At 37.6% G+C, this 144,179-nt stretch overlaps 3 protein-coding genes across 8 annotated transcripts; all 3 read right to left on the reverse strand.

Annotated features, from left to right (window-relative positions):
- Positions 1-8,898: 8,898 nt before the first annotated feature.
- Positions 8,899-92,661, reverse strand: osbpl3.S (oxysterol binding protein like 3 S homeolog). Of its 5 annotated transcripts, none has more exons than XM_018269230.2 (24): positions 92,425-92,661; positions 81,252-81,376; positions 64,179-64,402; positions 54,393-54,581; positions 46,389-46,505; positions 45,487-45,540; positions 41,966-42,079; positions 40,376-40,549; positions 36,366-36,486; positions 35,849-35,952; positions 32,620-32,715; positions 32,238-32,382; positions 26,592-26,716; positions 23,749-23,883; positions 23,326-23,419; positions 21,627-21,877; positions 18,014-18,151; positions 16,776-16,839; positions 15,822-15,900; positions 14,450-14,594; positions 12,610-12,754; positions 11,871-11,997; positions 10,355-10,477; positions 8,899-9,303 (listed from the first exon to the last, which is right to left on the reverse strand). In XM_018269230.2, the coding sequence occupies exons 3-24, from the start codon at positions 64,272-64,274 to the stop codon at positions 9,207-9,209; spliced, it is 2,733 nt and encodes a 910-aa protein (XP_018124719.1). In that variant the 5' UTR covers positions 64,275-64,402; positions 81,252-81,376; positions 92,425-92,661; the 3' UTR covers positions 8,899-9,206. The 5 variants fall into 5 exon arrangements, with proteins under 5 accessions (XP_018124719.1, XP_018124718.1, XP_041423439.1 ...); XM_018269229.2 differs by having other exon boundaries at positions 91,634-92,661; XM_041567505.1 differs by lacking the exon at positions 81,252-81,376.
- A 9,266-nt stretch (positions 92,662-101,927) lies between these two features.
- On the reverse strand, positions 101,928-104,808 carry cycs.S (cytochrome c, somatic S homeolog). Of its 2 annotated transcripts, none has more exons than XM_018268707.2 (3): positions 104,653-104,808; positions 103,059-103,229; positions 101,928-102,325 (listed from the first exon to the last, which is right to left on the reverse strand). In XM_018268707.2, the coding sequence occupies exons 2-3, from the start codon at positions 103,225-103,227 to the stop codon at positions 102,177-102,179; spliced, it is 318 nt and encodes a 105-aa protein (XP_018124196.1). In that variant the 5' UTR covers positions 103,228-103,229; positions 104,653-104,808; the 3' UTR covers positions 101,928-102,176. The 2 variants fall into 2 exon arrangements, with proteins under 2 accessions (XP_018124196.1, NP_001086101.1); NM_001092632.1 differs by having other exon boundaries at positions 103,059-103,235; positions 104,653-104,692.
- Positions 104,809-128,269: 23,461 nt separating this feature from the next.
- Positions 128,270-132,669, reverse strand: LOC108719682 (growth hormone-releasing peptides). The gene is made up of 3 exons (XM_041567506.1): positions 132,493-132,669; positions 130,185-130,627; positions 128,270-128,620 (listed from the first exon to the last, which is right to left on the reverse strand). The coding sequence occupies exons 1-3, from the start codon at positions 132,622-132,624 to the stop codon at positions 128,575-128,577; spliced, it is 621 nt and encodes a 206-aa protein (XP_041423440.1). The 5' UTR covers positions 132,625-132,669; the 3' UTR covers positions 128,270-128,574.
- Between the last annotated feature and the right edge of the window lie 11,510 nt (positions 132,670-144,179).

Raw genomic sequence — 144,179 nt, forward strand, 5'->3', positions numbered from 1 at the left:
TGGCAGCGAAAGAAGTACCTTGGGCTGTTGTCACGTAAAAAGAAGCTTTGCTGCGGCAGGTTATTAATTTTTTTTTTTAAGAGCTTCTTCTGACATAATACCTAGAATTGCTGTGGTGTTTACAGGGATAATTTTGCCCATAGTCCCGAATATATTGGGAGCAGGGATGGAGAGACATGAGTGGGGGCTGCAGGATAGTATTAGAAGCTCTGTGTATAGTAGGTTGTTGTAGTGGTGCCATGATTTGGGGAAGATCATTGTCAATGAAAGACATTTATTATTTGGACAGTACCAGGCATTTTTGTGACTTTTTATTTTCTGGCAGAATCGCTTTAAAGGGCAAGTAAAGTCTAAAATAAAATAAGGCTAGAAATGCTGTATTTTCTATACTAAACATAAACATGAACTTACTGCACCACAAGCCTAATCAAACAAATAATTTATGCTTAAATTTGGCTACAGGGGGTCACCATCTTGTAACTTTGTTAAACATCATTGCAAGACTAAGACTGTGCACATGCTCAGTGTGGTCTGGGCTGCTCATAAACAAAGCTGCTTGAGTTCTGCATGGCTGGTAAGTAAGGTGGGGGCTCCCCCTGCTGTTCATAAGTATGATTGTTTCCCAGCTCAGCAGTTAGGGACCATCTGACAATTCCTATCCACAGCAGTAAATGAAGGGGGGATTTCACTGCATACAGTCAGGTTTGTTATAAAAACGGTACATGTTTTAATTAAAGTATATTGGAGATAGATTTCTTTTTCATTATAGAAAGTAAAAATGGGATTTTATTTTTTTTGCCTTTACATGCCCTTTAAATGACTAATGGTTGATAGTGTGTTAGGGACCAAGGTTTCATGGCTAGAGCCTTATTATCTGGACATGTATGAAATCTAATAGCCTTTAACATGGATTCAGGTGGGTTGTGTGTTCATTGTTTCAAACTTCTCAGCATTTTAATACAGGTAAGGGATTCATTATCTGGAAACCTGTTATCCAGAAAGCTCCAAATTACAGGAAGGTCACCTCTAGTGATGGGCGTATCTGTGCCGAATTTGCAAATCTACTGCGAAATGGCAAAAAATTAGCGAAATGCATTGAAGTCAATGGGCGTCAAAATTATTTCTGACGCACGTCGATTTTGATGCGAGCGACAATTTATACGCACAACTATTTAGTGCAAATGCATTAAAGTCAATGGGTGTTCGAATAAGTTTGATGCACGTCAATTTTCATGCCTTTGCCAATTCTGACGCGCCGTTTATTTTTTAATGCAGCGGATTTTTCGCCAGTGAATTGTCACCGAAGTTTTGCGCATTAATTCGATTGTGGCGAAATTCACGTCAGCTGAATTTATTCGCCCATCACTAGTCACCTTCCATAGATTTTAATCAAATAATTAAAAAATGTAAATCTTATTTCCTTTTTCTCTGTAATAATAAAACAGTAGTTTGTACTTGATCCCAACTAAGATATAATTAATCCTTATTAGGGCAAAACAATTCTATTGGATTCATTTAGTATTTCAGTTCATTTTAAGTAGGCTTAAGGTATGGAGATCCAAATTATGGGTCAGAATTTGCGGCGAATTTCCACGTTTCACCGCCAGCGAATAAAGTCGCGAATCTCACTTGAAAATTAGCCGCCGTCAATTTCTGATTTTCCCAATTTTGTGTGAAAATGTCAGATCTGCACGTTTTTTTCATGAAAATGTTCGAATTTTACGATTTTTTCGTGAATTCAGATTTTTCCACAAATTTTTCAGCGAAGCGGAACGGGAGAAATTCACCCATCACTAGTCTGTAACCGATACCTGTAATTCAGTATTTGTATATTATCTTCTAGGTAAAAAAGGGGCCATTTCGATCACATTTTTTCCCGTTTGGGTTTCCACATTCTGATCTGTCCGTGTGTTTTTTTTAAAAAGTGATGTATTAGTCATTTTGTACAATTTGTGTGTTGTGTATTTTGCCTAAATCACAGTCACCAGTTTTGTAAAATTATGGATTTGAATTTAATTTGTTGTTTCCATAAATGTGTTGATCATTTTATATTGGATATTTATATTGCAGCTGCAGAGTTATGGCATATTATCACCCAAACCTACTAAAATCCCCCCCAACAAACACAATTAGACATATTGTACTGATGTCTCATTAACTGGAAAGGTTTGACAGGTAATAATTAACACCAGTTCCTAAAGGATTCTCATAATAATGCCAAATATAACCTGATATAGTCCGTTTTTGACTCCAGACGCCAAAGTATATATTACAGGATGGGAAGAACAGCTTCATGAACGATAACAATAATTACGGATTAAAAAAGTACATTTGCCTATTTACTTATAAGATGCTGAGAGATTCCAGATCATTTAACTGGGGTCAAGAGCGGATTTAAGATATTTAACAGTTATGATTTTATATTGATGAAAAGTGATAAAAATGATAAAACATAAAAATAAAATGATAATTCAATATGTCGCTGGAGTCTTTTTTTTTTATGCTTTCTGCAAAAGGAACTGTTAGAGGCACATTTATCAAGGGTCGAATTTAGAATTCATGTGAATTTTCTTAAAACTCCCTTAAATTCAAATGAATTCGAAATTCGACCAAGTGAAATGTATTATTTTTTTTATGAATTATTAAATTAATGAAATTTATCGAATGATTAAAAGTCAAACTAATTTAAATGACCCGCAATCTTGAATCAAATTCGATTCAAATTCAAACTCTGAAAAAAAAATTTGAAAGTCTCCAACCATCTCAAAATTGATCCCTGGACCTCTCCTCTAGTAACATAAGGGTTTCTACTTCATACTCATAAGTAACACTAATTTGGCTATCTCAGGTTATGTCCAGCTAACAGTAGAGCATGTTGACTCTTAACACACAAGAATGGGCCTTTACTAGGTGGAAGGAGGTGTAGTGGAACTGCAACTCACTCAAGCTAGTGTGTTGTAGCATAAAATAAGGACACTAGGAGGTTCCTTGCAGCAAACAGATGCCCCCCCCAGTGACTAACCCCTCCCTTATTTTTAAAAAACCAATGAACATTTTTTTCGTTGTAGGAAATCCCCTTTATTCATACAGGTAAAATGTTGTAGATGTAGAAGTTATTTCCCAGAATATGAATGTGGCTAATGTCAAAGGCAAAAATACCACAAAAAGCAAAAGTATAAAAATAAGGGCATCTTCATTTTCCCATTCTAGTAGCAGAACTGCAGCATAGCCCAAGTTTCCTGTTCTGCGAATTCCACCGTCTCATTTCTCAGGTTTCCTGGTGATCAACTCAGAGCAGAAATACCCAGTACATATCATTTTAGCTGGTAAAACCTTTTTTTATTTTTATTAATTTGCTTTTAGATGAATGAATTCTGCATAACAGACGGCAGTGCTGGTTCAGTTGTAAGACAGGTCAGGACTGAGCTCAGTGTAAAACACATGCCCCGAACTCATCAATAATGCGGTTTGGTAGTTCTGAAGCCACGAGTTCTACTGTGGTTTTGTTTTATTAAACCCCTAGCCACCAATGTATTATTTTAATACTCTATAGCAGTGATCCCCAACTAGAAGCTCACAAGTAACATGTTACTCACCAACCCCTTGGATGTTGCTCCCAGTGGCCTCAAAGCAGGGGCTTATTTTTTGAATTCCTGGCTAGAAGGCAATTTTTGGTTGCATAAAAAACAGGTGTAGTGCCAAACAGAGTCTCCTGTAGGCTACCAGTTCATATAGAGACTACCAAACAGCCAAACACAGCCCTTATTTGGCACCCCATGGAATTTTTCATACTTGCTCTCCAAGTCTTTTTACATTTAAATGTGGCTCACGAGTAAAAAAAGGTTTTGGGACGCCTCCTCTATGGGCCCCTGCCACCAATGTTTTTTTAACTTGTAAGGGGTGGGCCCTGGCACCAACTTTTTGCCAAAAAAAAAACTTTTATGGGGGGGCCCTGAGACAACTTTTTTTTTTCTAAACTGATTTTTAAAAAACTTTTATGGGAGGCACTGGACCAACATTTCTTTCTTAACTAATGAAGGGGCCCTGGTACCAATGATTTTTTTTTAACTTGTAGGGGGGCCCTGACCACCAATTTTTTATGAGGGGGCCCTGTGGCTACAGTTTTTATCACGGATGTCTGTGTTGTCTTCTAACTGTGGTGTGGGTGGGATCTGGGGTGGGGTTTGGGGTAGGTGAAATTTTGTTGTACGTGGCCCAGTAGGGTTGCCACCTTTTCCCCCTAGTGGAGACCGGGCAGGGGCGAACCTTGGCGTCGAGAGGACAAGGCCGTGATATTGAGGGGCGGGTCTATGACTCAGCGATTGGTCAATCGCCGTGTCAATCATGGGGAAATCCTGCCCCGTTTTTCTTATTTGGAAAACCAAAAATACCGGGCTGTCCGGGTCAAAGCATTTTTGTTTATCTCAAGTAGGAGTTTGATGGTCTTCTAATGTTATTTGTTGAGCTAAAGAGGATAAATATTAAAATTGTACTTGTTTTTATGTTCCTGGTACTTGCAAACAGTCGGATTGATGGATGCATGTCTTTTTTTTTTTAACCTACAGTAAATTACCATTATGATGGCAGGGCCCGGAATTAGGGATGGGCGAATTTGACCTGTTTCGTTTCGCCAAAAATTCGCCCCCCGGCAAAATGTGATATTTTACAATAAATTAATTCAGAGCTATAGCACCTGTGATTTGTGGGAGTGGGACCCTCTGCAAAGTCTGACCCCAGTGCTTATTATTTTTTTGTTTTGCATGGATTCGCATGGCTTTTGTTTGTGTGGATTCCCCCATATTCCTTATTAAACCTCCTGCTGTCTGATTCAAAGACTGAGCCCACTGCTCTAGGATATAAAGATTCCGTGTTCTTTCATTTACATGAGAAAGTGCAAGCTCTGCACCCATTTTGTATGTTGTGGCAAACAAATCCAGGTCAATTACTGGTTTCTCACAACGTGGTCTGGTTACAAATATTTTAAAGGGAAAATGAAACCACCTTCACCTTTTTTCAAATTAGTTGTTGTGCAGTCTTATATATTCCTTAGATTGAAAGAAAACCATGATAGTCTGTCTCTGTGGATTCATTATATGTTATTTTGGATCAAGTACAAGGCACAGTCATTTTTAAATATTCAAATTATTTGATAAAAATTGAGTCTATGGGAGAGGTTTTCACAGGGCCCACTTACTTCTGCTGTGTGGCTAAAATACACTATTTTGTAGATTGTTATGGTGCTCCATGAAACTATACATATTTGGGATCAGCTTGCTCTGGTAATTTGTCCTTTCAAAATCAGTTTTCAGGCACTGGTTTACATTATAGTTATATAAATATCAGGCAATCTTCTTTTTTGTATATTAGAGTAGGATATATTGTTATGATAGTGAAATACCATAAGCCTATTAAGCTTATGGCATCCTTAACAATATATAATTTTCCTGGTTAAATAGAAAGTTGCCTCCAGGAAATGACCCTAAATTGAAAAATCGAGGTTTAGAAAAAAGTTGGAGTGAATCAGTTGACTTTTATGTAATGAAAAGATAGATAAGTGGGTGTATGGCATTAGCACCAGAGACATGCACCATTTTAGCACAGATTCTATTGACAATAACATATGCCCCATAAGTCACTGATCATTCAAAGGAAAAGATTTGAGAGAAAAGTAGGATTTTGTAAACTATTTCTGGGATTGGGATTGTTTCTGCTTGATATTGCTTCTGCTAGAGATTTAACAACCTAAATTTCTCATCTGAATTGCCCTCGCCTTCTTTTTAGCTCTGTTCTGTAGCAATATCAATTTTGCTTCTTCTTGTGGTCTCTGCTACTCATTTTCTCATTACCCAGGTTTCCTCCCCACTCCATTCAGCTCACAACCGTTGCTTTTTATGATCTCCTCCTTCTGTCCTTTCTTTAATATCCTATCACTCTATACACATTACGATTTTCTCTCCAACACCTCTCTCTACTACCTTAAAATCCCCCAAGAGCCCTGGTCAGAACCTGCCCCAACCAGTCTACACTACATTTAATCAAAACTTTAAGCAGTGGCTTAATTTTGTAGGCTCAGTCAACTTTTTTCTGGGCCTCAGCTGGTCACCCAACAAAACACAACGGGTCTCCCATGATTCTGCATGTAAATAAAAGTATAATAAAGATAAACACACCTAATAATTCACTGACCTTCCCTTTTCTTCATGTTGATACAGCCAGTTCCTACAGTGCTCAGACTCACCTAAGGTTACAGTTCGAAATGTTGAGCACTACCCTTTAAAATAGAGAAGCTCTATATTCTACATAGTCAAGGGACCCCGCTGAAATCGCCAACATCTCTGCTTCACATATACAGTTAAGCATACGTCAACTGTACCATGTCATCTAAAGTTAGTACTATCATTGTTGTAGCTCGTCTCTTTCCCACTTCTGACAGAGTGTCTGGAGGGGGGGGAGGATGAGCTCGTTTCATTATCTTTCTCTCTTCTCTGTTTTCCTCTGTTTGAAAATACCTGACGACACTGCTTGATTGTATAACCTTTTTCTTTTCTTGGAAAATCAATAAAAAACTATTGAAAAAAAAAATAGAGAAGCTCTGCGCCTTGCACCTTCCATGTTTGTGTGGCTCGCTGGTTCCTTTGCTTCAACCCTGCCATAAACTCCACTTATATGTAGATGTTTCATTTGTGGAAAGACGTGTTTCATTATTCCTTTAAGCAATGCACAAAAAGCACTTCCTGTGAAATAAAGTTTATTTACACAAAACAATCGCCATGCAAGTTTCAAAACACATTCCTGCAATTTGGTATTCTACAGTCATGTCTCAATAGCAGCTTATCCACTTAAAATATTTCATATTAAAATCTAAGGCTATAATTATTATTGGTGATTTGTGGAAGACTTTTCCTGCTTTCTTTCCCATGGTCTTTCATATTACGTTTTATTTAAAAATAAAAATATATATATATATATTTATATAATTCAACACATTCAAGCTTTGTTAACTAGAGAGTTCAATGACAAAACAGAAGCAAAAGTATTTGGGTGATACAAAATACAGTCAGGAAATAAAAGAGGACAGTGTCAAGAACAACCAATATTAACTGAACAGCATAAAAGTGATAGAAAGTCTTAACGTTCATCCAAGATGATGATGTAATTGTAAATATTAACAGGAAAGCTGGGAATAACTGGGAAAACAATGTTCTATGAAAGTTATATCCTATTTGTAATAAGTGGCTTCCATTTAATTTCCCCTAAATATACAGTAAAATGCAAGGGCATAAACCATTCCTCCTCTATTTATTTGGAATATATTTCTTGCAGGAATTGCTGTATTGTCGAAATGTTCTCGACTGCTATAGCAACAAGCTCTCCAGGAGCAATACATACATAAATGTCACCTCCATTATTATGGGCTATGAGGAATAAAGAAATAAGTTTTAAATACAGTATGTTTTAAACAGAGCATTTTATTTGTGATTATTATTTTTGATAGACTGCTTAAGGCCCAATGTTCACTGCATGTTTTTTTTTTTTAATAAAGGCATAAAGAGAGACCTGAGACTGAACCTCTGCCTTCTTGTTTCCTAAAGGGTCCCAAGTTAATAATAAAGCACCTCACTTTGGTAAAAGGACCGCTTATCCTCTCAATTTCACATTGCGCCATTAAACAACGCCTTATGATAGTCTTCAAAGCAATAATAGGACAGAGGCAAAGTGCAAGGTGCACTTAAGTGCAAAAAATAAAAACAAACACACCAAGTGATTATAGTTATGACTACATACACAGGAAAACAAGGCTATTTACATGATTTTCATTGTCAGCAAAGGCAATAGGTGACACATTTTGCATATAAAAAAAACACATCATCCTCACTTAAATACATATACACAGGGACGTGTGTACATCTATTTCTTTCCTGTTAGCAAATAATATTTTTAAATAGCTATAGATTTATTTGTTACTTTATAACAGACTGTCTTGATATATTAAGATATATAACAATAAATTAGCACTGGATTAAGTCAGGAAAACTTGTACAGGTATGGGATCAGTTATATGAAACCTGTTATTCTGAAAGTTCTGAATTACAGAAAGGCCATCTCTCATGGACTCCATTTTATCCAAATCCAATTTTTTTCAAAATGATTTCCTTTTTCTCTGTAATAATAAAACAGTACCTTGTAGTTGATCCCAACTGAGCTATAATGCATCCTTATTGGAAGCAAAACTTAAGGTATAGAGATCCAAATTATGGAAAGGTCTATTATCCAGAAAACGCCAGGTCCCGAGCATTCTGCATAAAAGGTCCCATACCTGTACAATTTTTCTTGTTTTGTCCAAGCATTTTAAAGAAGGATTCCATATACCAGAGCCTATGATTAAGTGTTTATGACAAAAAACATGTAAAGCTGTTGACAGAATAAACTCTTCTCACTTTCAACTTATTGCCTGGTAGAAGTTTGCCTTTACGGAGTGCCTGCTCCAAAAGGTTTTTCGATTCCATATACTGTTGAGGTTGCTATTAGCTTCTTCAAATCAAAGAGTAGTCAGGGTTTAGGACATTTTTAGATAGAGAGAAAGCTAGGACAGACAACTGCCATGCTAGTTGTGATGGAGTGAAACTACAATTATCAGCATACAATAATGGCTGAATTTCAGAAGCAAAAACTGAAATTGCTGCTTATATCTGAACATATGTTCGTGGTAAGCATCAATCAAATGAAAGTTGGTCTGTTGAGTTGGGTTCTGCAAAGTGCTGCAGCATCGGAGGAAGGCTATCAAATGAATACACAAAAGAGAACTAGCTGGACTTGCCAAGAAGAAACGTAAGCTCTAACTCAGGCAACTACCCACAGATTTCTGCACCAATGTTTAAGGAACTAATCTTAAAACTGAATGTTCAGAGCACATTTATCTAACCTGAGCTTGAGGGTTATCAGGGGGTGATCAAACCTGTAGTTCAGAATCTGAAAGGAGACAGGGAGAGCAGCCATGTTTTCCAAAAGATGTATGCATTCTAATAGGTAAGAACAGGAATATTTGCTTTCAAGTGAAATATATTGGGCCAGCATATACTAGAGAACATAGTTTGCTATAAGACCATGGTAGGTCAAGGTTAGAGAACTGTATCTTCAACACAGAGATTGTTGTGTATTAGATTTATATACGGTCCGTACGAGCACTGGACAGAATGTAATGCCTTTTACCACAGTACAGGACAGTCTATTTTAGCAAATCCTGGATCTTTTCTAAGCTGCCAGTAGGTCCCATTTGTCACCCATGAATCATCACTAGTTTTCCTGTCAAGAAAAAAAGACAGATTTGTTAATGACGCAAAATAAAAGATTTGAAAGCCAAAAGATTTAAATGGGTTTGTAAAAAAAAAAAAAAAAAAAATCCATCTTTGCTACTCAACATTCTATATTGTTTTTGGCTTATACTGAAACACTATTTTAACTGTTATTTAAATTATTCACATAGCAAGGAGTGCTTGCTTAGAAAACATTAAGTTAGGACCAACAAGACTAATTTCTCCATAAACATATAGGCTTGAATTTACTATATTGCTGTATTGAAATTTGACAAGATTTAGAATTTCTAAAACATTTGCATTCCAGTTGACCGGTTTCTATTTTGGGGGCAATTAAAAATATACAGTAAAGTAATGTTTTGTTTTTTTTTAATAAATAAATACAGAGCTCTTATTCCCAGAACAAAGCTTAACTTCCCATATCAGAAATGTGATCTCATAAATCCACGTGGGCAGTCACCACAGTCTAAAACTTTGTAACATTAATATAATTCCAAAGAACCACGCTAGATCTATCCATACAAGATCATAGACGTTGCCTATGGTCTTTATAGATATTTGGTCTGGATTTTTTCGTTCCATACCATATATACTTAATTCCAAAACTTACTGAAATACTTAAACATGGATTCCTGTAAATATCTCCTGAAATGATAAAACCTTAAAATGTCCTCAAACTGTAATCATATAGAGATGCCATGTGTCAGGGAGAGTCAATATGAATGATATTGAGATGCACAAATATTATATGAATAGCTGAAGCGAGTTGGATTTATGGGATAACAAGTAAAGTTGTTCTGAGATGGGAAAACCCAACTTTTTCTTCACACTATTTATTACCAAAAATATGACTTAATCAGTGCTTGTATTTACTTACTATTGTAAGAATTTGGCATGTTTTTTGCTCCAATCCATTTAGTTCAGAAATGTTCTGTGTCGTAAGATAATTCATATTACACAGTGTGTAGCAACTGACATGCCACAGCCTAATCTACTGATAAGATTAAAGAGAATTACAAACACTCGAATGCAAACTGTACCGGAAAAATCGAGGTTGATGCTCCAAACTGTTCTCTTCTAAGACTTTCCTCCTTTCCCTCTGCAGTTGTTCTATTCTTTCTTTTTGCATTTCGGCTGCATCAGTATTTCCTTCTTCAAGGTATCTGTTATAGCAATAATAATATTGTAAATGTGTATGAGGCTACTTAACAGTGTATCTGAAAATCCAAACTCCCCTATTATAGGAGTAGTTTTCATTATACTCTGGAGACAGACCTAGAATTTCCAGATTTACTCAGATAACAAAAACAGAGGTAGGAGAGCATCAAAATGACATGCCATTAATTTCCAGCACTGTTATGACACTGTACCTTAGAATTTATACAATACTCAAATAGGTGGCAGGGTATTGGAAGATGATAGAAGAAGATAGAAAAATATAAACAACCGTGATGTTGATCTTGTTATGTACTGAAGATGGCCTTTTTACATTGAAGTAGTTTCAAAATAGTTGATTAGGCCATATCTCCAATTAGGTCTTGTCTCATGGAGCCAGGGTAGAACAGATTGCATTGGGTCATCTAAATATTCCCCTTAATAATTCTCATTCCTATTGGTAGTTAATGATGTAGAGGGTAAGTCAGTGTCAAGTTGCTCAGATTCAGGGCTTCACGCTGTTTGGAGGCTCTCATCTCCGAATAGGATTTAAGTTGCTCAAATCTGAGCAGCAGTGTTGAAAAAGGAGCCCCACTAAGTTTAGTCAAACCCTGATAAGTGGGCTGTTTTTTCAGTTTTACAGGGATTAAAGCTTTTGCAAAGTCTAGCATCAAAGAAATTATTGCCCATATTTGTTTTAAATTTACTGTATCTAGTACTGTTTTCCAGTGTGTGTTGAAGCCTGGGCAACTGTGGAAAACATGAGTTAAAGTTCAATCTCTAATTTGTCAGAGTCTTGCAATATATAGTGCATTGTTCATGTTTTCACCATTTACATTCTGCAATGCTAATTCTTAACTCTTTCTCCCACTGAATCCAACCCCTAATTAGCATATGCAAATTAGAGTACGGAAGGGTTAAAACGAGTGGTGCAGGGGAATAAACTTGCAACTTCCTTGCTTGTGTGACGAAAAGTCATTTGACTAAGGATTTGATTTGACCAGGCATCTGGCTGAAAAAGCCCAAATTCTGAAACAAATCATGGATTTAGTGAAGTTGTGATACGTTTAATGATGCAAGTTATTCATTGGTAATGGGATCTAGTCTGGTTGTGCTTAGGGGAAATAATTATGGATCAGATGTCCATTTCGTCTACATTTAAAGCTACCTAGGTTAGTGATAGTTTGATCTATTGCTATGTCTTTGGGACACTACTTATACAGAATGGGCTTACTCCATTATAGGTTAAATGTATCTTCCTTTACAATAATTAAGATGTTTTTGGTTGATGTGCAAGTACCACTGTTTTCCTTTGCAAAAAATACTTCACAAAAACGTAACTTCACTAACAGATCACTATAATATATTAGGAGTTTGGGATATTTTATGGAAAAAAATTACCTCTGATCAGGTCTAAATCGAGTGTCCGTACTTGGCAGAAAACATTTAATCTTTGGGTCTATTTCATTCAGCTGAAAAGCATATTTTGTGAATCCATAATAAAGCTCTGAGTCCTTAGGCATTGGATCTAAGATAGAGAGCAAGACAACATTAATTTACAAAATACAAGAAAAGCAAAAAAATTGGTTCACCATAACAAAAAAAAAGGAAGAATGACTGGGGTCTTGAGCCGAGCCATGCCCCCAACCTGCCCTTACTGCAACCAGTGAAACAAATATAAACCCTTTCCAATTTCTGATAGATCCCATTTTTGTGGTCTGTAAATCTGGACTATCCAGCCTAAATGACAAAACTGGGGAAATATGGGCAACATCTAGCATCATCTAATAGGCCAAGGCCTTCAGGTGATCTATATGGAATAGAGACTGTGCTGTAACTACTCTCAATTCCTTCCCAATTCCCTCATAAAAGTACAGAGAAGGGCCATAAGCAAATCAAATTTTCAGGTTGGACAGATCAACTTGATTCAATAGGACCCAAGTGAAAAGCAAATCAGCATCTACTGAAGCCAAAGGCAATCTTATATTTTAATTCTGCAATCCTACTGAAATTAGTCATGTCTATAGTAATACATAACAAACACATTCTTTAAAAAAAAGCTTTAAAAATGTATTATGTGAGTTTTCTGGTTTACTGGATATGAGGGAACACACTTCTAGCTGTATAAGAAAGAACCTACTTGCTCTCCAGATGCAGGTGGGTGCAGAGGAAGAACCATAAAATATACTTTCATGCCATTTGCCAAAGAGGCGATGTACCACTTTGCCGTTTCGGTCCATGATGGTCCCTTCAATTTCATGCACATTTGGATTCCAGTATTTAGCCTATCGTAGAAGAAAAAAAATCAGACAAACCTAAGCTGTTGTCTATCATTCACAGGAGCATTCCATAAAGAATGTGGTCAACTAGATGAAAATTAATAGGCCTTATGAACAAGGGCGAGTTTTTTGCTGCCTGAGGCAGCTCCTGCGATGCAGCCCCCTCGCTCCCCAGTGCTTACTTTTTTTGCTTAGGAGTGGGTCCAGGGGGTGCAATTGTGCTCTCTGCACTAGAAGAGCCGACTTTCCAGTTTAATGACAGAAAATATGGCTCTTAAAGTTACCAGGAGCGGCTTTTTTGCTGCCCCTGGTAACTAGGGAGCTACTGCCGCCTGAGGAGAGTTTCTCAACTCACCTCATGACAGCAGCGCTCTTGCATCTGGATCAAAAGCAAGATCAAGCAATAAATCCATTTTACAGGTATGAGATCCGTTATCTGGAAACCCGATATACAGAAAACTCAGAAATACGGAGAGGCCATCTACATTTTATCCTAATAATCCAATTTTTTTTTTTAAAAAAAACTTTAATTTTTCTCTGTAATAATAAAACAGTACCCTGTACTTGATCCAAGCTACAATATAATCAATAGTAAACTTAATGTATGAAAATATCCATTATCTGGAAAACGCCAGGTCCCGAGCATTTTAGATAACAGGTCCCATACCTGTATATGCTTGTGCATACCCTGTCTTGTTTGCTAAGACTTAATCCAGCTCAGTATGGTCACAATAGAATACATTTCAAACAATAGATTCTTGTATTAAAAAACATTTCTCACAGTCTGCATGAGGGAAGGGAGTGGACAAGAGTTTATAGCAGCAAGAAACCTACTGTATCTGAATTCTAAACCAAAAAATAGTATGCTACCTAGGAGCCTAAAAATGGACTTTGATTTGATTGTCATTTTAATCTATTGTATATAGAAGGAATTACATAGGAAATATGCAATAACTTTTTAGTGGGTGCAAACATATGAATTGCACACATTAATGTGTATATGACCGATGTGTTAATTGGTTATGATGTTTGATATAACCATGTGTACACATCTCCCTGAGAAAACAGAGTGAAGGCTCACATTAAATGTTCTAGAGGAGTGCACCATTATTCTGTTGCGGGACTCAAAGACTGCTTACATTTGTAGATAGTGGAGAAACTGGCTCCATGATTTGTTGTCTTGTGCTGAACCTTTTCTTATGAAATATCAATTATGAATATGAATAAGAGAGGGCCTGAATAGAAAAATGAGTAATAAAAAAGTAGCCTCAGATTTTTAGATAGGGTCAGTGACCCCCATTTGAACTGGAAAGTCAGAAAATATAATTAAACTATATATAAAACAAACCAGTGAATTCTCTCTACTGATTGGTTGCTATGAGTTACTAGACAAGTAAACTTCAGACAATTTACTATGGCCAAGTGGATTATTCAGTGGAAAAATGCTAATCAATAGTCACAATAATATGTATTTCATAACAAGTGCAATTCTCAAGCTGGCATGTATTTTGTCTCGCACAAAGTGTGTTTAAACAGTTCCACTGATGTCCTCTTACTACTTCAGTGTTGCGGATATAACATGGCTATACTTGCCACTTTTTTTTATTACAATGGGAACATATGTAAAACAGAAACATAAGCCAAGGATTTACTAGTAAATGGTACCACAAATGCAAAGAAAAAGGGAGTTAGCTGAAATACCTTCAAAAAGTTTACTTTACAATGGCAGATATCACTGTTGATGTTTTTGATAATGATTTCACCATAATGCTCTATCCACCGCTGCCCACTTAGAATGTTATGGATGCAAGAGGTCACCTTGTTCCACTGATAATGGTCCCCAAACCTGAAACACAAAAAAAGAAAAAGGTTTTCCATTGATCTCTTAAAGCATGGGCAAAACATACCATACAGAACCACTTTTCCACTGTTCAAATATATTCTTCTATTATTCTTTTTAATCCAGTTCCCTTACCAATCAGTTATTTATTTATTTTTTTATATATTCATATATTCACTATTTTTACAACTCTGGACAAATGTATACAACATACAAATGCAAACTACATATCAAATGTATGTAACTCAAACATTTATAGCATGTAGGCCAATTATCTGTGCAATATATAAGTAAATAACGGTGCATGACACAGCAGAGCAGGACCTGTAAGCAACAGACAAGGATTATGTGTTTGTTTAGTGAACATTGATTATAAACCCATTACCATAGGCAGGTCTGGTAGCTGCTAGCTTCCAATCATAATTCAATAAAGGAAGAGTAACACCAAAAAATTAAAGCTTTTTACAGTAATTCATTTATAATGTACATTTTTGCTTCATAAACACTACTATAGTTTATATAAACAAGCTGCTGTGTAGCCATGGGGGCATAAAAAACTCAGTTTTACATAGCAGATAACAGATAAACTCAGTAGAATACATTGGGAACTTTTCTGTTATCTACTATCTAACCTGTGCCTTTTCTCCTTTTTTTCAAACTGAATGGCTGCCCCCATGGCTACACAGCAGCTTGTTTATATAAACTATAATAGTGTTTCTGAAGCAAAAGCATCAGTTTTACCAGAGCATCATATTTTAATTACTTTAAACCAATTTAATTTGTTGGTGTTACTGTTCCTATAAGAGACACACACAGTCCTACTTTATACAGGGCACCTATATAAATCTCTGTTGTAGAGCTATACTCTAAAATGAATGACATTTGACCCTCGTCATATCATCTTGAAAAAGGTGTTACAGAAATTGGTTACCCTAAGATCTTCTGACATCATCTATCATTACTTTAGGTAACCTGTACAGTGATGAAGTAGAAATCGGAGTCAAACACAATTGAAAAATATTAAGCCAAAGGATTGTCTTCCTGTAGTATGACCTTTTGTAGCAGCATTTATACCCCCTAAATTAATCTGAAAAAAATGATCATAGAGGTACACAATATAACCTGATGTATGGAAAAGCCTTCATCTATCTGGGAACAAAAAATGAGTTTTACAGATCTGTCCAGCATTAATATACATTTAGTTAATGTAAAATAAATAACAGTGGGACTTACCTGGGTAAGATCAAATGTGTTGTACCAATTTGGACAATTTCCATAGACTTTCCCCAAAACTTATTTTTCCACCTCATATCTGCAGTGATACAAAATCAAATTTATCAAACTGGATTAATTAATTCAAATAAATTAATTTCTGCAAAATCCAAGGTTTTTCAACTCCGAGTATTATGCTTACAATGCTGTAGCGGAGAACAAAAAGTGAAATATAAATTCAGGACACTATCATAAAGACATTTTTTTTCTGGCAGAAAACAAAAACAGAAAGGTGGGAGTAAAATGCTAATAGAGAAAAGTATGAATGGTTTAATATAGCAGAAATGGAAAAAGCATACACTGTTAAGTAGGTATGCCCAATCGGTGGCCCTCCCTTTGATACTGAACGATGTTGGGGAGCTGATGTGGGGTGCTTGATGTAGTTTGGACAGCTTTAGGCTGGAGATCTCTGAGAACTAAAAGTAAATACATGAAGGATCCCCAGCCCTTAAAAGCAGTACTTGGGCTACTCAGAATATACATCATTAGCAAGATGCTATAGATTGGAGGGGCCTGTATTTTCAAAATAGGTAAGGTCAAGATATAATGCATTGGCATATTTATTAAAATTTCATATGCCTTTATAACGACATCCAGTATTTTGCAGTGTTATTGGTTAGTGGATCGGAAATGATTAGAAACAAAGCTTTTTAAATCAAGCAAGGTTTTACATTGCCTTTTACATATCTACCATGCTCTATATAGCCCCTTGCATTTGCTCTGCATAGAGTGCTATTTTTCTTCTCCGCAGTTAAAATGAATTACCCAAATTAATCCGTATAGGAACTGTAACTTGATTTCTACTAGACATGCTGACTGGGAAGTACCATATGGAGACAGACAGACTCACGCACAATTGACATATTTTAAGAAATGTCCGATAACTGTCCAAACTATACAATAAAACCTGATTACCTTGGAAGAAGACAAAATTTTCTGATTCAGCATGACAAGCGGATATGGGTGGGTGGTGGCTCACCTGCAGGAAATAAAACAAAAGGTCTCCTTTATCATCTTAAGTGTTAACAGCTGCCAATATTCCCATCCCTAATATGTGCAACAGCACAATCACAGCAGAATATTGCACTACCTGTTGGAAGGCATGTTCATGTTGGTTTCTCTGGCCTACCCACCTGCTTCAGGAGAGATTAGGGCTTAATATGTTTTAAAGGGGAGCATTCCTGCCTGGGATAGTGACCAACTAGGGAATTCCCTTTTTCCCCAAATATTATTCATGAAGAAGAAAAGGGAATATACCATTGAAATGAGGATGCTACCACTCCCACAGGATGAATACTAAGGGGCCCATTTACTAACAGTTGAATTTTGTTTTTTCCCACAAGTTTTTAAAAATTTGTGGTTTTCCTATATTTCTAAGAAGCTCTAAAAACTTGAGATTTATTAAGTGTAAAAAAACTACAAAAATCTCTAAGGCAAGACTTCGCCAATAAGGAGTTGTCGCGGTAATGTAGAAGTCAATGGGAGCTGTGCTTATGTGACTGAACCACTTTAAATCAATTCAGACTTAGATGCTTACAGATTTTTTTTTTCCGCTAAAAGGTTTCGGAGGTATTTGGATTTTTAAATCACATCGTTCAGATTTTTTTAAAAATTTTTTATTCACACTTTTTAAAACCAGTAAAATCCGACCTTTAATAAATAAAGCATCTGCATTATTGTTAGGAAGGTGTCAGTTTCCTTTAACTATCTAATAATGGGTATTATTTTGAGTTCATCTCACTTTGTATTCAATACAATACACAGTACAGCAGAGTAATTCTCTCTGAGTGATCCAATTTTATCAAAAAACTATTTAACTGGACTTTTTTTCTGATACATTTTCTTGTCTATTCCATACATTTTTCAAAATGGAAGTAAATCTGATTTTAGGTTTAGAATTTTGCAAGCTTAGTTCTGATGCTAGACATCACTGACAGTTGTGCAAACCAGCAACTGCTTCGGTATCTTTTGTGTTAAAGAACTGAAGCAAAGTTTTCTTATTAGGGGGCTTAGAAGATGCAAACATACTATATTTAACTAATACAGTCATTACACATTTCTGTAAAGCAAAAACATTACTCCTCTGAATACTTCAACTTATTAGAGAATGGCCAGATTGCTTTCATTGGCTAACACACTCTTGGGCACTTTACCTGCTCTGATATAAACCTGAAGCCTTGGTCTTCTTTGTTACATTCATAAGTCTCTCCTAGAACAGGGTTGAAAGGCTTGCTGCCTGATCTGTAGAAGCTTGAAGCATAGGCAGATACTGCAAATGTAGCAACATAAACCTATGGAAATAAAACCAAATGTATTTTAAAATGGGATCTGTACTCAATATGAGGAATCTTTGGCGAGACTCTACTTTTGAGATTAAGGAGGAAACCACCAAAAAATTTTAAAAATACACAAATACTTTGCATAGTGAAAGAATATGTAATTCTAAGAACCTTTCCAATATTTATTAAACTACTCAAAGAAGTTGATCTGTTCCCATACTGTCCCAATACAACCATAGAATGCTCTGCCATAGCAGGTAAACACCAGAGCAAGCAAACCATAGCTTGAGTTTACTTTTCATGTGGGGCTTTGTACTGAAAAAAACCTCTGAATCCATTATTTTACCTGAATGTCTATTGAAATGAAGGAAAACATTGGAAGTTTTAAAGTACAAAAGGCACACAATCTTCACCATATGCTTATCTCTTAGTTTTTCTATAAATGTTATTTATATTAAGCTTTGGAAATGGTGCAACACTTTCAATACCTAAGAAAGGTATTGATCATACAGGCTCTCTTTGGCATCTTCTTTCTTTTCCTAGGGATCCCTTGGTGCTGGTCTGTGCACATAGAGAGTAGATTCTCAACTCAACATTAAGGGGCAGATTTATCAAGGGTCAAAGTGAATTTGAGGGAATTTTCAAAGAAAAAAAATTCAAAATTCGAAGTAATTTTTTGGATACTTCAACCATCAAATAGGATACTACGACTTTGAATTTACTTCGAATTCGATTCGAAGTAAAATAGTTCAAATATTCGATAATCGAATTACTGTCTCTTTAAAAAAAACTTTGACTTCAATACGTTGCCAAATTAAACCTGCCAAAGTGCGATGTTAGCCTATGGGGACCTTTTACAACCATTTTCTAAGTCTTTACATATCGAAGTAAAATCGTTCGATGGCAAAATTCGGTGAAAAATACTTCGACTTCGATATTCAAAGTATTTTAATTCGATGGTCTAATTTCGAAGTATTTTACACTTCGAAATTCGACCCTTGATAAATCTGCCCCTAACTCAGCACAGGGCCAGAGACAGGAAAGAAAAGAGGGGATCCACAAATGGAGCACCAATGTCTGAGATAACTGATCAAAATCACTGGGGAGTGCCTAGCAAATTGGGATTCCCAGAGATTAACCCTCTTGTTGTTCTTTTCATAAATTACACTGATTATTCAGGCAAACGAAAGGGTCATGTTTACTTTGCATGTCAAACATTCCACCAAACACTTCCAGCTTGCTGCCTTTGGACACCCCTGTCTAAAACAGTTTTTTGGTGAAGTCTCCTAACCAGCAGAACTTTCCATGATATGACCATCATGAAAAGGCCAATATTGGGCTAATTCGATCATTTGGCCCAATGAGACCTTCAAACCTGCCCAATCGACATCTGGCCAATTAATAATCAGATATTGGTCAAGTAATTCCATCGGAGGACCAACCAATTGGATCACAATGAAGATATAGGCAGTTGTGGCAAGGACTGCATCAATGAGCCAAAGTGGTTCTTGTCTTGAGGGGATTTTCAAACCTGTCCAATCAACATCTAGAAGATTTTCAGCCAGATAGTGGTCGGGTAGACCTGTCAGAGGGAACCATATGTGTGTCTATAAGCTGCTCGCTTGGTACACAGCAGATTTTATTGTCCTGTGTATGGCCACCTTTAATCCATAATCACAATAATAAGAAAGGGTCTTTAAAGGGATCCTGTCATGGGAAAACATGTTTTTTTCAGAACGCATCAGTTAATAGTGCTACTCCAGCAGAATTCTGCACTGAAATCCATTTCTCAAAAGAGCAAACAGATTTTTTTATATTCAATTTTGAAATCTGACATGGGGCTAGACATTTTGTCAATTTCCCAGCTGCCCCTGGTCATGTGACTTGTGTCTGCACTTTAGGAGAGAACTGCTTTCTGGCAGGCTGCTGTTTTTCCTTCTCAATGTAACTGAATGTGTCTCAGTGAGACATGGGTTTTTACTATTGAGTGTTGTTCTACCAGGCAGCTGTTATCTTGTGTTAGGGAGCCGTTATCTGGTTACCTTCCCATTGTTCTATTGTTTGGCTGCTGGGAGGGGGAAAGGGAGGGGTGATATCACTCCAACTTGCAGTACAGCAGTAAAGAGTGATTGAAGTTTATCAGAGCACAAGTCACATGATTTGGGTCAGCTGGGAAATTGACAAAATGTCTAGCCCCATGTCAGATTTCAAAATTGAATATAAAAAAATATGTTTGCTCTTTTGAGAAATGGATTTCAGTGCAGAATTCAGCTGGAGCAGCACTATTAACTGATTCATTTTGATTTTTTTTTCCCCCATAACAGTATCCCTTTAATGTTCTCATTTACTACACTACCAGGTACAGCTTTGATTTTTCTTCTCTTTTGGTATAATACTGCAATTGGGATAAGATGACCAGAAGATGAATACTGATGCCAAGAGATTTATAAAGTTTCAGTTTTGTTGAGGATATTGGACTGGTAATTTAGTTCAGCTTTGTTTGCACTTTTATAATGTGCCACTGTACACATGTAAGAAACATTGTAGCATTTGTTTTTATTTAGTACCAACAAAAAACCGACACCTTCATTTGTCCAGTTCTGGGACAATCAGAAAAAAAACAATGGTATTCAACAAGGGTAGATCACCTGTAAATTAATTTAGTATAAGGTAGACAGTAGACAGCGATATTCTGAGACAATTAGCAACTGGTCTTCAATTTTAATGTGTTTTTTTTTAAGTTTAGTTTTATACTTAGCAGCTCTCCAGTGAGGTATTTCAGCAGTTATCTGGTTGCTAGCATCTTATTTATCCTAGCAACCCGACAGTGGTGTGAATGAAAGGCTTGAAGATAAATAGGAGAGGGCTGAATACAATAATAAAACATAATAATATAACCCCACAGAGTATAGTGTTTTGACTGCAGACCCCTTTTGGAAGCTGGAAAGAAGCAGAAGGGGAAGGCAAATAATTCAAAAACTATACAAAAGAATGAAGACCAATTGCTAAATTGCTAGAAACAGAACACTCTGTAACATACTAAAACGTTAACTTAAAGGTGGACCACTCCGCTCAGTACATTGTATTTTAAATATATAAAACAACAGTAATTTTCAGTGGTAAAATAAAAAGTGTCATATAATAAAAGACACAAGGGGGTTATTTAATAAATGGTCAATATTACTGCTTATCGAATCACCTATAACAACCTATCACCAGGTAGCATTTACAGATCAGCTGTTTAAAAAATAAACATCTGTTGGTTTTTAGAGGTTAGCAAAAGTGGACAAAGTTATGACTTTTATTTATTACATTATCCTGCAAGTTTAGTCTACCCATATGCAGTAACCTATACAATCAATCAGCAAGAAACAATTATTGTTATGGTTTCCTGTGTAAAAGCAAACATCGTATTTGTTTCTGTGGGTTACTGCACCTGGGCAAACATTTTTGCTTGTTTTACGTATGGGGGTTTATGTTTTTATACCATTCGCTCAAATGGATCCTGAGTTTGTGCTGCCTTGTCCAGCAAACTGCTGTATTCCAGTTCTTCACAAAGCCGCTGCAGTGTGTTCAGGGGCTCGTTCAGCTGCACAGGCATGGATACTCTGGAGAGGTCTTTACCAATGTTGTTCCGAAGAATGTTCCACAAACTTATGTTGCCTGTGTTCGGACATGTAGCCGGAAGACTGGTTCTGTGCTTGTAGGAACCATCCACTGTTATTACAGAGCCACCATCTTGTTAAAAGAAAATGGCAGGCTATAAGCATACATGCGTAGATTCATAAGTCCTTTAATGTGAATTTAAAAAAACAACATTATAGATGGGGCACACTTTGTATGACATTTTCAACAAACTGAAATCGGTCTTGGATTTACTGAGGCTTTGTTTACAAGAATAATAGCCAGCAGAGAACCTCTGATACAGAAATTTCAGTGAAAGAATGGAAGTGTATTAACAACAAGCCAATGAGGTCTGCAATGTTTTGGAAGATAGTTCAGTTGTTCCCTTCTGTGCCCCTATGTTGCAGGTCTATGAATGGTCAAAAGTGACAAAAAGATGTACTACAACAACATATTTATCGAATATTTTCTCTTATAATGCCCAAGAGCTAGCAGGATCATCATTTTAATCAGCTGGGTGAGCTTCAAATTACTGCAGTGATCTTGGCTTTTCCTTAGTGTTTTGTAGACTGGTTAAGGGGGAATTCACAAAAGTGGTGATATTGAGACAATAAAAGTGGCGATAAAAATGTCAGATTTCCCACCAAATTCACAAACCTCAATCTCCACTTTTGTGAATTTGTCTTTTAAACAGACACTTTTCAGATTTTGTCTTTTGCACGACATTTTAAATACATTATTTATTTCTTATTTCTAAATCTGCCTGTTTGTGTAATTCCAATACCGTAACAATATATAAGGATCTACAAGAAATCCAAGAAATGCTATTTTGCATAATATAGGGAGTTGTATCAGAAATATGTTTTATTATCTTAGGTTAAGTGTCTAATTGCTGCTAAAACTGAAAAAATGGATGGGAGGCTTTACTTTTCCTTTAGATAATATATTCACTCAAATTGCTAATATTGCCTAATTCATTAAGCTAAAACTAGTAGAATAATGCAAGTATGACTTAAAAACTTTTTACATATCAAATTGTACACTAATTTTGTTTAATCAGTGTTTCACCTATAGGGTTAGACAGAAACTTGTGCCCTGACTATAAGATGCATATCTCTATTAATATGCTAATTATTTCCCAATGGGGCACCTACAAGAGGTTGAAATGAAGATTGGGTGAAGCAAATCAGAGCAAGTTATCTTAGAATTGATCTGACACATGGGGAAGAGTTATAATGAGCCTTACTCCATTTTTAAAATGTTGGGAGAAAATTACGTTTTTGCACCATTTTTATGTCGTTTGAAAGACAAATTCTGTCTGTAAACTGTCTTTCTTTCACTAAAATATTAAAAGTGTCAGCTGAGATGGAATTTAGGCGATTTCTATTTGTGAATATGGAGAAAGTATTTAACTCCAATTTACTATCACTTTTACTCCAAAAATGGGCTCTCTCTACTTATGTGAATTCCCCCCTAAGAAGACTCCTAAGTAGGTAAAGGGCATGAATAGCTAGGTTGTCAAATCTACAGCTATGAAATGGAGCGGGATCACCATCACATACTTAATGATTGTCTTTCGCTGTCAATATCATTGCTCAGGTTGTCCTCTGAAGCGTTATCACTTATGTCACTGATGTACGAGTCATCCTCTGACACCTATTGAATAAAAAAAGATAACAAAAGACAAACATTAAATTACACAGTGAATAGTGACAGACAGCTGTGTTGAATATTGTCCAAATGCACCTGGTTCAGGGAGATAATCGCTTTTATCAAGTTAAAGAATAAGCCTGCATTTGACCAGCACTGTTGCATCAATACGCTATGTAAAGGAGTATTTTATAAAAAAAACCTTACCATTTGTACTAGTTCAGTGCAGCCTTTGACATGATACATAGCAGAAAACCATTTTGTCAGTTACACTGAATTATGAATGAAGGCAGCAAAGACATTTGATATTCATTAAAACATAAAAGGCCTCTCACCTCATTTTCAGAGGAGCTCGAGGACAGCAACACTTCCTGAGCATCATAGAACTCTGTAAGGGAATCTGTGATTGACAAGCGGCTCTCGTTCGACAACTGATGAACCAGAGTCTTTCCTTCCTCACATAAACTGTCCTGTTAATCAGACATTCACAGAGTATAATGCAGCTATAGTAGAGTGCCACAAATGAAGCTACAGTATTAGCTATTTTAGCAGGTTTAAATAAGCATCAGCTTTAAAACAGTACAGGAATATAAAATGAAATGGGTTACTTTTACTATGTAAAGTATGGGAACCAAATATGTTGGTGTGAGGTTTATGTTCTCTGCAAGTAGGTCAAGTCCCCAGGCAACTCGATTCTTCTGTGTAGAAAGAGCTAAATAATGTGTAAAATATTTTTTTTTTTAAAAAAAACTTGAGAGGTAACAAGTTTATCATGCAACTGCAAGCCTCACTTTATAGCTACCATTACATTCACTACAAAAACTTTAATGTTATTACATTTTTTACCAGCCAGCCTGACTTTCAAAGATGGCCAATACTTTGGTAGGCAATCATCACTGATATTCAAAATATTATGAATTAATACTAAGTATATACACATGCACATTCCTACTTTCACAGTATTTACGTGACATCGAAGAAGCATGTTTAGAATGCTAGTCAGGGCTTTTTTTGGATAGCTATGTATGTGTTCAAATGCATGTAATCACCCAAAGACACAAATAATGAACAGTAAGGCATAATCAAACACTCCTTATATAAAATGCTGTGCCTCTCTATCCTTTTTTAGCACTTTTTTTTTCAGTTATGGCATCCCCATGAGAATGGATTCATTTGCCATTTTACACAATCCATGCATAGTCACCAAACTCAAAACCTGTCACCTCTAGTCAAATTATACTTCTCATGCCATGATAGGATAATTGTGGCTTAAAGGAGAATTCAACTCTAACGTTAAAAAAAAAACAAACAAACAAAAAAAAAAACCTACCCCCTACCCTACATAGACTCCCCTCAGCCTAAGTGTTCCCCCGGACAAATGCCCCTAACGTTTTGCTTATTCCTTGGTGCAGATTCAGGCGTCGGAGTTTAGATTCAGGCATCAGAGTTTACGGGCGCCATCTACTTCTCTTTGGAAATCTTCGGAATGAGACTGATGTGGCGGCACATGCGCAAAACTAAAGAGAATTGCCAAAGCGCCGGTCTCATTTCGAAGGATCCTGATGAAGGGTGGGTGAAAACCCCCCCGAAACGTTGATCTACTTGTGGTGAAAAATAAATGGGAAAGCTCCCCACCTGCAACAAAAATGGTGCTACCCTCTTCCATTCTGCTTTTATTACAATGATTGACATGTGCTGACCGTAGAGAGTTTTGCACCATCAAGCAGGAATTGGCATAGGAAAGGCGAGTGAGGTGTGGAGATTTTTATGTCTGTTCTATTATGTTAGACATCCAGTCACTCCAGCCTTTAATCATTACATTTTTGGCTAACCAACTATATTAGAAACATTTTTTATTTTGCACAGTTTACCCAGTTTTTACTTTTATACTGAACAATTCCTTTAAACCTAATGAGATTTAAAGACAATTCCGATTTCCTACTTGGATTATTCTGTTTTTTCCTTTTTAATAGAAAACTTTTACTCACTGCAGTTTCTCCAATAGAGGTCAGTATGGCATTACTGGTGAAAGGTTTGCAACAATTCAATGACCGGCAGGCACCACTCCGGTCAAGCAAATAGTGAAATACAGGAGCCAAAATTAAAGCATAAAAATAAAATGTTTCTTTATTATTACATTATATCTAAAAGATAAAGCCTGGCTTGCTTGATGGATGTCCGGGAGTGGTGCCTGCCTGTCATTGAATTGCTGTGAATTTCTCCCCTTTGCTGAAGGTTTGGGGCATGAGCACCCAGACTTAACTGGGAAAGCTTATCGTGATGATCCTATTGATTCTTGCTTTTCATGACTATCCAGTGAAATGAAAGGTTTGCAAGCCAAACAATCACCCCCTCCTTATTTGCTCATCAGACATACAAAGCATTCATGTACACCTGTTAAAGGCTAGGTTTAAAGCTTCCAAAATCACTTTCTTCAGTAAATATAAATAGGTTAAGTTCAGGGGGGAGGGGGTAGTCATTTCACTCTTAAGCTTCATTGAAGTAAATGTGTTACCTAACCAACTATTAACTAGTAAAACAGACTGCTTAAAGGGCTTTGGACTATGTTAAATATTTCACCTGAAAATTGAGACAGGGGAATGACAAACCTGAAAATAAATTTACCTACTACATCACAGATATTTGTAAGATGGGCATAATTTATTAGTACTATACCTTATAAACAAAGGTTGAATAAATAAGTGTTGCGTTAACTGAAAACATTACATCATTCTGCGCCCATTTTCCAGTATGCATATAATTATTTAGGGCATAGTCATATGCTAGTAATAAAACAGCCTACTTTGCCTAAAAGGTAGTCTGTGCATATTAGCATGTATATAGAAGATCTGATGATCTCTCACTCTGTAGGTAGCAGGAAAATTACTATTAAGAATCAGTAAGAAAAGAGTTGCTGAACCCTACAGGATGTAGCATTTTGTGTGGGCATTTTTCAAATGTGTGATTTTGCTTTCCAAATGATAACATTAATTACCCAGACAGTGTGACAGAGATCTTGGAACATCTACACTGTCCAGCTTCATTCTGAAAGAAAATACCAGGGTCTAGCAAAATGTTGCTTGCTATACGTATGCAGGTAGAAATCTATAGGCATTCGGTTGCATCCAAACATTTGTGCCCTTTAAATACTACTGAACAAATAAATGTTACATCTTACCGAGGATAATGCATTCTTTAGGCCAGCAATTGGAGCAGACAGGGAAGAATCATGTTCTAGAAACTGCTTCAGTTTTTCCCTCTCCGAGAAGACTGTATTATAAGCTGATTTCAATGAGAAATAAACTGTGAAGCAAGAGGAAGGGAATTATTCATTAGAAACATTAATTTATTCTAAGAAGATGCAAACAATTCTGAAAAGTATACGGCTCATGCCACTTGTAGCATCTTCTCCATCGATGTGCATCTGCTAGCAGGGAAATGCCATGGAGAAAGTGCCCTGTGCAAGAAAGATTGCTAAAGAGGAGTACTATGTTACATATAAAAACGGAACAAATGCTTTATATCGGTTTAACTGAAGACAATTCTAATTGAGGGCACAAAAGGGCCATGCAGTTTGTATTATACCAGCAGGGCATATACACTTTAATTATGTTCTCCGTTATACTTTAAAGCACTAAAACCCAACTTTTTTTATTTTTTTTTTTTTATAAATGTGACAGTTACATTCAGTGAAGTAATAGTACAAAGAGGGGAGGAACAAAAACAATGAAATAAATATACATAATTACAAAGCCATAAGCTGATATACAGGAGAACGGAAGTCCCAGTCTGTAAAGGGTGGCCATACACAAGCAGATTCGGATCCTTTAGACCAGTGATCCCCAACCAGTAGCTCGTGAGCAACATGTTGCTCTCCAACCCCTTGGATGTTGCTCTCGGTGTCCTCAAAGCAGGTGCTGATTTTTGAATTCCAGGCTTGGAAGCAATTTTTAGTTGCATAAAAACTAAGTATAGTGCCAAGTAGAGCCTCTTGTAGGCTGCAATTCCACATAGGGGCTACCAAATAGCCAAGCACAGTCCTTATTTGGCACCCCAAGGGACTTTTTCGTGCTTGTGTTGCTCCCCAACTCTTTTTACATTTGAATGTGGCTCACGGGTAAAAAAGGTTGGGGACCCCTGCTTTAGACCAACGTGATTGAGGACCATATAGGCTAGTTGATGCGGTCCTTGTCATGGCGGTGCCCATTCCCATAGTTGTAAGCTGATTGTTTAGCCCTGGGGTCGAAGGATTGGATTAGTGTGATATTGACCTGCCTTTGGTGGGCAAATTAGGAGAAAGATACACTCATTTGGTGTCCAAACAAGCAGATCATCTAGTGTATGGCCACCTAGAATACAGTTTGCAGATGCTTTCAAAGGACAAGAAAGGTATAATCACCATTTACTCTTTTTTTCACATCTTCTCTAATTTCCAGTCTGGACTGACATGCACAGGAGAGTGTCAAATAAGTTGAAAAGCCTGAAGGCACATGGCCATAGTCTGAGCCTGGTGTTAGAATGTTTGTGGATATGTTAAAAAGGGACTTATCGGGCCTTTTGAACTGGCCATATATGGCCATATGATATATATATATATGGCCATATGATATATATATATGGCCATATGATATATATATATATATATATATATATATATATATATATATATATATATATATATATAGATAGATAGATAGATAGATAGATAGATAGATAGATAGATAGATATATTAATCTGAGGGTTCCTCCAATTACTGTGCTTTGTTTTTATGGGATAGAGTATTTGAACATGAGCGGTATATAAATAAAGTCTGTATTACAGTTTATGGTTCTGGTGCTTATAATCAAATACTATGCAAATATTTTTAATAGGGGAGTTGTAGTTCATCTTCAGTGTTGATTTAGAGTATAAAATATACTTTGAAGGAAAAAGAATGCTTTTCACTCTTCTACTTCTGGGCCCAAACCACAGAGAAGAACAAATAAGATTGGAATGTTGTTCTCGTACAGAAGATCGCATGGGCTGGTATAGTTTTTAGCAAACGGTAGCACCAGCCCAGGGTCTTATGTAAACAATTACAATCATTGAGGTTATCGAAAATGTGGCACCACCCAGTGATTATAGCTTTCCTTCTCCTTTAATCTTTTGGAGATGCACCATTTAAAGTAATAACTTTAACGAGTAGGAAAGCTACCAAAGCAGTTTATTGCCAATAGATAAACCACACTAGTGCAAGCTAGAGTTATTCTGTATAATGCTTTACCAAACAGCTCTAGAAGTTCTCTCCGTTTGTTTAGGATAGCAGCTGCCCTATTAGCTTGGTGTGACATCACTTCCTGCCTGAGTCTCTCCCTGCTCGCTCATAGCTCTGGGCTCAGATTACAGCTATATCTCCTTTAAAAGAGCAACAGACATCATGAGCTCAATGAACAGGAATTGGGTTATAACTACTTTGTCTATTGCTTAATGAATAGCTATTGTATGTACATACATTCATTGTATATTGACCTTGAACTGATAAACATTATATAATCAGAAGAAAAAGTATATTCAGAAGAAAAATTATATTGTAGCCACAATGGTAGCCATTTAAGTTAATAAAGAGCTTTAAGGCTGACATTTACATAGCAAATGCTGGCAAATGTTGGTTCTGTACATTACCATAATTACCAACAGATGCAGTTGAACAAAAAGATTGCATAAAAATGTGAGGAACTAAAGCTTTTTTTAACACAATCGCTTCATTTCAGGGGCTCAAAAGTAATTGGACAAAAAAACTGAAAATAAAATGTAAATTTCTAATACTTGATTGAAAACCCTTTGCTGGCAATGACAGCCTGAAGTCTTGAACTCACGGACATCACCAGATTCTGGGTTTCCTCCTTTTTAATGCTCTGCCAGGCCTTTACTGCAGCGGATTTTAGTTGCTGGATACCTCGTGCTGGATGAGCGCTGGTTTCCTTTCGCAACTCTGAATTGGCTGTTTATTTGTGAACCTTTCTGTCCGAAGTTTAGTCTTCAACAAATAAAATGCAGCTCAATTGGGTTCAGATCAGGTGACTGACTTCGCGATTCACGAATATTCCACTTCTTTGCTTTAATAAACTCCTCGGTTGCTTTGGCTGTATGTTTTGGGCCATTGTCCATCTGTATTATGAAACGACTCCCAATCAATTTGACTGCATTTAGCTGGATTTGACCAGACAGCATGTCTCTGAACACCTCAGAATTCATTCGGCTGCTTCTGTCCTGTGCGACATCATGGATAAACAGTGTCCCAGTGCCAAGCCCAAGCCATCACACTGCCTCCGCCATTTAATAGAGATGTGGTATGCTTTGGATCATGAGCTGTTCCACGCCTTCTCCACACATTCTGGTAGAGGTTGATCTTGGTTTCATCTGTCCAAAGAATGTTTTTCCAGAACTGTGCTGGCTTTTTTAGATTTTTATTAGCAAATTCAAATCTAGCCTTTCTATTCTTGATGCTTATGAGTGGCCTCTGTATTTACTTTCATGCAGTCTTCTCTTTATGGTAGACTTGGATAACGATACGCCTACCTCCTGGAGAGTGTTGTTCACTGTTTGGCTGTTGTGAAGGGGTTTCTCTTCACCATGGAAATGATTCTGCAATCATCCTCCCCCTCAAATCAACTCCAGGGCATTTATCTGCTTCATTAATAATGACATAACGAAAGGAATTGCCCACACCTGCCCATGAAATAGCCTTTGAGCCAGTGTCCAATTACTTTTGAGCCCCTGAAATGAAGTGATTGTTTTAAAAAAAGGCTTTAGTTCCTCACATTTTTATTCAATCTTTTTGTTCAACCCACTGAATTAAAGCTGAAAGTCTGCAGTTCAACTGCATCTGAATTGTTTCATTTAAAATTAATTGTAGTAATGTACAGAAACAAAATTAGAAAAAAAGTTGTCTGTCCAAATATTTATGGACCTAACTGTATGTTGTGTAATACAGTAGTCTTAGCTCTCATACAGGAAAAGAACTAGGGCTGAAATGCCATTTAGAGCTTTACCGAATTACATGATTAAAAAAAAAAACTCTATGGCATTAGTGGCCGTTTAGGGTAATGTTTAGAGGAGATGGGTTAGTTACTTTACTTTTCTCATTTAAGACTCCTGAACGATGAATTGCCCCCCTGTCTGATTAACCTCAGGTACAAAACTGAGGAAAGGGATGAGTTTGTTTATACAGAGCTCATTTTTTACAAACTCTCTATATTGCCAATGGAGGAAGGGGTGGCATCAAGGGTAAAATCATTATCATAATAATCATTTACATATAGCCCATCATCAAGTGACGTAGGGCTGTACAAGTATATAAAAAGCAGGGGACATAAAATTAAACTAAATTGTTTACAGAATTGAAGAGGATTAGAGGCATCAGATAGCAACAGTTTACAATGTAAAGGTCTTGACTAAGTATTTAATCTGCCTGTATATGCATATTTGAGTAACTTCATTTTCTTTAACCTTTTACACTTTTAATTCCACTACACTGTTCAGCTTAGATAAGGGTAGAGAAACAGTGGGTCTTTTTTTCCCCTAAAAACTATAACATCTAGAAGGTGCTTCAAGGTCAGTATTTCCCTGAAGAAATTTGAAGAAATTAGGTCAATAAAATAGATTTTCTATAAAACCACAGCCTAAATAAATTGGCAGCCATTTAATGAAGACAGGAATGGAAATGAGCACACTCAGACACAAGGCAATTTTCATTGACAAGATTAAAAAATGATAATTTGGTTGGTGCTGGGACTTTTTTTTTTTTTTATCTAGTGAGAAAGACAAAGTTAAAATGTAAGTACTCAGTACTTTTTTAAAACATCTTAATACTAAATATCTATGTAGAATTTGCTTTCTTATCATAAGGCAAGGGAGCAGCCTATCAGCGTTGCACTGGGGGGCCCAGGGCCCACAGGGTCACAGGCTCAGGGGCCCCCCACACCGCCCGGGCCACCGAGCCGCAAAGTCCAATCTGCCTGTAAACCACCTTCCCGGCATGCTGCATGTGCGCACATGCATTTTGCCAGCTTGACCGGGGTCTGGGAGGTAATGAGGAAGTGCAGGAAGCAGGTGGGCGCTGTGTGTATATGCATGAATACCTTATACAGGCACATCTGGGAGGTGGTGCAGGGAGCGGGTCTGGGCCAGCAGGACCCAAAAGAGCCAGGGCCCACCGGGTTTTTTCCCTCCCACCGGCCCAGTCCGACCAGGCACTCTATAAAAAAGCCAAAAGCCTAGGTGCTTGTTTGTTTAGAAAAGTAAACAGAATAAAATTAAAAAATTCTGCACCCAGCAAAAAGTGGTTTATTTAGTGTTTAGTATTGGGTGGTATGGAGCACTCCTGGAAACAAACGTTTATGGCCTGAGTGTCCTAAGATTACAGCAATATATAAAGCACCCTTGGTTCTTGTAAAACAAAGTAATTCAAGTTTTATCACTGTGAAGGACCCAAGAGTGTGCAACAGCACTAGCTGAATTTATGAGCCAGATTCTTCTGAAATAGCAGCTTGTAGAAGACATTGTTAGCATAGCAGGGGAACATGATTAGGTTACCTCATAAAGATAATGAGCCAATATCAGTGGGAAAAAAAAAAAAGACACGGATATGTTATGCACTCCCTTTTAAAAAAAAGCTATAAATAATGTTTGCACAATGTTTTGACATCTTACTTATAGCGCACAATTTTATTTTCAGAACAGCGCTAAATAAGCCACTTATTTTTTTATAGAAATAGCACTCACACAGGTTAATATTTTTTTGGCTTGGCAGAGATTATCTTTAGAGCACATACACAGTCTCACCTTTATTTGCAATATGACACAGATTGTCTTGCATCTTGGTGAACTCCGAATTTTCTAAACCACCAGAGTATTGCTTTTCTTCTGCGTAATCTATTGTTGATAAATTTGGGTTGGATGCATGCAGTCTCATAACCCCTGAAGGAACCTGCACGTAATAACACGCTTTGTGAAAATTAACAGAAAAGTAAAACTCTTCCCAATACTGCAATGCCATTTTATTAAGAGATCTGGCAGTGTACACTAATTACTGTTATATGAATTTACTTATCACATTAACTAAAAAAATACAAAAACACAACCCCCTAGAACAGATGAATACCCATTGAGAAGGCAGCCAAAAACAATGCCAAAGTAATGAAATTAAATTTTGTTACATATTTACCTGTAAGGATCCCTTGGAATCTTTATTCAATCCTTTTGATCTCCACTTTCTCCTGTGTATCCCTTTTTCTTTCTTAGGGCTTTCAATGGTACCAAGCTATTAAAATAATAAAAAGTTATTGATATATTCAATCATTATGAGTTGCTGTTCATGCATGTAAAAAGCTAAGTTTTAATTACAGAATCATACCATTAACAACTAGATATTTTTTGATAATGCATTATATTTACCGTACCTTATTACAAAATCAACTTACCATGAGAAAGTTAAAATGATTGGATTATTGAAGTCTCCAGCAATACCAAAGGAAGCTATTATAACAGTGTGGCCTGTGTGAGTAATTCTCAGTCCATGGAGAGATCTCAAGCACAGACAATTAAGACAAGACTGGAAGGCATATAAGGAAACAGGGAGCACAGGGAAAAGTCGAAAGCATAGTACATTATTGATCTGCAGAGAGATCTGTGCCCTTGTCCTTTAGTTAGAAAGACCGTATTCCTCTTGTGAATGCTAATGGGTCATCATCGCACTTTTCTTTCTTTTTTTTTTTAAAGGTAAGTTTTATTTTCTTTTTTAACACACATCAATCATACATACAACAGATAAGTACATACGCAGACTAATCCATACAAAGTTGAAAAAGTGGATATAAGGCACAAGCTGTCACCAAGCATAATACAATAAAGTAAAGTAAAGTCTCAACTGAGACTCACTACAAAGACCACTGCACTTTTTTACTGTTTTTTTCTGATCAAGAAAGGCAATAAGAAGCTTGTTTTTTTCCCCTTTTCTTAGCAACGCTTAGGGGCCGATTCACTAACTTCGAGTGAAGGATTCGAAGGTAAAAAACTTCGAATTTTGAAGTTTTTTTTGGGCTACTTCGACCTTCGACTACAACTTCGAATTGAACTATTGAATTGAAGTATTCTTTAAAAAAAACTTCGACTCCCTAGTTCGCCATCTAAAAGCTACCGAAGTCAATGTTAGCCTATGGGGAAGGTCCCCATAGGCTTGGCTAACTTTTTTTGATCGAAGGATATTCCTTCGATCGTTGGATTAAAATCCTTCAAATCGTTCGATTCGAAGGATTTTATCGTTCGATCGAAGGAATTATACTCGATATTCGACCCATAGTGAATCAGCCCCTTAGTAACAATGTTATCTCATACAACTTCTGGGTTTTGAACACATGAATGATTTGTGTCATACATTGCCACTGTTTGTACAATCAGCTCCATTATGTTTGTCAAATCTGTGCAAATTTATACAGGTATGGGACCGGTTATCCAGAATGCTAAGGACCTGGGGTTTTCCAGATAACAGATCTTTCCTTTAATTTGGATCTTCATACCTTAAGTCTACTAGAAAATCATGTAAACATTAAATACACCCAATAGGCTGGTTTTGACTCCAATTTTTAATATCTTAATTATATCTTAATTGGGATCAAGTACAAACTATTGTTTTATTATTACAGAGAAAAGGCTAATTATTTTTAAAAATTTATAGATTATTTGGATAAAATAGAGTCTATAGGAGATGACCATTCTGTAATTCGGAGCTTTCTGGATAACGGATCCCATATCTGTATTACAAAAAATCTAAAAACTTACACCACAACCCTCGAATTCAGGCATGGGTGTCTTTACAGAGTAGAGATGGAAATCTGTACCCTTTGGCTTTAAACTGTAAGGGGATTATATATTCAAGTGTTGCAAAGCAAACAACAGATCTGCTTAAAATTTCCCAGCATTTAGCTCCCAGGCATCTTAAAGGAATATTAACACAAAAAAAAGAGAAGCATTTTAAAGTATTTAAATAAAATGTACTGTTGTCCCGCATTGGTTAAAGATGTGCTTGCATTCCAAAGACTATTGTAGTTTATTTAAATAGGCTGCTGTGTTCGCAAAGGGGCAGCCATTACAAGGAAAAAAGGCACAGGATACTTAGCAGATATCAGATACGCTCTATAATAGAATACAGTGGTATTCCACAGACTGCAACGGTTATCGGCTATGTAATCCTAAGCCTTGAATGGATGTCACCATGGCTACACAGCAGCTTGTCTGTATGAACTATAGTATTGTTCCTGAAGCAAACACTTCACTTTTACTAGTACATAGAAACAGTACATTTTTTTACATTATAAATGCATTAATACACTTTCATTTTTTTGATGTTACTGTTCCTTTAAAGAAAAACTATGCCCCCAAAATGAATACTTAAGTAACAGATACTGTAGTTTATTTCAAATTAAGTGGCATATTAAAGAATCTTACCAAACTGATATATATATATATTTTTAAGTAACCTATGACTAAGGGATAACTCCCGAAACGCGTTAAGTTTTCCAGCAGGAACTCCAATAAACCCCATTTTCAGAAGTGCCGTCTGCCTTTCGAGTCTTTGTCGTACTTACAGTGGGGACACTGTTTGACTGTGCACCTGATCTGAGGGGAGAGCGGTGAGCATGTGCGGTCCTTATTCGCTTTTCTATTCATATATATATTTTTAAGTAAATATTGCCCTTTAACATCTCTTGCCTTGAACCACCATTTTGTGATGGTCTCTGTGCTGCCTCTGAGATCAACTGACCAGAAATACTACAGCTCTGTTCCAGGAAGAAGTGTGAACGCAAAAGACAGAATTCTGTCTGTTAATTGGCTCATGTGACCTAACATGTACAGTGTGGGTTCAGCCAGTTCAGTCATGATGCTTACGTCCAAAAAACCAGATAATACAAATAACGTATAATACGTAAGATAATACAACACTGTAGTGTTAAATAAAACACAAATTTTGCAGCAATATACTGCGTTGGATTGAAGTTCATCACACCTCTCGTTATATGTACAGTATGGGTTGTTTGTGTCCACAGTGAATCGTACGATCCCAGGGGGTGGCCCTTATTTTTTTAAAATGGTAATTTTCTATTTATGATTACCCAATGGCACATACTACTAAAAAAGTAATTTATTATGAAAATGGTTTATTTACATGAAGCAGGGTTTTACATATGAGCTGTTTTATGCAATATCTTTTTATAGAGAACTACATTGTTTGGGGGCATAGTTTTCCTTTAAGCAAGTTGGTACCAACGTGTCCCGTTGCATGTGGATGTAACTAGGGAAGCATGAGGAAAATTTGAGTCTCCCAAGCAGCACTGCCCCCTAAAAATTGTCACCCAAGGCATTGTGCCATGGGAGCCAGGATGGTATAAATGTCTCACCTGAATGGCATTTATGGAAGGGGCTGAATATGTCCTATGAAGAACCTCCATGTTCTGTAAGAGATTACTCATTTCCACTATATAACTGTGACACTGTGAAAGTTCTGCGATTGAAACATAATAAAAGGAAGTGATTAGATAAATTAATAAAAGCTTAAAAGATTTATTGGAATAAGAAGTATAATTTTGCTGCATGTAATCAAATAGTGTGGTAGCCTGAATTTCATTAGCATGAGTTACGCACAATAATAATACCTCCTTTGGAATATCAGGCAGTACTATTAATATTGCAAAACTGCAAAAGAAACAAATTACTTAACTCACACGGCAGAGGGCCACTGACAGCTACCCTACACAAAGATAGGTATAGTGATTGGTTTAAATGAGATGGCCTCTAACAAAATGTTATTTAAGCAAGCACACATTGTTAGATGCAGCAAAGCATAAGTGAATTAATATTCCAGCATATTGACTTTACCCAATTCAGTGGGGATGTATATTGTGTTTTATAGATCACCTTTTGCACATTTCTCCATTTCATCTGAAGACTGGAGCCATGATGGAACCCTTGCGTCATTATTTACACAAGAGAATGGAAGATTGTTGCCAAGCTTTAGAGAATTCTTTCTATTGAAATCCTGTAACAACAAGAGTTATCTTTTTAAAGAGCTACAGCAAGTTCATTTACAAAATGTATGCTAAATATGTAATATATAATGTATAAGCCGAGTTTTTCAGCATCCAAAATGTGCTGAAAAACTCTACCTCGGCTTATACTCGGGTCAGCGGTACCCGACCCGAGTAGCTGAGATTTCAGTCACTTTTAATCATTCCTATACCAACAGTACACTTGGGGAGAGACTGCAATATCCCACAATGCCCTCTGTTGGTTATATGAAAGAATAACAGTGCGCCCTCTTTTGGTTATATGAAAGAATAACAGTGACTGCAATATCACACAGCACCCTCTGTTGGTTATATGAAAGATTAACAGTGACTGCAATATCACACAGCGCCCTCTGTTGGTTATATGAAAGTATAACAGTGACTGCAATATCACACAGCGCCCTCTGTTGGTTTTACAAAAGATTAACAGTGATGGCAATATCAAACAGCACCCTCTGCACATGGTAGTGGGACAGTGGGACAATGCACACAGTAATCCGTTTGGCAATTCTCTGTCACCATCAACTTTGCAAAGAAGTCCGGTTGATCGCTGGGGGGGGGTCACTTTGTAGTTGTGTCTAGGCTTATACTAGAGTCAATAAGTTTTCCCAGTTTTCGTAGGTAAAATTGGGTACCTCGGCTTATACTCGGGTCGGCTTATACTCGAGTATATACGGTATATGAGGCGATACTCAGGATGACTTAACCTACACAATTTTTCATAAATCATCTTAAACAAAACCAGTGATCAGAATATATATCTCTCTCTCTCTCTCTCTCTATATCTATATATATATATATATTATATATACAATCCCCTATGTACCATGGTTTGGTTAGCTTAATTTATATATTTGTGTTACTTTGGACAGGCCAGGTTGCTAACTTCTGGCTCTATAATAAAAACACTAACAATAGGATCTTCATATTTCTGCAATGTGTCTTTTTGTCTTTGTCGTTACTTTCTTCTCTTTTTTCCCCCCATGCTGGTGGCTGCTGCATGGACTACTCTTCCCACAATCCTTTGTGAACCATGTTGCGTTAAGTGATATAACGGAGTGCTATTTTGGACAGGGTCATGTCGTTATAGTATAGTAGAAACACCAATTACAGCACCTTATACCTTTGTGATGTGCCTTTTTAATTAAGAGATTTTGGATTTGGCTGAACGACTGAATCCTTCGCGAAAGATTAGGCCGAATATCGAACCAAATTTGCATATGCAAATTAGGGGTGGGAAAGGGAAAACATTTTTACTTCCTTGTTTTGTGACAAAAAGTAACGCAATTTCCCTCCCTACCCCTAATTGCATATGCCAATTAGGATTCGGATTTGGTTCGCCCGGGCAAAAGGATTTGGCCGAATCCAAATCCTGCTAAAAAAGGCCCAGTCCTGGCCGAATCCCGAACCAAATCCAGGATTGGGTGCATCCCTATTTTAAATGCTTAAAGGGACTGTTCACCTTTGAGTTAACTTTTAGTATGATGTAGAGAGTGATATTCTGAGACAATCCACAATTGGTTTTAATTTTTTTTTTTATGATTTGTGGCTTTTGAGTTTTTTAGCTTTTTATTCAGCAGCTCTTCAGTTTGCAATTTTAGAAATCTGGTTGATAGGGGTCCAAATTACCCTAGCAAACATGCATTGATTTGAATAAGAGACTGGAATATGAATAGGAGCAGGACTAGATAGAACGATTAGTAATTAAAAGTTAATTACCATAAATGTGTAGCGTTATAAGAATTTTAGATGGGGGTGACCCCCCCCTTTTAAAAGCTTGAAGGAGTCAAATCATAACTATGATCAATTGAAAAATTACTTTGAATTGGCCATTCTATAACATACTAAAAGTTAATGTAAAGCTGAACCACCCCTTTAAGGTTGATTGACTGACCTCAATATCTAGCGATCTCCTGGGTTCCGCTACATTAGGGCCATTGCGACATGCGCTAAAGTAAAAGTGATGGAAGACTTGAGTCTAAAAACAATTAACCCAAATATAAGGTTGCTCATTGGCCTATCGGACTCATTTTAAACCAAAATGTATGTGTTTGATTCAAATACTGGTGTTATACCAGAGGCAACAGAGCTGCTGCTTTGATAATGGCTCCTGACATTACTGATACAGTGGCTAGTACAGGTGGGGCTTGTGGGTCTAGTTTTCATTATGCAAAGTTATATGTAAATGATACCTGCTCACCTTTCCTCACATTTGTGATGTAATATGATGTCACAACTAGTACCTCCCCCTCTCACATGTTAATTAGACACAAGTTGTTTGTGTTTGTTCACTTTGAAACGCAAGTCTGCACTAATATATAATCTAATCTAATTGTTTCTACATAAGACCTGCAAGTGTGGACCTTTTTGGCTTGTTGGATCTGTTACCTTCACATTGGACTGCACCCAGGCATCATACATTCTCATAGACGTGAGTGCTGGCAGATTTATATACGTGTGTGTGTATACATGTAGATAACACAATTGAAAAGCAACAAAACCTATTAACGTTATTACAAACATAATAACAACTGCAATTTGTTTGAGACAAATTGCTTGAGCTTCAGGAACAACATATACACAGTACAGTACAATGGGTCCATTTACTAACACTGGGCAAAACCATAGTAGTCAATAAGAAATCTGCTACCATTATTTCTACCTGAAGTAGACTGAACAAAGCTAATTGGAGACTGGTTGCTATAAGTCACAGCACTGGGGCACATCTGCAATGGAATTTATAAAAAAAACCTGTTACTGACTGTATACAAATACTACTGCTGCTTGATGACCATATTGGAAATCAATCAAGTGCATCAATAGCCAGAAAGACACAGGTGGACTACTGACTGCAGCAAAATCTCCTGAAAATTCTGATTACATACTGTATCTAAAGTATTTAATTGAATCAGAATATCTTCCCTGTAGCACAAGTTGTAATATCACAAACAGCAGAGTACACAGGGGTTCTTCGTAACATAATCCAAACATTAAATCTGATTGAATTGTAGCCTACAGGAATTCAGTCTTTATAGTGCATTTTATTAGTGCTAGTGAAGCAAAGAAATACAAGATCTGATTACAGAAGAGACTACAGTAAGATGTATTCCAAGTGGGCTTCGCTGTAATGGCATTTGCTAAATGTTAGATCAAAACATGAAATGCATGCTTTTACCTTTGTTGAGACATGTCATGTAAGGCTGGCCACTTTAATAACAGGTATTTACATGAGAAGTTTGTTTGTTGGGGGGGGGGGGAATTAACCACATGAGAAAGACTTAAGTGGTTCTGTGGTCCAGAAGACCATACTATTCAAACAGTGTTTTAGCTGAACACACAACCATTAAAATTGATTGCATTGCAGTCTAGAGGAATACAGTCTTTATAGTACATTTTATTAGTGCTAGTCTAACAAAGAAATACAACATTTTGATTATAGAAGAAATTCCAGGAAGATGAATTTCCAGTGGGCTACACTGAGATGGTATTTGCTGACCGGCAGAACATGTAATGTTCGCTTTTACCTTTGCCAAGACAAGTGATGTAATGCTGACCAGATTAATAAGTATTTCCCAGAAAAGGTTTGTTGTTCAAAAGAAAAATTGACCAAACGAATGAAGAAATGTGTGAGTTTGCATTCTTGCTCAAAAGTCTGCTATGTGTTGGCACCCAGGCCGACACAATAGTTCTGGGTGAAGGCAGGACAGGATGCTAATGCCAGTGTAGGGGCGGATTCTCTGCTTTTGTGATTCAGCAGGTCAATTATCAGCCGTATGTGGCATTAGCCTTACTTTTAAGTGCACAGTAAAAGGCAAGGAGGCAATTTGCTTTTCCTAGTAAAAACATGATTGACATTCTTACCTGAGGACTGGGAACAGTATCAAAAGCACTGGAAGCAGATTCTGTGGTTGAGATCATTGGGAAGAACGGAGCATTCAGTTCATGTGGAAACACAGATGATATTTCATTCTGACGGTAAAGCCTGTGATCCCGAAGCCTCAGCATCCACTCTTCAAAAACCTCTGGAGATTTCACCTACAAAACAAAATATTTCTTAAAATTTCTATTTTTTTAATCCAATGAGTTTATATTCTACTTTCACATTAAGTGGAAGTGTATTCATGTATACATATAGCTAATTAGCTAATCAAGCTTATGATAATATTAATATTGGTTGCTGTATTCTTTAAATCTAAGCCATATTACTCAAACCCTGCTGGTAACTTGACTTAGCAAAGTAATAACCAAATGTCCATATCCTCTGCTTTGGCTTTCTTAGTCTTACCTGATGAGGTAAGCTACATTTAGAAATGCCTCATTGTACTCAAAAATGCAGATCATCAGAAATTACAGCTTTGCTGTTTGATAATGGTTGAGAATTTGAAATGGTGCATGTCCTTATGGCAGTGGTTCCCAAACAGCTTGGAGCATTGGCGGGGGATTGGACCCAGTAAGGGCGAGATTTGAAAACAGTACCAATTTGCTCTCCTAGTTACACCTGAAAGCCTAGCTTCAAGTACTTTAAGGTAAGATTCGGAGTGAAAAACTGCAAGACATCATCAAAACTTGGGCTGACTGACCGATACATCAATGTCTTCCTGGAACACCTGTCCTAAGTTTGGAACTTGAAGAAAGAGCATAAACTGCAAATGTCAATCAATGCTTTATGGCAAAACATGTAATTATGCAAGTTCCAGTAATAACATCTACCAGGTAAACTCCAAGAGATGCATATGTAGCAACTGTACTTTTCTAGAAAGAAGACAAGCCATGGTTTATATTTTGGCTGCCAGATTCAAATGCTCTGCTAAACTGTCCTTTAAAAAAACAACAAGTTAAAGAGCTCAGCTGTTTATTATTCTGGTGCCATCAGAGATTAAACAAAATGTATTACTGTGTCTGCCCTCCATTAATCCTGAGATTGGGGGGAAAAAACATGATATTTTGGAAATGGAACAGGATTTACATAGATGATGGGCAGGGGGGCAATTTGGCAGATCCAGAGTGTGGCCAGATGCATAATGATACACCTGGTTAATAATCAGCACAGGAGTATTCCTAATCATTTCATTTCCCCATCTCTGAAAGATAAGCAAACTCTCAGAATGTTGGGAAATCTGGCAACTACTGGAGATGCACATTAGCCCAGACTTATTTCAGTCTATTCTACAGGAAGAGGTAATTCAACGGTTGAATTTCCTAAACAGTGACTCAAGGTTGCCTAGGCAAATTCTCTTTTCCACTGAGGTACAGTATGTTACTGTAAAATTTTTTTCTTAAGGCATTGATGTTTGGCAAACACAAGTGTCTCCGCACTTCACTAGGAAACCTTTGTCTGCTGCACTTTGTACAATTAGTGTTGCTACATAAGTACAAAAATTAAAACGCTGCATATAGCAAACATGGTAACAATATTATCATATTCCCCTAAATACACTACATTTGGTTTACCTTCAAATGGTAAATATGTTCCTCTGTGTCAAAATCAATGCACTTTGTGGATTTTTTCACAGACATAACAGATAGCCCAACATCGATGCAGCCATGTAACTTGCCTCTCTCCATCTTAAAGAAAATCATTTGCAGAAATTACACAACCGTTTTGAATAAAGTGAACTGAATAAAGAAAAAGTATATAAACACAAAAACTTCCAGAAGTAATTCCAGATACTGCAAGCAAATCAAAAGGATTAAAAAAACCACACTGCATATCTTCAGCATCTTAAATAATATATGAAATTGTGTATTAAAGGAAACAAAAGCCAAAGGCAGTGTCCCTGGAAAGGCTCCCCTCTCAGCTTGCACCATAAAATATTTTTTTAGATTGACAGCTGTTTTGGGCAAGGCACTGTTTACATTTTATTGGTTATTGCTTTGTAAAGGTGAAATAGATTGTGTGTACCTATTTATTGTACAGTGCTGAGCAATATGTTGGTGCTTTATAAATGTGTTAGTAACAAAAATATAATTTAACAAGAGCAGTAACTAGAGGTTAAAAGACACAGATGTGATACCACAAAATCATCAAGGGCTAGTAGTAGTAGTGTTACATGTTTGAACTTAGGTACAGAGGTGTATTTATTTCTGCATGATTAATGACAAGTGCCTTCAAGAAACCAAAGCTATAGTCTGTGGCCAGAAACCATGTTCCTAGTAATGGGAGTACTGTAGGCACAAACACAAATCCTGCAAAACCCTTTAGACTTACATTTACAGTATTTTGTTTTGTTTGTTTTTTAACTATAGCAATGGTGCGGCTATAGAAAGTACCTCCCATCAGGTGCATTTTTCTTGAAATTGATGGTTGGCCCAGGGGAAAAAAACTTCCTTGTCCTTTAATATCATAGGAAGAATATGACTTAAAGTGGACCCGTCACCCAGACACAAAAATCTGTATAATAAAAGTCCTTTTCAAATTAAACATGAAATCCACTTTCAATTTTTTATTAAAGCATTCATAGCTGTTGTAAGCTCATTTAAAAATCTCAGCTGTCAATCAAATATTGTCTGCCCCACCTCTATGCCTAGGCATAGAGGCGGGCAGACAATTGCTTTCACTTTCCATTCAGCACTTCCTAGATGTCACTGCTCTCCCCACATTCCCCCGTTCTCTTTACCATTTAATTGTGTAACCAGGGCATGGGGATGGACTTCAGGTCCCCCATTCTGGTGCACAAACAAGATTCTGAGATGATACAAGGCTTGTCTTAATAACAGTGTGCACAAAATGGCTGCTGCCTGCTTGCTATAATTATGAATTCCCAGACTGAATGAAACAAGATTCAAATAATTTATATAGTGTAATTAAAGTTCATTTTGCTTGACTAATGTGATAAAATAGGATTTTGAATAATTTTTTTGGGTGACAGGTCCACTTTAAAGGTAACTTTAAGTCATCAAAAGATGATTTAACAATAACACCAAAAAATTTAAGTGTTTTAAAGTAATGAAAATATAATGTACTGCAGCCCTGCACTGGTAAAATGTATGACACAGGTTAACTTATGGATAACAGATAACACCATTATGTTCTACAGAGCTTATCTGCTATGTAACCTGAGCCTTTTCTCCTTTGAATGGCTGCCCCCATTGCTACACTGCAGCATATATATATATATATATATATATATATATATATATATATATATATATATATATATATATATATATATATATATATATATATATATATATATATATATAAACAATAGTAGTGTTTCTGAAGCAAACAGCAGTTATACCAGTGCAGTGCAACACTGCATTATATTTTCATTACTTTAAAACACTTTTCTTTTTTGACGTTACTGTTAGTACTGAATCGTCAGATACATAAAGAATTCTATTGCTTCTACCTGTATATCTGACGATTCATCTCTATCATATCTGAATTGAAATAGATCTTTCCTGCAAACCATCATAATGGTCGTAACTGTTATATCTAAAGCCACTTTTAGGAATCCTTCTGGACTCTCTAGCTTGATCTATGTCTTGATAAAGCTGGCCTGAAGTGTTTGCACTTAACATTATTATAGTTTATATAAATAAACTGCTGTGTAACCATGGTTGCATTCAAGTTGAAATTGTGCTACAGGGCACACCTTTACATAGTAGACAATAGATGAGCTGTGTAGAATACAATGGTTTTAGTGAATCACCTTCCCAAAAAACAAACTACAGACTACTTGTTGCCATGAAATAGACACCAGGTGAAAAGGTACAAATTCTAAAGAGCAGATTTATAAAAATGAGAGATTAGAGTTTATCACAGAAAAACTCACCCACCTTCTATTCATTCCTAACAGATTTTTAAAAGCATGCATATCAAATTGCTAACTTTCCCACATTGATAAATACACTTTTAAAAATCCTATCGAAATGAAAAGAAAGTGGGCAAGTTTTTCTGTGAGAAACTCTAATCTCTCATTTTAATAAATCTGCCCCTAAATATTACATTTTTTTTTAAAATAAATGATATATCCTTATTTTATCTTATTTACATTTTTATTGAAAATGGGTGTAAAGGAATTCAGAAAAGTTGTCTTAGCCCAAAATTGGAGTTAAATTGCAATAAAATGTTTGCTTGCACCAGAAAATCATCTAACACCAAATCATTTACAGTTTTTTTAAAGGAAAATAATACCCCACGAACAATGTAGGTCTCTATAAAAATATATTGCATAAAACAGCTCATATGTAAAACCCCGTTTCTTATAAATAAACCATTTTCATAATGATATTATACTTTTTAGTATTATGTGCTATTGGGTAATCATAAATAGAAAACTCCCATTAAAAAAAAAAATAAATAAAGGCCGCCCCCTGGGATCCTAGGATTCACGGTGCACACAAACAAACCATACATGTGAGGTCACATGAGCCAATTAACAGACAATTATGTCTTTTGCTCCCACACTTCTTCCTGTTACAGTTAGAGCTGCAGTATTTCTGGTCAGGTGACCTCTGAGGCAGCACACAGACCATCACGAAAAGGTGGGTCAAGGCAAGAGATGTAAAAGGGTAATATTTACATACATATTTACATACATATATATGTATGTATAGTTTTCCTTTAAGCAAAAACGAATAATGCCAAAAAAACATCTACTAACTTCAAAGCATTTGAAGTAGTTTGCAAAGTGTACTCCCAAAATGGTGCATGGAATGACAATTTAACACTGAAGATTCACAAAATGTTCACAAACATTTCACAGAACTAGAATGAGGCTTTTGTGAAGACATTCTTTTTTATAATACTAAAAGGTCCAAGTGTGGCATGAAGTGGTAAACGTTAAAAGCTGAAAAAAGATTCAAGACCACAAGTCTCATAGAAACCACTGTAACCTATTTCAGTCACCTAGAAATCAACATTTTAACACTACGCTAAACTGGAATGCATTAAAAATAGCTGATTTTGGCAGTAATTAAATCCTGCCAATATATGGCTTAAAGTTCATTTCAGCAAAAATACTCACATCTGCCTGGCTTTTGGAATATTTCAAAATTCCTTTGTCCAAGAAGAAATAGCGCTATTTAAAAAAAGAAAAAAAAAAAGAAAGAGAAGCTTAATAATTACAATGCTAGTCTAGAGCTTAATATATAAAATATATCCATGTGCAGCAGAAAATACAGGTACAATTTTTGCTATGTTTGGGATACCTACTGTATAACATAAGTAATAAATATTAATATAATTTTTACTATTAGTGTCAACTTATGGGGCAGAACAAAATTTCAACATGTTTAGTTTGTCGGTTAATTAAACTGAGGACCTCAGAGCTGAAAGGTGGCAATGTTAACCACTGCACCATGTTTGCATTAATTAGAGGCACATTTATCAAGGGTTGAATTTCGAAATTCATGTGAGTTTTTTTAAATTCCCTTGGGGAGATTTAAAATATAAAAATAAAAAATCTAATTTACACGACCCGAAAACTTGAATCGAATTCGATCAAATTCGATCAGGAAGGCTACAAACAACTCCAAATTGACCCCTGGACCTCTCCCATTGATTTATACAGCAGGTTTTAGGTGCCAATAGCGAATTCCGAATTCATCGAGTATGATAAATCTGGAAAGACTAATTAGATTTTTTTTAAAAAAAAACTCGAATCGAGTTTGGATAATTCCCTAGTCGAATTTGACAGTTTTGACCATAAAAAAAAAAAAAAAAAAAAATCTAAAATTAGAATTTTTCAAAACTACATGGCACTAGGATTTAATTTAAATTCAAGACATCACAGGAGGAAATTTCCACAAACTTCTAAAAAACTTTTATTAATTTCCTGTAATTTATATAGTGCATACATATTTCCTCAAGTGCTTTACAGAGATTATACTGTACATCATTCATAAAACAGAAAATGCCAATGCTTACCTTGTGCCAGCCTTTAAGTGGCCACTTCCTCTTCTTCAAAAGGAATCCCTCTTGCTTCTCTGGCTCCTGAACATAGTTTGTGCTACTCCGAAGGCCTTCAACAATCTCCCAGCTATCCTGTAATATTGGAGAAAATTATGGGTCAAGCGGCAGATTTCCCACAGCTGCCAAAAGGCAGACATACAAAATACTTTTTGTTAAAGAATTAGAGGAGAGGCACTGAGCCACAACACGGATATTACATGTTTACATAGAGATGCAGTCTTACTTTATGCTTCATCGATTTCCACCGGTGCATTTTCTTCAGGTGTAAAAGGTAATTTTACAACTGCAACATATAATCTCACAGATTACAGCCTGTCTTGTTGGAGAAATGGTAACTGACAAGACCACAGCCAGCAGCAAATGAGACAGCATTAAAGGCTAAGATCACAGTTCAGTATTCCTTACTATTGTCATGACACAAAAGAATGCGGTCAGTGGGCATTTCAGATAGAGATAAACATATTTACAACATAAACACATTTACACCCAAAACCTCAACAGAGTATCTTGGACTGGACGAAATTATCCCATGTTTACTAGAGCATCATAATGTCTCTGTTTTCAGCAGCAAGTCAAAAAAATTGTAAAATGAGTCCAAGTAATTGCTGCTGCTAAAAAATGCCCAAATGTATTGGGCTAAAACAGGATGAATAAAAAAGAATCACAGTAATGCTTGCAGCAGTAATACTTGGTAAGTAAAACCTATTGTGTGTATTGTGTTTATTATCACTTTGAGCAGGGGTCCCCAAACTTTTATACCCATGAGCCACATTCAAATGTTAGCGTTAGGGAGCAACACAAGCTTGAAAAATGTTCTAGGGGTACCAAACAAGGGCTGTGATTGGCTATTAGGTAGCCCCTATAAGAACTGGCAGCCTACAGGAGTGTCTGGTTGGCAAAACACCTTTTGCAACCAAAACTTGCCTTCAAGCCAAAAATTCAAAACTAAGCACCTGCTTTGAGTCCACTGAGAGCAACATCCCCAAGGGGTTGGGGAGCAACATGTTCCTACGAGCCACTGGTTGGGGATCGCTGACTTAGAGAATCAGGCCCCTTTCTACAAGCCCTAGTCCCAATTAACATTTGCTAACAGAAAGGCCAGTCAAAAACTGCTTAAGCCAATAAGCAGCTCCGAAAATAGTCTAAATCTAGAGAGAAGTTGTACTTATACCGTTACAAGGAAAGGCTCAATGTCTTCCTCCTCAATACAAGCCCAAAACAGGAGTTACTTTTACAGAGACTGAAGGAAATTCAAATTATCTGTCACCATCTGTCACTCAAGGCAACACAAGGTTACTGGTGTAATGAGGAACCTGGCAACCAGATATCAGCTTCAATTTGAAAAGTAAGGACTGCAAAAAATATATAAATGTATTTATATAAAAGAGAGAAAGAGTGTGAGTTGCTTTAATAAAATTAATATTTTACTCCCTGATATTTCACCAAAAATACCAATTAAATGAAGACAAGTTACTTTACACATTCCCATACCTCCCAACATTTTGGAAATAGAAAGAGGGGCAAAAAGATTTGCCGCACAGAGCAGCATTTTGTGGCCACACCCCCTAATTACCATGTTCATTTTACAGAATTTGGCAGGTTATGAAAGTCTGAACACATTTCTTTGGTTATGTGTTATTACAGTTTTTCTAATGAAGGTGAATTGCCCTTTAAGCTGCAAGGCACAGTTTCCCCAAGAGACCTGTTTATCTTAAACTGCTTCTTTGCTTATCTTAAATTGTTACAAAAGTAACAATTTGCACCTGGTACCTATTCTGGGCTCTCTGCCAAAAGCCAATTAAGTTAGAAAATGTATATCTTTTTCTGGCTGTTCAATGCAGGAGATCAAAGAGAAAGTTGGGACATTTAAGTACAAATCCGGAACTGCGGGTTGAGCTGTCAAAATCGGGACTGTCCAGCGAAAAACGAGACAGTTGATTGGTATGCAATCTGTCTGTAAAAATCCATTTGCCAGAAAAAAAAGGCTATTTCTTGGATGTTTAAAAAAATTTTAAAAAAAAACAAAAAAAAAAACGATTCAACCTTATGAAGTCTCACACATTTCCAACAGACTGGTTATTAGGATTAGCTGCACTAATGCAAATAGAAACTTTTAGCAGCTGTTCCAAGATATTTGTAGGTTAGCTTCTCTCTACCATACTTCCTTCCATATAACAGCCTGCACCATGCTCTTCTGACTATAGTTAGAGTAGTTTTGTGGGTTACCATGGCAACGTACACACAGAAAATAAAAGCGTAAGCCAAGGTGGGGTGCTGCAAAAAAAACCCAAAAAAAACCACACACACTTTTTGGACTACATATACAGTAAATGCATACATAATTTTTATACAGGCATTATTCCACCAGATGTTATCATCCTGCAAACACCCCTTTCAAAAATAAAAAAAACAAAAAAAAAAAACACGATTTGTTTTACATTGTACAGGTATGGGCTCCCTTATCCAGAGACCAGACATTCAGAAAGCTCCAAATTTAGGGGTAAGCCACCTCCTATAGGTACTGTTTTAAGCAAATGAAATTGTAATTATTTAATTTTCTCTGTAATAAGAGTACCTTGTATTTCATCCTAACTAAAGCTGGCCATAGATGACCATTTCAAGCAAATAATTGGACAATAGATAGACCGATTAAGAATTTTCTAACCTGGCCGATCAATTTTCTGAAAAATCGTTAGTTGCACAAACGTTAGTTGCACAAACGTTCGATTCCCACTAACCTCACGATAATGTGACGGATAGATTGGATTGCACTAAAATCGGTCATCCATCAAAGAAAAATCTTTGCGTCTATGGGGACCTTTAGCCTCAACCCTATCACGTCTACTTAATGTTAAAATGTTTTTAAGCAGCCTTTAGCTACAGCGATCTAAATGATGGCAAAACCTCAGGTTCCAAGCAATCTGGATAATAGATTCTATACCCATATTGGGCGTATTTGGCCCAATGCATGGTCTAAACCAGTGATCCCCAACCAGTAGCTCGTGAGCAACATGATGCTCTCCAACCCCTTGGATGTTGCTCCCAGTGGCCTATAAGCAGGAGCTTATTTTTGAATTCCAGACTTCCAAGCAAGTTTTTATTGTATAAAAACTAGGTGCACTGCCAAACAGAGCCTCAATGCAGGTTGACATTCCACATAGGGTCTATCAAATGGCCAATCACAGCACTTAATTGACCCCCCAAGAACATTTTTCATGCTTGTGTTGCTCCCCAACTCCTTTTACTTCTGAATGTTGCTCACGGGTTCAAAAGGTTGGGGATCCCTGGTCTAAACTGTAGATGCCTTTCTACATTTTTCTAACAGCTCTAATGTTTCAACATCACTTGGGACATGCACAAAGAATTAATGCAAAAGAGATGGTGGGGGGGGGCAAAAGTCACTTTCTCTCTACAGAGAGACATCTATTCCATTAAATGCACTTTGCACATTCTTCCATTTATCTGAGCCAAATATGCAATTTCCTCTAGGCAATAATATGCTTGGAGAATATTTTCATTTAGAAGGCCATCTGCAGAATAGTTTTATGTTAAGCATAGTTTACTAGATATATGTAATGCACACTGTTGCTACAGATTTATGTTTTTTAGTCATGGAATTCACATTCACAGCAAGCTGGCAGGTGCCATTTTGTAGACACTATTATTAAGGTAACTTTGTTTCATGCCAAATTCTTGTGTATGTGCCAGAATAGGAGAAGCGGTTACCCCTGCCCATTAGCGATGTGCAGGCCATGGGCATAGAGGCGGGGCAGACAATTACTTTCACTTTCCATTCAGCACTTCCTAGATGTCACTGCTCTCCACACATCCCCCCGTTCTCTTTACCATTTAATTGTGTAGTCAGGGCATGGGAATGGACATCGGGTCCCCCATTCTGGTGCACAAACAAGATTCTGAGATGATGCAAGGCTTTCCTTAAAAACAGTGTCCACAAAATGGCTGCTGCCTGCTTGCTATCATTTTCCCAGACTGAAGGAAACCGTGTCGGACTGGCCAACAGGGATACCAGGAAAACTCCCGGTGGGCCCAGGTGTCAGTGGGCCTCTTGCTTCTAACCATTTGGGCTATTTCATGGTCATTCTCTATTTCTTTATGGTAAAAAAAGAGGATTAATAATGGAAGAATAAAGTATAGTAGATATAATATAGTAAAGTAAAGCATAGAAGATTAATATAGTAAAGACAAAGTGATAATGGCGCACACATCGGTAGGATTCTTGGGATAGATCCAAAAATATATGAAAGACTGTATAAAATCTTTTCCTTTATTAATGAAAATGATTAAAACCACAAGATCCAAAGTAACAAGGCAGGGGAGTGCATGGCTCTACGCGTTTCGTGACTAGCAAGTCACTTCATCAGTCACTTCTGATGAAGTGACTTGCTAGTCACGAAACGCGTAGAGCCATGCACTCCCCTGCCTTGTTACTTTGGATCTTGTGGTTTTAATCATTTTCATTAATAAAGGAAAAGATTTTATACAGTCTTTCATATATTTTTGGATCTATCCCAAGAATCCTACCGATGTGTGCGCCATTATCACTTTGTCTTTATTATCCACGTGACCAGAGTGGATCGTCGGTGAAACGGGATAGAACACTCACCTGGCCCCATTAAGGATCTTGTTTGTGCATGACTTTGGTTGTAAGATTAATATAGTAAGTAGATATAAAAGACTAGGAGAATAAATGTAGGATTTGTTCATCAACTAAAAAGACCATGGAGAGGTTGACTGAGGAGAGGAGGAATAATATTTTGGAAAGCGGGCCCACCGTCTAAGGTTTTCTGGTGGGCCACTGGCATCCCAGTCCGACACTGGAAGGAAACAAGATTCAAATAATTTGTACAATATAATTAAAGTTCATTTTGCTTGACTAATGTTATAAAATAGGATTTTGAATAATTTTTTTGGGTGACGGGTCCCCTTTAAATTACCATAATGTGAAACAAGAAACACAATAGGACTTCATCCCCAGAAAGCAAGATAATAAGATACTTTATAGGTTATATTACCGTAAGTGTATTTAAAATGGCGATGCTTATTAGTCAACCATGCCAACACTTATTAAACACATTAAAAAACCCTAAGACTCCTGTAAGAGGAGGGGCCAACAACAATTGACCAGTAAATGCTAGCTACTGATTGCCTGCTATGAGTTACTGCTCCTGGGCAAACTTACTTCCCTTACAAAATTCTGATTGCTTATCTTGAATATAGCCAATAAGACAAACTTTTTTTTTGAGTGGTTCAGTCACATTTCCAAGTAAATACATTCACCTACAGCAGTCAAAAACATTTTTAAGTAAAAGTTTGACTTCTACCATTTACCATCTAAAACCTACCGAATTGCTGTTTTAGCCTATGGGGGACCTCCTAGAACCTATTTGGAGTCAATTGGTGGACTCTGAAAAATCGGAGGGTTTTTTTGGGAAAAACTTTGAATCGTATGATTCGAATGCGCTATTACTTCAATTCGTATGATTCGAATTCGAAAACGGACCTATTCGATCTAAAACAGACCTATTTAGCCAAAAAAAAACAAACAATTGATTTAATTTTGGTTGGTCTTTCTGAATTCGAATTTCAAAGTTTTTCAAATTTGAAATTCAACCCTTGATAAATCTGCCCCATAATGTACAACATTTCTAGCCTACTTCTTTAGTTAACCTTCACTTCTCCTTTAACAGCCTAGATATTGTGGTTCCCCTTTATTAATATATAGCAGGCTCTGAAGATTAAAGCCACTTCTAGGTAGAAGATAAGCATAAAAAGGAAATTACATTAAACGTTTTGCATGGGTGACTGAAAGCCCTGTAACACGTTATAAGCTCTTTTCTCGATTTGCTAAAGTACATATTGACATTGCATTAATATTATTACAGTTATAAATTTCTGACGGTTTAACAATACTCAAACACAGAAGTTTACTCTATACTTCTTTTGCCTAAGAAGCTTAGCTCTGGTGAGTAAAACAAATTAAGTCTACTACTCTAGAAGCTGGCAGCACATCAACTGTGGGCAGGAGACAAGAAAACATTATACGTCTATTGATCCTGGAGCAGTGAGTGGATTATTTCACTGTTCAAATTTCTTTGTGTGTCATGTTCATAATTTTAAGAGGAAGGTCACTGATCTTAATCACACAAAATAAAATTAGAGTGACGAACAACCAAGTAACAGGATCCCTTTTAGAAAAAGCATACCCTGCCAACATTAAAGACTGTAATTTCTATGGGTATACTATTAAAAAATATTAATAAAAAAGCTACATCAGGCTTACATGAAAAGTAATCTGGTTCCAAGTTTTATAAAAGGCCAGAATCTTGTATCAAGAAAAATAAAAAACCTAAAATTTTTCACTTATTAGACAGGTATCTACAGGGATCCCTCATCCAGAAACCTTTTATCAAAAAGGTCCAAACTACAGGAGGGCTATCACTCATAGGGGCATATTTATCAAGGATCGAATTTCGAAGTAAAAAAAAAAATTGAAATTCGACCATCGAATTTGAGCACTTCAATAGTCGAAGTATTTTGTTCCAGCAAAAACAGCCGTATTCGATCGTACGATCGAACGATTTAATCCTTCGAATCGAACGATTTGAAGGATTTAAAAAAAAAAAAAAAAAGCTTTGACTTCTCAAAACTTGACCAAAAGCCTCACATAGGTTCTAGGAGGTCCCCCATAGGCTAAACAGCAATTCGGTAGGTTTAAGGTGGCGAAGTGTCGAAGTTTTTTTTAAAGAGACGGTACTTCGATTTTCGAGTGGTCGCATATTCTACGTTTTTTCAATTCGAGTCAAAGTCGAATTTAGCTTATTCGATGGTCGAAGTACTCAAAAATTACTTTGAAATTTGAAGTTTACTTCGAAAATTCACTTTGACCCTTGATAAATCTGCCCCATAGTGTCCATTTTAGAACCCCCATTTTACGTTTTTCGAGGGATCAGAAAGAAATGGTGTAAAATCTAGGAAAATGTAAAATCTGTGGAATGTATTATGCATAATATATATGTGGGACCACAAAACAACAATGTAAAATGAGGGAAAACTTTAAATCAGGAGACGTAAAATGGGGGGTCTACTGTAATTCTAACTACTTTTTCCTTGTATTTGATCATAACTGCAGATCCATAAATATGGTGAAACAATCCTATTGGGTGTAGTATTTTACCAGCCTGGTTGGTAAAAACAATGACTGATACCAATGTTGTGATTAATAAATAAAGATAACAATATAGGAAGGCAAGTATTTTTGCATAAATAATGTGGCAATCCTAGTGGCATGTTTGCTTTGTGCTTAAGAATGCACATTTCTAAAAGCTGTATATGTATTTGATATATATAGTGAATAACGTAACCCCTCTTGTAAATTATAAGGATATTATAAGTTACCGAGGAGATTCATGACCATATAAAGTTTTTATAAAGGTCATGGAACTCCGAGGTAACTTCTAATATCCTCATATTTTGCAACAGAGGGTACTTTATTTATTATAATACACAAGTTTCAGTGAGGCATGTGACATCAGAACTCGCCATTTATAACTCACAATGACATCAGAACTCACCGTTTATAACTGATGACATCAGAACTCACCGTTTATAAGGATATAATTTATATATATTCATGGCTTTTGTGTATTATATTTACATATATTTGTACTCAAATTATTATAGCATCAAAACAGACATATGTTTGTGAAATATCAAGTGTTGGGAAGATTTAAATCCCACATTAAATAGGGGGGGGGGGAATGTAAGCCTGACAATAGAACCACGAAAAAAATCACCAGTGATTATTACTAAAACCAAAAGATATCAGAAAGAGAAATAGTCAAAAGGAAAGATTAGAAGTTTAGTAAGAACCACTACAGATGTGCCGAGTAAAAGAAGAGCAGTGGCTTTAGTTCAAACAGATTTGTTCACAGTACATACCATCCATGGAGTCTGAAATTTGGAGCTGGAATCACTTCCAGCTTTCTGAAGGCATTCTCCACACAATGTCTTTGTGTTCAAAGCTGCTTTGTCACAGGCTAAGCATATGTTGTGATTTTTTAGCTGCCTTCTTCTTACCCATAGGTTCTTTATTAATTCTACGGTCTTCTGAGGATGAATGTGATTGGTCTATACACAACGGACATAAGGGAAGGCCAGTTAGGCTCACTTTTTTTTAATCATTACCGCTAATCATTAAAATGCATTGGGGATTTCTAATAGAAAATACCCAAAGCACCCCACACACACACAAAAAAAAAAATAATGTTTGTGTACAACTTAGCTTACTTAATTTTTTTTTTTAAAGGAAGATGGTCAGGCACCCTTCCCTGTGCAATGGAAAAATACACACAAGAGCAACATTATTTCTGTTTATATTGCCACATTTCACTAAAAGTAGATGAAGTTGCTGGAAAAAAACCTCGCCTCGCAATAAGTATTCGTGTTTCATAGTTTTCTATTGATGGCACTCAGCTTTCAACAAAGATCAGTCCAATGGAAAGCAAAAAGCATCTATAACCAAATTGTAAATACCCTAAGAAAATATGTGTTATGTTAAAGGAAAACTTTACCCCTAAAATAAATATTTAAGCAATGTGACATTAAATAATATTACCAAACTGGTATATATATTTAAGTAAATATTGTCCTTTTACATCTATTGCCTTGAACCACCATTTCGTGATGGTCTGTGTGCTGCCTCAGAGATCACCTGACCAGAAATACTGCAACAGGAAGAAGTGAGTAAGCAAAAGACAACACTGTTTTTTTAATTGGCTCATGTGACCTAATCTGTATGGTTTGTTTGTGTGCACTGTGAACCCTACGATCCTAGTGGCAGCAATTGTTTTTTTAAAATGGCAATTTTCTATTTAGGATTAACCAATGGCACATACAACTAAAAAAGTATATTATTATAAAAATGGTTTATTTACATGAAGCAGGGTTTTACATATGAGCTGTTTTATGCAATATATTTTTATAGAGACCAACATTGTTCAGAGGGTATACTTTTCCTTTAAGCCTCACATAGCCAGAGTTGGCAGTTCGCCCCTAAACTCATCCTTCATGTCAGCAGGAAGAGCAAGCAGAGCAAGAAATGATAAGCACAGAGCACACTCCACGAACCCTGCATATCTTCTTTTTTTTATTTTTTTATTTGAGCAACTGAAAATATCTCATCATCTATAAACACATCCTGGTCTAAATTTCTTTTGAAAAATGCGTCTATAAAATGCTTGTGATATAAATTTTCACAGCATCATGGTTTAAATAAACAGCTAAAAATACAAACACACAACTACATAGTTCTCCCTTATTGTTATTAATTATTGCCTACATGGCTCAACTTTTTTTTTTTGTTTTAAGTCTATTTTAGGAGCATCAGAGAGCAACATTAATGAAGTCCTGTATCAGCATGCATCCACCCACCTCAACTGTTCTAACTAAAACAAAACCACATCCACAGATGGCAAGGTGATAGCGAGGTTCACACCATTCCAGGCTAACAATTGTCTTTTGCTTCTCAGAGATGGAGAAAAAAGAAATGTTGGACCACAGGTGGTATCCCTAGAAACTGTTTCCTAAGAGCATGTCTAGAATATAAATAAATCACTCCTGTACACCGCTTGTATTCCTGCTAAATGTGCCTGCTTGTTAATCAGCCTTTGACATGGATTAATTGCTAATCAATTTAATGATGAAAATATATTTTGGTATTGATCTGGGCAGATTAAAAGGGTACACATATTACAGAGCAGAACAAAAGGTAATTCCTTATCACTACAAATATTACTTTTTCTACTTCTCGGACAAGAACTGTCATTCAAGGATAAGGTCAGCAAAATAGCCTTGATGTACAGAGTATAATTTAAATAAATACAAAATACAAGCAGAAATTAATTGCATTGGCTGTATTTTTCTACAGCTTCCACATTACGTTGATTGCCCCTGATACTACTATGGTACTAGTTAGCCTTTCATTACAAATTTCTATGTGCAATTTCTATGTCATCTGAAATGCAAACATTGCAGAAAACAGCCATTCTATTTTCATTTCTTTACCATTCAGGGAGGTGGTAGCGTGGCATGAAAACTATGACCAGAGTCAAATCTAGATATATTAAAAAAAAATTATAATATATATATATATATATATATATATATATATATATATATATATATATATATATAAATATATATATATATATATATATATATATAAATATATATATATAAAGTCAATTGTGGTGAGCGCACTCTTACCGGATTTTTTAGATGATGGGTGCGTTGGTCAAGTTTTTTGCATATGTAGTAAAGGATGGACCCACACTCCACAGTTCTTGGTGAAAAAAATGATGTGTTTTATTCACAATGCATATCCAACGTTTCGGTCCACGCTGACCATCCTTGAGAAAGGTACCAGCGTGGACCGAAACGTTGGATATGCATTGTGAATAAAACACATCATTTTTTTCACCAAGAACTGTGGAGTGCAGGTCCATCCTTTACTATATATATATATATATATATTATATATATATTATATATATTATATATATTTATATATATATATATATATATATATATATAAGTTTAGAAAGTACCTGCACTTTAACCCTCTCAGTTCGTAGTGGGTGCCCGGTCAAATGGTATTATGCAGCTTTTCAAGAAGGACCAGCACTCCAGTTTGTTCAATCAAACGTGAATATTTATTTGAATAGTCACTCTCGTGTCCACGTGGACACGAGAGTGACTATTCAAATAAATATTCACGTTTGATTGAACAAACTGGAGTGCTGGTCCTTCTTGAAAAGCTATATATATATATATATATATATATATATATATATATATATATATATATATATATATATATATATATATATATATATATATATATATATATATATTTATAGGGTTCACAAACTTTCATGCAACACTGTATATAATCAATTCTATGCATACTTTGGCTGAAAAACAGTCCAGTTTTACAACCTACCAAATGCCTTATGAGAAATAAACAGCCCATCACAAATATCACCAATGTCCATTTGTCAAATTCCACAGAGAAAGATTTGTTGATGACTGACTATCCTAGGGTTCTAGTGCGATACCTGCTGCCTAAAGTACATAAAACGATTGTTAATCCACCAGGGAGACCAATAGTCTCAGGCATGGGGTCTGTACTGGAGCCCTTGTCAGTATTCATTGACCATTTCTTGCAGAGTGAGGTAACCAAAATTAGTGTGTGTTTGATGGATACCACAGACCTCCTCTGTAGGTTAAACCAGCTAGAAACACTCCCATTAGGAGCGATTTTGTGTGGAATTGATATACAGAGTCTTTATACTTCGATTCCCCACAGTGAGGGTATGGCCTGTATTGAGGAAATGTTACTGGAAACTAATCTACATAGCTCAAAGATCTATTTTGTACTGGATTGTCTAAATATGGTTTTGACCAAAAATTACTTTGTTTTTGAGGATGACTTCTACTATAGACACAGGGCACCTTGATGGGTGCTACAGTAACGCCCTCATTTGCTAACTTATTCGTAAATTATTTTGGGGAAAAAAAGCTCTGTTAGGAAAATTAATTTTACAGTAAGCACATTTTGAGATATTTTCGTTTCGTGGATGATATCCTACTTATTTGGATTGGCCCTATGGCTGATTAAGTGAATATGATGGAAGAAGCTAATTTGAGCCATAACACCATCAAATTCACATGAGTGTTCGCAAAAAGAGCTTAAAGGGGTTGTTCACCTTTGTAACAAATTGACAAATCTAACAGTTCACATGAATAGAACAAACTTTTCCATAGAAATAGTTAACAGAAAAAGTACAGTTCAAGAGATATTCACCCCAGAAGTGTCCCTGTACTAATCCTTCAGTTCCACACAGACCCTGTGCTGGGAGGGGGTCACTGACCCCCAAAAACACTACAGTGTTCACTTCCTCTTCCTTATATGACATCACACATTGTACTGGCAGCTAACTTAACTCCTATTGGCTATGTCTGCTGTCAATCTGCCACTGCTTCCTGTGCTGGGGAATTTGAGCAGCATTCAGGTACTGAAGAGAAACTGTTACAAGTTTGTGAGAGGGAGGGGGAGTGTGGGCTGTGTACTGAAGAGACTTCAACTGTGCAGATGGGGGGGATCGAGGTGCTCGGGACCTGGAGTTTTCTGGATAATGGATCTTTCCATAATTTGGATCTTCATACCTTAAGTGTACTAGAAAATCATGTAAACATTAAATAAACCCAATAGGCTGGTTTTGCTTCCAATAAGAATTAATTATATCTTAGTTGGGATCAAGTACAAGGTACAGGTATGGCATCTGTTATACAGAATGCTTGCGACCTGGGGTCTTTCGGATAGCAGATCTTTCTGTAATTTGGATCTTAGTACTAGCAAATGGTGTAAACACTAAATAAAGCCAATAGGCTGGTTTTGCTTCCAATAAGGATTAATTATATCTTAGTTGGGATCAAGAACAATCGACTGTTTTATTATTACACAGGAAAAAGAAATTTTTAAAAATTTTAATTATTGGATTATAATGGCTACTATGGGAGATGACACTTGTACTTTCCAGAAATATATTATTATTTTTTGAGAGCACACAAAATGTTCAAAAAACGTACCTGCCCTCATCACTGCTCTGCCTGTCACTTAGGGCTGCCACCTCACCCTTTTAAAACCAAACATATATGAAATCCACAGGCTGCATGGCTAATTAGCAATTCATTTAGATGCATGATACATGGCTGCACAGAAATCAGTTCAGTCTGCAGCATCTAAATGAGTTGATAATTAGCCATGCAGCCTGTGGATTTCTTATGTGTTTGGTTTTAAAAGGGTGAGGTGGCAGCCCTACTGTCCCTGCTAGATGTGTAAGTTACATACGTTTCTAAGCAAGTCAGTGCTGGTTTTGTTGCAATTTTGTAAATAACTGACATTATGCCTAATGCCAAAGGTTTGCCAAACAATGTTGCTCCTTCCTTTTCTGCAGTATTTGTCTGCATGGCTGTGTGATTGTTTGTTGCAAGGCAGGTTTGTTTATATGCTGCGTCTGTTAACCTCTGCCATTACAATTGAGTAATCAACCAATGACCATTCAAATTATGTGACTGGTTACAGTTCACAAGCACCCAATAAATTACTAGGAGGAGGGCAGTATCAACATCCAATAGGAAACAAGTAAGGGCAAAGCCTGGGCATGATGATGTCATCATAAGGGAAGTTCTTGGTGTGTCAGGTTCAAAATAGGCCACTCCCATCACTTCAGAAAACTGGTCAGAGAGACAGGAGAAGGGCTGAGTTAATAGGTATAGAAATTAGCTTTTACAATGGCATTTTTACTTTTTGTTATGGAAAATGGTTTTTCTAACACATTGAGAACATTGTTAGTGGTTTCATAAGATTTGTACATTGAAGGTGAACAACCCCTTTAACGTTTTGGATGTTAAAATTACTCTAAATGAAGGGACAATACAAACTAACCTTTATAGAAAAGCAGTAGATAAAAATAATCTTCTACATGCCAAAAGTTTCCATAGCCTTAAAGTAAAAAGAGCAATACCTAAGGGGCAGTTTATGAGGGCAAAAAGGATATCTTCCAGCTCAGAAGGTTATGCAGAGGCCTCAGATGTCCTCGCCTGGAGAAGGGTTATAGCTCGGAGTGTATCTATTGGGCCATTAAGGAGACAGAATCCCTCTCAAGAGATGACTTATTAGTCAAAAAACAGAGAAATGAAAGTGAACAAAGAACAGCATTTGTATCTACGTATAAGCCAGCATAGTGATGGAATAGAAAAGGTGATCACTAAATACTGGCCATTATTACAAACGGATCAAAAATATGGTCAGTTGTTTGTTAAGCTGTTTTTGTTTTGTTACAAACGCAGTCGTACACTAAAGGCTTTTCCTTTCAGATACAAGACCTAAAAAAAGGAAAACATTTTTAGGTAAACCAAAATTTGGAACATATCCATGTTTGGGATGCAATTGTTGCTCTTCAATAATGAAAGGAGCAAGGTTTAATCATCTTACTAAGGGACACAAAATTAACCTAAGATGTCATGCCACCTGTAGTTCTACATATATAGTTTATTTGTTAAAGTGTCCTTGTGGCATGGGATTCGTGGGTCAAACCAAAAGAGATTAAAAAAAGTATCCAGGAACAGAGGCTATATCAGAAATTTTAAAGAAGGAACACAGACTGATACACAGGTTTCCAGACATTTTATTGAACTTAGGCATAACCCAATGCAACTTAGATGGTGTGTGTTAGATGAAATTGCGATGGACATAAGAGGCGTGATAGACAGAAAAAATTACTTCAGGCAAAAGGGAAATGGATTAAAAGATTGAATACACTATCTCCGGAGCCTAAAACCGTTTTTATAAATTGTACATGTATATTCTTCTTCTTTTTGATCTTGCAGGCCTTGAATTTACATCAACATAGATGAATAAAGTTTATGGTAAGGTTTGCTTAATGCTGATATAAAGTTATGTTAAACCAACAAATCAGATGTTTCTGTCCATAGCAGGTTAATCAAAGTGCAATATTAAGTTACAATTTGACCCGATACATTATGTGATTGTAATACATTGTATGTAATTGTTAGCACGCCTCCTTGGCTAATTATCCACTTGAGGAGGGCTTTTATAGCTTTGTTTGTTCTGTTTTTGTTACACTTGAGAAAGGGTATGTAATGACCCGAAACATGTTGTGTAGTAGCCCTAAATAAACACAACCACAGTGTTTTTTGCTATTGAGAAGTGCTCTCCTCATTTGTAAATTCGTTCCATTTGTCATATCATCTAGCCTAACCACCTAGTTAATATAAAAGTATCAATACATTCCATTGACTCTAAAAACACACCACATTTTATTTAAAAGACTTAAAATTAATATAGAATTATGCTGTTATATATGTTTGAATTTTCAAAGACCTTTTCAATTCTGTTCCACATGAAGAGAAGGTGAAGAGCATCATATCTGGTACATAGAATTATGGGTTATAAGTGGATTTCTTTGTGATATACTGCAGTTCAGTTTTGAAATGTGGAAAATCCAGTCTTTGAATTACTGCTGGATTGGCTTTAGTCTTCATGAGAAAACGGAACACCAACATAAAGCATGCCCAACAGTGGGCACATTAATATGAAAATGATAAAGTAATTGGCAACAAGAATAAATGGTATGTTTCTCTGCAGCTCTGATGGGAAAATCTCATCCAAATTCTGTAAATAATTCATGCCCCTAAGTGGCCAAATGATAATTAAAATGTGATTTTTACAAAGTGTGCTTTTATACAGCATCACTTTAGTTTAATGTGACCATAGTTTTAATATTTCGTAGCACAAAAATGTAAGTAGTAAAAAGTCTCATGGCAGCATGCAATGTACAGTATGGTGCAGAAAAAAAATACTTCAGAAACCACTCTTGAACAACATCACACATTTAATTCTGTGCCAGCAGAGAAACACAAAACATTTTTCCAACATTGGTTAGATGACTATATTAACATTATCAAACAACTTTTGAGGGTATAATCCATACCTCCCAGCATTTTGAAAATAGAAAGAGGGACAAAAAGACTTGCTGCGCGGAGCAAGGAAAACATTTTCTGATCACGCTCATTTTTGTGGACACACCCCCTAATTACCGTGTTCATTTTACAAAATTTGGCAGGTTATGAACGTTTGAACACATTTATGTGGTTTTTATGAGTTATAACAGTTTTGATAATGAAGGTAAAAAGCCCTTCCAGCTGCAAGTCAGTTTTCCCCAGAGACCTGTTTATCTTAAATAGTTAAAATTGGTTCTTTGCTTATGTTTGTCAAAAGCAAATTAAGTTAGAAACGTTGTATCTTTTTCTGGCTGTTCAGTGCAGGAGATGAAAGAGAAAGTCAGGACATTTCACTAACAATCCGGGACTGCAGGTTGAGCCGTCAAAATCTGGACTGTCAACTGATAGTTGGTAGGTATGACAATCTAGTTTAGATTATTTTATACACTACAGGGCCAAAAGATTATAAAAAAAAAATCACTAATTTGAACACTCATTTGCTACCTCAATGCCCTGCTTGTTCTGAATTATTCACTTATTTGTATAGCAAAGGATAGATATTGCTTAAAGTTACACAAATATCTTTAAGATCATTCAAAGTTTTAAAGAAAGAATATTGACATTTTTTTTTTAGAATTACAGTTCCTTCATTATGCCATAATAAATAAAAAGTATCGTTTTGGTGGACATCCCTTTAATGGTACAGGGTACAATTACATTTCAGACAATTACATTTCAGACAATTATGTGTTTACTGCTTCTGTTTAAATAAGCTCCTTTCCTGTTTCAAAGTGATAATGTCCTCAAGCAGAATCAATATAGAATTGGTTTGCGGTCATGCATACCTCCCGACATTTGAAAAATGGAATGAGGGACAAAAAGTTCTGTTGTGCGGTGAAAATGTTTTGACCATGCCAATTTTATGGACACGCCCCCTAAATACCATGTCCATTTTACAAACGTGGCAAGTGACGGAAAGCTTGAACACATTTCTGGGGGGTTTAAGGGTAATTTTTAATGTCTTATTACATTTTTTGCAAATGAAGGTGAATTGCCCTTTAAGCTGTAAATCTCAGTTTGCTCAAGAGACCTGCTTATCTTAAATAGTTACAAATGTATCTAAGTGCAGGTGTATTCTGTGCTCTCTGCCAAAAGCCTCTTATTTAATTACATTTCAGGAACTTTGTATCTTTTTCGGGCTGTTCAATGCAGGAGATCAAAGAGAAACTCTGGACATTTTAATGAAAATCCGGGACTGCGGGCTGAGCTGTCAAAATCGTTACTGTCTTGCAAAAAACAGGACAGTTGGTAGGTATGGACTGAATACCTAGTATAACTGCCCAAACTTATGAATGCAGCTATGGTTGAGTACCAACAGAGGTGGCTGTCACAGAAACTGGAGGACTAACTTTATTAATATCCTTGTATTCAGAATAAGATATTGGGCAGACAGGTTTGTGGACACTGTTCAAGAAATATAAAGGCAGATTTAGTTGCTAAAGATTTAGTTGGAAAAACTGCTGTTGGCAATTGCAACCTAATAATTTTTTTTGAACAGCCTACAAAAAGTTTGAAAATGATACCAAAGACATAAGTGGTTTATATGGGGACTGAACTTGTGCAAATCTGCACCTATGTTCATAAATTAATTCTGTAAGTGTACTTAAAGGGCACCTGCTGGGTAAAAATATTATTCCCAACCAAAGATAGAGCTTGCACTCCGGTTGGAGGTAACTATTTTTTTTTTTTTTTTAATTGCCTCCCGTCAGAGCTAAGCCACCCGCAACAGGAGGGAGCCCCAGTTAGCAGCAGCCATGTTGGGACATACGCATGTGCAGAATGAGTGAGTGCCGTGACTGCACATGTGCGTTGACAGACATGGCCGCGCGCAACTGGATTTCTTAGCTTCTAGTATCCTAGCGCTGGCAGGAGCAATTTTCTTTTTTAAAAAAACTACCCCCAACTGGAGTATGGGCTCTATTAGCCGGCACCTTTTATTGGGGATAATATTTTTGCCCAACAGGTGCCCCTTAAGAACCAATTGCTATGCACAGAGAATACAATTAACATTTTACTTTGCTTGAAATAATGCCATCATTCATTCTTTCAGAGGAAAAGCAAGGTAGTCATATAACCAACCTGTCGACTCCCCAACTTGGAAGAACAGCTGCTTGTGCTCCTTGATGGAGACATCATTCTTTGGGAGACACCCAGGCTTCTTTCTTCACCCATCATAAATTGCCTCTTCTGCTCTTAAAGACGCTAACTCCACCAACAATATGTATACAATAAAAGCTGGTGAACTCCAGATATATGCAGTTTTTCAGTCATCCTTTTTGCTCTGATTATGCATTACTCTAAACCTATAAAAAAAAAAAAGAAATATATAAGAAAGTGACACAATTTATGGTAATTTTTGGTAGGGACATAAAGAAGGCCTTACATAACACTACTTTGTGTGCCCAGTGGATCAGATGCAATTGCACAATTTAAAACATCCAATGAAAATAGATGTCATTCAATGTGATTCAAAGAGAGCTGATGTAAGAAGTTACACCTGACTTCCCTTGCGTGACACAGTGAAAATGAATGAAACCACTCCTCCATACTGATTTGTTTTAAAGCATAATTTATCTTATAGTGATAAAATGCATAAAAAGATATCCCAGGTCCCAACCATTTCAGATACAGTTATAGCTCTCATACGTGTAAATGTACTCAGCATGATGATTGCACCTGTGGGCCAGACAATTACAGCTTGTAAATGTGCACTGACGAATTACTAAGCAATTAACAGGCTTACAATTACTATTATGCAAAAAATTTTTTGAAGGTTTTTTTTGTTAATGCTATGTAAATAGTGAAAGAAAAGTAGTCCATCCTGCACACATTTACGAACGTTAGAATATAACCAAATAATACTAAAGTTAAAGCCAAAGGATGTATTTAAAAATGTGTTAACATCTAAACAGAATGAAAATTAAGACATACACAGGTTATATCAAGCACGGCTTTCCTATGGTTGTCTGCAGAAACACGGATCAGTAGCACAGCTAAAAATAGAAGTAGCCTGGGTAATATTAATAGATATTTTAAATGGAGTGCCGAGAGGCAGAATGAGAAGAAAAAGCCCTAGCCATAGGATTTCAGGAGAGGGAACACATTGCCATGGAGATAAAGCCATTTATGAAAAGCACATTAAAATAGGGAAATATATAGCACACGTTGCACATGCTGCGCAAATTTACAGGTAAATACTGATGAAATGAAGCAGTAGCACCTGTAAAATAGAAAAACATTCAAAAAAAGACACAAAAAAAAAACAATACTACAGAGTATCAAAAATAGTAATTCCATATATACGTTATCTCTTTTGTGAGTATGAATGCCAGGGTGTTTGAGTTTGATCCTAGAAGATGGGAGCCAAGCAGCATCATTTATTATGGACTGGAGTGGTGAATGTCTCTGTAGTGAAAAGCCAAATATTAGAGATTTATAGTGGTTAGTCCTGAATATGTTGAGAAAATTAATCAGAATTTGTAGAGGCATTTAATTAGACAGCTATATTTTGAGACAATCTGAAACTGGAATATTTTTTTTTGTATTGTAGTGGGTTTTCTGTTCAGCAGCTTCAGCATTTTAGCAGCTATCTAGTTGCTAGGGTCCAATTTACCCTTGCAACATGGCAGTGGCTTGAATAAGAGATGGGTCGGACTCAGATCAGAAACGGCCCAGACCCACGCTGTGCCCTTGTTGCCCCCAAACATGGGAAAGTTGTGCTCACCACTAATTTTTAAAACTATTAGGTGGGGGTTCAGTGAGGCTGTGACCGGAAAATGGATAGACAAATACAAGAGGTGAGCTGCACTTAACCCATTATTAATATATTTAAGACATTGAGACATTTTGTGCATATAGCTACTAAAAATGCCTTTAAAAAAATGCCTAAAGGGTAAAGCAATTTTAGTAGCTGTATCCACAAAATGTTTCAATTTCTTAAATATATTGATAATGGGTTGAGTGCAGAGGACCTCTTGTATTTGTCCTTGTTCCCCCAACCTAAGTCTCCAGCCCTGGTCGCAGCGGTATATGCATGGGCTGAAAGGGTTGTTACAGCTGTGGCCCCTCGGGGGGTTGTGGCAGGGGGCCCCTGAGACAGCAGCTCTGGTGGGCCCCAGTGTCTGCCCCTGATAGTAGCAGGACTGAAAAGAACGATAAAAAAAAAAGAGAAGAAACTAGTACAATAAAATTGTAGCTTTACAGAACAATAGTTTTTTTGGCTGGTGAGTCCATAGCCTCTATATGGGAGATATAAAGAAGTTGAAGAAGGCAAATAATAAGCGTATGCCACTCTGTAGCACGCCCAGCTAACAAAAAACTATTCATCAATTTCACATTTCAATGAAAAAGAAACTTTTAAACACGTCAGTGTATATTATTCCAGTCTGACTAAATCAACCACAGGAACTATATATATATATGCAAGGGGATTTTTTAAAATAAGCAAGCTTTAACCTCAGAATGGGTTGTCTGCAACTTACACAAAAGATTTAATTTACTATTGTTTTCAGACTAATTTCTGTGTAGTTAACAGATTCTTTATGGTTAGCGTTAATGCTAATTTCCTTTTTAATTAGTTCAATCACCTGGAACTGTTACTGTCAAGGGTGATGCAGAATTAGTTTTCTTTCATAATTAATGTTCATGGATTGTACTTTAAGTTGTTTATACAAAAAACCTGATATTTTTCATAAATTAACAATCATTTATTTTTTCATTATGTGAATCAAGTGTAATTATGTGGTTGAGAGTTGGGACATTGTTTTCTCTGAAGCTTGGAACGGCATCTATTGCCTTTAGCAAAAGGTATTCATCTGGCAAAGAATCCCATCTGGCAATACAACATATTTCAAATAGTTACATAGTTACTAGGAAAAATAGTTTTGGAAAACCAGTAAGCAATTAAAACCCTATAAATGTGATGCACTTTCAATAAACAATACAATCTCAAAACAATTTGTGGGGGTGAACTACGTTATCGTTTGATAATTAACAGGCCGAGTCATAAGCCATCATATACTGTAAAACCATAATGTCCGCATCAAAGAGAGTAGCAGCAACTCTGTGCTTGTTCAATTACAAGTTTGCAAATATTTTAACGGAAAATCACAAATGATAAGGGTCTGACGTCACTTCAGATTTTGACTTTATAACAGAATGCTTAAATATTTAATATTTTAAAAAGGGTTACTTGCTTTTAGCTTGTTTTATTAATTACTTCGAATGCAGCAAAATGTGGTTCTATTGGATTATGATCATCACATCAATGTTGTTGGTCTGGAACCAAGATGTTGCTCATTTACTGGGGAGTTTGGGGTCATTGTCTTGTTGAAACCCCCATTTCCAGGCATTTCCTCTTCTGCATAAGGCAACATGACCTCTTCAAGTATTTTGATGTATTGAAACTGATCCATGATCCCTGGTATGTAATAAATAGTCCCAATACCATAGTATTAGAAACATCCCCATTTCATGATGCTTGTGCCACCATGTTTCATGGTCTTCACAGTGTACTGTGGGAATTGTCTGACAAACTGTCTGCGGCACCTAGACCCAAAAAGAACAACCTTGCTTTCATCAGTCCACAAAATGTTGCACCATTTCTCTTTTAGGCTGTCAGTGTAACCTCTTCAGCACAATAGGATTCTTGTTGCTGATAGCTTGGCTTCACATATGCATCTTCTAATTGTAATAAAACTCAAAGGTTACGTTTAGACCTTTGATCTTCCTGGCACTGATCATTAGAGGAGTCTTTGCCATTTTGGCTATTCGTTTTGAATGGTAGTTTTCCAGTTTTATTCCATGTCTTTTGGTTTTTGGTTGCCATTTTAAAGCATTTGAGAGCATTTTAGCCAAGCAGCCTATCATTTTCTGCACTTCTTTATACGTTTTCCCCTCTCCAAATGTCTGAAACAACCCATTTTACGCAGAGAAATGCAATATAATCAGCATTTGCTGCCTTCCTTCCTTCCTTAAATATGGGCTGTAATGGACACCTGTTTTTTTCACATAATCAATGACCTCACCTCACTAAATGAGTTCCACACTGCTATTATTTAGAACAAGCTATTATTTTGAACAAGCCTCAATTAATGATTCAATTACACAAAATCAGCAGCATGCATTTTATGACTGTTGGGTCTGTTTATTTTCTATTACGCTACTACACCTACTAGTAAATTATTTGCCATGTAGAAATATCATTTCTACCAAAAACAGTGATTGATCAGGTTAGTCGGACTGCTATTATTCTGAACTCAACTATAGCTGTGTCTTATGACCTTAGCCAATGCTTACAACACAAGGACAAAAACACTATTTGGAAGTTTTATTGGAGGCACCAACAGCTTCAAAGTAGATACAGTACTATAGGCCTTTAAAATTTACCTTCTCAAAACGCTGATTGTACTTCTGAAGTTGCACTTTGGGTTACATAGGTTTTACCATTGACGATTTGAAAATCTGGCGTAGTATTTTCGTGAGCTAGATCACCCACAGTCACATCTTGTTTTGCTATGGTGACAAACCTCCACGTCAGCCACCACCATAAAGGCAAAAGATTCATATTATACATATTATATCTAATTACGTTCATCATAATGGCATAATTGTTTCAGATGTTTCCAGTGATATGTCTTTGACTAGCCCAAATATGCAACAACAGACATGGACCAGTCTTTAGACATAACTGAGAGATCTCATCAGTACACCAGGCTACTAGTGATGTGCGGGCCGGCCCGAAGTCCGCAGGTTAAGGCAGAACTTTAGCCTCCATTCTCCCTGCCCGCAGACTTCTTCTGTCCCACTTCCGCCTCTGCGCACACCTTTTTATATACTTGTGCAGATCCTGGCCCTTTTGTGACATCACAGTGGGACGGGCTCGGGTATATAAAGAGGGGAGCGTGCTGGATTAGGGTCAGGTGTGGAGCTGGGGCGCAGCGAGTTAAGGTCAGGTGTGGGTCAAGTTTTTCTTGACCCGCACATCACTGCAGGCTACCTTAAAATTTTTTAAAAAATAGGGAAGATATAAAAAGTATTGTTACATGCACTTATCAGGCAACCATTAGTTGGGGCTGTTTTAAGAAACCAGAAACCACACCATGAACCCATATTCAATCGCAGCTACAGGCTTGGTTTGCCTTTCACAGCACAAAAATTTTGATTTTCCTATAAAACAGCATATCACATCTGTCTGGCCTAATAAACAGGTGGGCAAACATTATTTAAATAAAACCAGAAATGTGTTAGTCCCATAAATATTTAGCCCACCCTTGTTTAAAGGAGAAGGAAAGGTTAAAACTAAGTAAGCCTTATCAGAAAGGTCCATCTAAATATACCAGTAAACCCCCAAAGTAGTGCTGCTCTGAGTCTCCTGTCAAAAGAAACACCACATTTCTTTCCTTCTATTGTGTACCCATGAGCTTCTGTATCAGACTTCCTGTTTTCAGCTTAAAGGACCAGTAACATCAAAAAAAAAAGTAAAAAAATTCGTTAGTACACATCAAAAAATAAACACCAACACAAATTATACTTTAAAATCACAAAGCCTTTATTAAGAAATAACTTACAGAAACTGCACTTCCTGTCCTGTACAGAAACGGCGAAAAGGCGACCATCGATCCTGCTGAGCTTGATTTCTCCTCCTGGCTACTCATGGATGTGATGCAGTGACTGCCCGGGCCCCCTTCCTCCTCCTATACGATGGATGATGTCGCTGATGAAGAGAAGCGGCAGGCAGCGCAGGGGGGAGTAGTTATGCGCTGCCTGGGGCCTAATGAGACCACTGCGGGCACAATATTTAATGGTTTCTTAGTCCCGCTCCTGCTCTGTAAATCCGGTTGTACGGAGGATCTGTTGTACGGGGAGCTGATCACTCAGGTATGGTAAAACATTCTACAGAATAAATATAGTATTCTAGCTTGCACTATTGCAGCTAATCTATTGGCAATAAAATGCCTCCGTAGCTTTCCTTCTCCTTTAATTACAAATTCTAGCCTTCTGGGTAAGTCTCTAAAAACTTTTCAAAAATTCAGCACTTTATCTTGATGAAAAAAAGTTACCAAAAAAGTTACCATGTTGGATACAAAGTCTACCATGTTGAATAATGGCTGTTGGTGAAAAGCAATTTTCATGACTTGCTACAGTCTGTCAATTAGATAGAAGTACGGGCTTTGACGGACACGTTTTAAGTCATTCAAGTTCTAGGTTTTAAATCACTTCAGTGTAGTTTTGGCTATTTGTTTAGTATCATTGCCCAGCTTGAAGCGTAAACCAAATCGCCTTCTATTTGATTCCACCCATGAAACTAATCCCTATAACATCTTCCATCATACTTCGCTCTTAGAGTGATGGGTATTAGCAGTGTAGAACAATGAGTTTTGAGCTAAAGCCAAGTGTTCAAATTTCTCTCAACAGACAAAAGAATCCTTTTAAGCGTGTGCCGTGTCTGCCCCCACATGAAATTTCAAAATAGGGTCCAAATTATAATTTTTTTTTTTCAGCAATAGTTTATGCTACTCTTCCATTAAGCTTGCTTTCGTGAGCTTCCAAAGTTACAGCTGTCCGTGGATGGATTTCTCCAGTCTTTACCAGATTTACCATTGGCCTCTTGGTTTCCTCTCTGATAAAAGCCTTCCTTACCAGGTCAGTTAAATCTGGTGAATGGCTCTCTCTAAGCAGCGTTGCAATTGTGCCATAGTCCTTTCAATTTTTAAGAATGGATTTAACAGGATGTTTTAAGTTGGGAAATTTTATTTGTAACCCAACCCCGATTGATGCTGTCCTGAATTTTATGTCAGATTTTGTTCGTCATGATGCTGTTTGCTTAGATATGTAACAAAGTGGTAGTTTCTAGAACCTTGAGTAAAAGGAATTTGAACTTGTTGGACACTATTCAACAAAGCGTAGGACTACTAAAGGCAACTTGTTGCACCAGAGCTTTTTTAGGGGGTTCACAGCAAGAGGGTTGAATAGTTGCGCCATTAAGACATTTCCGTGTTTTATTGTAAAGTGGTGACTAAATAGAAGTTCCCTAATCGCAGATTTTTAAAAAACATCACTGAAATTCGTGTGTGTGTAAACATACAGGGCAGTTTTGTATGAATGTGGTGGTGACCTTATAAGTACTACATAGAGAAAATAAATGTTCTTAATTGTGTGGGCAAGTGATTTATTTCACCAGCGTGGGAGTTGAAAGGAGGGTTGTTTGTAGATAATTCTTGCATGTAGTTATCAGCATTTCAAACACTGAACGATATGAGCTAAACTACAGAAGATATCACCTTGGCTAACAATATACGAGTATACATTATAAGCGAGCAAAATAGGATTTCATGAGTCACTTTAGTAACTGTACAGTAAAATATGAATTTAACCACAACCTAGACATCAGCCCTTGAGCTTAAATACGTAAGCACAGAAAACCAAGTTGACTGAATAAACAGAATGTCAAAGTGAGAAGCATTCTGAGCAGTTTCCTGACCGGGTGCCTGACTCAGCCTTCAAAACTTCCAAGCATACGCTGTGGGATTGAATCTTTTTTTTTTTTTTTATACAAATGGACAATTAATTATCGGCAAAACATGTCGAAGTCAATGGCAGATGTCCTAGTTACAACTAGAAAATATAATCTGAGCTGGGTTTCATACAATAATCCGAAGAATTTTGTGGTTTTCAGGTGATAATCCGACAAAAAAAGTATGATTCAGATTTTTTCATGAATTTATTCTTTTCACGTACCAGATTTTTTTTCCGAGTAAATTTATTGATGAAAAAGTGGATGGGAGTTTGGTTGAAGTATTTTTAAGAAAATAATGAGAAATTTTTGGATTTTAGTAATTAACCCCCCTAATGTGCCATGGATTACAAACCTATGTTACATAAAGAATCTCTAAAATTAAAACAGCACACACACAAGTAAAAACTGGAACAAAGCAGGATGCAAAAAAAATAAAAATAATAAAAAAACAAACCCCCCCCCAAAAAACTGAAAAGAATATTATTCTTAAAATTACAATAGAAATAAGTACAGGTATGGGATCCATTATGCAGAATGCTTGGGACCTAGGGTTTTCCAAATAAGGGATCTTTCGGTATTTTTGGTGTGGAGTTTTAGAATACCACTCTCTATATCAACCTGAAAGTTAATTTGAAGGTGAACATAAAGCTCAGGGATTCAGCTCAGCAGGGTATTTACGCTGTGGACAGCCGCAGAAAACCTTTCACATATCTGCACGTATGTCCATAGCCTAAAGATAAGAAAGGTATCAACTAAATGTATCAATTTAGAGCAGTTACAGAGTCGGTGACCTCCCCCCCCAGAGCTGCTTTAGAAGGTTCAAAATTAAACTTGGAAGAAAAAAAAAATCACAAATATAAAATTTAAAGCAATTGCAAAAAGTCTTTATTCTGAAAACAACTAAACTGCAAAAAAAAAAAAAAAAAGTTTTGAAGTCTAACAACAATCCTGTACCCAGTGGAACTATGTAGAATAATCACCTTTAGGAGCCCATTCATCATGCTGTGTAAAACATAGGAGAAAATGATCACTGGTCATGTTCATAACAACCAATCAAATCTTTGCATTTGTTTTCTAACTTGTAGGTGACTGTTGAAATTGTATTGCTTATTGGGTACTATGGTGTATCTTGTGGGTGGCGGATTTTCACGTTTTTTTCGTGAATTTTCCCTGAGTTTTCACCCGAAAGCTCCGAAAACATCATGAAATTGCCCGAAACCAAAAACAACCAACCAAAAATCAATGGGACTGTTCCCATTGATTTTTATGCAACCTCGACAGGTTTGAGATGCCACTAGGCTTAATAAATTCTGAAAAATTTGATTTTTTTCACAAATTTTTCGGATTTCAGGTATTCGGAGCTTAGTAAATAACCCCCTAAAAGTTAAGTTTACCAAGGGGCAAATTTATCAAAGGTCGAAGTGAATTTTCTAATTAAAAAACTTCGAATTTCGAAGTAATTTTTGGGTACTTCGAGCATCGAATAGGCCAAATTCGACTCGAATTGAAAAATCTTTGAAAATTCGACCACTCGGACTTGGACTTCGACACTTCGCCACCTTAAACCTGCTGAATTGCTGTTTAGCCTATGGGGGACCTCCTAGAACCTATCTGAGGCTTTTGGGCAAGTTTTGAGAAGTCTAAGGTTTTTTTTTTAAAAAAAAAAAAATCCTTTGAATCGTTCGAAGGATTAAATTGTTCAAACGTACTTCGATCATACTTCGATCGCATACGGGTGTTTGCGCTGGAAAAAAAATACTTCAAATATAAGTACTCAAATTCGATGGTCGAATTTCGAAGTTTTTTTACTTTGAAATTCGATCCTTGATAAATATGCCCCCACATATCTCGCTTTAATGTCAGTTACGAAGTAATGGAAACACCATTTATGGAACATCCTATTAACATCACCTTCTGAATGCTTTCTACAGTATAGATTTTTTTTTTTTTAATCCCATGGACTGAAATTGTAATATTTTTACAAACATATTATTAGAAGTGATAATATTGGAGTGCTTTATGTAATTTCCTATGAAAGACTGAAATATTCTGTTACAACAAGAAAATCAACCCATCCCCACTGTATGGGTTATGAATTGCTGCTTTATTGAGCATGCCTTCAAATATTCTTCTGGAGATAAATATGGCATTAAGATCTAGGATGCAATGAATCCCCAACAATGTTTTTGGGATTCAGACGATTTCAAGGGCCTGGCCAAACTGACCCAGCACTCTTAAAATTATGTCTCACGATTAAGGAAATTACTATTCCCACCTCCCTCCCCCATGCCTTGTGTTTTATTCAGTTCTGGATTAGACCAAATTCTTTATGAACCCCAAAAAAGTGCATCCTTTGCAACATAAAAAAATGTGAAGTCTCTGAAACGACGTGCAAAACAATGAGGCTAGCCAGGAATACACAGTGTCTCGCAAAAGTCTTCACCTCCCTTGGCATTTTTCATGTTTTGTTTGAGAGTTTGCATTATTTCATTTACAGAGCAAGCCTACAACTTTGAAGATCTTTTTTTATTGCGAAGCAAACAACAAATAGGACAAAATAACAGAAATCTGTATTGTGCATAACTGTTCACCCCCCTAAAGTCAGTACTTTGTATAGCCACCTTTTGCGGCAATTACAGCTGCAAGTCGCTTTGGATACGTCTCTATGAGTTTGTCACATCTTGCCACTGGGATGTTTGCCCATTCCTCAAGGCAAAACTGCTCCAGCTCCTTCATGATGGTTTTTGCTTGTGAACAGCAATCTTCAAGTCTGACCACAGATTCTTAATTGAATTGAGGTCTGGACATTGATTAGGCCATTCCAACACATTTAAATGTTTCCCCTTAAAACACTTGAGTGTTATTTAACAGTATGCTTCAGGTCATTGTCCTGCTGGAAGATGAACCTCCGTCCCAGTCTCAAATCACAGGCACTGACAGGTTTTGCTCAAGAATATCCCTGTATTTAGCACCATCCATCTTTCCCTCGACTCAGACCAGTTTCCCAGTTCCTGCTGCTGAAAAACACAGCATGATGCTGCCACCGCCATGTTTCACTGTGGAGATGGTGTTCTTGGTGTGATGGGATGTGTTTGGTTTGCGCCAGACATTGCATTTTCCTTGGTGGCTGAAAAGTTACATTTTAGTCTCATCTGACCAGAGCACCTTCCTCCATACATTTGGGGAGTCACCCACATGCCTACTTATTTTTTACTTTAAGTAATGTTTTTTTTTCTGGCCACTGTTCCATAAAGCCCAGCTCTATGGAGTGTACAGCGTATTATGGTCCTATTGTCAGATAATCCAGTCTCTGCTGTGCAACTCTGCAACTCCTTCAGGGTTACCTTTGGTCTCTGTGCTGCCTCTCTGATTAATGCCCTCCTTGCCCGGTCTGTGAGTTTTGGTGGGCAGCCCTCTCTTGGCAAGTTTGTTGTTGTACCATTGTTGTGGTACCATTTCAGAAAAGGTGTGTTTATACTGACAGATCATGTGACAATTAGATTGAACAGAGGTGGACTTCATTTCACTAATTATGTGACTTTTGAATGTAATTGGTTGCATCAGGATTTTTTAGGGGCTTCATGGAAAAAGGGGTGAATACATATCATTTTCAGTTTTTCATTTTTTTTTTAAATTCTTTTATTTATATATATATATTTTTCTCATTTCACTTCGCCAACTTAGACTATTTTGTGCAGATCAATCACATGAAATAAGATTAAGAAACGTTTAAATTACAGGTTGGAATGTAACAAAATAGGTAAAAGCCAAGGGGGTGAATACTTTTGCAAGGCAGTGTACCAAATGTGAATATTTATGAACTCTGCTAGTTTGGACTGCTCCAGTAAATGGTCCAGTTCCAAATAAAATGGATTAACACATCTCACTGTTCAACCCACAGTCCCATATTGTTACTGAAATGTTCAGACTTTGTCTTTGATCTCCTGCACTGAACAGCCAGAAAAATATAGTAAGTTTCTAACTCAATTGGCTTTTGGCAGAGAGACCAGAATATGTGGCAAGAGCACTTTAGATACATTTGTAATAACTTAAGATAAGCAAAGAAGCAATTGTAAATTTAAGATAAGCAGGTCTCTTGGGGAAAATGTTACTTGCAGCTTAAAGCGCAATTCACCTTCATGAGCAAAAACCACAGAAATGTGTTCAAACTTTCATAACCTGCCACATTTGTAAAATGAAAAACATTTCTCCCTTTCTATTTCCAAAATGTTGGGAGGTATGCTAACATGTGGATTTCAAAGAGTCGACTCCCCATATTCAATTTCACTTTTTGCAGTGTATCTAAATCACTAAAAATATAGATGAGATCATATGGCCAAAGTATACTTCTAGGAAGCTTCTATATGCACATATTTGATTTTCTAGGACTCCAAATGCTTTACAACCGGACTCGCACATCAAACAGGGGTAATTGCTAATGAAAGTCAACCAGTAACCGCATGTGTTGCCATTCAATAGATTACAGCACACTAAGCTTTTGTCATTATCCTTTTTTAAGCCTGATGTGACACTAATAGAAACAAATCATGATGTCTGCAAGGAGATGAAACACATTTACTTCCAGTAATTAGAGCAGGAAGCTGTCTTACTTGCTAAGAAGTGATTATATCACCAATATGTAGCTTTACGGAACATGAATTCTCCAAAGACCACTGTATTTTAATTTGGTCTTTATAAAAGCTTTCTAAATGCGTGGGATTTTCTGTACAGCACAAGATGAAGACAGTTCCTTTCTGTACATATTCCAATGTCCTCAGTGTTACAAGCTAAAAATTCAGGTTTCACACTCTGGCCAAATCAAGCAAATGGATCAACTCCCCTTCCCTTATCCCCAGTACCTGGCAATCCCAAATTCACACCAGGACTGGACATTCTCTTTACATGCAGGAGCGGATTATTTTTACAATCGAGGCAAATTGAAAGACATAGAAGAGCTACTAATTGACAAAACTTCGTCCGACCTAGATAGATTTAAGTACCGGCAAATCAGGCACTTCCTACAGGCAACATTTTCACCCCATAAAGACAGACCTACCCTCACAAACATGGAACATATCTGGTCCCAGAAAGAACCCCCGAAACGTACAATCTCACGGCTATACAAACACATTACAGATCTTAAACCTGCTCCACTTTCTATCCTTAAAGACAAATAGCAACAAGACAACCATTGGGCAAAAATCACTCAATTAGCACACCAATCCTCTAAATGCACTAAACTCCAAGAACTTAACTATAAATTACTAACAAAATGGTATAGGTACCCAACTAAATTGAGCAAGATCTATAAGGCAGTGTCACCCACTTGTTGGAGATGCAAAGAACATCCTGGTACCCTGACACACATATTTTGGGATTGCCCCATTACTCACCTCTTTCTGGACCCTAATATGCAACACGTCAAAACTGTCACGGACATAGAAATCCAAGACAACCCTCTAGCTGTTCTTCTACACGACAGCCCATTGCCATTAAAGGCATACAAGATATCTTTTGCTCCCATAATGCTTGACTCCGCCAAAGCACTAATTCCCCTTAAATGGAGACAGACGGAAGGATCGTCGGTAAAAGATTGGCTGCTCAAGATCAAAGAGATACCGTACATAAATTTGAGGAGCTGAAGAATGAAACTGCAAACGATTACCAGAATTGTATAACTAAATGGTATCACTGGATTACTTTTACCAACTCAGATTCATACGTCCAGTTGTGTGCCGTGTGAGATTCAGCCTAACGTTCTACTTATAATTTTACAATTTCTCATTTCTCTGTTCGCTGAGGAGGGGACGGGATCCAGCGGTACCCAATATAAGTGAACCACCCAGACTAGTCTTGCAGGTTTAAATTGGCAATATGGAGATATGTGCTCGACCACAGTTTTCGCTACTTTCAGCTCCCCCAGGCCGGTATGCCACCTCTATAACCTTATTCTTTCTCCACCCTCGCTTCTCCCCCTCACCTTTATCTTACTCTCCCACACCCCGACCCCCTTCCTTCCCCTTTCTTTCTTTTTTCCTCGCTGTACCCTCTATCTCATGAGTCCCCAACCTTTTTTACCCATGAGCAACAGTCAAATGTAAAAGAGTTGGGGAGCAACACAAGCATGAAAAAGTCCCTTTGGGGTGCCAAGTAAGGGCTGTGATTGGCATTTGGTTGCCCCTATGTGAACTGACAGCCTACAAGAGGCTATACTTGGCACTATACTTAGTTTTTATGCAAATGCTTTCAAGCCTGGAATTCAAAAAGAAGTACCTGCTTTGAGGACCCTGAGAGCAACATCCAAGGGGTTGGAGAGCAACATGTTGCTCACGAGCTACTGGTTGGGGATCACTGCTCTATCTACTGAATCCAAAATCAGGTACTTCAGCACTTTATGGTAAACTTTTTGGCACCCTAAGCGAAATGTCACCTTACGAAACCATATAAATGAGATGGGCTAGACTCAAAACCTGCTACTGATGCTCAGTATGGAATAGTCTCCTCAGATATTCGCTGTAGAGACAATTTGACAGTGCACATCGATATATAGTAAATGCTATCCTATGTTTCTGATATTTTATTGTTTCTGATGCTTTAAATCTGTAAAGATATGTACCTGTTTTTTCCTTTGTTGAGAAAATCAATAAAAACAGAATTATAAAAAAAAAAAAGTTCAGGTTTCACAACAGATTTTAATAAGCTGATGAAGTGCAGTCATTAGTTGATCTGCTCATTTTGTCTAAATAAAGCAGAAACAAAAAAGGGAGTCATTTCTATGCTAAAGGGTGAAAAATGTGTTCAATCTAGAATGAAAAACTGCATTCCAGAATTAGTTTATTACATTGCATATTTTACATACCTATAGTGAATTTGTTTAAAGGCCTGCTTGAAGGTAGCACTATTTTTGAAGTAAAATAAAAATGTCTTTTGTTACGGATTTTCGTTACTTGTAGCCTTTTCCCATTTGCAGGTGAATGGATATTGCAAAAATTTTTTATTCACACTGCACTTAGTTTGCGGTTACACTAATTACATACAGCCTTATAGTAAAGCAAAAAGCTTGTGTCTGAGAACAGATAAACCCCAACTAAATATGTATCACTAGGCTGCAGTCACTTGCAATAATCAGCCACCCTATGCATTTTACAGAGGCTGTATCCCCCTTTTCAACATGTATTCAATGACTATGGCTTAAAGGAACAGTAACATCAAAACAAGGAAGTGTTTTCAGGCCCTCTCCTATTCAAATTTATTAGACATCAAGTTTAAGGTGCTGTCTTATTATTCCAGCAAAACAGTGAGGTAGTCAAAAATGTTGGTTTGTTCAAATGGACAGTATATAAATGACAATCCCATATTTGTAAGCTTTCTGGACAACAGGCTTCTAGATGAATATAAACACACTTGTGCTCACTGTATGCATTGTAATGACCCTTAAAGGGATACTGTCATGGGAAAAAATTTTTATTTCAAAATGAATCAGTTAATAGTGCTGCTCCCGTAGAATTCTGCACTGAAATCTATTTCTCAAAAGAGCAAACAGATTTTTTTAGATTCAATTTTGAAATCTGACATGGGGCTAGACATTTTGTCAATTTCCCAGCTGCCCCAAGTCATGTGACTTGTGCTCTGATAAACTTCAATCACTCTTTACTGCTGTACTGCAAGTTGGAGTGATATGACCCCCTCCCTTTTCCCCAACCAGCAGCCAAACAAAAGAACAATGGGAAGGTAACCAGATAACAGCTCCCTAACACAAGATAACAGCTGCCTGGTAGATCTAATAACAACACTCAATAGTAAAAACCCATGTCTCACTGAGACACATTCAGTAACATTGAGAAGGAAAAACAGCAGCCTGCCAGAAAGCATTTCTCTCCTAAAGTGCAGGCACAAGTCACATGACCAGGGGCAGCTGGGAAATTGACAAAATGTCTAGCCCCATGTCAGATTTCAAAATTGAATATAAAAAAAAAAATCTGTTTGCTCTTTTGAGAAATGGATTTCAGTGCAGAATTCTGCTGGAGTAGCACTATTAACTGATGCGTTTTGGACAAAAACAAGTTTTCCGATGACAGGATCCCTTTAAGCAATTGAACAGACAACCTATGTGTCCAACTCAGCACTAATGTATTTTAGCGTGCACTTCTTCAATTAACATATATGTACAATATTCTTATACAAGTATAGGATCTGTTATCTGGAAACTAGTCCAAATCACGGGATGGCTGTCTCCCATAGACACCATCATAATGAAATCATTTGTTTTGTTTGTTTTTATTATTTTCTTTTTCTCTATAGACAGTACCTTATACTTGATCCCAACGAACATATAATGAATCCTTATTGGAGGCAACCCAATCCTATTTGGTTTACTTGATGTTTAAATGATTTTTTAGTAGACTAAAAGGTATGGAGATACAAAATACAGAAAGATCCCTTATCTGGAAAACACAAGGTCCCGAGCATTCTGGATAACATGTCCCATACCTGTAACCTGTATTTGACAGTCGTCTAAAGACCTAACTATTGCCTAATTCATCAAGATTTATTCACCATATAAAATATTATAAAAATGAATGAAACAAGAGTCCTGAAGCAGAGATAAAAGTGGAAATGTATGTCAAAAGCCACAGCTCGGGGATGATATTATATTTCCATGTTTCCACAATACTAACTGCTTTGCCACCAGAGAAAACAAGTGGCAGCACAGAGCATGCATCTTCAAAATAAATCTCAATAATACTTCAGAACAATTAATGCTATTTGCTTCTAGTGGTCCTTTATATAAGCAAGTTATTACACTATCTACTCTAATGCAATATTCCCTTGCGTACTGTAAATCCATAGAAGCATTTTCCTGCATCCGGGAATGTTAGCATAAATATTGGATTGCAGATATATGATAACTTAATGTAGTTTGTGATATGCAAGGCACAGATGCCACAGATGTCAATTTAACTGTGAATTTTTTTATTCCCGTAATGGACTCTTTATAAAGTAATAAAATATTTATTTAGCCTGTACATTTTAAAAATAGTGGCAGAGATTTAAAAAACAGATCCTGCAACTTCAATATTACAGTGTAAATGAAATGCTAATGCAGCGGTATAGAGTGCAGTTTATGTCACTACTAGGTGGAGAGGAAGATCAAGAAAGCAAATTTTTCCCTTCCTCTCCACATTTTACTTTCTCTACACCATGGGTATAATGAAACACGTAAATGCCAAAATGTAAGACATTAAGGGTCGAATTTCGAGTTCATGGGAGTTATTTTAAACTCCCATGAAAAAAACTCGTATCGAGTTTGGTCGAATTCAAATCTAATTTAATTCTAGTTTTCGGGTCGTTAAAATTCGTCCGAGTTTAAAAAATTTGATTTCTTTAAATATATTTCCCCCAATCGAATTGCTTTGGTTTCCGAAGTCACCCAGAAAACATCAGATGACTTCTGAATTCAAAGTGATACATTTGCCATCCCACCGGCAATTCGCATTCTTGCCGGTGGGAAGGCATTTGGGGAGATTAGTCGCCCGCAGTAGAGAAGATTTGTCACCCTTAATAAAATTTTACACATCCAGAGGTAATAAGAAATCTTTGTGTTTATGTGGGTTATGACCAAAGCATTTATTTACCTTCTGTGACAAGGCTGGTAGCAGACGTCTCAGTGTAGCAAACAAGAATCTCTTTGAAGATCACAAGGAAGTAAGAAACATTTTTTGGTGAAGTCAGATTCTGGGCAGTTCTAAGTGAACAAAATCTGCAAAAGAAAATTATATAGTATATAGAGTTAATGGCAAAATGTATGCGTGTTTAAAGGCAAATGGACATTATCAGCAACAGATTAGGTTTAAAAGATTGATATTTCTTTATACGGGTGTATCAGTATTTATTAGGAAATGGAGAGTCATGAACATGAAACTTGTATATGCAGGAAAACCAAGACATATATCTTGGGAAGGTTTGAGTTTTGCATGGCAAGAATTGCATCCGCAAGTTTATTCAATCCTCATCCAATGGGTCCCGCCATAAGATCTGATCATTTGCTGGAGAAATACAGTTGGGCCTGCACCCATCCACTCCTTGTGTTGACTGGGGAGGTTATGCAATAAAAGGCACTACGTTTGCCCAGGAGCAATAACCCTCAGCAACCAATCAGCAGGTAGAACTTACCAGTCACCTGTTTAAAATCAAACATCTATTTAGTTGCTATGTGTCACTGCTTCCAGGCAAATTAAGTGCCTTTTTTAACATTTGGGGGATAGAGTGGATTTTGGTGCAAAATGCATACATTTGCACACTGAGTGAATTTTGGCATGGAAATGTACACAGGCCATCACTGTGGACCATCTGGAGACTGGATACAGGATTAAAGCAGAACTTCACATTATGGCAATGCCAGATTAAATGATTCAATATATTATGCTCATTGGGCTGGTGGTAAATTGCTTAATCATTGGCATGTGGGTGAAATTGCAAGTCAGACAGCTGACATAAGAATGAAGAGGGGCAATTTAAAGCACTTGATCACCTACAAAGCTGACAATTAGCCCTAAACTGCCCCATATCTATGGTCATTAAGTTAAATTACTCATTTGATGGTGCGTTCATGGACTCTAGCAGAGCCCATGCATTTATTGTTGAATATGAGAATTAGACATGAATAAGTGCAAAGAAATGTGGATCCTTACACAAGATGATAATTCCAGACTGCTATCTCACTCATACAATCCATACAGCCTGTACAGATTACGTTGGGGTTTGTTAGCCTAGTACAAGACTTCTCTTCATCTTATTTGAGTGACCTACTTTAGCTGAATTTCAAAAACCAGTGAGCTTCCAATAAAATATAACATTTGGAAACAAAATATGACTGTTTTGCTACAATTCCTGCTGGCTTGCACACAAAGCAGGCAGAGCTTTGGTTACAGTAATTACATTATACACATATAAAATAGCATTTTTGCAGGTCGCGTTCCAAATGAATGAACTGGAATTATTCAATTGTTTTAACACACTGGCGAGGGTATCAGACAAAATCATTCCACACGTACAGCATATCTCCTCAGTAACTGCTCTAGTGTGCAGTCATGGAATATTTAGTATGGGAAGCGATTAACATTTCCAGATATAAACACTAAATGCAAATCCAAGAGTGCTGAAATTCTTGGGTAGATAATTTTTATATACTTAATGCCTGACAGTATTTTGCAGGAAAATGTTTATGATGCAAGTCTTGCAGATAAACTTGAAATCTAAAAATCTGTCTGATGTCTGTTCTATATTTCGAGCTGCTTCATAATATGAATTCCAACTCCTGCCTAGACCGAAATCTGCCTTGACTTGCTGGTAATGTATCCAGTCCCTTTACTATGTTAATTTATAACTTTGAAGCCAACCCATAAGATCTGCGCAGCTGCAATAGTGTTATACCGACCCAGCCGGCAAATCACCAACTAGGGCCAGTGCCAGGATTAAAAAATTACCGGCAATACATTTGCCAGTATATTTGTAAGAGTGAGAACCCTACCTATAAATCCTTCCCTGATCTTCTCCATGGCAGATCACTCCCTATAAAGCAAAGACCTGCCTCCACCCTGCCCATTCCTGCTCCATACACCCATACCTTTGCCCAACCTGCAAATTTACATGCCCTGTTGCATCACCTCACTCCCTAATGAATTGCCTGCTCGCAACCCAAAGGCCAGTATTGTCGGCACAAGAAGGAGGCAATCTTAGTTACAAGTCACCTAACTGAAGAACTTAAACAAAGGGTGAAGTGACTAACGCTGTTGACAATTCGAAAACGTTACCACTTTTGGCCACTTCGCCGATTTACTAACGGGCACAGGCGACAATTACCTAGCGAAGGAGATAGACGCTAGCACCGATTCGCAATCTAACGGCAAGCGATTTTTCGCTCTGGTGAATGGGCGTTACTCCGCAAATTCACCAAGATACGTATTTTACTGAATGTTACTTCTTTCACCAGACGTGCCTTCGTCAGCTCAGACACGGCAACGTTTTTCAGGGTGATAGGCTCCAAAAGGCATAACAAAATTTTTTGGGTACCCGGTTTCCCCCATACACATATGGAACTTTTTTTTTTAAAGTGGGCTCCTGTGTACGGCATTAACTGTATTGGCTTTATTTAGGTTCCTTGTACATGTGTAGTTATCAGTGGAATTGTAATGGATTAGCTGCAACATGTAACATACAGACCTTGATTCAAGTTGAAATTTCCCGCCGTATGCAAATTAGCCTGAGTGAAGTCCACGAAATTGCGCTAGGCAGACTTGAACGCCAACGCTTCTTCGCTTTGATTTGATCACATTGCTAAAGTAACGCTAGCGAAAATATGCCAGCGTCCGACGCCCAGGACGAAGCTTCGCATTTTATTAAATTAGTGTTGTCTGAGCGAATTTTCGACTGGCGAAGTGGTGCGATGGCTGCGAATTTACCCCCTATTCTTTTCTAACAAGAATTACCAAGGTTTGACAAATTCTGAATCAAACCAGCAATAGCATGTATCATGAATCCAATTAAAAAGTCTATTAAAAAGATTATATTGCAGGAGGCACATAAATAATGCAGATTAACAGCTACTGCACAGAATAAATATATTAACATCCCCCTTGCAAATTGCCAAAATTAAATCTAAACAAAGGAATAAGAGAGGTCTCTGGGGGTAATAATAAACACCCTCCAAATATATACTTACACAAAGAACTCTGTGTAGGCAGGTAAGGCACATGTCATGGGAGCAGTTGGTCTCATGCAAAATTGAAGAGCAAGCATACTACACTAGGGGTTGTGTAGGCCAAGCGCCAGTGGTGTGTGGAAAAAGTGTGTGTGTGGGGTGCTGAACTATTTACTTGACCCAGATCTGTTCTAGATTATTTGTGTTTTCTTACAAAATGTATACAAATAATATTCATAAAAAGGTATAAACCTGGTATAACTATCACTCATCTCTTCTTTTCTACCTCTCATTTCTGCCTTCAAATAATACTTCTCAGAGCCACAAATTTGACACTTTCTATGAGTAGGTTAACAGAATTCTAGACTTTGGGGTTGCAGAAAAACTGCATTTGATACAGTATCACACAAAAGGTTACAAAGCAACGTAAGAAATATTGACCTTGAACATTGTACAGTGAATAAATAGTTGGATGCGAAACAGTGATGATTGTAAAACATTTTCTAGTTGACCCAGTGAATTAGCTTTGTGATCTGTTCTTGGATCATTGCACAGTTATTTGCACATAAAACCCATTAAAATTAGTTGCATTAAAGAGCGCACTGCACTTCCGTACAGCTGTGCTTGGTGCTGATCTTCCTCCCCACCTCCCATTTTCAAGCACAACTGGGAAGCTTGAAGCTACAGGTCACTTGCAAAATGAATGACGTCAGTCAAATATATTCAGCGATATTGCATCTACTTTATGATGAAGTATAGGCACAATTGTGTTCGTTTTAAAGAATTGGCTGCAATTGCAGCAGGCACAATTCTCTCTGTGGTGGCAAAATGATGCTTGAATTGTGCGAGAAAACACTGCATTATGGGGAAAAAAACATTACAATTACACTTAATACTGCAGTTGCACAACAGCTCTGTGGCTGTTGTGCAAGGTTTAGGTTAGTACCCATGATTTCAGTGAAAGCAAACTAACACTACAGGGTACAATGACATTCTTTAAAATACTATGTGGCAACAGTGGGGAAAAAAAACTTTCTGCTTCAGCACAATAATGCCAAGTATGAGAAAAGTTAGAACCTTTTGTTCAAATAATATCGGTGTTTAAGTTACATATGCATCAATATCCATATATGAAAAACAGTGTAAGATTTTTTTTTTTAAATAAATAGTCACATATAGTTACAGACCTAATGACCGTAGTAGTCTAAGCTTTGCCCAATTTACCTTGTATATTTATCAATTTGTATATGTTATCTGTGTGATGGATATACCCACTTATTTTACAGCTCTTGTCACTTTAAAAATAGTGTGAATAAAGAAAGCAATACCGGTATTTATGATTCACATCATATGGAATATCTATATAAACGGTATTGTTTAAGTGTCAAGTAAACATTGGTTTCCTTATAAAACAGAATGACATTCTACTGCAATATTTTGTATTAAAATGATTGTACGGTTCTAGATACTAAAGCTGGCCATAGACGCAAAGATCTGATCGTACGATTCGTACGATTTTCGGACCGTGTGTGGAGAGTCCCGACCTTTTTCATCGTTTGGTCGATCGGACAGGTTAAAAGATTTGTCGGTAATATCTCTGCATGTATTGCCGATCGTATGATTTTCAGAGGGAGACTGTCACTAGCTTTGGTCGAACATAACTTTCGTACGATTGCTGTCAGGGGCAGAACATCGGCTGATCTGTTCTTTTGTACTTTATTTCATCGGAATGTCTACTAGTAACACAGCATAACACAAGGTGAGTCAAGTAGTGATTATTCCTATTTTATTAATATTGGTTTACCCTAGTTTAAAAGGATATCATGGTCCAAACAAAAAGGATATCATGGTCCAAACTGAGAAGATGGAGAAAATTGAATTTCATTTACTTTTTGCAATAACATAAATGTCCTGTTACTTATGCAACAGCAGTCCTGCCTGGCTTTTTTCGGGGACTCTAGATTCAGAATACAAATAGAGGTCTCTAAAGACAGACTATAATTATATTTCATTTACAAGACTGTTACTTTATAAAACACTGCCATTCTAATAGAACTCTGATTGACTTATTAATAAGAGTGGACAGTGGGAGCGATGTGAAAACGTAGCTTTCTTATATAATCAGGAATATAAAAAGGTGGCTGATGAGGTGGTTAAATGTCCCTTTACATAGGGCGGAGGGGAAATACAAAGTAACTGTACATTTTGTGCATTTTATATTTTTGTCTCCTCTCATTACATTCTTCTTTTCACCCACTAGCTACTATCCCTTTAGTCTGTGTTTTTTATGGTGGTAGTACCATTAACTTTTCCATCCCCATACCTTTTAGCATTTCCGCTCTCTCCTCTTTCTTGTTCCTAAAGTATTTTGTGGGTAACACTATGGTAGACAAGTAGAAAGGATTGAATTCCCTCTTCATAGAAATCATAATAGTTATGGGTGAATCTAACCCTTTTTGCTTTGCTGAAAATTTGCAGAAATGGAGAAAAAAATCACCAAATGCATTGAACTCTATGGTCCTCCAATATTTTTCACCCATTGGAGTCTATAGACATCTTTTTTATGGTGAAACCTGGCAAAAATTTTGCTTAGCAATACTTGCTTGTAATCACTCTGACCCTGCTACTTCGACCACAGAATGAACAGTAAATTTAATTTCCTCCTTCCATGCCAGGGCTCATTGATCTGTGTGTCAGCCTGACGACAGAAATTACAGTATAACATTAGGGCTCTTACGGAGAGGCGTTTTTGCTAGCTATCCAATGCAGTGGATCTTTAAAGGAATATTAACACCAAAAAATAAAAATTGTCTTAAAGTAATGAAAATATAATGTCCTGTTGCCTTGCACTGGTACGACTGGTAATTTTACTTCAGAAACTCTACTATAGTTAAGCTGCTGTGTAGCCAGGGGGCAGCCATGTAAAGCTGAAAGAGGAGAAAAGACACAGGATAAGCAGCTGATAGCAGATAAACTCTGTAGTATACAAACTTATTTGTTATCTACTGTGTACCCTGTGCTTGAATGGCTGCCCCCATGGCTACACAGCAGCTTCTTTATATAAACTATAGTTGTGTTTCTGAAGCAAAAACACCAATTTAGCAGTGCAGGGCAACAGTATGTTATATTGTCATTCCTTTAAAACACTAATTTTTTTGTGTGTAACTGTTCCTTTAATTGCTCTTATGCAAAGGGCCTGAGTTCCCCTGCAATAGAGGTTTCCTGGGTTGCACCACAGGGGAGTGCAGGAAGAAGCACAGCCCTTTTTTACAAATTGTGTTGTACTCATTGTGGCACAGGCAAGTACTGAAAACAAATGGATGTTTTTCCCTGTACAGTGCAAAAAAAGGGGTTGCTTTTCTTCCTGCATTCCCCTGTGATGGAACCCAGGAAATTGCAGGGAAACACAGGACCCTTGTGTAAGAGACATTAAAGTGTAATTTAAATTCTACAGCAGACAAATGGTTAGATCATTTCAATGTGATGCCATCATTTATATCAAATGCCCCACAGGATAGCAGCAGGTTACTACAGCAGGTCATATTTTATCATTAAAGTCCATCTTAGCTTCGGTAATACAATGCCTACGTTAACCTTTTAAAACGTCATCTGATGCAGAGTACCAGTAGATATTGCAAAGAATTACATTTCCTAGGTTAAGGTCCTCCAGCAGCTAAGCTTGTTTATGAAGTACAGACTGCTTATTGCGTACACTCATAAATATTTAATCAAGATTCCATGCACTTAGTGCTCACAAACCAATTAACCATGCAGTCAACAGTGTGTGTGTGTGTGTGTGTGTTTTGGGGGGGGGGGTGAAAGGACTCTCCTTTAAGAGTAATGACAGGAAACAAATGTAGGTCTGAATCTTGAAACAATGTAGCGAAAATCACTCCTAACGCAGGTAATAGGGCATAGGGTGATTTATAGCTCCATGAGTGGGTGACAAAATGTATCAAAATGTCCTTCCATTAATTTGGATTTTAAAGTGCCCTTGAAAGGCTGTGCTCTAAGTTTCTGAAGGATAATCATTTCTATAAAACTGCACAAGACATTTTTAGTCGATTTAAATTTAAAGGTTATGGGGCAAAGTACTTTTAGAGAAGAAAGGCAGAAGCGCTCAAACCACCCGCCACACTTTAATTTCACAGGTTGGAAACTCTTTCTATGTAGCGGTATATTATATCATTCAATGCAAATGCGCTCACCGCTGTTTCAAGTTGGCTCGGGTGCACTTGCCCCGGGCCCTCCGCTTAATATATTCCAATGTGGTAAAATTGTGGGTCACTCACCGCTCCTGTTCGGTGGTCCGGGTGCTGCGCCCCGAACCCTCAGCATGGGGGAGACATCAAAGTGAAAAGACAACTGCTTGGCACGCACTCCACAGGACTCCAGGTAGCGGTAAAAACGTATTTCTTTATTGCACAAACATATATCCTAACGCGTTTCGTGTGTTGCCACACGTAATCATAGGCAAAAGTAAATGAGGGCAAAGTAAATGAGGGGCAACTTGAAGCATTTGCCCCATGTCACAAATCACCCCAATACCTTTAATAAGCTGACTGCTGTTAATTTGTTTCAGCAAAGCAGAGAGTATATAAAGCAATAAAGAAAATGCTATTATAGCAATAACATTTACAATTAACTTTCAAAGCACTAAAAACGTTTACTAATGTATATTAGAGAGTTGCTTAGAATTACATTATTACCCTTTAAACTGTCAACCAGTTATGTTCATGTGAACAAATGAGCAAGTGGCTGCAATAAACCTGTAAATGAGAAATGGCTGAACATATCTGCTGCTGAATGTAAATATTTAAGTGCATCAAGTTCCTGAAGGGAGTGTTTTATTTTAAAGAAACCATAGTAGTGTTTCTGAAGTTTTACCAGTACATTATATAGTGAATAAAGTACCCCCTCTTGTAAAATATAAGGATATTATAAGTTACTGAGGAGTTTCATGACCATATAAAAACACGAGGCCAAAGGCCGAGTGTTTTTATACAGGTCATGGAACTCCGAGGTAACTTCTAATATCCTCATATTTTGCAACTGGGGGCACTTTATTTATTATAATACACAAGTTTCAGTGAGTCATGTGACAGAAATGACATCAGAACTCACCATTTATAACTGATGACATCAGAACTCACCGTTTATAAGGATATAATTTACAAGATATTCATGGCTTTTGTGTATTATATTTTTATAATGATAAAACACTTTTTTCATTTTTTGGTGTTACCGTTCCTTTATTTTGTGAAAGGATCCTACTCCAACAGAAGATTGGTTTGACAGCAAGATAAAATAATTCCTATTATCAACATAAATGAAAGCAATATTTCCCATATTACATCTATATAGCAATAGTGTCACTCTGTATTCTTTCATTCTACATATAGCAAACTCACCCAGCCTTTGAAATTGGCAGTAGCCACGTTGCTGTGCAAAGGAAACAAGTAGTAAATGGCATCACAATCTAGATGTTATGTTTATAAATGACAGTGTAGAACGTATTGCTGTTCCATACAACCCGTTTCCTCTTACAGCCAACTGCAGTCATCAATGAAAAACACATCTGTCTTTCACCCCAGTGGGTTGCAATACTCTCCAGGGTTACTGATCTATGCTCATTTGTGCTGAGCCAAAGAAAACTACAAAGATATACTGTATGGCCGGGATTCAGTGCCAGCAAAGCATTTCCACATGGCTGAAAAGTAGGAAACGCTTGCTTTTAAGCCCTACCCTAGTCAGAGGTTAAAGTGGCTTAACGCTTTCCTAGCCTGAGTTTTTGCCATCATGAAAAACTCTAGAATTCAGAATTATGCTTGGTATGTTGTGCATAATGTATGTGCGCTTCCAGTAATACACTAGAGCAACCATATCACACCTTCACAAGTTGTTACACAAGAACTCCACAATGAATGAATAAAAAAAAGGCGTCACAGGAAGCCTAACCTCTCCCCGTACACAAATTGTAAGACGTTATGTGTGTGTTTACCCAAACTTGTAACCTGCAACCCTTTTATTTTATTTATTTCAGGTATGGCCAGTGTGTGATTGTTAAATTATTCCTTGTAGGATCTGACAGGAAACTGAACTACAATTCTCACAACTTGCTTTGGTGGTATGTGGGTGATTAATGCCCAGGGGCAGGGGGTGATACTGACCATTTTGCCACCTGAGGCAGCCTTCCTTTTGCTGCCCCTCACGACACTCAACTTTTCAGCGCCGGAGGGGGCGGGGTGGACAACGGTGCTAGTGCAGAGAGTGCAATTGTGCTCTCTGCACTAGAAGAGTCAAATTTCCAGGTTTAAAAATGGAGCAGCATTTTTGCCGCCCCTGGCAACCAGGGGGCGCTGCTGCCTGAGGCAAATTTCTCAACTATTCTCATTGGTAGAGCGGTAACTACAGAAGAAGTAGACCCAGCTGCTGCAGGAGGTATAGGGGGCCCAAGAATCCCAAATTAGTGACATATATTGGTCAACCTCTGGATATATTGGGTGGCCCAAAAATGAATTTGCTGTGGTGCCCAGCTATAGCTAAGCCACATGGGGAGGGGGGGGGAGACATGTTTCTGGAGTCTGCTGCTTGTTAACACCATGCTTCATAAAAAGAAATATAATAGAAGGATGCTAAAGTGTAAATGGCCTGTCCAAAATGTGGCCATAGTTACTGGGATAAAGCCCCCAGTTCCAAGGGTACATATATTCAAAATCACAAAAACTATCCTATAACTGTGTAGTATATTAAAAAAAAATTAAGTACCAGAGGGTATGAAACGCGTAAGGTCTGGGGTCTGTAGCCTCTTTTTAACATGATTTTTGAATAAAAATATATTTTTTTAATATTCTACAGTTATGGGATCATTTTTGTGGTTTTGAAGACCATGCTTTGCCCCAGTAACACTGGCACTTCCTCAGGGGATACTGCACTTTCTGCCAGTCAGGTGACATTATATGGCCCTATAATATACAGATATAATGACACTTATAGACATAGTCATTTATACATGCAGATCAAAAATACAGATGAGGCAGGGGAGATAGCGAGGGGATAGAAGACTTTACTATTTTACCCCACCAGCAAAACGAATGATTTGAAGAGGCCAAAACACCGTCTCATTAGAAGGTTATGGGGGGAGTGTGGGAGATTAAACAACTCGTGCTGACATGGCCCATTAGACACCCCGTACTTGTACGTAATAGAACCCGAGTGCAGATGAATGAGCGGTCCCTTCACTCTGCCCAGTCAGCAGCGCCAGCGCATCAGTAAGGCAACAACTTACGCCGCTCAGTTACGGCACTTAATTCCTACCTGTCTGTTCGCAAGAAGCCGCTGTGTAATCGCCTCGCCAGCTGCCGGCCCGTGCGACAAGGATCAGAAAGCTCTAGGCAGATTACCGAGAGAGGACAACGAGACTACACCGAGTTCCGCTTAGCTCGCCGGGTTCCTAGCAACAAAGTCCAGGCAGATAACGCGAACGGGTCCGACGCCTGAGTAGGCAATACAACTAGGAACTGGGAGTGACCACTAGTGACTGACAGACACGCCGAGTCAGTAGCGGAAACGCCCCCATTTCCGCTACGTCACAGGTGTACGGGCAGGTGAGGGCGCTCTGTGCAGTGAATGCGTGAGTATTGTATTGGAACTGCTGCTGCGGGAATGAATGAACGTGCGAGAAGCGGACGTTCTGTTGTTTTACACAGTCCTACGTACAGCACAGAGTGCAAGCGATCAGCGTGGGGGCAAAGGCGACATCCAAACAAATGAATGGACTGATCCAACCCCAAATATTCTTGTTCCAGGGGATAAGATACTCGCTCTTTGTCCTGTCCCACAATTAGATGCACTGAAGTCAGTTACAATCAAGCTGTTCATCCCTTCTCATTCACACTACTTTCTGCACAGCGCTGCGCCGCTTTATGGATCAGTGCTCTGGAGATTGACTTGCTATTTACTTCAAAGACGCCCTGCTATAAAGCACAGTCCCCCAGAGAAGGCAGGAACTAGGGGTAGGCAGCAGACGCACGTGACTAGGGCGCAAAGCTTGGGGGCGCCAGGCACGTACCTCATATGCAGCCTACCCCTAGTCTGGCAAGTGTTACCTCAGTGAGAACTGCTGAAGTCGAAGTGATTTGTGCGGTTGCGCACTCGCGTTCTTGGTTACGCTCGATTGCGCACACGCTTCCTCGGTTACGATTGTGAATGTGCATACGGTCACTGTTGCTGAGGGGGCCGAAGTGGGCGGCCGAGTTGCCTGGGGCACCCTGCCGGAGAATTTCTCGACCCGCACCCAACCCTAACCTGCCCACTCCCTACCCGCATCCGACCCAGGCCAGCTGCTCCCCTTTATTTATAGACCTGCGCCTGCCCCGTAGTAACGTCACAAAAGGGGCGGGGCAGACGGAAGTCTATAAATTCCGGCGCCGGATGCCGGCAGTACTAGGTCACAGGCGGGGAGAGCAGGAGAAGAGCTCGACCCATGCATTTTGGCCACGGGTCAGCCCCGACCTGCGGGTAAACCCGCAGGTCCCGCGGGCTTCGGGTCGGCCCGCACATCTCTGCTGTGCTTCTCGCTCCATTAGAGAATGGAAGTGATTGTAAGAGGCTTCCGGGCTGTGCTGAACTGTTCCTGATGGTTTGCGCATTAATGATGAGTACTGTTTTCTGTTTGCCCAAAAATCTAAGAAATCGTAGGAAAATGTGCCAAATGGCAAAACATTTTGAGACACATTGGGGCTCATTTATTAACGCAGGGCAAATTTGCTCGTGGGCAGTTACCTACAGCAACTAGGGATTTTTTCGCCTTGTTTCGGCGAAAAAATGACGCCGATGGCGAATTTTTGGCGAAACAAAACAGATCAAATTCGCCCATCCCTTACAGCAACCAATCTGTGATTAGCTTTTTAAAAGCCACCTGCAAGTAGAACAATGGATGGGGTTACTGCCCATGAGCAAATCTGCCCAGTGTTAATAAATGACCTACATTGAAATCAATTTCTATTTCTGCACAAAAAACACTGAAGTAAATAAACATTTCATCACAGGGTTATGTCACTCAAAATGCATTGAAATTAATGGTCAATCTTTTTTTTTTATTTTTTGCATGGTGGCTAATCCATGTCTACCAAAAACTTTTGCTCATCACCAGGTCTGGACTGGAATTTAAAATAATTGGCCCTGGCGTTTGAGATACACAGAGGCCCAAACAACCCCCACCAGCCCAATAAATAGTGACTTTTTATGGCATCTTACAGCAGCACCTATGCCATTTGCCAGACCCCACAGATTGCCAGTTCAAGCCTGCACATCACTAATGCCCGTGCTCTGAATCTTTTACAGTGGCTCAGAGAAATTGTTACTACCCTGCAACACAATACAGTCCTGCTGTTCAAAGCTGTTTTTCTGACCATTCTCCTGTACAAGAGTGATTGACTAATGTGTGATAATTGTCACCATTGGCCTGTATAAATCACCTGTATGAAAGTCTGATGCTATTCAGTTTGCATAAAGCAGCAAGCAACAATATAAAAGGTGCAAAGATCACATTTTGACATAAGTACCTTTAAAGGATCAGTAACATAAAAAAATGTTTAAACTTCATTAGTATACAACAAAAAAAAACAAAGACAAATGAAACTTTGAAATCAATAAGTCTTTATTAAGAAATAAATTACCAGAAAAGGCAATCCATTGTGCGGCACTCGATTTCTCCTCCCTGCCTTCCTTATAGAAGATAGCCAGGGAGGATAAATTGAGCGCCACACAATGGATCGCCACCCTGTCACTTTTCTGAAAAGGAGCGCAAGCGGAGTTTCGGTAATTTATTTCTTAATAAAGACTTAGCGATTTCAAAGTTTGATTTGTCTTTATGGGGTTTTTTTTGTTGTTGTATACTAACGAATTAAAAAAAAATAGATTTTACTTGTCCTTTAATAAATGGGAATTTAAAGAAGGAAAGTCAAAATCATATGGATGCCAAAAGTTAGGTACCCCCAAGTGATTGTAATCACTTACCTAATACCCTGGACTGGTGGTGCTGTTAGCCTTGGTTCTTCTCAGCGATCACCAGGGACAATCCTCTTCTTCCACTTATTTTTTCTTTAAAAATAAAACTGACGCATGCACAGTAGAGTGGGAAAAGCTGTCTTCTTTTTTTTTTTTTTTTAAAGTTCGGCATTTCACTCAACTGTGCATGGACCCCTGTGCAAAGAAAGAAGAAAAAGGAGGATCATTTCATGGTGGTCGCTGCGAGAAACCCAGGCCAAGTTATCAGGTAAGTGAATACAATCACTGGGGGTTGCCTTACTTTTGGCACCACCTAGTGATTGTTGCCTTTCCTTATTTAATGCCAATTGTCTGTGGGAAAAGTGCAGAAGTGCTATTGAGCTTTAGTTTGTAAATAACCCTTATTATGTTTCCATACTCTGCTACTAAATTTAGGGCAATAGTTATTTGTACTGTAAAGGAAAATCTTCCAACGAGAGGTAATATATCACTTTCCATTATTCAAGTGAGACACTTTCCATAGAGTGTAAAGTAAACAGATTGTTGTTAGAATACAAACCCCCATATGTAATAAAAGGCACTATGTTTTCCCAAGAGCAGTAACTCATAGCATCCAATAATATGTTTGCTTTTAAACAGGTGATCAGTAAATTCTACCTGCTGATTGGTTGCTATGGGTTACTGCTCCTGGGCAAACTTAGTGCCTTTTATTACATAACCCCAAAAGTGTTTACTTTTGCCTGAAAGCAATCAGAAATACCTGGTGGAAATTTTATGGGAAAAATGTGTATTTTATTGTGTACCTCTTTAAATGACCAAGTACACTATTTGTGTGTGTGATATTCAGGGTCGGACTGGGGGGCCCAGGGCCCACCGGGACTGCTGGTCCAGGGCCCCCCGCCCCCCTACTGCGCCGCTCGACCGCCGCCATGCACATGCGCGAGCAGCGCTTCTCGTTGAGCAAGCGGCAATGCGCATGCGCAAGCGGCGACGCGATGCGCATCGCCGGAAACTTTTTCAAAGTTTTTACAATATTAGAGGTGGTCTGGCCCGGCGGGGGCCCACCGGGTTTTTTCCCGGTGTCCCGCCGGGCCAGTCCGACACTGGTGATATTTATCTCTCAACTAGATCTATCTCTCTCTGTCTATCTATCTATCTATCTAATCTATCTATCTATCTGTCTATATATCTGTCTGTCTATCTATCTTGTTATCTATATAGCTATCTATCTATCTATCTATCTATCTATCTATCTATCTATCTATCTATCTATCTATCTATCTATCATCTATCTTACTATCTATCTGTCTGTCTGTCTGTCTATCTATATTATCTATCTATCTATCATCTATCTATCTATCTATCTATCTATCTATCTATCTATCTATCTATCTATCTATCTATCTATCTATCTATCTATCTATCATCTATCTATCTATCTACTCTAGCAGAGTTGCATAAATCCAAGATGAAGCTTCAGCCACATGACCAGGAGCATCAAAGACTTTTCTGAAATTTTCTAGGAAGACAATAGAATTATATAGGAGTGGACTATCGAAAAATCACAAATCACACTTTGGGCAAATTTTGTTTTTTGATTGCGGACACGGGTGCATCTGAAATTGGACGTAAGTGCCATTGGTTGTATTTTTATCAATCATTTGTACAAATTTGTCACAATGATTTATAGTTTCCAATAAAGATCTCTTGATCAATTAGAGAACTTGTTAATTTAATTAATTGAATGAGACGGGAAGCACTGAACCAGTAAGGGTCACTATATGTAAGGTGATTGTAAAAAAGACTAAAGCTGGCCATAGATGTTGAGATTTTTAAAAGATCAGATCCTGATCGTGAGACCACGATCTTCTCAGAACGATCGTACGAATCTACCATCAACTAAAAAGACCAATTTACCAGGAAAACAAAGGGGAGCTGCCTGCTTGGCCCTGCAAACATAGAGAGATTGCACTGGGACCGACAAAGATTTTTTGACCTGGCCGATCAATTTCCCGACAGATGTCGGCCGAAAAATCGTAAGATGTACGATCGTTCGAATACCACTAACCGCACGATAATTTCGAAGGATTGGTCGGGCTTCCCTAAAATCGGTCGTTCGGCAAGAAGAATCGTCGCGTCTATGGGGACCTTTACAGTCTTTTTATTGCTGCTCTCTAACTCTGGTCTACTTTGCTGGCCATTGGAAGACCACTTGGGCTGGAAGAATACACTAAGCAGGTAAATGTTACTATAGATGATAGTGATTGAAAAAGCTCCTTAATTACCAGATTGTTCTTTAGGGTAAGAAGATGGACATTCGGTTACACACAATCAAGTCCCCGTACGACAAAAATCTCTGGGCCCCCGCCCACCACCACAGGTCCCTCCCCAAACCCCCCACACACAGTAAAACACACAAACATGGGAGCCTAACCCCCCCCCCCCCTTTACAAGTTTAAAGAAAATTAAAAAATAAATATTGGTGGCCAGGGCTCCCTCTTTCAAATGGGTTTGGGTCTTTTCGTGCCGTTGGCTCCGTCTTCGTCAACTCAGGTCTTTGGCGATTTGGGTTAAGATCGCACGCTCTTAAGGGGGGCTAATTCAGAAAGTGCAGCACAGGGGGCCCCCTTTAGGCCAGGATCTGTTATGACTGTACCATCTGTGCCCCATTGGGCCCTGCCCACAATAAATCACTTCCAGTGGAGGTGACAAAACATCTGAGAATACTCCTGGCCAAAAAACACCTTACTTGCTACTCATTCACTTGAATGGCAAACACTGGGCACTGCAAAGCGTACCCATTTTGGCCTGAGCATTTTCAGCAAACCTGCAATGCCTGATTTTTTTTTTCTTGGCTACTGGTCTTTCAAAACATTAGCATGCTGTGTCTAGAGGCTGGGGTCAGATAGCAGATAAAAGTCTCTATAATGTTATTTTTGACATTGCATGAAGACTAATGAGACTAGATAAAATACATTCACAGTACTGTTAAAGCAGAACTAAATCCTAAAAATGAATATGGTTAAAAATATTTTATATAAAGAGAATTTATTGTACCAGCCTATAGTTTCTGCTTTTCAATAGCAGCAATGACCCAGGGCTTTAAACTTGTTACAGGGGGTCACCATCTTGTCTGCGACACTCACATGCTCAGTGGGCTCTGAGCAGCTGTTGAGAAGCTAAGCTTAGGGGTTGTTGCAAATTTACAAGTAGAAAGTCTATGGTAAATGGCTTCCTATTATTCTGAGCTTTCTCAATATCAGGTTTGAAGATAAGGGATTCCCAACCTATACTGTAACCGGAGTGTTAACTTTTCGTGAAAACTTGTCCATCTCGCTGCACTGTAAAATGTCTTGCCTAGCCCTCACCTAAAGGCAGTGATTCATTATAAATATTCTTGTGGAATGTCAGGAAGTTGCGTTCTGTTTTTCTAATGAAGAGTTGCAGGTGTTACAAACATAGCATCATTTATAATTATTCACTTGGGGAGATGTTGGATGAAGACTGTCTCTTGTCCCTGGTAGCAAATTGAAACTTCCAATCTTGTAGTGATAGATAGATATATATATATATATATATATATATATATATATATATATATAGAATAAAGCGGCCTATGCAAACAATAGTTTTCTGATTATACAGAAATTTTCTGATTATAAAAAATGGGAGATTCTGTTTGTTCAACTGTTAGGAAAAATGTAATCAGTAATGAATACTTCACACATTACTTATAATAGGCTAATCATCTTTATTTTTTTGAGTAATTTTTTGTAGCCACTAGATGTCGCTGAGAAACCTTAAAAAGGAGCCCAGAAGAGCAAATTAAATGAAACAAAGTAAGTATTAAATGGGTTTGGTGTTATATTTGTTTATTATAAACTGTATTCAAGGTGTACTGTACTTCCTGCACTATAAGTAAAATGCAGTTTATGAGCATTTTAAGCACTGTTTCCATATCTACCACAGGTCTTAAATTAAATTACTTGAATTAGGGCTCTGGCAGACGAGCGTTTTTAGCTGCGCTCCCCGGCGTTACTGTTTTATGCATTCAGCCGCAGGGGAGCGCAGGAGTAGATGCACTGAATTATTGTCAATATGGCTGTACTCACACAGACGCAATGTTAGCTCCAAACGCAGGAAAAATGCAACATGCTGCGTCCCAACCTGCGTTCGGGGCTTACATGCGTCTGTGTGAGTACAGCCACATTGAAAAAGAATTCAGTGTGTCTACTGCTGCGCTCCCCTGTGGCTGAACGCATGTAACCGAAACGCAGGGGAGCGCAGCTAAAAACGCTCATCTGTAAGAGTCCTAAGGAAAAAAATAGCATATAGGAGTGAGCAGCAGCTATAGCCAAAGCAGCTGGAACTAGTAGGTGATGGGATTTCCCCTAAGTAGTCATAAGTCATGACCTTGTTATAATGGCACAATAACACTTATATTACCTATAATACATTTTAACTTTCACATGAGATTCAACTTTAAATAATCTCTAAATTGTGATGTATGTCATGTTTTTTTACAATTGGTCTTTTTAAAAAAGTGTAATTTTATTGAAAGCCCATTAGGGGTCACTGTTAACTTTTCTATATAACTACAGCTGTCTGAAATGAACAGTTAGCCTATGATTAAGGGATACATTCCCGAAACGCGTTAGGTGTCTAACAGCAGTAACCCTAATAAACCACATTCCAGAAGTGCCGTCTGCCTGTCTGAGTTATATGTACTTACAGTGGGGACACTGTCGACTGAGCACCTGGATGAAGGGAGGACAGTGAGCTGAAGCGGTCTCTTTTTATATATTATATACCTTACTTACAAAGAAGCAATGCATATCAGCATTTATTATCAGAATTAATTTGAGTGTCTCTCTCCTTTCCTTTAGGGGCAGGGTGTGTGTTGTGGAGATACCACTGTTCCTGGATCACCATTCTTGTACACTTGGTTTTCACCTTTCCCCCCTAACGTGATTCTTATACAGGTTCTGCACAGGATCAGAATATCGATGTAGGTACTTTGGTTCTTCTTCTTGGTGTCTGTTAAGAGGAATGTAGATGGCAACATCAAATAAACCAGATATCTGCAAACCAGATTTTATTTAGAGAAAACTTAAAATACATTCAAACTTACATTTACATTACAAGGCAATTAGAAGCCTGGTACATTTCATGAAGACCTACACTTCTTCAGAGGCTCCATTTAGTACAATCCTTGACCAGTTAATTATTTATTATTATTATTATTAGGAGTGACAACCCAGGAATAAATAAAAGTGAATTTATGATCTGGGTATCTTGATACCACATGGTTTGAATAATGATTTTATTTAGGTTGCATTTCATTTGTTTAGTATATATTTATTATATAAAGATTTTTTGTACCATCTCCGTGTCTCCATTTTAACTGTAGTTATGTTAGTTATAAAATGGTGTCTATTTTTACTTTTTAATCATAAAATTGTAAGGGTATTTTTATCTTTTTTAATGTTTCTGCTTTCTTATTTAATCTCTTAAATTATTAACTGAATGTGATATGGACTAGAACTGTACTAATAGCTGTCGCTGTTTGTAGTACAATGTACATTTAATACAGCTTTTTACCAGTGGCTTGATGAAAGAGATAATGACAAAGAAGTTCTATAGTTTTTCCTTTTTTTTTCATTAGTGTACTTTGTTGCCTGAAAAAGCATTGGTGCTTTTTGGCATTTCCCTTCTAGCACAATGGGTGAAGGCAGGTTGGATTGTAGTTGGTACCACTCTGAGAAATATGGCAGGGAAAACACCCAAAATCCACCATAAGTCTAAGACATTTGAGTTTTAAAGCAATACTGGCACCTTCCTATAAAATTGGAAAATGTCGATACTATTGCGGGCAAATTATTTGAAGGCTTGTTAAGGGATCACATTCAACATTTTGTATTCGTGAATAGCCTTATGAGCAGCAATCAGCATGGCTTTATAAAGGATAGGTCATGTCAGACGAATTAAGAATATGTCGTACAGTTTTGGCCTCCAGTGCTCAAACAGGACATTGTTGAATTAGACAGTGTGCAGAGAAGGGCAACTAAGCTGGTAAACGGTATGGAAAAAATCTGAGAGGTAAAGTAAATTAGAGAGGCTTCAAATGTTTTTTTTTGCCTTCCTCTGGATCAACTAGCAGTTATATAGAGTTAAAAGGTTTTAACCTTCTGCGCACATTTTCATAATCACGCTCTGCCTTTATTAGAAAAACTATATTACAGCATTGGCCAATTTTACAGAGGGATAAAACCTATGGTAAACTCTTTGATGATAAACCCCTTTTTAGATACAAAAAAGGAAAGAGTATAGCTAATGGACTTACCAGAACTGATTTTAGAAAAAACAATATCCAATAGGAAAGGCACTTATCCATGTTTTCAGTGCGGGCATTGCAATGGGGTTATTAAAGGGGATATATGCCAATAACCCACCCTGGGCCACAACATTAAATTGAAACAATTTGCAACATGTGATACAAAAGGGGTTGTTTATTTATTAAAGTGCCTGTGGGACAGACTTCCAGAGAGTTCAAAACTCGGATGAACGAACATAAGAGTAGAATAAGGAATTATAAACCTGAAGAGAAAGGTGAAGGGGCTACTATAGGTCAGAAAAAAAAGAGAGAAAAAGAGAAATTTAAAAAGGAAACCCTATTGGCGAAACATTTCTGAGGCAAAACTTAACATTGCACAACTCAGATGGCAAATATCAGAAGTAATACACAGACAGAAAGGTGAGATCGATAAGAGGTCATTATTAAGACAGGAGGCCTTTTAGATTTGGCAGTTAAAAACACTTACACCAAAGGGCCTTTATGAGAATTTTAGTTATATGTTTCTTATGAGAGATAACTTTTTAACCTTCTTACAGGTTTCTATTTTTTACAGATAAGAACTGCTGAATGATCACTTAGAATATTAAGAGGAACTAGAAAATTGAGAGGGCAGTAAGGTATTATAATATTTGTATAACACATGGAATTTTATAATATAGTGTTAATGGATGTGAATTTTTAAAAGCTTTTTTATACAATATTTATATATGATATTTATTGCACTTAGACACAGATTGAAGATGACTATTTTGTCACCTGTTTTCAAAATCTGATTGTTTCTCTGTATTTCACATAAGGGTTAAATACTGTGGAAAGTTGCATGATGGGAAAAGGCAGCGTGGGAAGTTGTGTTTAAATGGGCTACTGCACTAAGAATTGTATCCTGATGAAGGGTGGGTGTTCCCCCCCCCCCCCGAAACGTTGAATGTTTGGTGGCTGATTAAAAGGGGATACTCCCCGACTGCATTAACCAGTGTGTGTGTGCGGATCCGTTTTCTATACACATACAGATTAAGGGGCGGAATGCCACAAAACTAGGCATGGAGGAGACTACAAAGCCTTAAGTACCACTTTTTGTTTATAGCGCCCAAGATAAAACTCTGACCAGAGGCAGCACTACAGACAGGAAGTTCAGCCCTTGCCTTGCAATAAATGCGTGTTACTGGGTTAAAAAACAAAAACGCACGCACAACACCCCCATACATCCTACATGTTTTATGCTTTATTAAAGACACTGAAATGATAAAATGTTAACATGGACAGTTTTATTGGATGGTCTGATCAATAAGTATATTTTGTTAGGATTGACTTCAAAAATACTGAAGACATACATGGCCAAATTCATTTCAATGATTTCCCTCACAAGATTTACATTTCCTGGCTGATGAGACACACTCTAAAAGATGTATGGACAGTACAAATAAAAATATATAAAATCTTACAGTATCTCATCACAAGCAATCCCTGAAATAAATAAGGCAGTACATATGGTTATTAACTGGAGGTTGACTGTTTGAGATATGCTATCAAGTCTTGTCTCTCGCCCTTCTTCTTAATGCCAGCAAAGATCATCTTTGTTCCAGGAATGTACTTCTTAGGATTTTCTAGATATACCATAAGGGTATCCTCATCCCAAACAATTCCTATAAAGAACAGAAAGATTAGTGTTGTTAAGATATTAAATCCCCTGCAGCATCATTTAGCTACCCTGTAATTGCTCGATATGTCCATTGATATGAAAGCAGATGCCAATCGATTTATAGTTAAATGTTATAGCCATAGATTCTAAGCTCTCCAAGCAAGGCATTAAACCTTTTATCTTTGTTTTGTCTTAGATGGTTTGCATTTTCCTGAATGTAATGTTAGATACAGGACAACCATCAGATGTGAAAAAGATTCTCCAAAACATAATGGAAAAGTTAATTTAAAAATGATATATAGATAGATAGATAGATAGATAGAGAGAGAGAGAGAGAGAGAGAGAGAGAGAGAGAGATATAAAGTAATTAAGCAACTGCAACTGGTCTTTAAGTATTGCATTAGTGAAACCTGAAATTCAACAAACCATATAGTTTGAAGGGTTACAATAGCATCCAGAATGCAGATTTTCAAGCTAGATGATTATCTGCCTAATCACATGAAATCCATATTAAATCCTGACATTTAATACATGACACAAAAGATGTTTAAATAAAAATGGACCATTGCAACTGGTTTTGGAAATCATATAAAGGTTAATTATAAAGGCCAACTCCTCCTTTTAGTAGAAATTGTCTTGTTATGACAGGAAATATCATACTTATTAGCACTGTTCGAGCAAGAAGGAAAGTAGATTTAAGGACAAAGAGGAAACGTTATTTTTCTTCTACCACTTACCCTTATTTTTGTTAGCATCAGTATAAGAAAAGCCTTCTGCTTGACCAGTCTTGCGTCCAAACAGGCCATGAAGGTTAGGTCCAGTTTTGTGCTTGCCTCCTTTTTCTACAGTGTGGCACTGGGAACATTTCTGGACAAAGACTTTCTTGCCTTTCTCAACATCTCCCATGACTGCACCTATGAATGATAGAGTGAATGCTTTCAAATTGGCTTTACAACCCCCCTTTCCACAATCAAGCTGTGACCTACATGACCTCTGGTTTAGCAAGGACACAAAAAGAAAGGAGTCATTTGCATGTCTCCGCCCATGATGCCTTATGGAGAATTAAAACTATTTTAGTATCTAGGCAGTGCTGTGTGTAATGCATAAGACAAGTAAATACCTTCTGATTTCAGAAGGCGTCACTTTGCATAGAAAAAGAAAGGTCAGTTTAGAAGAAAAGTCATTAAAATATATAAGGGATGTCCAATCTGCTTGTCCCAACAGCTGTTGTAATAAATCTTACGACCAACAGAAGGTTATGTGAGCTGTATTACAACAAACCCTGAAGGAAACATTTTATGGCCATTCTACAAAGTTTAGATGTCGCTCTTTAGGGCCAGCTCATATAACAATTCACGGGGGAAGGTGTCCATGTGATAGGTATCCCTCGGTGAATGTAATCACACATATTTGAAGCCCAGTACTGGATTTCCTGTATTGGATTCTTGGTGTGGCCCTGGGCCAGACAATGCTCACAACAATACAGTTATGGAATTGCACAGTTCAGCTATAAGGAATCAGTGGAAATGAGATTAAACGATGGCTCCGATTCCAGGGTTAATGATTAGATTGAATGGAAGTGTCCAACAATTTGCCCCCCCCCCCCCAATAAATTGGGATTAGGGCAGAGCCAGACGAGAAGATTCGATGACAAATCGCCTTTTCTTCAGGCGACTAATCTCCTGGCCGGCTGGAATCTAAATCGCCGAATCTTCTCGTCTGTCTCTGCCCTTACATTGTTCTTTATTAAATAAATTGATCAAAGATCCAACCAACTGATGGCTTCAATCAGGAACATCCGCAAACATCGGTTTAATGCCCAGACTTTAGGGCTGAGAGACGAGAAGAAAAATTGTCCTGGCATAACCAATAGGCACCAAAACGACATTGGACCTGAATAGAATAATAAATGGGGAGATCTGAATGGCCCCTATGTATTACTGCACTGGGCATCAAGGTGCATCAAGCGCCCAGATCCAATAAAAACCATCCACAAATATCTGATCTAATCTTCGTGCAAAATAAAATAATAATCTCTTATTTGCAGAAAAGGAATCACTCTCAGCACAAGTGAGCACGTAATTAATATTGGAATCAATCATTGGTCACGATTAAGCAGCCTAAACACAAGTAAGCACAGTCAGCAGTCTCAGTTACTGCAGGACACAGCGGGGGGTTAGAGCAAAACCGTAGGCCAGAAATAGCTGGAACACCCAAGGTAATTGTCCGCGTCTTTGCACAAGGTCATAGTACAAAAGCGAATGAGTACATAACACTGAGAATTATACTTTAATTCCTCGCTATCTCGCGAATACACCATTAGGCCCTCACCTTGATTTGAATAAGATGCCAAGAGCTCCTTCCACTTCTATCTCCGACGTTCTACTCCCAAGGACAAGCTGCGCCCACTCCTTTGTAACCGGTGTTTTTGCAACCAAACACGACGACCGGCTCATGACGACAATACTACATTATCTGTCTGCTAACCAATCAGCACGCTATTATTTCCCTTTAGCGTCTACGTGAAGTTAGGTTGAGCCGGATGTGAGGGAAATAGCGATGTGATGCCCCTCCCATTCAGCTGTCTTGCGAAAGCGCGCTTACACTTAATGCTGGTGACGTGACCTAAGAAAGGACACGGGAAAGGCCCTGCGTCTTAGAAGTGTCTGAAGTGTGAGAAATAGGCTGTTGGCTGTGTGCAAATCGTCAAGCGGCTTATTTCTCCATATAGGGATGCGGGGGACGCCAAAATGATGTTACAATTACCTATAAAGACCAGGGAATTAGTAATGTTTTATATGTTACATTTAATTCGGTAGCTGGTACATCACTGAAACCAATCCAGACGCTACTCATGTCTTCACGAAAGAGCCTTCATTGGCATAGCTATGAAAAGAATCAAATCATGTGACTGCTGGGAGACCCAGGGTTTAATGGAGGCCATATGGTAGCACTGTTCAGTGTCATCAGTATATATGAAAAATATATTGCCACCTTTTCTGGAAAATATAATACCTTTCTATATATTTATCATTTTACCCTATTAAAAACTTTGGGATCAACCATCAGTTTTACAGACCAGGTTGTTAAAATACCAGCCAGGTGGCAACCCTAGTCCCTTAAAGGAGAAATCAACCTGTGGGGAAAAATCCCCTCCCCCCACCCCAGGTAGCCCTCCCTCCAGTGGCGGAACTACAGGGGGTGCGAGCGGGCCAGGGCCCGCACCCCCTCAGGGCCCCCGGCAGTCCGTTCGCCGCTGAAAATGCGGCCGTACGGAGGGGACGGGGCCCGGCTGCGCGTTACGCACCAGGGCCCGTCCCCCTTTAGGATCGCTACTGCCTCCCTCCTCCCCCCCAAGGCTAACTACCCCCCCAGGGATATGCTCCATACTTACCCCTTGGCGCAGATTCTTCCAGCGAAGTTCCACCTGTCCATCTTCTGTCTCCTCTATAAACTGACTTAAATTCTCACGATTACCGAGAAGCCGGAAGATGGACGCGTAGAACTTCACTGGAAGAATCTGCACCGTGTGGTGAGTATGGGGCATCTCCGGGGGGGGGGGTAGGTAGCCTGGGGTTAGGAGGGAGGGCTACCTTGGGTGGGGGGGGGTTCCCTTTTCTCCACAGGTTGATTTCTCCTTTAAGGCATCCCTAAACTGATTTTGCTGTGGGGACTCTGTAATTTTTTCATACAGGAGAACCACTGGCAAAGAAACCACGAGAATCTGCATTATGTCAAAATAGGCCCTGGAATATCATGTGCACATAGGTCAGCCCCATTAAGACCTCATATAAAGAACAGGACTGAAATCTCACATCAGCCCATCTGGAATTTACAAGATTGAGACAAAATCATTATAGTAGGTAATGATGTGTTGACCTCGTTCCTGTCCTGTATCTCAGTGGAGATCCTGGTTGTTTGGTCATCTGATTGCTAAATCCTCAGATTATTTGCCAAATCATGAATGAGTCCCTTTTTCCATTCCAAGGGACTAGGCCAAAACATTTTAATTTACTCTAACCCATGCAGTGGGAATAGATAATTATTAGTTGGTCAGTAATGTTGCTGCTTGTTGCATTACTAACTCTTGTTTGTAATAAACACAGCTATATAAAAATAAAGGTAACTATAAAAAGCTATAAATCTTTATGATTATATAGCTGCCACAGGTCACAGAACGTTTTACTACAGTGAACATTATTTAGTGTCTATAGTGCTTTTCCCAAGGTTACGTGGATGAGACACAAACTGTCAATAGGCTTCCACAAAACACATTGCAGTGAATTTTCAGAATTATTCATTATTGTATTGACATTGGCAGAAAGCAAAAATGAATAGTTTTTAAAGTTACAGACTTGTCAGTCCACTGGTATTTCTATGACTGGGAGTTATTTAATTAAATGAACAGTAACACCAAAAAACTAAATTGGGTTAAAGTAATGAAAATACCATGTACTGTTGCCCTGCAAATCCAGTATGATCGTCAGAAGATTAATGACAAACTTCGAGAGGCAAGAATTAAAGGATTAGACTCTTATTTCATTTCATTTTTTGAGATCTCCAGCATGTTTTAGGAGGCCACCACCCTCCTCAGGTATTAACATACTCAAAACCTGTATATATAATATAAAACACTAAGGAGTTAATTGTGTATGTGACTCTATATATATAAATATATATATATATATATATATATATATACAAATAATTCATACATAAATTGACTAAAAACAAAATTCACTTTCTGATAAAGGGAGACAGGAAGCAAAGCCAACATATTAATAAATATTAATAAATAAAACTCCCAGGACTGTGGATTTGTATATTTATTGGAACAGTATATTTATAGGAACAGTAACTGCAAAAAATAAAAGCATTTTAACGTAATTAAAATATAATGTAGTGTTGCCATGTACTGGTACAAACTGTGTGATTGCTTCAGAAGCACTACTATAGTCTATATATAGACAAGCTCCTGTGTAGACATGTGAGTACCAAATCTGAAAAGAGAAGAAAATGCACACATTACATTGCAGATAACCTGTGTTAAATACAATGGGCTTATCTTCATATGTAAGAAAAATCCATTGTATTTTACATAGTTTATCTGCTATAGTACCGGCTAGACATATTTCAACTTGAATGGCAACGCTCCCGTGGCTAAAAAACAGCTTATTTATTTTAAACTATAGTAGAATTTCAAGCAAATACACCAGTTTAACCAGTGCAGAGCAACAGTACATTATACTTTTAATAACATTCTGTTTTGGTGTTACTGTTCCTTTAAGACATAGGCGAACAACAGAATATATTTCTTGTCATCTTGTTGGAAATCTTTAAAGCTCTGTTTAGCAATACATTCTTATTACGTGAAGTATGTAATTATATCTATACAATAGAACCCCTATTTTAAGTATTTCAGAGGACCAGAAAAAAGTGATATGAAATCCGGAAAATGTAAATTTTTTTGTAATGCGTAAAATGAGGGGAAAAAAATAAAATCAGGGCTTCTCAAATTGAGGTTTCAATGTGGTATAAAGGCAAAGATCTGAACTGTACTTTTCAACATACCTAAAAGCAGTGAGAGGGAAGGGAAAGAGGTAATCCTTACACAAATTTCAAATCATTCAATAAAATGAAAATGTCATGTTACACATGCATTGTTTGCCTTTTTTTTATGTGTGTCTCATCTCTCTTCCCTTAGCCTCCTCTCATCCCTTGTCTCCTCCCCTACTTCTCATTCTAGCTCATTCCAGCTTAAACCTGCATTCAGTTACATGCTCTGATTGTAACCTATCCATTTGTTCATCGGTATTTGATCTACACAGTTTTAAATAAACTTCTTCACGATCTTCAAGGTGTCATTGGATCGAGTCACTGTCCGTGAGTTAAGACGAGATCACATTGTAGTGCTTAGACTGGAGAGGCAGAACAGAAAATAACACTGAGTAATGTAAGGTAATTACTTTTCTTATTACTTTATTCTTTTAATTCGAGGTGGTATACAAATGGAAGAGAAACATACTTACCTGAAAAAGAAAAGGATCACTAATGTACAAATTAGATATTCATGGCATTCTTAAAATGTTATTCTTTTTTTCCAGTGGTCTTCATTATTTCTTTAATTGTTTCGGTTAAGGGTTTGTTTTTATACTCCAACAGAGAAAACATTGATGAGACTACAGGTATGGGATCCCTAATCCAGAAACCCATTATCCAGAAATCTCTGACTTGCAGAATGGCCATATCCCACATACAGCAATAAATAAAAAGCCGATACCTCCTTATGCATCAAACGGGGTGGTCCCAAGCTTTATTTCATGGTGCTCTTAACACTGTGGGGCCAATTCATTAACTTCGAGTGAAGGATTCGAAGTAAAAAAACTTCGAATTGCAAAGTCGAATGGGCTACTTCGACCTTCGACTTTGAATTGACTGATTCCAACTAAAAATCGTTCGACTCTTCGACCATTCGATAGTCAAAGTACTGTCTCTTTAAGAAAAAACTTCGACCCCCCTAGTTCGCCACCTAAAAGCTACCGAACCCAATGTTAGCCTATGGGGAAGGTCCCCATAGGCTTGGCTAAGTTTTTTTGGTCGAAGGATAATCCTTCGATCGTTGGATTGAAATCCTTCGAATCGTTCGATCGAACGATTATTCTTTCGATCGTTCGATCGCAGTATTTGCGCAAACTCCTTCGATATTTGAAGTCGAAGGATTTTCATTCCCAGTCGAATATCGAGGGTTAATTAACCCTCGATATTCGACCATTAGTAAATGTGCCCCCATGTGTTGGAGTAGGGAAATGGTGATGTAATATATTATTTCCCCTTTACATGTTATTTCACTTTTTCAGACCATAAGAGGATATCCCATGGGGCAAATTCACTAAGATTCGAAGTTGCGCCAGGCGCAACTTTGCCGCACTTCGCCAGGCGTAGTTTCGCCAGCGCTCCGCAAATTCACTAAAATCCGAAGTTGCGCTCAGGGGTAGCGTAAGGTTGCGAAGTTGCGCTAGCGTTGATTCGCTATGTAAAGCGAAGTTACGCTAGCGAAGGCTAATTTGCATACGGCGCCAAATTCAAATTTCAATGGAGGAATACGTATCAGCACTACAAATGCCAAGAAAACCTTCAAATCATCAAATAAAAATTTTATTTTGCCCTACACATGTGCCCACTGTCTAGGTAAGTTGCCATGAGTCAGGAAATGTAGGGGGGAAGGAGGGGAGCCCCAAAAAAATTTCGATTTTTTTCAGCCTATCACCCATAATGTAGAAAACACGCCAGCGTTTTTTGGGACTTAGAAAAAATTTTGACTTTTTTTTAAACAATCCCTATATACTCTATTGCGCTTCGCCAGGTCTGAGGTGGCGAAGGAAGTCTAGCGTAAAAGGTAGCGTTCAGTACACTGCGCAAGTTAGTGAATTTGCGTAGTTACGTCGCTAGCGAAAATTCGCCTGGCGTAAGGGTGCGAAGTAACACTAGCGAAACTATGCCAGCGTTCGTTAGTGAATTTGCGCAGTAACGAATATGCCAAACGCTAGCGAATTAACGCTAGCGTTCGGCGCTTAGTGAATTTGCCCCCATGTGCTTTCCCTTTTAATGACCATTAGATCCTTTAGGCATGCATACGTGATTGCTCCAGATGCTTCCACCAAGATTAGCTGAAATGCCTACTTTCTAGATAGTATTTTTAGAATTGCGTGTATTAATCATTGAGTTCCCCTCTTCCTCCATTTAGTCCATATGCTACCACATAGAAAACAAGACTTCTATAGTGTAATCTTGTTTTAATAAAACTTGTTTTTAAAAATATAAAAATATTTCACTCACGTGTTTTTCCAATTTTAAATTTTATAAATGGCAGGTTGCCCAGTTGGATCCGGGATAGGAGTATTGCCGGCGTCTCCTTCTCCCTTGTGGCTTTCCCCTGCAGCTCACCATTCCCTCCCCTCTGCCTGACAAGGTTCGCTGGTCCAATCAGCTTCCTCAGAGGCCTTTCTGTAATCACAAGTCTTTATGCAGGTTTAGCGTTCGCAGTGTGGAGAATGGTGATTTTACCGGCAAGTTGGATTCTACTCTTTTCTCCTCGTGGCTTTCCCCACAGCTCGTGATGACGTCACTTCCGCCTGACGCATTTCTCCGATCCAATCGGGCTTCATCAGAGGCATGCCTTTTGCCTCCAATAAAGAACAATTATATTTTAGTTGGAAGTACACATACAATGTACTGATTTATTATTACAAAGAAAAAGGAATACTTTTAAAAAATCTGAATGATATAAATAGAATCTATGGGAGATGGCCTTCCCGTAATTCAAAGCTTTCTGCATAGCAGGTTTCCGGATAACAGATCCCAAACCTGTATAATATATGTTTTTACTGTCTATACAAAAATCCAGCAAGTACAAGAGAAATTATTTAAAGCTCTCATACAATGTTAGAAGTATAGAAAGCTCCAAACTGTCAGATTTCTTTCCATCATACAGAAAGCACTCTAAGGTGACCTACATCTTTTGTCCTACACCATAGACTAGAGTAATGCAAGGGGATTTTTTTTATAGAGCCTATATTTCTAAAAGAGTATTAATCCAGTTCCCAGCAATTTTCCATGAAATGAAGGCCTACTATGTCTCAATACTGTATGTATCAATTAACAGCAGTTGTGGCGAGATAGAAATTATTTTTTAAACCACTTTTTAAACCATTGGTGATGGCTCAGTAAAGATGCAAATAGTACAAGTGCAAAAAAGGGCTTCTCTGTAAATTTACTACATACCTGGTGAAAAACATACCATACCAGCTGATCCAATAAGCCATGCTCAGAATAGTTAGGGACTGTAAAAGACATGACATTGGAAAAATAAAATTGTGTTGCAAACAGAACTTTTTTAAGTTAGGGGGTTGCCCTGCAGATATTGAAGTTCATCATGCACCAAAATGTTTCCTAGCAAGTCATGCTACATAAAATATAAATTCTGCACAAATTATTTATGTAAAAATTCATGAAGTCCTTTATATATGAAATAAATACAGACTTTTAAAAATGAGCCTCAAAGTTTCAACAAGGAACACTGCTTTGGAGTTCAGCAACTGCCTTGAAGTAACAGTAGGTGAGGCTATAAAAAAGCATGCATCCATTATGTTCAACCATTCAAATAGGCATTTGACAGAGTGCAGTATATTTTCCAGGACTGCTGCACCACTAAAAACTCTCCCAACCTCCTTTATCATGTCAATAGGAATACAGTCAGGGGAAAAATATTTATTTTTGAAATCTGACATGGGGCTACACATTTTGTCAGTTTTCCAGGTGCCCCCAGTCATGTTACTTGTGCTCTGATAAACTTCAGCCACTCTTTACTGCTGCACTGCAAGTTGAAGTGATATCACCCCCTCCCTCCCCCTCTAGCAGCCCATCAGCAGAGCAATGGGAAGGTAACCAAATAACAGCTCCCTGTTAGATATAAGAACAAAACTCAATAGTAAAAATCCATGCCCCACTGTGACTCCTTAATTGTAGGAGAAACAATAACCTGTCAGAAAGCAGCTCCATAGTGTATAGGATCAAGGAAAATTACCTGAGATGGCTGGTTACACACCAATATTACAACTAAAAAAGTACACTTGTTAGATTAGGAATTAAGTTTTACAAGAGTAAACAGTGTAAACAGTATGATTTAGAAATAAAAAATATTAGATACATATAGATAAAGAATCCCTTTAAATCAGGGCAACTTGAATTCCCTTATATAAGAGCTGAGCAACTAGTGATCTCTGGGCCAATTTGCTTTTATGGCCTTTAGAATTATTAAAATCTTCAGAGACGTATGACATAATTGTGGTATAATAATCCAGCCCTAAACCATGTAATATAGTGAATAATTGGCACACTGCAAGTAAAATTTTTTGGTGGCACTGCTACTTTTGCATTATATTTGTCCAGTAACACGAAAGACTAAAAATTTCCCATATGCATTTATACTGCACTATCTCCATGTGATGTAGCGTGGACTTGCCAAAGACATTCGCCTTTCCAGGGCTGGTAAACTAAAATAATGCATGGCTATATTTCAGAAATAAAAGACAAATGTTGTTTCAATCTAAAATATGTGCTTTATGCAGCAATCAAAATGGGAATGTGCAACTAAAGTGGATGTTATACTTTCACGGCATACTCCACCTAGTGGCAGAATCCCAGCATTCATTTTTTTACAAATAAATATATATGATAGCCTGTATTAAATTATCAAAAAGAATAAAAGAATATAGTACAAAGAAAAACAGAATAACTAAAGCAAAAGTGATGGTGTACTTTTTAAGGTTTTTGTTTCCTTTAATTATTCAAAATATTATGGGCATGGTTTAAGGGATGTTCTGAATTCATTATAACAAACAAGGAAAAGTTGCGCTCACCACTAAAGTGATGTGACTGGCAAGTTGGATTCTACTCTTTTCTCCTCGTGGCTTTCCCCACAGCTCGCTCGCATTTCTTTTGCCTCCAATAAAGATCAATTATATTTTAGTTGGGAGTACACATACAATGTACTGATTTATTATTACAAAGAAAAAGGAATACTTTTAAAAAATATGAATGATATACATATAATAGAATCTATGGGAGAGGGCCTTCCCGTAATTCAAAGCTTTCTGCATAGCAGGTTTCCGGATAACAGATCCCAAACCTGCATGAATGGATGTGTGAAGTGTTCTAAAACTGCCGGGGTACAGATGGTAGAACAACATTGTATGTAGCAGACAGGTGGTGTCGAAGGCCCCCGCCTCTGTTCAGGAATGGTTTCTCCACCTTGACATGAATCGCCTCTTTCACGCCTATTTCAAACCAGCGGTCTTCTTTATCCAAGATTTTGATCTTGCTATCTTCAAAGGAGTGTCCCTTGTCTTTTAGGTGTAGCAAGACAGCCGAGTTTTGCCCTGTAGAGTTCGCCCCCCTATGCTGAGCCATTCGCTTGGTGAACAGTTGTTTTGTCTCCCCAATGTATAGATCAATGCACTCCTCGCTACACTGGACTGCGTATACCACATTGCTTTGTTTTTCTTTAGGCGTTGGATCCTTTGGGTGTACCAGTTTTTGTCTCAGTGTGTTGCTAGGTTTGAAAAACACAGGGACGTGGTGTTTGTTGAAAATCCTCCTGAGTTTCTCAGACACTCCAGCTACATATGGGATGACTATGTTTTGCCTACTATGTGTCTCCGGCTGGTTATTTCTATTGGTGTTCCTGTTGGGCTTGGTTGCTGCTGTTTTGACAAAGGCCCAATCTGGGTAGCCACACACTTTCAAAGCTCCTCTGAGATGTTTATGCTCCTTGTCCTTGGACTCTGTATCAGTTGGCACACATTCCACCCTGTGGTGCAGAGTTCTAATGACACCCAGTTTGTGTTCCAGCAGATGGTGGGAATCAATATGAGTGGGTTTCCTGTATACTTCCATTTTCAAGTTACCCCCTCTTGGATGGATATCAAACAGTCCAAAAAGGCAAGTTTGTTCCCGTGCACATCTTCCCTTGTGAACTTGATGTTATTGTCCTCTGAGTTAATGTGTTCTGTAACACCGCCACTTCATTGGATCTGTGTGTCATCCACATAGTTCCCTGGAAAGTAAGTAAGGTCCTCTTTTCCACTTCCTCCATGTACAAGTTAGCTACAATGGGAGAGACTGGAGAACCCATTGCACAACCATGTTTCTGTCTATAAAAAAGGTCCTTGTACTTGAAGTATGTGGTGTTAGGGCACAAATCTAGCAACAAACATACTTGGCTAGGACTGAGCTTCGTTCTGCAGCTGAGGGTGTTATCTTGCTGCAGTCGATTCTCAATTGCCTCTGTCGTAGGTATACATGTAAACAATGAAGTGACATCATATGATACAATTGTTTCTTCTGCCTCTAGTGTAACACCATGAATCTTGGTTACAAAGTCTTTGGCATTCTGGATATGATGTACTGTACTACAGTCAAAGAGAAGGGGCTCAATGCCTAGTCCCCTCCTATCAGTCCTCTGAAATACTGACTCCACAGCAAATACCTCGGCGTCTCACTGTATCATCAGGGTGGTAAGAAATGTGTTTTATTGTTTTTTTGCATGAACATGATTCACAGGACTCTCAAGAATAATCCTTTATTTTGATATTAAATAATAGATTGCATTGACTGTATATATATATATATATATATATATATATGTGTGTGTGTGTATACAGTATATATATATATATATATATATTGCTTTTCAGTCCCAGTTAACAAAGGTTCAGGCCATGATGAACTCACAGCTGGCCATTGTTTTTTTCACTTTGCACATTGTACTTCCATTCCTAACTGCCATTTGCTGCATTGTCCCTTTCCCCGTGGAAATAATAATCCCCCACTTTAATAAATGCAGCTCAAAAATCTTATAGGAATGAATAGAGAGTGGCAGAATTTTACTGTTGTGAGCTTTAATTTCACTTTTTGATAAACAGGTCCATGTAGGAAATGCACAAACCATACTTTTTTTTAAAATTAGCTCTAATTCAGTGATCCCCAACCTTTTGAACCTGTAAGCAACATTCAAATGTAAAAGGAATTGGGGAGCAACACTAGCATGAAAAATGTTCTTGGGGTGCTAAATAAGTGCTGTGATTGCACATTTGGTAGCCCCTATGTGGATTGTCAACCTACATTGAGGTTGTGTTTGGTAGTACACCAGGTTTTTATACAACCAAAACTTGCCTCCAAGCCTGGAATTCAAAAATAAGCTCTTGCTTTGAGGCCACTGGAAGCAACATCCAAGGGGTTGGAGAGCAACATGTTGCTCACAAGCTACTGGTTGGGGATCACTGCTCTAATTGATCAACTGTTTTAAGATTAATGAAAGCAAAGTTCTAATTTGTTTGTTATAGGGTACTAGTATTAGTGAAATTTGACCTAATGTGGAGGGTTATAAAAAGAGGAAGATGGAATGTACTGACTGGAGTGTGAATGATTAGGGTAGGTTAGGTCACAGAATGAGATCATGAGCAACATTTTGCCCCAGGACTAATTGAGCTTTAAATAATCCTGTTTTATTACATTGAAGCACAGACCATGCAGGAATCTGAAAAAGCTATACCATTTGCACCCTATACAATTATAATGCCCCCAGAAATAAATATGCAGGACTCCTGTTGAGGTTGTAACCAACTGACTAATTCGTTTTGCCCCAAAAAGCCTGACCAGATAAATTCGGATTTAGTAAATATCCCACTAAATGTATAACTAATTTGCATATTTTTTAATTCCCAGATACATAAATAACTGAATCTCATCTGCAGACACTGATACATTGCTTACAATACCCACCCAAAGTATTTAATAAAAGAATTAAATAAAATGTGACTCAATGTAGAACTTTTCCTTTCTTTTGGAAATAATAATTTGTTAAATTGTAAATTCTTGTGAGCAGAGCTCTCTAATCCCATTTTATTCTGTAATCCTTTTTTGTTATATTTTTGTACATTTATGAAATGTATGATTTACAGCTATGAAGAATATCTTTCGAAGTCAAGCACACCAACAAGGCTTCCATGGGGAAGAGAAAGAGAATATGGAGGAATAGGTCCAGCGTGTCTTCCGGACAATCACAGACCAAAGGCAGAACCTCCTTTTCTAGAAGCCAAGGGTACAAGCATTTTGGCTATGGAGGAGACCCCTGGCCAAGGTAAGATGTTCCCTTATATCTACAGTAAATGAACATAGCCATTACACAATGTCACCTACAGCAAATAATGTTATTCAGCAAATAACATTAAATAAGTGCAATAATGTAAATAACTTGTATTGTAGTATTAATGTCAATTATAGTAGGGTAGATGGAGTTAACACTCCTTTCGTACTGGATATAGCATGTCTTATGGCAGGGTCTGTCTCAATTTTTCCATGTTCTTTCGAAACAATGGTCCAGATTCAATTAATTGAGAAAAAGTTTTATCATGTGAAAATTTGAGATGCAATTCAATTCAGAAAAACTTATCTCACTGTTTATAATGTGAAAACTCTATTGAAGAAAAGTTTTTTTCTCCTCGAATTGATTCTCATGCATGATAAACCATGAGATAACTTTTTCTCACTGAACTTAATCTGGCCCAATATGTCTAAAGTGTTCTAAAGCAGGCCCGGATTTACCATCTGTGAGTTCGGGCAAATGGCCATTGGCCCGCCGTCTATAAATGGGCCGCAAAGCCTCTCTGCACAGCCTGCTGTCCCAATACTGTTAGTGATGTGCGGTTCGAGAATTTCTATTTTTTGTGTGGGGGGGGGGCCCTGACCACCAATGTTTTCTTTTTAGCTTGTATGGGTAGGGGAGCTTGGTCGCTACATGTATACAGGTATGGGACCTTTTATTCAGAATGCTCGAGACCTGGGGTTTACCGGATAATGGATCTTTCCAAAATTTGGATCTTTAATAAGTCTACTAGAAAATAATGTAAATATTAAATAAACCCAATAATCTGATTTTGCTCCCAATAAAGACTAATTATATCTAAGTTTGGCTCAAGTACAAGGTTCTGTTTTATTATTACAGAGGAAATGAAACAATTTTAAACATTTGGATTGTTTGATTATAATGGAGTCTATGGGAGATGGCCTTACCGTAACTTGGAGCTTTCTGGATAATGGTTTCCAGATAACCAATCCCATGCCTGAAGTGGGCTGCTTTGATTTTTTTTTTGCCAGGGCTGCTTTTTTCTCCCAGTCCGGCCCTATTCTAAAGGGTAGATAAATGCAGTGTGTGACAAATATAATTTCATTTAGTTCTTTGTTGTAAAACTATTGAATACTAGGAACAGAAAAGGGATTTTATTGAAGTTCTGTATGTGCCATATTTCACTCCTGTGCTGAATATCTGCTACTAATAGAAATAATATTAATTCGCTTTCACTGGGAATTTAGTGAACGTTGTATACTGTAATTACACAATTAGCATTCCTATTTTTAGTTAATACACAGGGTTAAATTATCATTTTTATTTATTACATATTCATATGTTATAACATAATGACATGGTTGTACAAGAGAAAATGCTTGTTCATACTGTGCACTGTCCTTTAAAGCCAGCTTTTCCTGTGAATGGTATGAACCTACAAGCAAGAACACATTAGACACAATTATAGCAACATTAAAGAATCTATTATCCTTACTATGCATGTACTTTTCTTTATTCATTAAAGTTGTTAAACTTGTTGGCTTTGTACTTTAAAATGAATGTTAACTTTTTGGGGTTATGAAAAGTCAGATTATTTGTGATGATGTCTTTGAATCAATTCTTTGGGGGTTATTTCTTAAAGTCAGATTTTTTCTTATTGGCCTTTTCAAGGGGAAAACACAATTTTTTCGTTGAAAAAAAAAACTAGAATTTTTCCGGATTTTTTAAACCCAGAGGGTATAACAAATCCGAATGAAAAAGTACTCCAACTCAGACCTGCCAAGTTCATGTAGAAGTCCCGAAGGTATCCTGATCTGCACAGGGTTTCGTGCAATAATCAGAAGATTTTGTGGTTTTCGGGCGTCAAATCTGAAAAAGTCACCGTTTTCGGCGACAAATCCAAAACAAGAAATTTTTGGGAAAATATATTGATAAATAAGGGGAAAAATCTGTGTGGATTTCGTCTGAGTAGTTTTAAGAACATTTTCAGAATAATACATAAAAAAAAAACCTTTATGTATCTATGGAGATTGTACTATCATTATTTCAGTATAGGTCATCCAGGAATAGATGATAATTTCTACATGTACATGTTTGCTCTGTTTAAATGTTGTTTTTGAAATATAAGGTCCTTGTATTAGAATATTACATGATTTAATACTTCTTTGCATTTATTGTAAGTCTGGATATCTATCTGCTTTTCCCAAATTGCAATTCATTGAATAACTGTAAAGTGGATGATATGCTGTTTAAAAAGAAACAGTATTGGGTTCATGCGGAACTACAGGGCTCAATAAAATGTGAGAGGGGAACATCAAAAGCTTTGCTGGGTTGTTGGAAGGCAGCTCTGTCTGGCAACACAGTGTCAGAGCAAAGAATATTTAGATCAACCTGTATATTTATCTAAACCTTGGGCTGCTGGCAAATAATCCTTCAAAGCGATGAATACAAATATAAATAATGAGAATATGGAGGAAGAGGAGAGGAAATATAATTTGAATATAAGAAAAGACATTTATGCGCAAGTTGCTTGTCTTTTCCATATGCTAGTTTCAAGGAGAAGGAAAGCTACGGAGGCATTTTATTGCCAATAGATTAGCTGCAATAGTGCAAGCTAGAATGCTATATTTATTCTGTAGAATATTTTACCATATCTGAGTAAAAAGCTCTAGAAACTCTCTGTTTGTTTAGAATAGGAGCTGCAGTATTAATGTGGTGTGACATCACTTCCTGCCTGAGTCTCTCCCTGCTCTTGGCTCAGATTACAGTAGAGAAGGGAGGGGGTGGGGGGAGAGGAGCAAACTGAGCATGCTCCTGCCCAGGGCAATGAGGTTTAAGCTGAAGGCAGGAAGTCTGATACAGAAGCCCATGTGTACACAATAGAAGGAAAGAAATGCAGTGTTTCTTTTGACAGGGGACTCAGAGCAACATTACTTTGGGGGTTTACTGGTATATTTAGATGGACCTTTCTGATAAGGCTTACTTAGTTTTAACCTTTCCTTCTCCTTTAAGTGTCATCTGATGATATTTTGTTTTCATGTAACTTTACCTGTGTGCTTCAAGGCAGCTGTATATTTACATAGCTAATCCTAGTACATTATGCACATACAGCACTTATTACCACAATAATTCTAATATTGAAATTGCTTCTGATGCATTAAAATACATGCAAATTAATATACATGCTCATTAACAGTTGTGTTTTTGCAAATACCACACAAATTGCACCTAATATTTTTATTATGGGGGTATATCTTCACTTTCAGGAAACCAATATGCATGGAGTTCATATTGTCATTAGCATGATTTGGGGAAAGTCAGTAACAACTTTCACCTTAGCCTGGTAGTGGAATACTGTAACTACAGCCACATCTGGGCTGGAAATAATTCATGGATTCCCTGGTGTGAGTGTGTGTTTGTACGGGCACAAAACCATTTATAAACGGTGAGCACAATTTGCATTCATTTTAGTGGTTGCATTTGTTAGAGTCCTTTTATCTTTAGTGTATCTTTAGATATCCTTTTTGATCCATCTAGTGCAGGGATCCCCAACCTTTTGAACCCGTGAGCAACATTCAGGAGTAAAAGGAGTTGGGGAGCAACACAAGCATAAAAAATTTTCTTGGGCTGCCATATAAGTGCTGTGATTGGACATTTGGTAGCCCGTATGTGGATTGTCAATTTACATTGAGGCTCTTTGGCAGTGCACCTGATTAAAATTTGCCTCCAAGCCTGGAATTAAAAACTAAGCACCTGCTTTGAGGCCACTGGGAGCAACATCCAAGGGGTTGGAGAGCAACTTGTTGCTCACGAGCTACTGGTTGGGGATCACTGATTCTAGTGAATCCTTGTTAGCTGGGTTATTGTTTACCCAGTGCCCTGAGTAAACTGGTTCTCACAATGTTAACTGTGCAGGGACATCAACAAATGTGCACATATGATAAAACATGATTACTAAAATGTATCATTATATTGAGCTAAAAAGGATCAAGATACATTTTCTTTATTGACTTTTTCAGTAGTCGAATCTAATTTTATGTTCAATTCTTTTTTTAGGTATCCTAAACCACCTGATGTTTCTATCAAGTGAGTAAAGTAAATTGGATGTTTTTGTCCATGAAAAATGTTTCCTTTTTCTTTGTTAATTTTCTGTCAATTCAGTATTAAACAGATACACACAGGCTTCCCAGCAGAGCACCTGTATCAGTCACATATATCAAAGTTTGCCATGTTTCCAAGCTACAGCCGACCCAAAGTACCTGACTGCATCTTTTGTCCACTACATCCAGAGACCCCATCACGTGGATATGACACTATTGTTTTAAGGAAAACGAGTAGTATGTTCTTGTGGCAACTGCAATATTGTTTGTTGTGTTACATAGGCAGTGGCATTAACTATGTGAGTTACATTTTCTTCATTTTACATTTTCAGATTTCTAGACCAAATCTGAACTAAAACCAATGTTGACATACTTTGAATGATCTAGGAATATCACATTATAGCACTTCCATTTTTCAGCTTTGGGCAATTTTTAATAAATATTGAAAGTTGAATGTATATTATTTTTTTATTCAAAGTTTCTATATTTATATATTTTTTTGGGGTCAAATAGTAAATTAGATTTTTTTTTGGGAGGGTACTCTCAAATTTTGAATTATCCAAACTCAATTCGAATTTTAATTCAAATTCGAATTTCGAGATTTATCAAACCTATACCCTAGGAATAATTAGAATTGGACTATTTGCCACCTAAAACCTGCCGAGTTCATGTAAAAGTCAGTGGGAGAGGTCCAGTGTAGATGTTAATAGCCTTCTTGACATTCAAGTTTTTTTCAGAGAAAAAACTCAATTACAATTTAGTCGAATTTGATTTGAATTCGATTAGAGTTTTTGGATCGGTAATATTCGTTACAGTTGAAGATATTACATTTTTTTTCTTAAATAACCTCCCAATCGAATTTCAAATATATTGGATTTTATTAGAGTTTGATAAATTGATAAATTGGCCTTTATATATAGTACTGGATCAGCCTGCAGTTTCAGCCCCAGCCATTATCTCGCTGCAAGGTGCCCACAAATCCACAAGTTCTAATCCTATAAAAAGAATTCAAGAAGGGGGTGTAGACAGACTTCTAGGTGGCATGATATATCTTAACAAGGGGCTTAGCAGGTTGGACTAGTAAATGTCATACAAGGAATAACTCTCTGGGGTTTCTTGTAGCCTGTAAACGGAGATACTCAATTTATTCAAGCATGGAGAATAACTATCTGAATAACTGTCTGAATTTTTTTTATTACATGAGATCTGCCCAGTATATCAGAATGCAATTCAACTACTGAGAGGAGTCAAACATATTTTTACAAATTGGCACAGGTAGCAGATTTGATAAATGTGGTAATTCGGTAAAATGTTCCAAAAAGTGAGTAAAGTATTTAAATATACGAAAAAATAGTAAACTGACACTGAACCTTAAAGTCTATTTTAGCTAGGGATACACCGAATACAGGATTTGGTTCGGGATTCGGCCAGGATTCGGCCTTTTTTAGCAGGATTCGACCGAATCCTTCTGCCCAGTCGAACCGAATCCAAATCCTAATTTGCATATGTAAATTAGGTTGGGAAGGCAAATTTCGTGACTTTTTGTCACAAAACAAAAAAGTAAAAAACATTTTTCCCCACATTTTCCTTTCCCTCCATATGCAAATTAGGATTTGGATTCGGTTCGTTATTCGGCTGAATCTTTCATGAAGGATTCTGGGATTCGGCCGAATCCCTAAAAGTGGATTCTGTGCATCCCTAATTTGTATGCAAACCTGCACTGTACTAGTGAGCCCCAATAAGGGTTAAATCAATCAGAAGTTGGGGTCTCATCAACAACTGCCCTGAGTGTGCAGTAAACCCCAGTAAGTGAGCTTTAGTTAAAGCATAATAAATAAAAAATGAATTTCAGGTGTAAAGCTTAATTTACCTCCCAGGTTGCATTATGCTTTGCATACAAGAGAAAGCTACAGTATGAGTGCTAGCAGTTGTGGCAAATGCAGTCATACAAATAGATGTACTGTATTTTGTATTAATTTGATGCATCAAGAGAATATACTAACATTCATGTCTCATCTAATGTAGTTGCTGAAGTCTAAGTGCAGTCACCACTCTGTAGCTCCTCCTACTGACCAGTTCAGGTCCAACCATAGCACTGGACAGAATTTTCTGGCAGTGGAAATTATGAGTGAGACTGGTATTGTTGAGGTGTTATACCAGGTGATGCTATTGCATTGCTATGTAGCTGTGCATTTATGTAATTTTAATAGTATGTGCTCAATACAAACTTACAATGATCTGTGACAGTAATTGCATATTATTTTTTATTTAGTTTCCCAAATCTAATCGAGAGCACAAGCAGATTTATTATCCAATGCCTCCAAAAACTATTGCTCCCAATCACTTCTACAAGTCAGAAGAAAAGCCTCTTTCTGAGACAACTGTCTGTCTGCAAAGAAGTCTGATTAAATCCCAGTGGTCAACATCTTACAGCCGCAGCTTCCCAGGTATGATATATTGTCAGATCCAACAAGAACATTTATATCAATAGCAGTGTTGTCAATAGAGATACATTACTTGTTAACCATTATGTCCCATGGTTGCTTTGAAAGGAACTCATTATTTAAGTTTTTGGTTGATAAAATAAATGCATATGGGATGATTCTAACCTTTCTTCATTGACCTATGTACTAGGTCTAGGCACATGGGACAACTGTTCTGCTCATGGGAAGCTATTTTATCGGGTGAATGCTCTGCCTCCAGCATATTTACTAAAATAAAGAAACTGATAGCATTTGTAGGTCCTTTAGTGACCTCTGGTGGATGATTCATACATTGCAATACATATTTTTCAGTGTTTGGTAACTTTAACCAGTCACCCAGGAATACATAGTCATTCATATACTTCCTGCTCATCCTTAATTTTAGTTGCAAAGCCAGTAAGCACATTTAGCAAACTGAAAGCACTTGTGCTGTAATCTAATAAAATGTACTACGTTTCCCACAGGTCTAGTCATCTATAGCAGCCAATAAGTATGTAGCATACACTGGTCACTACTTTAAAAGCAAATATTCTATTTGTTACTATGGGTTACTGAACCTGAGCACTTTCTGGTTTTTCTTCATTACATATGGAGGGTTAGTGTGTTTTTCATCCCGCAATTTCCATTCATATGAAGGGAACAGTATTTTTGGGTGCATTGTCACACGTTTGCCATCACCCTAAGCTGTGCTATGTCAGGAGCTACTTTCACACCATACTAGTGCTTATTTACAGGGTTCTTCTTTCTAATTTCCTCTGAAGTTCTCTTCTTACTTCAGTCCACTCCTTCTTTACTAAGTACTTCTGCTTCAGGCTCATAGGAACTATCTACTGTCAACAGAGCCAAAGTGGCCAATGCCTGGGACCCCCCCTCTAATCAATAGTAGATATCAATAATTCTCCTGGGCCAGTAGAGATCACATCCCTCCCACATGGCATGCCTACACTAGGGCATGACTCACAGTAGAGACAGGATAAGATGTTAATGCCTTTACTTATTTATATCATTTAGAGGCCCCTTTATCAAAGGTCGAATTTCGAATTCATGTGAATTTTTTAAAATTTGAATATACAATTTTGACTGGGATGTTATTTAAGAAAAATTTGGCTAATATTCGATCTAATTGTTCCGACCCAAATATTCTAATCGGATTCGACTCGTACGAATAGAGTTTTTCTCCCGATAAAAAAACTAGAATGTCAGGAAGGCAATTAACATATTCAAATGGTTCAACGGACCTATGTCGTTGACTTGTACATGATTTTAGGTGACGAATATTCGAATTAGGACTGTTTCCATGTTCGAGATTTGATAAATCTCAAATTGACATTCTAATAAGGCAATTAAAATTAAAATGTGTGAAATTTGACACTCGAAAATTAGAATTTACTATTCGACCCTTGATAAATATGCCCCTTAATCGTAACCACAATCAACATAGTGCGTCTAAATTTCGACACCTGAATGGAGCTTGTTCTTTCTAAAATGTTTACAGATATAAATCAACCTGAAGGTCTTCAAATGTTGTTTGACAGCTGAATGTACTGGAAACTTATAATTAAACGGATACATTATGAACATTAAAGGGATACTGTCATGGGAAAACATGTTTTTTTCAAAACACATCAGTTAATAGTGCTACTCCAGCAGAATTCTGCACTGAAATCCATGTTTAAAAAGAGCAAACATTTTTTTTTTTATATTCAATTCTGAAATCTGACATGGGGCTAGACATATTGTCAAATTCCCAGCTGCGTCCAGTCATGTGACATGTGCTCTGATCAATCACTCTTTACTGCTGTACTGCAAGTTGGAGTGATATCACCCCTCCCTCCCCCCCAGCAGCCTAACAAGTTTTTTTAAAGAGACAGTACTTCGACTATCGAATGGTCGAATAGTCGAACGATTTTTAGTTTGAATCGTTCGATTTGAAGTCATAGTCGCAGGTCGAAGTAGCCAATTCGATGGTCGAAGTAGCCAAAAAAAAACCTTCGAAATTCGAAGTATTTTTTATTCTATTCCTTTACTCGAGCTAAGTAAATGTGCCCCTTAAAGTTAACTCAAAAATGAACAGCCCCTTTAAACTAACACTGAACCTCAAAGTCTATTCTAGCATAGGTATTCCCCTGTACTAAACACAACTGTGCACGCAAATATGAAGGTATTGTACATCTTCCAGCTAAAATAAATCTTTAAGATTATGTATTAGAGAATAATTTTGCATTACTGCTTTATGTCTATGTTTCAGGAAAAATGTATGTTACATTTTAAAATGGCTATCCTAAATGGCAATCCTAACACCATTGGACTGGCTTCCTTTGTAATATTCTGCCTCTGGTATGTTCTGATAGGACTCCCCAGTGTTGGTTGGTATCATAATAATTATAATAATTAAAGCAGTTTTACACTCCTATTACCTTAATTATATTTAATTGTGGCTAGCAGATAGACAAATGACTAATGCATGCAGTGATTCAGGTTTGTACCCTACACAATTTTCTCACTCCTCTTTAAATTTCGAGCAACTTGTAGAAGAGTAGCAGGCAGTGGTGTAACTTGGGACTCATGGGTCCCACTGATGCTGGGGGGCAGGAAAGAAATGGGGATCTCATTCTATGCACTGCACTGATGAGCCTCAATAAGGGTTAAATCAGTCATAATTTGGAATCTGATTAGCAACTTCCCTGGGTGTGCTGTAAAACACAGTGGGCGAAGTTTAGCCTAAAGGATATGCCATAAAAATTGAATTTCATGTGTAAAAATCAATTTACCTCCCAGGATACATTATGCTTTGCATACAAGTGTATAATGACATTATATACTATAGAGAACTGCAGTATGAGCATTAGCAGAACTGCTGTTCTGGTTCCAGAGAAATGTTCCAGCAAAGGACAACCAGGCTGCTGCACAATTGTGCAATTTGCATAACTTACATATGAAGTTACATAGAAACTTCAAATCTGGAAAAGGAGAAAAGGCACAGGATACCCAGCAGATAACAGATAAGCTCTGTAGTATACAATGGGATTCAGCAGAACTTATTAGCTGCTTCTTTCTTCAAATTTCCCAGGGCAAACGCATGCGCAGTAGAATGAAATAGCTGGCTTTTTAGTTAAAGTTTGGCTTTTGTGCATGCGAAGCCGCATGAAACAAGAAGAAGACAGAAGAGGATCACTGCATGGTGCTCGCTAGAATAACCCCGTGCCGGTGCAATTTTCTGCTGATAGGAGCACGGGCCGGGCTTTCAGGTAAGCCGGATTTTCGGATTCGGCTTTTCCATCCTCGGGGTTTAATAAATTCCGAAAAATTTCACACATTTTTCGGAGTTTAGTAAATAAGGCCCTTAGGGGCAAATTCACTAAGCCGCGAAGCGCCGAACGCTAGCGTTAATTCGCTAGCGTTTGGCATTTTCGCTACTGCGCAAATTCACTAACGAACGCTGCCGTAGTTTCGCTAGTGTTACTTCGCAACCTTACGCCAGGCGAATTTTCGCTAGCGACGAAACTACGCAAATTCACTAACTTGCGCAGTGTACTGAACGCTACCTTTTACGCTAGACTTCCTTCGCCACCTCAGACCTGGCGAAGCGCAATAGAGTAGATAGGGATTGTTTAAAAAAAAGTCAATTTTTTTTCTAAGTCCCAAAAAACGCTGGCAGGTTTTCTACATGATGGCTGATAGGCTGAAAAAGATCGAAAAATTTTTGGGGCTCCCCTTCCTCCCCCCTACATTTCCTGACTCATGGAAACTTACCTAGACAGTGGGCACATGTGTAGGGCAAAATAAAATTTTTATTTGCTGATTTGAAGGTTTTCTAGGCATTTGTAGTGCAGATACGTGTTCCTCCATTGAAATTTGAATTTCACGCCGTATGCAAATTAGCCTTCGCTAGCGTAACTTCGCTTTATATAGCGAATCAACGCTAGCACAACTTCGCAACCTTACGCTACCCCTGAGCGCAACTTCGGATTTTAGTGAATTTGCGGAGCCCTGGCGAAACTACGCCTGGCGAAGTGCGGCGAAGTTGCGCCTGGCGCAACTTCGCATCTTAGTGAATTTGCCCCTTAGTGTTTACAATAAACCCTCAAAAAAATTCCCCAGCAAAGTCCAACAGACACCTTTTTGACAACACCTTTTTTTTGTAAACAGCTACAAAGTATATGCACGGTTTGATTGGAAAGACTGTACACTGTACACTGTGCACTGTATGCTGATTTCATAGACACATGCAGGGAAGGGAGACAGGAAGGCACAGGTTTTTAAGATAAAACAATAGTGTTTGCATCAGATTCACAACTGATTATTTTTCTCACCATCCCACCCTAGGTCCCACCCTAGGTCAAGAGTGTTAGAAGGAGAAATTGCTCTGGGGCGCCATGAAGGGGTCAGGAAGTAATTTTCCTCACTGCTAAAAGCACCATGGGTTTTTCACCTTTCTCTGGAATACCATTATCTGTGTTGGTCAAAAGTATTCTTCTGGACAACTGTGGCTCCATTAGGTCAACAAGCATCAGTGTGGCTCCATGAATTCAAAGTTGGTTACAGTGCAAGCCTACCCTTGTTTGAATTACTAGTGTGGATCGGATTTTCACTGCACCGTCTTGTCTAAATCATGGGAGAGGCAGGGTTAGTGCCATTAATGCACAGGTTTGGGAGCAGGGGAAGGGCTACAGGTTGGTTACAGAGAGCCTTTTCCCTATAATTCCTGCTCCCGGACAGCTAGGCCTCTTTTCTTTATCTCTATCCATTCAGTTTCTTCTATCTATTCATTAAAAGCCACAACCCTCTAAATGTAAAAGCTTTGCAAAAATGTACCTCTCTGTCTGCCAGAATAATCCATAAGACTGACTCATATTGAAATAAAGCTAACATTTCATTAATAAACTTTGTAACTGTAAATGTTCCCTATTGATAAAGTTATTGCAAATGGACGATTCTTTTATTACAAAACTACAATAAACTCTAGACCATAAACACCTATTTTTATACTGTACTAATATATATTTTTTTGGATGACCTTTGTTAGGTTTACTTCCATACTTTTCTCCAACTAGTAGTACTGGCAACCAGCTGTCCAAAGGTGTATGTGTTTTTGTTTAATACAGAGGCTAAAGCTTGTATCCCTTAAAGGAGAAGGAAAGTTCCAAGACAGTTTATTGCCAACAGATTAGCCACAATAATGCAAACTAGAACACTATATAAACAGCTCTAGACACTGACTATGTTTGTTTAGGATAGAAGCTGCCATATAAGCTTGGTGTGACATCACTTCCTGCCTGAGTCTCTCCCTGTTAACATACAGCTCTGAGTTCAGATTACAGCAGGGATGGGAGGAGGGAGGGGGAGAGGAGGAAACCCTGGAGGTTTATGCTGAAAACAGGAAGTCTGATACAGAAGCCCATGTGTACACAATAGAAGGAAAGAAATGCTGTGTTTCTTTTGACAGAGGACTCAGAGCAGCATTACTTTGAGGCTTTACTGGTTTATTTATATAGACTTTCTGATAAAGCTTACTTAATTTTAGCCTTTCCTTCTCCTTTAACAGGACTCTCTCATTGAACCCTTTTTTACAAGCCTCTTTATACTACTCACTGTACATATACATATTCTAATTGCCCAGATTCAGCAGTTCTTCATGCACACAGCCTTACATTTATTTAAAAACATGGCTACTGGTTTAATTGTTTCAATTGTTTATTTTATTTACAACTCAAGTGCAAATGCAGCTTTTTTAATATTTTGTATTGTAATGTAACTAATGATATTATATTGCTGCACACAGAATGTATACACATGTCAGGATGTCAAGATTAGAGAACTTTACAGAGACGGCTTTGAACGTGAAGGTATAAGATGTAAGTCGATTCACAGCAGGGTGAGAATAGTATGTGAGAATGTTTAATGTTGGTTTCTGTTCAGTAAGATTCTCCCTCTAGTAATGGGAAATCTTCCGAATGGAGTATCTTCAGCTCACACAGGTTTCTGGTTAGATCTGCATTTTTTTCTTATAACTGTAGCTCAAACTCTGTAGCCTGTACTCAAAGCAAAAATGGAAAGAAATTGAGAATATTTGTGGGATGAATAAATATATACAACATTAAGGGGGTTATTTATCAAGGTATTTAGTATTTCTAACATAAAAATTCCGATCAACTCCGACTGCCCGAATGGACCTTATTTATCATTAAAAAAGTCTGAAAAAATTGGGTCGGGCAAAAATCCAATGACTTCTGAGCTTTGCCTGAAAAGTACGATTTTTTTGTACTGATAATTGTTAATCAGGCTGAGGTAACTGGTAGCTATCCAACTGTTGTTGACATTCAAATTCCATCATCCCACTGGGAGATGTTGGATATTGTTGAGCAACAATATGTGGAGGGTGACCATTAACACATTCCAGATGCAGAAAATGACAATAAAAAATCAGTGCTAGCAAATGTCTCTTCTACATATAGTAATTATGTGCTAGACCTTATTTTGCAATATTGGCAATGGGAAATCACTATGGTCACGGATGAAGAGAGAATGTGCCAGTGGACAATAGATTGGGACAAACATTTTAATACATGTTCTTACTCTCTTACTAAGAAACACTGGGTTTTAAACCCTGATGACTTATTATTAATTGTCTCCTAGAAAACATTAAGAAAAGTTTGGTGGATATGCAGGAAAACAATATTTGGCCAATTTTGTAGCTCATAGCCCACCTCCCAGTAATGTAAGGGGTTGTTATTCTGCAGTAGGTGTGCATCATTCAAACTTGGTACATCCAATTTGTTTACATGGCATTGTGGAATCACTTGCACATTTTCCACATCAACAGCACCCCTAGCATTTCAGCCACTGGACATTTAATAGATACGGGGAGGTAAATTGTATTTCATTTTTATCAATGTTCAACCAGGGTTTTCCAGAGATTTAAGCTTCAATTGTTTAGATCTAACTGGGCATTAGATAATTTGACTGAATCAATAAATATTGATTTGGAAAGTTAGATTAAATCGAAAAATATTGGTTCATTTATGGTTGTCTTCATCTTCAGGATTCATTTCCCTAGAGAAGCCAAGTGGTCCAATCCAGTACAAGGCTGTAGACAATGATCTGTTTCTTTATAAAGGATTTTTTACCCTAATAATTTGATACATTTAGACATGGGTCATATGCATTGAATTACATTTTTTTATGAACACTGATCACAAATTGATTCAGAACGAATTGTTCTGAATTGTTCTAGTGCCATTGGATTCATTGTTTGGGATCAATAAGAATCATTGTGGATCAATAACAATATCAATTAAATAGGCAGCACACAAGTTACTTTTCATAAACCCTTGGCAGAAAGGCCACTATCAGCTGATATGTTGATAATAGATAGTTTGGTGATCTCAAATATGTGCATACGTTATATATAATTAGTGCATATAAATGCACTTTTTAGAATAATAACAAAACAATAACAAAAATATGATTTACTCCTTATTAAAATATAAGTAACAATGCACTAGACTTTATCACTGCTAAATGTGCATGTTGTATTGGTATCATTGCATGGAATGAATTAGTATTTGTGAAGATTTTAGTTATTAGTTACTGTACCTGTCATCTTCAGGGTTTTTTACGTCTTGTAGATAAGGCTTCATTCCATATTGTAATCTTTGTTGGGGTGTTTCTCTTCCAAACCTCTGCGGTAGGTTGGCAAGAGACTGTGGGTAACGTCCACCTTGACTTGATCTGCCAAACCTCTGAGGCAAATTGGCTAAAGACTGAATATTAGCCCTGGCAGGAACATATCTTCCAAATCGCTGTGGTAGGTTTGGGATGCTTCTTGCTATATTGTCTTCAGAACCTCTTCCAAATCGCAGAGGTAGATTAGCGGCAGGTTTATTACCCCTCTCTTCTAAAACTAGCCTCTCACTCTGTAGTGGTAGATTGTTATACTTGTGTGCTAAAAGGGAACCTATTTCATTTTGGATATTTGACTTCCAATATTGGAGTTCCTCAGAGTTAATTGTTCTTTGATTTTGGAAATCATCTGTGGGCTGTAAAATAAAATTAAGAATATTGCCATTAATAACTTTCAGCAAAGATAATATAATATAAGTTTTATTCCAAATCTTAAAGGGATACTGTCATCGGAAAACATGTTTTTTTTTAAAAACACATCAGTTAATAGTGCTACTCCATTTCTAAATCCATTTCTCAAAAAAGCAAACAGTTTTTTTTATATTCAATTTTGAAATCTGACATGGGACTAGACATTTTGTCAATTTCCCAGCTGCCCCTGGTTATGTGACTTGTGCCTGCACTTTAGGAGAGAAATTCTTTCTGGCAGGCTGCTGTTATTCCTTCTCAATGTAACTGAATGTGTCTCAGTGAGACATGGGTTTTTACTATTGAGTGTTGTTCTTAGATCTACCAGGCAGCTGTTATCTTGTGTTAGGGAGCTGTTATCTGGTTACCTTCCCATTGTTCGTTTGTTTGGCTGCTGGGGGGGGGGGAAGGGAGGGGGTGAAATCACTCCAACTTGCAGTACAGCAGTAAAGAGTGATTGAAGTTTTTCAGAGCACAAGTCACATGACTTGGGGGAGCTAGGAAACGGACAAAATGTCTAGCCCCATGTCAGATTTCAAAATTGAATATAAAAAAATCTGTTTGCTCTTTTGAGAAATGGATTTCAGTGCAGAATTCTGCTGGAGCAGCACTATTAACTGATTCATTTTGAAAATTTTTTTTTTCCCATGACAGTATCCCTTTAAACCTAAGCTGTTATTGCCATATATATATGGCAATCTGCTATATGGCACGTTAATAAAAAATCTGAGACATTTCTCATCTTGTTTTTCTTCATCAGGGAAAAAATGTGGTCAATTTTGTATTCAACTAATTGACAGAATACTTTGTGAAGTGGCAATAGTGTTGGCCCATCGGTAATAGTGAGTGTGCCCCAATTTAAAGCTGCTGAACAGCTTTAGACAATCAAGACTAAAAGGAAAGTAAAAAAATATTAATTTAATAGCTATGAAACAGGCATTTTAAGCATATAAAGTTGAGGATAAAAATGTTCTTCAGCAATTTGACTTTTCATAAGTAGAAAACTATTTTTACTCCTATTTGCATGTGAAAAATTAATTGATTTCTGATAAATCTGAACCTATGACTTAATTATATCTGCCTTGAACCCCAGATCCAAGACCTTTTTTTAACTCTGTTATCCCTGTCTTCAAACCCAGGTTCAGGAAGAGCTGATATATTTAAATAAATAAAAAAGTCTGAATGCAAAAAACTCGAAATGTTTTTGAATTTTTTACTTTAGAATCTGAATTTTTAGTGGGAAAAGAAATTTAATTTTTCATAATTTATTAAAGCCCAATTCTGCAAAAAGTCTGAAATCGAAAATCCAGCATCTTGACTTGCCCAGGTTATATATGTCAATGGCAGAGGTCCCTATACTATTTGGAAGTTTCTGTGGTCTGCACTGGAATTATCCAGACAATCCAACTATTACTGGATTTTCGGGCTGAAATTCTAATAATTCAGACTTTTTGAGGAAAAGGCCTGAAAAAATTTAGCAATTAGGGAAAAAATCTGAAAAAATCATATTTTTGCTCAATTCTCAACTAAATAAAACATTAAACACATCCGAAACATATGAAATAAAAGATTAAGCAGAGCTATGCACATGGAAGCCTTGAAGCCCATTAACTTGATATATTTATATATTCTATTAAAGATAATGTAGTGAACAAACGTTATAAGGAGTAATATAGCAGAGGGGCAGAATAAAGCAAACAATGGTCAACACAGAATTTGATGCAAATTAAAGGTACAAAACATCATGTAATGATTTGAGCTACATTTTAGCGTTGCATGTTTTTTATTCTAAAAAAAGGAGTTGTCTTCTCACCTCTAGTAAGTCATCATCTTGGTTTTCCAGACTATTTCCAGTGTTCTCTGCAGAACAGATAGAGGATATAAAAAAGATGGCATAAGAGCTCAGGTAAAACAGGATAACCTTACTGGCAGATATCATCTCCATGTTCTTGCAATGGTCAGCTGAATGTGCCTCAGATACTTTCTGACTACCTTATATATAGAGTAAGGGCACAAACTATGAATATGACATGATGACTGTCCACAGTTTTAATTAACGGTACAAATTCAAAGAAGAGAAAAAGGAATGTGGAGAATTTGATTGCAGAGAGCTCTTCAGTATCACCCCTGCTTGTAAACATATTGATTTTTTTTGGAAACAAATATTTTCCATGTTATTATTGACCAATTAATTAGGCTACAGTGGAGGCTATAACAATTGAGACTTACGCAAACGATGTTCAATTAGCGCATGCTTCTTTTGTTTCTTTACAACTATTCAGTGTTAAGGGCTGGAAATGGTTTTCATTCATTTAAAAGGTCTTGAACAAATGATATGAGGTCTTTTGAGGAGCTACTGTTCCTGTTCTTCCCATTTCTTCATGTCTATGCACCTAAAATATCAACCACTTTGGGTTACATGGATTTAACCATTTGGAGAACTGAATTACAATCTAATGGTCTTCTTCCCTTTTATATAGCTTTCTTTTAACAAAGAGGCTGTCAAATCTCATAGTTGATATACATTCCAATCTTTTGGTTTTTACATTTGTAAAAAGGCTTTCAATCTACCATATTCACAGGGGCAACAAAGCAACTAGGAAGGACTGATGATTCATTTTTTTTCTCACTTGCAGTTTTTTTTAGAAAAAAATCGGGGAATTCTCTAGAATTCTCAGGGGTTGTTAAGAACGTTAAGAAGTTGATTTACCAGTAAAGTCAATGTAGCCATAGTCCTAACTCTAGCAGTGCAGGAAATTTTGGCGCTTCGCCAATGAGGCAAGTTGAGGCTGTCGCCTAAGGCGGCAGCACCCCACTAGGTACCAGGGGCGGCAAAAACGCCACTCCTGGTACTTTAAGAGCCGAATTTCCTGTTTTCAAAACGGAAATTTGGCTCTTCTAGCGCAGAGAGCGCAGTTAGGCTCTCTGCACTAGCATACTGGCTCTCCCTGCCACCCTCGTGGACCCCCTCAGGTGCAAAAAGATAATCACACGGGGGAACGGCGCGGCAGCAACTGATTGGGTCTATAGGCTTAAAGCTATATTCACTTGCCCCCTGCCACAATCTGGTTCGGGTTACCAATGCATCACCACAACAGACAAATCTGAATGTATTGCTAATCTGACATTACACAAACAGACAAAGGCGTAACTACAATTTACATGGCACACCCTGCAAAATAATCTTCAAGGGGGCTCATTGAGAACCCTTAAAGGGGAACTATCAAGAAAATGAAAATTTAATATAAGCTTCAGCATATTGAAATAAGAACCTTTCTAAATATAAACAATGAAATATTCTGTAAGTTTCTGAAATAATCAAGTTTATGTTCACTATTCCTCTCTCAGCATCTGTTTCTCTTCATTCTGTCTTCTTGCAGGAGTTGGGTGTTAGATGAATGATCCAATATATTTTATAGGGGGGCTTCTTTTGCCTAGAAGATGGATTAGAGCTCACTCTATTAAAATCACCAGAAATACTGTCTCTCTACATGCAGAATTTGTGAAAAAGGAAGTTACTTTGTTTATACTGGAATCAGTTATTTGAATAAGCTCTAATTCATCTTCATCTGGAAAGGAAGCCCACCTATAAGATATATTGCATCTAAATATCAATGATTATCTGACACCCATCTTCTGCATGAAGAGAGAATGAAGAGAAACAGATGCTGAGAGAGGGATAGTGACTATAAACTTGATTATTATATGCAGAATATTTAATTGATTGCATATAGAAAGTTTCTTATATCATGAAGCTTATAAAATATTTCCATCACAACTGTCTTCTATAGTCTTCTAAACAGGTGAGAACAGAAATATATATATTTGACAATTTTTCTTCAGTGCTTGACAAATGAGCTCCTATATTTTCGCCTTAAATTGTAAATGCAAAGATATTCAAATTAGAAGCAGCAGTATACTTAGAATTTTAACATTATGTTTTCCTGTTGTTATTTATGAAATAAAACAAAGGTTTCTGTGACATAACTTAGACTGATGATAATAATGGCATATAATAGTTTATATCATATTGCAGGGCCCCTAAAGCTGTAATTCTTTTTGTCTTTAGCAAGAACAGGCTATATGGCTGATATAAACAGAAATTCAGAAAAAATACAAAAAATTCAGGGCAAGAATATCTGTGGAGCTGGGTTAAATCTTCCTTATATTTTAAATAGTAGCAAGGTCTGTATGAAGAAACTATGGTTGTAGCAGCACTAGGTTATTACTGTTTGGTTTATATAAATCTTGATTTATGATGTATTGCAATCTTTTTGTTTCACTCTTCTAATCATAGGCTGAGGACTTTCCTCAAAAAGCTTGGGGAACCCTGGAACTACTACCAGGTTCAAGCTGGAGATAGTTCCCCAGTCTCATTTCATGCGATTTATCTGTGCAGACTTAATGACGCATGTGGTCACTAGCAGCATGTTCATACATACAGTATATCTGTAAACAGTGTCAATGTGCATTCAATTTATTGTTAATTTTAGTGCTTTGTACTTGCACTGGAATTCTTTAATGGGCTCTATAGTATCATAATTCCTTTACCATAAAAAGCCAGCAGGTGGGGTTGCCTAGTGGTTTGTTGGGCAGTAGTCTGATGTTACTGGGTGTATGGAAGGCCAGTAGTGATGGGCGATTTTGAATGAATTTTGGGAGATTTTGAATGAATTTGTGAAACGGTGAAAAATTCGCCAAATGTCTATGGGCAACATTTTTTTTTTTAAACACAACAATTTTTTTACCCATTGAAGTCTATGGGTGTCTTTTTTTTTGGCGAAACCTTGCAAAAAACTGTGTTTTTTTAACACGGAAATTAGTCTCTGCTAGTGCAGGGAGCGCAATAGCGCTCTCTGCACTAGCGATGCACCCCCCCGGACCTGCTCCGAAGTTAAAAGTTAAAATCACAGAGAGGGAGGGGGTGGCAACAGCCCCTGAAATGTCGCTGCAAAAAACTGTGCTAAAATACACTTTAGCTTTGTCCTAAAAGCTCAACAGGAAACCTTTGATTTAATGTGGTCAGTTAACAATGAAAGAATCATCTGCTTCTAAGTAAAAACTTTATAAACGCACAAAAACTTGTCAGCCACTAACAAATAGCTAGTTTTAACCGACCCCCATCCGACCCTAACCGCCCTCCATGAACCCGCGCCCGCCCGCGACTTCCGGGTTCCTTTTATAGACCTGCCCCAACGATAATGTCACAAAAAGGGGCAGGGCGATAACGCACACACCTATAAAAAAAAAGGAAGTAGGAAGAAGAGCTCAACCAGGACCTGCCCGCCACCCAAAACCGGAGGTGCAAGGTTGGCCCAAACCCGCCCGGGTCCTGCGGGTATCGGGACAGCCCGCACATCACTAATTACATCGTATTAAAAGATGTTTGTTGTCAAATAACACTGTGAACAAAATTAGACTTATCAGTCAATATTTATCAGCCACAATAAAAAAACTGAATCTTTGTCCAGTTTTTCTATCAAGCAGGGTCGGACTGGGGGGCCCGGGGCCCACCGGTACTGCTATCCAGGGCCCCCCCGTCCCCCTACTGCGTTCATGTGCGAACGGCGCCCCCTCGGCACGGATGCGCACCCTTGGCGCAGATGACGCTGTGTGGCGCTGAAAGAATTTTTTTTTTGAAAAGCCGAACATCGGGAGAGGGGTCTGGCCCGGCAGGGGCCCATGAAGGTCGGGGCCCACAGGCTTTTTTCCTGGTGTCCCGCCGGGCCAGTCCGACGCTGCTATCAAGTCCTTTTATTTTCATATTGTCTTTGAAACCCAGTAAAATATTTTGATTTCCTAATCACATGTCTATGTAATTTCCATTTTAGTTACTGGTAACTCTTTAAATATCTTTTTATTAGGATGAACATTCTTTTCAGGGTTTTAAAAATATGTAAAATTGGTAAACGGGTCCCTGTTAGTGATGAGCAAATATGTCCCTCACATTGAAATCAATGGGTGTTTATTCACTGCAACTTTCTTTGGCAGCAAATTTTTCTGCACAGAATACATTGGCGTCTGAATTTTGCAACAACTTTATCTGGCATATAGTCAACATACAGTACATCAAGGTTCTTTGGGCTTTTCGTTGTTGTGTTGTTTTCGTGGTAGAACTTTGTGGCTTCTGTTAACATATTCACCAGTGCCGAAATGCAGAATTTTGCCGTGAATTCATACCTGCAATTTTGCTCATCAAAGTCAAAGTAAACTTTATTGTCATCTGAGCAGTATACGAATACACAGTGAGACGAGACGACATATCACAAAAAGGCACTTAAAAATGCACAATAAATATGTAAACATGAAATGTGCAATATAATGGCAGAAATTGGATATATCACTCGTCCCTGTGTGTTAAGACAGACCAGCATTTGGGCTAATGCGTGTAGAGTGAATGTCTGTAGTAGCACAGATAGTTGGGTATGTGTGGCCAAGCAGCCTAGGCTGCACCCGGAGTGCACTTTATACCATACCAGACTAACAATGAAAATAATTTTAGGCTTGGGGTAGTTGTATATCCTGAATTTACCTGTGAGCTGAACCAGCAAGTGGTGAAGTGTCAGTGAAGAGTCAATCATTGTGAGTTTTACCCATGTCTGTTTGGGTAACCTAACAAATTTATGTTTCCCACTACAAGCCATTGCAATGCCTATTTCTGTTCATAATTGTCTAAGAACTGGCATACATTCATGAGTAAAATGTACCACATATTGCATACATGGCCTTCTTGGTCTTCTTCATTAAATGTGGGGCTCTCCATTGGATTGAAGTGGTCTGCAGGGTAACCCACATAAACCAAAGCAAATTTTACCAAAAAGACTCCTAACAAATTAATAATTGTTTATGACCATACTCTAATAACAATGTAGAACAGCTGTACATAATTCTAATTATCTGTTAATATATATTATACTTTTGCTTAATTAAAACATGATTATGTCTTATTGTTTGTGCATTCCTGCTCTATTACTAGGCACTGAATAGCTGTTAGTAACTCAGCACTAATGTGCTGCTGCTATGTGGAATTTATCGTTCACATTCCTTTCTGTGCTGAGCAACAAGAAAAATAACAAGAAATAACAGAGGATGTGTATTTTTAAATCAACCCTGAAGTTAAAAGAAATTTCTTTAGAATAAGCAGGGGTGTGATTAAATTGATCAAATGTATTACATTTTTTATCCAGAATGGATGAGCAAAGGGGGAGCATGTTCTCCCAACACTGAAAAGTTCCCATTTAAACAGGGGAAGGGCCCCCACAACTGTGCAACTAGGGTTGCCACCTGGATAGTAAAAATGATGCTCGATTACAGTTATTAATAGGACTAAAATATAAAAATATAGGACAGTGTATTCGTTTTCCAGGAAAGGTGGCAACCCAAAGTGCAACTGTGGAGTGAGTTAAGGGTCCAAGACAGTGTAATGGCCATATTTTAGGAAGTGGTTTATTGTTAACGGCTGCAGGTGATTGCCCAAGGGCTGGAGGACTCTATGCTGAACCCATTTTGTTTTTCAAAATTTCTGCCCTCCCACCCTAGAGGTTTGTGAGGTGGGTGATTCTGGAGGTTATGTTATAGTCACAGATGAGGGGAGTTGGGCTTCTCCATGTGAATAAGCTGTTGGATAGGTGATGGAAAAATGGGTGTAAGTACTTGCGGATTAGATGGAGGAGATGTAAGCCTACAAGGAGGTTAAGGCGAGTCTGTGAGATAAACTTTTTAAGTGAATAGCCAGGCCGTACTGTCACTGGGTCCAATCAGCCCAGCTGCCAAGCAGTTTTACATATACTGATATATGTTGCTTCTCTTGTACATTATATTTAACTTCTGTTTCATTTTAGTAAATTATGCTGTGGCCTTTTCATCCTAAAGTAATTTGTCCGTGTCTAGTCAGTTATTACTGGCAATTCTGGGGGTTTATAGTTGCCAAGTATGGTAAAAGTACAACTTACATGTTATAACCTGTCCATTGGCAGAAGCAATAATATCTGTACCAATTTTTGATGTCTGTGAGCCTGTCTCTTACATTGGCAGCTATGAAACAGTATATAAAAAAAATAACCTAAAATCACCTTTAGTTAAGAGAATACATAAAAGCAATCTTTCTAATGTCCACAAGAGGGTGCAACATTCATTCAAATAACGCAAGCTTCACATTTGTTAAGTGATGTATGATAATCGCCGTATTTGAATAGACCAGTGCACAGCTCAAATCAAAACAACTCTTACCCCCCCAAAAAAAGATGATTTTGTGTATAGATTCTGGAGGCTTATGGACGTCTCTATTCTTCTGTAAGCGTGTATTGGAGCATGTGCAGTTTGGGCAGTCTTCTGGTCGTAGCAACTGCGCATGCGCCAAAAGTGCCGGAAATTGCCAAAAGGAAGAGGACCCGAAGAAGACCGGAGATCCAAAAGACGAAGCTCACGAGCTCCTCTGTGCTTACTCTGCAGAGATACGTGAGCAAACTTTTAGGGGCAATTTCAGGGGTAACTAACTATACAAGGGGGAAGCAGGGAGGAGGGACTACCTAGGAGGAGGGGAATTTTTTCATTGAAGTGGTTAGCTCTCTTTTAAGTCTGCTAAAAATAATTTAAACATTAAACCCAATAGGAGTGTATACCAGCAACATTTTTTTTCATGCAGCTTAGCTGGGATCAAATACATATTTATTATAGCCTGTTTAGGCCGACAAATCAACCCACAGGGGACATGCCTTCCAATGGTCCTGGTTTGTGCTAATAAACTATTCTTTCTTCCATCTTTCTATTTGCAGGTTTCTCACACAATACAATTGGAGCACACTCCCTTGAGCTCCAATGATTTTTATTACATATTCTATATTTATATCTTAAAACTCTTTATATTTCTGAACAACAATATGTAAGAAAATGCAAATAGCAGAAAAAAGCAGACAGATAAAATAAAAAGGTGAAGGCGGTAGTATGAGGAAGAAATCGTTTCTGTGATAAGACCAATATGTTGTGGATGTGATTTTGGACCAGGGGTATTACATGAATAAACTGGAACATGGTTTAGCAAATTTTTAAGTTACAAAGATAAACCTTTTATGGACCCTCAACACCAACAACATCCCAGGTTGAAATAATTATTGTGCAGTTGATACAGCTCAGGGATCAGGAGTCCCTAAAGCGGGGTCCCCAAACTCTTTTTACCCATGAGCCACATTCAAATTTTCAAAGAGTCGGGGCGCAATGGAAGCATGAAAATAGTTCCTGGGTTGTGCCAAATACGGACTGCGGTTGATTATTTGGTGGCCTTTATGTGGACTGGTCAAGAATTCAAAAATAAGAACCAGCTTGGAGGCCACTGGAAGCAACATCCAAGGCATTGGTGAGCAACATGTTGCTTGTAAGCTGCTATTTGGGGATCACTGCCTCATTATTTTGCCTCTCACGCTTCTGTCTTGTCCCTAGAGAGGGACCTTGGTTTTGCAGCCCCAGTGGGCCCCCAGTGCTCCAGTGTGGTTTAAAACACACTTTTAGCCAGTGTCTAGCCCTGTTTTGAATGTAAATAAATTATGGATACAGCTTGGGAGAATATGTCTTTTCTCTAAATAAGATGTCATGTGCAAGTATTTTGCTCTTTAAGACAGTTAAATATACATTTGTGGCTTAGCGCAAATGCCAATTGATTTCAGGCTGCACTGCAGATCTGTACACACAGGAGGATACTAAACACAGAGTTCAGAGTCTGTTTTCTCTCCTATAGGAACAGACCCATAGGGCACAAGTAACATTTGTGATGCCATGTGGTAGAACACATAGAACTCCACTTTATGGCAAGATTAAGAGGGACCTACAGCTACAACTTCTACTATAACCTTAAGCGTTTATAAATTAAGATGTATATTCTCCAGGAACGTGTATTATTAAATAGAGCTGAGATTGTTCAACATATTTAGTAGAATAGGTACTATACAGTAGTTGTCCAAACATATAGTAGATAAACACAGGCTTTCTTTTGATAAATGGAAGACTGACAATATGGTTTATCAGGGGCGCTTTGCCAATGAGGCGAGTTGAGACTGTCGCCTCAGGCAGCAGTGCCCCACTGGGTACCAGGGGCGGCAAAAATGCCGCTCCTGGTACTTTAAGAGCCAAATTTCTGGTTTTCAAACCGGAAATTCGGCTCTTCTAGCGCAGAGAGTGCTGTTAGGCTCTCTGCGCTAGCATACTGTCCCTCTCTGCTGCCCTCGTGGATCCCATCAGGCTCAAAAAGGTAAGCTCATGGGGGAGGGGGGGCGGCAGCAACTGCTGCTGCCTCAGGCGGCGGAGGGGCCAGGATTGCCCCTGTGGTTTATGCTGCATTACATTAGTAAGACAAACTTTCTCCACTGGGTTATAAAGTCAGGGCAAGGCCAGACGTGGTGCAGTTTATGCGTAATTATGCCTGGCTGTTCTTTTTTAAAAACGCAATGTAAAAACGCCACGTCTGGCCTTGGCCTCAGTCTCTTTACGCGTGGCTGAATCCCAGATATGCTACTGAAATCCATTTACATGAACAAGCTTTAAGAATATCAGTCACAAGGAAATGGGAATTGCGACTCCGAGTTATTGTGTGGATTCCAAACCCAGCAAACAGCCTTGTTCTAAACCTCATTCTACCATCAAGAGAATTTTTCCCCACAATATAAGATAATTATAGAGTGAATAAATTACCTCCTCTTGTAAAATATAAGGATATTATGAGTTACAGAGGAGTTTCATGACCATATAAAAACACGAGGCTGAAGGCTGTTTTTATACAGGTCATGGAACTCCGAGGTAACTTCTAATATCCTCATATTTTACAACTGGGGGTACTTTATTTATTATAATACACAAGTTTCAGTGAGTCATGTGACAGAAATGACATCAGAACTCGCCGTTTATAACTGATGACATCAGAACTCACCATTTATAAGGATATAATTTACAAGATATTCATGGCTTTTGTGTATTATAGGATATTATAGAAAACATAAGAGGTGTCAGTTATTAAGCATCGGGCCTGGTGCAAAATGCAAAAGGTTTATGCACTGCATGTTGTTTAAAGGTGTAGAGAGGCGCTTTTGCTCATTTAACCGTAATACTGTAGAGTCTATGGATAATGGTTTTATGTATCAAGAGTATGATTTTCACTATGTCCAGTAACTCATAACAACAGTTGTAAATGACAGTAGAGCGCAGAGACTTGCAGCAGTTAAGCGAAGTACAGGACTGGGTGCCCGTGGTTTGATCCCACCTTTTCTCTTTGCAACCTGTGCTGCACTTTTTGGTGCACTTTAGTGCATTCAGAAATGCAGATGCAACCTGCTGATAGCTCTGTTTTCTATGGGCTCCCATCTCTATTGGGAAAACAAAAAGTTTGATCAGGTCTAGTAACCTTTGTTGACATCAGATGTTTGCTTAACCAGATGACCAGCAAATACTACCCACTGTTGCACACCATGAAAAAATAAATATTATAATGATATTAAATAAATCATATGTGCATTTATTTGGTCAAGGAGACCCCATTCACTTCTTATCATTTACGTACATCAGATTTTATACTTGTTGTTCTTTGCCCATCAGTAATGAACCTCATATACTAGACTCACTGAAAATCTGAAACACAGCCTTGTTCTAAACCTCCTTCTACCATCAAGAGAATTTTTCCCCACAATATAAGATAATTATAGAGTGAATAAATTACCTCCTCTTGTAAAATATAAGGATATTATGAGTTACAGAGGAGTTTCATGACCATATAAAAACACGAGGCTGAAGGCTGTTTTTATACAGGTCATGGAACTCCGAGGTAACTTATAATATCCTCATATTTTACAACTGGGGGTACTTTATTTATTATAATACACAAGTTTCAGTGAGTCATGTGACAGAAATGACATCAGAACTCGCCGTTTATAACTGATGACATCAGAACTCACCATTTATAAGGATATAATTTACAAGATATTCATGGCTTTTGTGTATTATAGGATATTATAGAAAACATAAGAGGTGTCAGTTATTAAGCATCGGGCCTGGTGCAAAATGCAAAAGGTTTATGCACTGCATGTTGTTTAAAGGTGTAGAGAGGCGCTTTTGCTCATTTAACCGTAATACTGTAGAGTCTATGGATAATGGTTTTATGTATCAAGAGTATGATTTTCACTATGTCCAGTAACTCATAACAACAGTTGTAAATGACAGTAGAGCGCAGAGACTTGCAGCAGTTAAGCGAAGTACAGGACTGGGTGCCCGTGGTTTGATCCCACCTTTTCTCTTTGCAACCTGTGCTGCACTTTTTGGTGCACTTTAGTGCATTCAGAAATGCAGATGCAACCTGCTGATAGCTCTGTTTTCTATGGGCTCCCATCTCTATTGGGAAAACAAAAAGTTTGATCAGGTCTAGTAACCTTTGTTGACATCAGATGTTTGCTTAACCAGATGACCAGCAAATACTACCCACTGTTGCACACCATGAAAAAATAAATATTATAATGATATTAAATAAATCATATGTGCATTTATTTGGTCAAGGAGACCCCATTCACTTCTTATCATTTACGTACATCAGATTTTATACTTGTTGTTCTTTGCCCATCAGTAATGAACCTCATATACTAGACTCACTGAAAATCTGAAACACTTTAACACACAGTGATCAGCAGAGGCATATGTTATCTCTGGTATGAGCCTGTTTTACCTTTCTCAGATCCAGGTGTCCTTGTTCTCTCAGACTTGATGCTGCCACCAGTTAATGCAATTGGCATTGCTGAGGCTATCATTGTGTTCCAGTTCCACTGCGGGCTTGAAAATATATAAATATATCATTCGCCTTCAAAAACATAAGTATTGCTTGACTTAGAAATACAAAGGGTCAAATTTCCACCAAGGAATTATTTGCCCTAAAGTGTGGTGAAGTGGAATCATTACAGAGGATGTGTTTGCAGCTAATGGTCCTTCTTGTTTATTATTAAAGTAACCGCAAATTTGTTTTTCTTTTTCAAAGTTCATCAGGTTAAAGCACAAAACTCCTGTACCACATACAAACAGAATAAAGTCATATTCAGCTGTCAGAGTTTTGGTCTGAACTAACTTTATTTGCATTTTCTTTCTTGCCTGTATCACGAAAATGATCACAAATTTTGGTCATTATCCTTAAAGGGCATGGAAACCCTAATTCACGGGAGGAGGGTGCCCCTAAGTCTTTTCCCCAAAACTGATGCTCCTTTGTTTTAAAAGGGATATTGTCAGGGGAAAACATGTTTATTTCAAAATTCATCAGTTAATAGTGCTGCTCCAGCAGAATTCTGCACTGAAATCTGTTTTTCAAAATAGCAGACAGATTTTCTTTAATATTGAAATAAAGTCCATAAAATAGTAGTTAGAGGAGAGCACTCATAGAAGCAGATAGTGCTCTCCTCTAACTACTATTTTATGGACTAATATGGGATTGCGGTAACCCTTTATGGAGGATTGAGGCACCGGCAAATTTATTCAAGCATCGGC

The sequence above is a fragment of the Xenopus laevis genome, chromosome 6S, assembly GCF_017654675.1.
Source record: "Xenopus laevis strain J_2021 chromosome 6S, Xenopus_laevis_v10.1, whole genome shotgun sequence".
Lineage (NCBI taxonomy): Eukaryota > Metazoa > Chordata > Amphibia > Anura > Pipidae > Xenopus > Xenopus laevis.

Excerpts from the sequence above, each read along its gene's own strand:
- LOC108719682 (XM_041567506.1), bottom strand. The coding sequence starts at position 132,624 with ATGGAGATGATATCTGCCAGTAAGGTTATCCTGTTTTACCTGAGCTCT. Across the intron at positions 130,628-132,492 it reads AAGATGATGACTTACTAGAG|CCCACAGATGATTTCCAAAA; the intron begins GTGAGAAGACAA and ends TTTATTTTACAG. Across the intron at positions 128,621-130,184 it reads AAAAACCCTGAAGATGACAG|GCTACAGAGTTTGAGCTACA; the intron begins GTACAGTAACTA and ends CTTTGAGTACAG.
- osbpl3.S (XM_041567505.1), bottom strand. The coding sequence starts at position 64,274 with ATGATGGGTGAAGAAAGAAGCCTGGGTGTCTCCCAAAGAATGATGTCT. Across the intron at positions 42,080-45,486 it reads ATTCCAAAAGCCAGGCAGAT|ATGGAGAGAGGCAAGTTACA; the intron begins GTGAGTATTTTT and ends ATTTTCTTTAAG. Across the intron at positions 18,152-21,626 it reads AGGATCCATTTGAGCGAATG|GTTTATGTTGCTACATTTGC; the intron begins GTATAAAAACAT and ends TTATTTCCATAG.
- cycs.S (XM_018268707.2), bottom strand. The coding sequence starts at position 103,227 with ATGGGAGATGTTGAGAAAGGCAAGAAAGTCTTTGTCCAGAAATGTTCC. Across the intron at positions 102,326-103,058 it reads TGATGCTAACAAAAATAAGG|GAATTGTTTGGGATGAGGAT; the intron begins GTAAGTGGTAGA and ends TGTTCTTTATAG.